The sequence below is a fragment of the Nannobrachium achirus genome (assembly GCF_963921795.1).
Source record: "Nannobrachium achirus genome assembly, chromosome: 4".
Lineage (NCBI taxonomy): Eukaryota > Metazoa > Chordata > Actinopteri > Myctophiformes > Myctophidae > Nannobrachium > Nannobrachium achirus.
Window position 1 is genome coordinate 70,554,142 of NC_137813.1, and position 142,855 is coordinate 70,696,996.

Below are 142,855 nucleotides of genomic sequence, written 5' to 3' on the forward strand. Positions count from 1 at the left end.
CACCCACTTTGAAAATCCCTGCTCTACGGACCATAACAAAAGCATGGATGGCAAGACGGAAAGTTCAGGGAGCCTCAAAAATCTGATAAAAACACAGAAAAACCCTGGCAGAGATAAAATGATTGAATTAACTCGCTGGTGGAAATGGTTTTTGTCACATCTTCTCCCGTGCAACCTTTTTTACACAGCCTAAAAGCCACACAAATGAATTCTTAATCTCACACTGGATGTAAAAAGAACTACAAACATGTGGAGTTCTAGAACTACAGTTCCCTCCTCACCTGATCTGGCTGCTGGCCAGGGGCAGGATGTTGTAGGGCTCCTGGGAGGTGACGCTGCTGCTGCTCCGCGACGCAAACTGCTTCTCTGTGCCCGTCAACAGCCCCAGCAACACCTGGCAACACACACCATGACAACAGTACACTCAATACACCTACTGTAGCAACACAAAGATTGACAACAATTGGTTGAAGGCGGAGAGGTGTGATTCTACCATAGACATAAGCAGCTAGACAGTGGGGTAGTGATGGGCAATCCCATTCATTTCAGTGAACGAATCATTTCGTTCGCGGTATCGATCCGTTCGAAAGATTCGTTCACGTTCACCGTTTATAGCGCGATCGTCCCGTGAAAAAGACAATCGTGGGAGAATTTTTATTACGTCAGAAGTACAGCCCATCCTCCCGTCCTGTGTGCCAGGGGCTATTAGGGGGAGAGGGCGGGGGTGTGAACGAAAGTGTGAACGACCCATTTCAGGGATTAGAACGAATCATTCACAAGTCTCGCTAATGATTCGATTCTTATGAACGACACGTCACTACAGTGGGGCCACACACATGTGCAGAAGGTTGCCATAACTCCACTGCAAGACATACGACTGAGTTTAATACAATTACCTGAGACTATAACCTTTTGTAAACCATGATGATGATATTGTTGGTATGAATGAACACCCTCCGCCCTTTTTATTTTTATTTTTTACCACATATGCTACATGTCTAGTCTGACATTCCTGACAAACCAACCCATGTGAAAATCGTTTGACAATTCAGTGATTGATTCAATGATGATTTTAATTGTGGAGAGACCTCCTACTTCAATAGACATACTGTAATGTACTTTTTCCTATGCAAACCTCTAATAAAAGCTTCAATCAATCAATCAATCAATCAATCAATCAATCAATCGGGGCACACATGCATTGTGTTATTATATTGGTTGATGTTATAGAGATAGTACAGGTGTTATTCTATTCTATTATTCTATTGGTGGATGGCACATGGGGATGTTATTTTATTGGTGGAGGGTACAGAGGTGTGATTCCATTGGCTGACGGTACCGAAGTTCTCTGTGACAGGCGGTTGAGGTTGGCGTTTAGATGTGGAGTGAAGACGTCCAGATCGAAGGGGTCGATGTAGCTTTCAAACCAATCACAAACCTCCTGGACCCTGCAACGCACGTGCACACAGACAGACACACACACACACACACACACACACACACACACACACACACACACACACACACACACACACACACACACACACACACACACACACACACACACACACACACACACACACACACACAGAGTTAATACTAGATTCAATGGTTTGGGTTAGGGGTTGGGGGGTTTTCACCTTTGTATTTCGAGGACCCCTCCACCTTGGTATGCATTAGGCCAGTGGTCCTCAACCTTTTCAGGCCGCGACCCCCAAAATAATCATATTTTAACCAGGGACCCCCCCACCGTGATGAACACTAAGAGTTGAGGCATTACATATTTTATACCACCGTTTCTATTGTGAAAATAGCAGATCTACATGCTCACAACGCCTCGTGTTGCGAGGCGTTGTGAGCATGTAGATCTGCTATTTTCACAATTTATGCCTCTAATTTTAGACAATTTTAATTTGTGGACTATAGCACCTTACATCTATGTCATATTACAGTACATAAATATGTAAAGCTTCCACTTCCAAAATATGTTTTAGATTTTTTTGGCATGAATCAGGGCTGTTGAACACATCTGAGTGTTGGTTAACATAATATCGAACCAATGGAAAGTAGTAAAAAGTGCTTTGGAGTTTGTAGTAAAAAGTGCTAAAACCTCCTAACTCCACACTTTCTGCCAAACCAGATAACTCCACCCGATTGGCCCTCTCTCTTTTTTCATAAATATGTGCTATTGAACACCCTTTACGTCTGTGTGTTGGTTCAAATAATATTGAACCAATGAAAAGTAGTAAAAAGTCCTTAGGTCAAAACCTCCTAACTCCACTTGGGCTCATTTTCCCAAAAAATGAACATTTTGGAGTTTCGGCCCGACAGCAGAGATATGGTACCTGGGGTCTTGCTGGGAGCGGGAGGTCTTGCCATCCTCAGGTCTTGTCCCCAGCGTGGCACTGAGGTAGCGCAGGTCAAACAGCAGCTGCAAGGCTCTGTTCTGGGTCATAGGGAACTGGCCCTCCTGTCAGTGTTGGAACAGAACCACAATGGAAGAGTGTGAGGCAGGGATGGGAAGATATGAAAATTTCATATCACGATTATTGTGACAAAATAAATCGTGATTTACGATATTATTGCGATAATCAAAATCCATTATCCTGGGGCGGAACATTTGCCCAAAAATAGATCTACAAGCTCACAACGTGCCACGTTGCGACGCGTTGTGAGCTTGTAGATCGGCAATTTTTTTGGCAAAGAGATTTGGTAGAGAGTGAAAAAAATACTGTATTAAGAACGTATATTACAAGTACCTTTTACCAATTATAGAGTTTTAAATGGTACCGGATATGCAGCTCTGCAAATAAAAGGTGAATTGATCCCAGTGCATGACGGAGGACGATATAACGATAAGTTAGATCTCCACGATACGATTTTGTTTTTTATTGCGATAAACGATAATATCGCTTAAGGTCCATTCCCACTGGGCTAGATAACAGATAAAAACAATCTCTTTCTCCAGATATTTCTCCATTCAAGTGGATGGTAGTAAAAAAAATATCTGTCACAGATGTTAGTTTTATCTGTGACAGATATTTTGACCCCAATCTACACTGTAAAAGCCCCATGTTCATTTAACTCTCCAAATGGAACCAAACCCGTAGAGCCCAATTCATACAACACCAGAAAACCAACATTTGATGAGCCGGGTCCAGACTACAATATCATGTCATCCATTGGTTTGGATGGGCAGGATCAGAGCAACATTTGGGTGTTTTTGGTGCCTCCTACGTGTTCCGAGTCACTACCCGGACTAATTTGGAGATTGGTCAGACGCTCCGCATCGTTTCCTCATTCATTTAGGCCAGCTTCCAACTTAATTCTGTCAGCAGTGAAGCCAGGGAAAAGCAGCGGCAGTGTGGAAGAGACATGAGCCAAATTCCAGGAGGAACAAAAAACCTCTGAACCTATCGCTAAAACGGGGAAACCTCCATTTACCTCCGCTCCGTCACAAATTCCCCACAGCGTGTTACAGTCTGGCTTCAGGAACAAAGAAGAATGAAATTAAATCTGTTTCTTTTTTGTAACGTACCTTAGCCAAAGCGAACTGACGTCGGTTGTTCTACAGTAGTATGTGTCAACCTTTAGAATACTGTTGTTCCCATACCAATACCGCGGAAATGCTGCTAATACTGCCCAAAATGCTGGTATCGGCGAGTATGGCAGTCTTTTGCGATATCACGTAATCTATCTAATTAATCAATAATTTATCAATAGAATCAAATGGACCCGGATCCCATTTGCACACTCTCAGAGTTACAGACCTGTAAGTGTCCATTTGGAACCCCCTCAAGAAACCTAGATGGTCCCTGCCTGGACCTCACTTTGAGAACCACTGTACCTAGGTCAGTTTCAATTACACGCTGGTATCGTATCGTCCGATATGCAAGTTATGGGTATCGAAATCGTTATCGGTTTCATCTCAACTTCAGACTTAGTGGCGGAGTTACGTGGTGGCTTTTGGTGCTAAAGCACCACTAGTTTCCGGACTAGCACCGGTAGTTTTCGGGGCTAGCAAAATCGGGAGAGAGACGGTCAGACGGAGAAAAGTGTGATACCCAAGTGCAGTACTACTCCTAAACAACGGCAGTTCTCTCTCTCTCTGTTTCTCAATGTCTCTCTCTCTCTCTCTCTCTCTCTCTCTCACCCTCATCATTCTCTCTCCCATGCACGTTTGGTTGCACAAAAACACACGGGTTAAGCTACACTTTTTCCTGTTAATAATAACCTGCGTGAAATAAGCTGCATTGGGAGGTAAGCGGGAGACACTTTATTGTGAAAGTAAGACAGGAAACGATAGTTGTTGCTGGGTTGGCCCTAGTTGTCGGTTTGTTATGTTGTTAAGCTGCATTGGTTTGGAATACGAGCGCGCAGTTTAAGTTGTACATGATGAATGGACAGCCAAAACAAGTTGTATTTTCAGAACAGTTTAGCCTATACATTAATTTGCGAACGGGGGGCGCTGGGGGGAGAGAGAAGACAGCAGTCCATTTCAGCGTCATCTTGCAATGCACACTGTTAACCCATGGCCCATGGGAATTATGGAAGGCACGCAGGACAACTAACAACCCATATAAAACAAACATTATACACTCGATTGAAGTTCTTTATGAGGAGATGTTATGGAAACTGTACAAGATCACCACCAAAGCCTTTACAACTTTCCCAAAGTTGCATAACAGAGATGCATGGACGCACTATCGTGACCACTCGACCATACAGTGAGTAGTCTATAATTGATTAATTTCTGGACAGATGAATATCAACCTATGAAACATTTGCGCAGACCCCACTTTCAGACTATTTCTCATTATTCTGTACATGTGTTGTTGGCCTCGATGCAACAGAAACAACTTGTTATGAAACCATACAGTATGCGTGCAAACACACAGCCTGAGCCTGCGCGATTATTAGTCCAATATAATTAATTCCCTATGCAAGATGAAGCTGTAGGCTATTTTTATTTGTACAGCCTACTACTCCTTTACATTCAATTCGTTCAGTCCCAACTATACAACAGGACTTAAACTGTTGTTTTTGGCTATGTTTTTGCACCTGCTTGTCATCCATGCATTACAATTATTATGTCCGGTATTTTTATCAGATGTCTGATAAACTCTTTTCTTGCCTAACTCTTTTCTTGATGTCAAAAGTTGTCCGCTGAGACAAATGTTACTTAAATCATCAGTTGTTTTGCTTAACCTAAGGGGTGGGTGGGGACTGGGAGACTGCTGGTGAATAGGGCAAAATGACTGCAAAACTTAAAAAATAAATTAATAAAACTGCGGTCGCGCGTGCACGTGGAGCGGCCCCCCTGCTGCTCAGGGCTAGAACCGCACCTGTTCAGACTATTTGGTTCCATTTGTACACTCAGAGTTACTAGACCTGTAAGAGTCCATTTGGTTCCGACTAAAAACCGTTACAAAGAGAAGCAGCAGCGAGTCAGTCAGGTACCTTGTGGTGGTCTGGCTGTGTGAGGACATGGTAGTGCTGGAGAGCCCGGTCCAGGCAGGACCGCAGCAACTGGTTCAGGGTGGGCCGGGGCAGAGCGTGGCCCCCCACCCGGTTCACCTCCACACACAGCTGGAACAGCAAGGACTGCACAAACCATGACGGCTGCACGCAAACACACAGTACACACACACACACACACACACACACACACACACACACACACACTTAGAATTTAGGCATTTACACTATTATCGAGAGACTTACAAGTAGGCCTGTCACAATTATTACATACTCGTCTAATGGCAATTATTTTGTCATAATCGTTTCCATGTTGAAAGATTTTCATATATTTTCACACAATTTCAAAACTATCAATGTTCTTTTTTCAGTTTAAAGTTGTCAAATTTGTCAGTTTGATTGATTGATTGATTGATTGATTGATTGATTGAAGACTTTATTAGAAGTTTGCATAGGAAAGGGAACAGTTTCATGACGGTACAGTTCACTGGTACAAGGTCAACTAAAAGGAGATCCTAGAAAGCATTTGGCTTATGTGCAGAGGAAACCAATAAAGTATCTCATAACATTGAATGACAGACAGTAGTAACGTCAAAGCCTAGGGAAATGCAATTGTCAACGACAAAAACACAATTAAATTGTTAATCGCAATTATTTGAGTGACAATGAATCGCCACGTAAAAAGTCATGATCGTGACAGCCCTGCTCACAAGTGTGAAATCAGAATAAGTAACCATGAACAACAAACAAGGTAAATGATCACATAAGTGGAGTCTAGACTAGAGAGAACAATGCAGTGCTTCAAAGAAACTATAGGATACCAGGTAAATAATAAACATAGCATCTGTCTAGGGATGGGACAATATGAAAATTTCATATCACGATTATTGTGACAAAATAAATTGTGATTTACGATATTATCGCGATAAACAAAATCCATTATCCTGGGGCGGAACATTTGCCAAAAATATTGCAGATCTACAAGCTTACAACTTTGTAAGTAGATCGGCCATTTTTTGGCAAAGATATTTGATAGAGAGTGAAAAAAGACTGTATCAAGTATGCATATTAACTCATTGAGTGCCAATCCCGAACTAGTTCGGCTTTATTATCGTATCGCAGAGTGCCGATCCCGAACAAGTTCGGCTTTAAAAAAAAAAAAAAAAAAAATTGAAAAATTTTTTTTTGAATTTTTTTTTTTTTTTTTTTGACCCCATCAAATCTGGTGAACATGATTTCAATCGCGATTTTGCATGTTCCACCCCCATACAACCCCATCTAACATACAGGGCAGCCATGTTTGTTTACATAACATGTAAAACATAATGGCGATTATCTCAAGAATGCCTGAACGGATTTCCAATCGGATTTCTTTGTTTGAAAGCTGTGAACAAACTGCACAAATCCACTCCAATGCAATCCAGGATTGCATTGGATTTTTTAGAGCTCATTCTTCTCTGTTTTTTTCCCATGCATGAGGTGTGCAAGGTTTAATCATGGCTAAGTTGACGAAAATAAGGCTTCTAAAATGCTTGGTAGCCAATAGCTAACTTCAAGCTAACTTCATCCTCTTCCTGTACATGCACAAAGGAAAGTGTTCAGGCAAGTCATGGCTGCAGGGCTTCTGCATATACCAGCATATCTCTATGGGATTTTCTATGGCCACTGGGCGCCCTCTAGTGGTGAAAGGGGTGGCACTAAATGAGTTAAAGGTACCTTTTACCAATACCGGATATGCAGCCCAGCAAATAAAAGTTGATTTGATCCCAGTGCATGACGGAGGACGATATCACGATAAATTATATCTCCACAATACGATTATCGTGAGTGTTTTTTATCACGATAAACGATAATATTGTGTATTATCCCATCCCTACATCTGCATAAACAACATTCTGTACATTTGAGACTGGGACTCCTTTTTTCGGTTTTCTGATAAGGTCTAAGACAGGATATAACTTTGTCATCAGGCGGCTGAAACTATGGCTGAAGAGTGCCGTTCTCCTCCAAAATTCTTCTTGGTCAGGGGAATTATAACTGGGTTAGTCTGGTATAATTGTTTATTTTTGTTTGGTATAACAAATCGTTTGGTATAACGATTATATATCCATCTTCAATTCTAATTCCTATCGCAACTAGTGAGACTAAACTAAAGGGGCAGCATTGGCTCAGGGGTAGAGCAACCGCCAATAGAACACAGAGGGTTCCCAGTTCGATCCTGGGCTCCACCAGAGTAAGTGTCAAAGAGTCCTTGAGCAAGACTCTGAACACCTAGTTGCTCCCAGTGAGCAGGTTGGTGCCTTGCATGGTTTCCTCTGCCATCGGTGTATGAATGTGTGTGTGGCCGCCAGCATCAAGAAGCATGTAAGCTTTTTTTCACGGCAACACTGGGCCGTGAAGGTCGGCCGCGGTTAGGGTTTTTCATTTCCGTGTGAAAGTAAACATACTGATCGCCATTACAACATTGTGAATTTCCACAACATGGACATGATCGTGGCTTCCGGCGCTCTTCAAAATAAAGCGCAGTGAATGGCGGCACTCTATAGCCAAATAATTACAACAATAATGGCATCCCAAGTGTTAAAAATCTTTGATGGAACTGACCTGGGCAGGAAGTCTGATCTTGGACGTGACGCTGCTTCCTGACTCCGCCTCCTCCTGGATCTCCATCTCCTCCCAGTTGGTGGCCGTGGACAGGATGGAGCCTGTAGACTGGCTGTGGAGGACCGGGGACAGCGGATCTACAAGTACCTGCACCACAAAACACACACACACACAACATGATGTACTGGAGACAGCAGATCTACAAAACACGCACACAACATGATAAAATCTCAGGACTGAAACAAGATCTCAATGTATCAGACATGTAGCCTGGTGGGCCATCCCTCATACTGTGTTCACTCATTCCTCCTTCCCCAGTAAGAGGTCTGGCCTCCCGCGTATAGGCAGCGAGTATGGGACATTGGCCCCAATCATTTTCTGATCAGGGCCAATCAGTGACTGCGTTTCAACTGCTGTCCGCAAAACAAGTGAAAAGCTTCCCCTGATTGGTCCATGTGTAGACGGTGACGTAGATGCTTGCTGCAGCATTTTCAAAACAACATGGCTGCCCTCGATGCAACAAGTGTAACAGTTAACGCTGAAACAATAAAACAAGCAATAAGTGAAGTTATTTCAGAGTTGGAATCAATTACAACGATTAAAAAGGAAAGGAAAAGGAGGATGCGCTAGCGGAGTTCATCGGCCGAAAAGTTTGTTTGCCGTTCTTCCGACTGGCTGAGAGATGTTTTGCTACGCTGTTTGGTTAGAGGAGTCAAGGCAAGTACTCCCACCCACTTTTCAAGCTGCCTATAGGCCAAAGTCCAGACTTCTACTGTGGGAAGGAACGAGTGAGTGAATGGGTCATAACGCGACGCGTTGTGAGCTTGTAGACCTGCTATTTTTTGGCAAATGTTCTGCCCCAGGTTAATGGATGTTGGGGATATTTGGATTATCACGATCATATCGTAAATCGCTATTTCTTTTGGTCACAATAATCGTGATATGACATTTTCATATCGTCCCTAGGGATGTCACGATTATGAATTTTTACATGGCGATTAATTGTCACTCAAATAATTGCGATTAGACGAGTATGTAATAATTGTGCCGTTGGGGACCCTGACCTTGGACAGAGCGTGGGTCCAGATGCCGTAGGCCTCCATGCTGCAGGCTAACAGCTCCTGGTTGAGGCTGCTCCACTTGGCCTGGGCTGGGGTCACCTCTGCAACCGCTCCCCTGGCTTTACCCAGCTTCCTGCTCTGACCCGGCGTGCCTTTACCTGTGGCCTCCGTCCCTGCCAACCCAACAGGACATGGATTTTGTCATACAAATCATTGCAGTTAATGATTTTTTTTTTTTTTAAACAATATGTTTATTGTTTTTTTTGACTAATAAACGTATAGGACATGACAAGGAGTATTACATAAAAGCAATAAACAAAACAAATGCAAAAGCAAAAACAGCAAAAACACACACACACACTCAAAAATAAAATAGAATAAAAAAAATATATAGATCAGGGCAAACAACAGCGTCCACAGAGTGCATAGAGCCACAACAGATTATGTGGTATTTACATCCATTCGAAGCATTTCCGACACATCAACGTCCCTTAAGAGACGAGTAAAAGGTCCCCAAACCTCATCGTACATTTCTTCAGAATATAGGTTATCTTTTCCATAGCACAGCAACTGCTCATTTCCCTGAGCCATTGGCTCACCCGTGGTCTTTGAATGTTCTTCCATGAAAGAGCAATTGTGCGTTTTGCTTGGAGTAATGACATGTCCAAAAGAATTTGTTTTTTCCTTGGTATGACAAGAGTTTCAGGGTATAACCCCAAAATGAAGAGTTTTGGATCCAACGGTATTGCAGTTAATGATTTAATTGTGATTTGGCATTGAATGTTGGAACACATGACTGAAAATATAAATCCTTTTTGCCGTATAATTGCTTTGTAAACAATAGCGACCGGAAACGGATATGCTTTTTGGGAAGGGCGGGACAACACTTCCTGGAGTGGACCGCGGCATGCAGATCGTGCACGATCCGTGGGCCGTCGTGCACGATGGACACGCACACGTTAAAAGTTAAGAAAATTGCGGCAGACAACCCCGATAAATGGAGTTTTTAATGGCAGTAAATGAAACATGTCTAGGGAGGGGACGATAAGCGATATTATTGTTTATCGTGATAAAAAACACTCACATTAATCTTAAGCCCTTTGCACACAGGCGCGTTTAACCGCACGGATAAAACGGACAATATCATTTTTTGAAAAGAAAACAATGATTCTCTATGACTTCATGCACACCGGCTCCGAATTAGCAGTGCGACGAGTGGCTACCGCCGTGCGTTTTTTTCTCGATCGAAACCAGTTCGATTCGTGCGTCTTGTCGCATGCGGTAAAAAACCCATCACTCCTTTTATGACTCCTTTTTGGATCCGCAGCGCCGATTCCGCACAGCCTTGCACACCAAATCCAATGCGTTTTATTCATGCCGCAAACGAAAAAAACGCAACTGTCCTGTGTACAAAGGGCTTTATTGTGGAGATTTAATATATTGTGATATCGTCCTATGTCATGCACTGGGATCAATTCACCTTTTATTTGCCGAGCTGCTTATCCGGTACCACTTAAACACTCTATAATTGGTAAAAGGTACTTATATTGTACTTAACACTTAAGTTGCAATCAATTAAATCTCTTTGAAGGTCTCCATAGACTTCCATGTAATTCATAGTGCACGGATTGTGCACGCCCATGCCTAGATCATGCACCACGTGTGTGCACGCTGTTCACAGCTTTCAAACAAAAAAATCTGCTTGGAAATCCGTTCAGGCATTCATGATATAGCAGCCATTATGTTTGAATGGGTTGGTATGGGGGTTAGAAATGCAATTTCACGATCACGATCATGGCTATTACATTTCTGGATGTCCAAAAAACATTTTTGAAAAATACATTTTTTTTTCCAAAAACGGCCCAAACTCTGGAAACTCGGGGTTGGCACAGGAATGTCTTAATAGCTGATCTACAAGCTCACAACGCGTCCAACACGATGTGTTGTGAGCTTGTAGATCGGCTATGTTCCGCACCAGGATAATGGATTTTGATTATCGCGAATAGTGATATGACAATTTCATATCGTCCCATCCCTAGCCATGTCATCATATCATAATCCAGGCATTGACACTAAGGCTTGCCCACCTGCCCCCGGCAGGTAAATAAAAACTTCGGGCAGGTGAGGTTTGATTTCAAGTTGCCCCGACCGGGCAAGTGTTCATTTGCGAGTGGACGCAACAGTCTATAAACACAACACCAGATGTAACCTGAATGAGGCCAGCACGCTCTGCCTTCTGGTCTGTGGAATGTAACAAGCGTGAAACCATAGACATATTCAATCATAGCTATGTAGGCTACTGTAGGTATTTGGATTTGGAGGTATTGAGGTATGACATTTTTTTTAGCACAGCCTGAGAAAGTAAATACATGGGTGGTAATTAAAATCTCACCTACAGTATGATTTGATAGTGGACGATTTACTTTTCGGGCAAGTGGGCAAGACCTTCGGACAAGTAGAACAGAACCTGTACTTGCCCGACGGGCAAGTGCATCTGAGACCTTAGTGTCAACCCCTGTAATCCTTCTGCCTGGGCCTTACCACTGCTGCTGTGTCTACCCAGGATGCAGCGTCTCAGGTTGGGACAGAGCTCTCCCAGCGACTGGCATAGCCTGGCCAGGAACAGCACGGTGCTGAGGTGGTCCCCCAGTGGGGGGCCCCCGGCGGGCCCCGCTGCCAGCTCAGAGCGCACCGCCGACAGCACGTGACGCATGCACGCCAGGCAGTTCTCCCGCAGGGTGTCCTCCACGGCCGCCGCGTCCGTGAAGCGGTCGAAGGGAGACGCGGCGGCGGAGGAGGAGACGGGGTTCGGGGCCGCGGACGTGGTGCTGGAGGCTGGGGAGGAAAGTACATGATTATTTAAGTGCATTTATATACCAGTAAGACTCCCTAATCTGGAGATAAGCGACCGTCAGGTCGCATACACAAACTATAGAAGGCAGTAGTAGCCAATCAGGAGGGAATATGGGAAACGGGACAGATCCATGTGAATGACATGACTTTAGAGATACTGGTTTGCGTGATTTTAGGGCAAAATCTGTCGGAGCAGTGTCCAAAAATGTCTTTTGCACAAGTCGGCCTGATGGTGGCGCTAGAAGAGGGCCATGTGAGAAATCAGGGGCGGGGGTTGTGATTTGCCATGCATAGGAGTGTGTGTGCAAAGTTTGGCATGGATAGGGCCAACGGTGCCAGAGATAAGAGTGGGGCAAAAGTGTGACGTGACGGACGGACGGACAGCCAGCCGGTGGAGCTTTTCATAGTAACTCGCGATATGACGGTCACAATAATATATATCGTCGCTGTCGGGTGGAAACATGCAGGTTCAAAAATCGTTTCTTTTTCAGGAAATTGGAAAAAAATAACGAGTGTCCCATCCCAATGGATCCAACATAGTTATTATTTAGTCACAAGACCTTGTTAATGCCTCTCACGGGTTCAACGTTTATAAAACCCACCCACTTTCAGAAAAGCTCAAAAATAGCAGATCTACGTTGAGCCAAGTTGAGGGCTTGTACTGTACATATGCTATTTTCACTAATTCTGTTTGACACTGGACAGTAATTTATGAAACAAAAACACACCTTTTGAAGTCAATGGGGCTCTGAATGGGTCAGGGTAGCCAATTATACCTCCAGTTATGCCAATTCCCGAATCACTACCAGAATAATACATAGTTCCAGGTAGGCCAATTAAAAACGTCGTCTAATCGCAATCATTTTGTCATAATGGTCATAATCGCTTGCATCGCTGTTCATATATTTTCAAACATTTTCAAAAATAGTGGAAATAGCAGCTCTACAAAAGGCTATTTCCACTATCAATGTTCTTATGTGTCATATCTACCATGTGCAACTTCAAAGCCTACAAGCCAGACAGAAATGTAATTGCCAACGACAAAAACTAGGGGTGTAACGATACATTTTAATAGCGATTCGATACATATCACGATACATGGTTGACGATACGATACATGAACGATATTGGTTCATTCATGGCGATACGATACGATTCGATTCAATGATTTAAAATCGATATAGTAACTATTTAGCAAAGAAATTAAATCTGTGTGAAAGGTGTGGATAGTGCAGGTTTTTAAGGGAAACATGTATTATTATGGATATAAATACGTGATTACCTGATAACAGTGATTATCTGCCAGATACATGGTTATTGTAAGTTGACAAACATGCACCTTGACATGAACCCAGAGATTACACACATTTATCGATAGACCAGTGTAGCTATATGGAAAGGAAAAGTAATTTGACCCCTCCTTTTATTTTTTTCTTCTTAAAAATTCTAAATACAATGCACAAGTAGGTAGTATCGATACAATCGATTCTTTGCACTGCCGATTCGATACGATACAAAATAAAACGATACGATTCGATTTTAGCTGTTCTCATTTCGATCTACTTCGATTTTTTAAGTTAAAAACGATATTTCGATACAGTTACTATATCGTTACACCCCTAACAAAAACACAATTCAATTGTTAATCGCAATCATTTGAGTGACAATTAATAGTCATGTAAAATGTCATAATCGTGACAGTCACTCAAAGTTTGTTGTACGCCCAGGGCAGTGTCGTTTTTGACAGCACATTTTGATTTAGTTTTAGTCATAGTCTTTTGAATAAAAATGTCATTTAGTTTTAGTCATAATTTAGTCACCTGAAAAGTTTTAGTTTTAGTCTAATTTTAGTCGAATAAATATCATAAGATTTTAGGCGACTAAATCTACAGTTGATTTAGTCGACTAAAATGTATTTTGGCAGGCCTTGATGGCATCGTAATGACTGATTTTACACTTGGTTGTGTGCTGAAAATAGCAGATCTACTTGTGAGCTTGTAGATCTGCTATTTTCAGCACGCAACACCTGAGAACAACCAAACATAAAATGACTCTCTTCTCCACTCGTCCCTCCCTAACGTTTTAGTTTAGTTTTTATTTTGTTGACGAAATTGTCAATCTATTTAGTCTTAGTTTGTCATCACAGCTTAGTTTTTATTTAGTTTTCGTCAGTGAAAAAAACGCAGTCGACAAACATTTTTCGTCACAGCTTTAGTCGACAAAATCAACACTGGCCCAGGGTCACATTGGCCAGATATCCAGTATGAAGCACACTGCTGTAGGTGTGACCCAAGTTATGCCAATTCCCGAATCGCCACCATAGTTTAACATCCGTTGCAATGAAAAAATCTCTTTGAAGGTTGTATATGCCATGTCTGCCATGTAATTCAAAGTGCACGGATCATGCACGTCCATGCCTAGATCATGCGCCACGTGTGTGCACGCTGTTCACAGCTTTCAAACAAAAACATCCGCTTGGAAATCCGTGATGATATAGCAGCCATTATATTTAATTCAAATGTAAACAAACATGGCTGCCATGTTTGAAAGAATGGGTTGGTATGGGGGTTAAACATGCAATTTCTCGATCGTGATCATGCCTTTTACATTTCTGGAGGTCCAAAAAACTTTTTTTTTTCTTTTTCAAAAACGGCCCAAACTCGGGAAACTCGGGGTTGGCACAGGTATGGTACCGATACAAACTCGGGAAACTCAGGGTTGTCAACAGATGTGTTAAGATAGGGCTGTCAAAGAATATAGATTGACACATCGCGAACAGTTTGCGAACAGTTAAAGCAGGGGTTCCCAAACCTTTTTGTCTCAGGGCACCCCATATATATATTTTTTAATCCGAGGCACCCCATAGCATATCGTCGTTGTCGGGTGGAAACCTTGTATGTCCAAAACTGTTCGTTTTGTACTAAACTAGTGAAAACAGCCGATCTACAAGCACATTTTTGTAGATTGCCTGTTTTCACTAGTTTTGTGTGCCTGTTTTCACTAGTTTTGTGTGACAGTCTTGTATGATGCAGCAGGGCAAAATACGTACACATTTGAAACTTACGTTTCTGCCCGACAGTGACGATATTTTAGTGATTATGTTGCGAGGAAAATGTTGAGATAATGTCCATTTTGGTTAGAACTAACTGAAAATAACTTTGCACTTCAAGTTTAAAATTATACTAAATAATATTTTTTCCAAGTGTCCAAATAAATTCCAAATATTATCCATTATCTCGCGGCACCCCTGGACTGCCGTTACGGCACCCCAGGGTGCCCCGTCACTCACTTTGAAAACCCCTGCCTTAGAGAACAGTTTCGGCAATGCGTTGAGCACCTTATATATTGCATTTGTGCATGTTTGGAGCAGTGAGAGGACCAAACGGCCTCACAGATGGTCCTCCAGCTCTCCCCTTTATAACTCTTGTAAAGAGAAAACGTCTTCAAAATAAGGGTTATAATGTATGGCTAGCTCCAGGCCTACACTTTGCCCCCACCTTTGTCCTGGGAGGGCAGGTAGCACTGCAGGTCGTCCAGGCGGCTGCGCAGCTTGCTGTCCAACGAGGAGCAGAAGCTCTGCACGCAGGGTGTCAGGGCCTGGGTCTTCATGGCCAGACCCCCACACTGCTGCTGCTGCTGCTGCTGCTGCTGGCCCCTCTGGCTCACACTCACCTAGGGGTGAATATTAGGGATGGGACGATATGAAAATGTCATATCACGATTATTGCGACAAAAGAAATCACGGTTTACGATATTATCGCGATAATCAAAATCCATTATCCTGGGGCGGAACATTTGCCAAAAAATAGCAGATCTACAAGCTCACAACGTGTCGCGTTGCGGCGCGTTGTGAGCTTGTAGATCTGCTATAGATATTTGATAGAGTGTGGAGAAAAAAAAGAGTATGGATATTATAAGTACCTTTTACCAATTATTGGGGGTTTAAGTGGTACCGGATATGCAGCTCAGCAAATAAAAGGTGAACTGAACCCAGTGCATGACGGAGGACGATATCACAATGAATTAAATCTCCACAAAACAATTATCGTGAGTGTTTTATATCATGATAAACGATAATATCGCTTATCGTCCGATCCCTATTCATTATGTCCAAAATTGAAAGAAACATTTTTGGAAACTACACACAAATCAGAAAATCCATGATTACATTTACAAAATCCCTAGGGGACAACTGCTGAAGGTTTGGGTCCCTTTCACTTACTATGAGCTATACCATAAAGCAGGGGTCTTCAACAGGGGGTCCGGGACCCCTCGGGGGTCCTCAGAGTTACTACAGGGGGTCCTCCAAATCTTTGAGTGATAGCAACTTTTCTTTCTCCTTTTTTATATTAACTACTTGAACCCTAGCATGCATATTCTTAGAACTTTAGCCAAAAATAGCAGATCTACAAGCTCACAACGCCTCGCAGTGCGAGGAGTTGTGAGCTTGTAGATCGGCTATTTTTGGCACACCAATATTTGGGGTGTTTACCAGAGGTTCTGAAGTTCCTTTGTGTGCCAATTCATGCTTAAGTTGTACTGTATTCTATTGCTAGTCTGGCCAATTCAAATACTCATATCTTGAAATTATTGCTGTGCCTACAGTAGGTATTGACTTTACGGCCTCATGGTGCATAGTAGCAGTGTGTTAGTTAAAAACACAGAGGAAGACACTTATACACTTGTAGCCTTCAGTAGTCATTTGAACCGTTATGCACTTTGAATGCAGGGGAGAGGAAAGGTTGCAAGTGAGAAGAAAAGAAAGCCCATAATATTATGTTATTTATTTTTTGGCAGAAATAGCCGTGGATGGAATCCTCAAGAATGAAATAGGGATGGGACGATACGCGATATTATCGTTTATCGTGATAAAAAACACACACAATAATCGTATCGTGGAGATTTAATTTATCGCTATATCGTGCTCTGTCATGCACTGAGATCAATTTACCTTTACCTTTTATTTGCATATCCAGTACCACTTAAACCCTCTATTGGTAAAACTTATAATATTTTTTTTTTCACTCTCTACCAATTCTCTTTGCCAAAAAATAGCCGACGTGTTGTGAGCTTGTAGATCTGCTATTGTTTGGCAAATGTTCCGCCCCAGGATAATGAATGTTGGGGATATTTTTGATGATATCGCGATACTATCGTAAATCGCAATTTCTTTGGTCACAATAAGTGTGATATGAAATTGTCATATCGTCCCATCCCTAAAAGAAAGCCCATAATATTATGTTATTATTATTTTTTTTGGCGGATCTGCACTGATGTCATAAATAGCCCTGGATGGAATCCTCAAGACTGAAAATCTGTCCCCAGGACTGAGAACTTTAACCCCTGCGTTAGGGGTGGAAAAAATAATCGATTCACCAATTTCTAAAATTGACTGCAGCGCCATACCGGACCGCTTACGGTGTAACACACTGGTCTGGCACACGGCTACGCACATGCACTCAATGAATCAAAACAAACACATGAGACGACAGAAAAGATGACGGCAAGACGAATTCGACCGGCTCCATCGGCATATAAAACCTCCTCCTCTCCTCTCCTCTCCCTGCTCTCTCTCTCTCTCACTCTACTCAGCTGTAGTAGTGCTGCTCTGATGAGCGTGTGTCGTTGAACGGGTGAAATAAATCATGTATCGGAATCGTGATGAATCGTAATAATCGATAATCGCAATTTAATCGAATCGTAGCCCTTTGAATCGCAATCGAATCGTCAGGTACCTGAATCGTTACACCCCTATGCGTTAGTGAGAAGTCGCCGGCACTCTGGACCAGAGCTGCACCCACCCCTACCACTCACCCAGGCGGCGTCGCTCGGCAGGTCTCCCGCTCCCTCCGACCACAGGAACGACGCCACGTCCGCCTCGTACTGGGCCGCCGTGCGGTTGCACGAGCCGCCGCCGCCCATAGGGGGCGCTGTTGGCGGTGGGGACTGGGCCGACTGGCTCTCCAGGTCCCTCAGAGCGGAGCTGAGAAGCTGGGTGCAGCTGGACGAGATGGCCTGGGTCTCTTCACGGGTGATGGCCTGGAGGAAAGAAGGTAAATGGTAAATAGGTCTGTCACGATTAGGACATTTTACACGACAATTAATTGTCACTGAAATAATTGCGATTAACGATTTAATTGTGTTTTTGTCATTGACAATTATTATATATTCTTTTTACTATAATTTTCATCCCACGATTTTGCAACCCATTTTCACCCAGTGCCAATTGCCTATGTAATCCTGGGCTCTGCTCTCCCTCTGCCGCGCCTGGGGAGACAACGGACTGACCTCATGCTTCCTTCTATGCATGAGGAGTCCAAGTTGCTTCTTTTCACCTGACAGTGGGGATTTCCCTGGTTTAGACGAAGCGTGTGGAAGGAACACGTTATTCCAACCAGTTCCTTTCCCCTCCATCAGGCGCCCCAGCAGGCCAGGGGGAGGCAGTATAGAGACCAGGATTACAGCATGTTTTTGTGAGGGTATCAACCCTAGGAGACACGGGGAGAACATGCAAACTCCACACAGAAAGGCTGATGACGCGGAGGAGGGAACACGCCCCCCAGTGGCTATAGCGATAGCGTCCCCCTGTGGGAATCGAACCCAGGACCTTCTAGCTGTGAGGCGAAGCGCTAACCACTGCGCAGACAATTACATTTCTGTTTGGCTTTTAGGCTTTGAAGTTGTACATGGCAGATAATGATACATACAAAGTGTGTCAACTATACAAAGAAATGACTGACATATTTTATTTGACAACATTGATAGTGGAAATAGCCGATCCACAAGCTCACAACGCATCGCAATGTGTCGTGAGCTTGTAGATCTGCTATTTCCACTATTTCCACATTTTTCAACATGGAAACGATTATGACAAAGTAATTCTGATTATGTCAAATAATTGCAATTAGACGATTATGTAATAATTGTGACAGGCCTAATGGTAAATGGTGCATTTATATCACTGGGTTCCCAAACACAGGTTGTGGACACATTGTTATGGATCCCTTCATTTTTGGTTTCCTACATTCTGTTTTTAATTGTTATTTCAAAACATTTTCAAAAGTCTTTCCCAAAAAAGGCAACATTTTCAAGACATTTTCAAACAAATCTATTATTTAATTTCAAGTAATTTCATGAATGAATACAAGAAAAATCTAAGAAATTCCATAAATTAAAAATAAATTGTAGATTGGCTATTTTAACTAGTCCCGAGCAAATGTCTAATTACCAGCAGAGCACGCAAGTACTGCATTCGGCTGCGTAGGTAGGTAGGCATGTGTTTAAGCCCATAGCCATGAATGGCCTACTTGTGCACAAGATTCAAGTTGGCACCTCGACAGAAATTTTAGTTTCTCTTTTGGATCACAAGCTAAAAAGTTTGGGAACCACTGATTTATATAGTGCCTTTATCCAAGGCACTTTACAATGATTGTGCATTACTTTCACCCATTAAAACACACACAATCATACACCAATTAGTCCCCCCAGGAATCCGCGATTCCGCGATCACGGAATTTATCGCAGAATTCGCGACCACCCGCAGATTTCTCGGCCATTCGCAGACTTTTCTGACGTCCGCGGAATAACGGTCGCGAGTGGCAGCAGAGCGGCGGGAGTAGTTATTACTACTATTATAAAACGATGTGTACATGGTCTGGCCAGTGGCCATCTCATACAGAGCCTGGGGGAATAGCTTAGCTTCCCTCCTGCTAGTTGCACTGACGCTGTATTGGTCCGGTCCCACATTCGTTCCTGACAGAAACTGTGTCCTGAACTATAGTTCCTCTATGTCTATGGTCCTGGCAATAACAATGCTAATGCAGAAGAGAATAAATTACACCCATACTAGGTAGTAGGTAGGCTATCCTCTAAAATGTGGTTACTATGGGCAGGCAATATAGTCTTTGCATCAGAAAGTAATTATTAAAAACAATAACAACTTAAAAAATAATAGATTTAATATTAGATTTTTATTCTCGAAAATGATTATTTGATTATTCTAACCACTAATTACAATTAATTGTAGCTATTTCATGAAGCGTTTTACTTGATTATTAGAACTATATCATTTTTAGCTTGATAACTGGTCATTTTAGGTTGTTTTTTAATGTCCGCGGAATCAAGAATTGTTCACCACAGAATTCCGCAGAATCAGGATTGTTCTCCGCGGAATCAAGACTTTTTCTCCGCGGATTCCTGGGGGGACTAACCAATGGCAGAGGAAACCATGCAAGGCACCAACTTGCTTACCGCGGGAGCAACTACGGGGTTCAGAGTCTTGCTCAAGGACTCTTCCACACTAACTCTCGGGGAGCCCGGGATCGAACTGGGAACCTTCTGGTTCCAAAGCGGTCGCTCTACCTCATGTCTGAGTCACTGCCGCCCCAAGGTGGAGTCAATATGTTGCTTTTTCTTCTTTTTTGTGTGCTTTTTACGCCTTTTCCCTAACTAATTCAGTCCCCACAGGCATGTGTCTGTTGTCACTGCTGTGCTAAAACTATATTTGTACTTCACTGTTTTAATCAATGTTACAAAGCGCTTGAACAATTAAACAGTATCCTGTTGTATCCTACTGAATCACCTGCCAGTGAGGAGCACCCACCGAGAGGACACCCCAAAATATCCCGGGAACTGCCCATAAGTCCGAAGATTCATTAGTCCGAATTTAGTTAGGGTTACTGAGGTTAGGGTTAGGGTTAGAGTTAGGCATAGTATTCTTAACAAATTCAGACTAATGAACCTTCGGACTAATGAACCTTCGGACCAATGCCATGGCACCAACTATCCCTAGGGTTCCACCAAAACGACTGCATCGTGCCAGCGTCGGACAGCATCAAAAAATGAACCGGGGCGAATTTGAGCGTCCAACGTAGACGTTGGCAGTGGAGCACCCTTCATTCATTAAAACGGGAGCGTTCCCAGTGTTGACGTTTACGCGACGCTCAGCGCGCCCCGTGCCGCCTCCATTGAATGCCCTATTGAATGTCACAGTCTACTGATGTGCTAAAGAAAGAAAGAAAGAAAGAAAGAAAGAAAGAAAGAAAGAAGATTCCCCAAAACAATCGTTTCATAAAAATGTACCTTTAAACAAATATATGGGGAGAGAGTGTTTTCTGCTGGTGTTTCAGTCCGAGTGTATCAAAGGGTGCGTTCGGAAATGCGCACCGGGTGTGTGCTCAGTGAGTGTAGTGAGTGCCTAAACCCAACCCTAATCCTAACCCTAACCTCAGTAAAACTATGCCTAAACTCAACCCTAACCCTAACCTTAACCTCAGTAAAACTATGCCTAAACCTAAACCCTAACCCCTAACCCTAACCACACCCGGTGCGCATTTCCGAACGCACCCTTTGATACACTCGGACTGAAACACCAGCAGGAAACACTCTCCCAATATAAGGGATCACGTTCGCTAGTTTGAGCACCAGTTGCAGCCCTAAACGGGAACGATCCAAAACGTACCTGCAGGCGCTGAAGGAACAGCTGTTGCAGGAAGTCCTCCCACATGGCCAGGGGGCGCTCTAGCATCTGCTGGCAGACGGAGCCCCAGTGCTGGCTGATGGACTCAGAGGAGAGGAGGTCCCAGACAGCGTCCCTGATGGCTGCCAGGCCCTTCAGGCTCTTCACGTAGACCAGCAGACTGCTGATGCCACTGCACATGTCCTCCTTACAGCTGGTGACCACAATGTGAACAGTGTATCATTTAGTTAGACCAGAGCCTTGGATAGAGAGTTCTGCCAAAGCGGGGTCAGAAACAGTGGTTCATGGTACTCGAAATGTCACTTTAACCTCATAGACTATTCCACAATCTTCGAATGCTATATAGCAGAGGTCTTCAACAGGGGGTCCTCAGAGTTACTACACTCCAAATCTTTATGTGATAGAAACTTTTTTTCTCTTTTTTATATTATCCACTTGAACCCTAGCATCTATATTCGGACTTAAATGGCCTCTAAACCTTTTTCATATCATGGTCCCCTAAATTTGGACACAGACCTCCCAACTGGAAATCATTTGTGCCAGGCAGGGACCCCCCAGAAGAGAAGATTAGTGGTAAACATTAAATAAAATAAATCCTAATTATTCAACATTTTTAAAGCACTTTCAAGATGTTTCACAAATGTTCAAAAGTAGCAGGCTTGTACATCTGCTCTGGTGTTGTTTATAAGTATAGCCTTAATGTCTGACTGTACCACATGCTGTTTACAACGTATTTAATGAATCCATCGATCACTCTAATCTTCATTTACTGGACACTAGTTTATTAATGGATGTTTGTAAAAATCCAGCTAGACTCATTTTCTGTTTCATCCATAACCGCTTAATCTCAAGAGAAAATTAGATTCTCCACTGCATACATTAGTTATCCGGGTAGCTCAGTCGGTAGAGCTCTCGCCTTTGCACCGCAAGGTCATGGGTTCAATTCCGGGCACCGCCAACTCAGCGTATGAGTAGCATGGCTTGGCAAGTCGTGCGGCAAATACTGGGAGCTGATGGTAGGTGTGGCGCTCCACCTCAGCAGTCCATCTCCCAGGGGTCTAGCCCATTGTAACGGGGACAGACTCCCGCGTGTTACCGGCTGATACCGACAATAAGCCACTCCCGACCTACTTACTTACTTTTTACTGCATACATTTTATTTACTCAATTATGTTTCTTGTTTCCAGGGTCCTTTTTTCTTCTTTGTTTTGCTTTTAGATAATTTCCTCACATGGAAGCAAGCAAACAAACAAACGGAAACGATCAAACGCCAGGAATCCGCCGCTAATGGTGTGTAGTGTAAAGCCCCTTTTCCACAACGCGGTGCCGGTGGAACCAGAACTTTCCGGAACCTAAACCTATTTCTTCTGGGAACCTGGGCAGCGCTGCTGCTCTTTTTAGGGACCTTCACGGTTAGGTCCGGTTATATGGAAACGTAAGCAGAACTTGGTTCCGCAACTTTCTTGATATCTCTTGGTTCTGGAAAAAGTTCTGGTTCAGCCCTGCAGTGGAGAAGGGGCTTAAATCTTACGTGTCTATCCACTGCTGCAGCGTGTCCCGGAGCTGCTCTCTCTGGATTGGCTGGGCCAGGGTTCGCAGGGCGGGCTGGAACTCGGCGATGGATGCAGGCAGGTATCTGAACCAGTTCCCTGAGCTCATGTCCTGGAAAACCCTCCGGCCCTTCCCTGCATATGGCGACACAAAAGACAGCTTATCAACATTTTCAACATTGTTATTGTATTTATCCCATTTAGGCCTAGAATTATTGAATGCTTTAAAGGAGCTATAGTCAACTTTTTCTTGAAAAACGGATGCTAAAATAAAAATATTGTTTCGAAAATATTTTATAAAAAAATAAGTTTCACAAATGATTATTTTATCATTATTTTACACTTTTTGTGGTCATTTTTTAATTGAAACACATATATAAAGCTTATTTTTTATAAAATATTTTCGAAAGATTATTTTTATTTTGACTGAAACTAGATATTTTGAGATCGGGGTCCGTGGCCAAATAAATATCAGTTTGGGGGTCCTTGACATGAAAACATTTGAGAACCACTGACATAGTAGTCTCAAGAAGAGACTAACTGAGCTCCAGTTGAAGTGAAAAGGACCTTTTCTTTGACGATGGCTAAGCCAGATTGCTGACATCGAAACACAGTTTTTTTAAAAAAACCTTAGGATTCAAAAGACACTTTTGAATCAAAGGGTCAAAATTCAAATGTTCACAATTTTTCAAAAATAGCAGATCTACAAGCTCGCAGCACGGCACTCGGTGCCACGCTGTGAGCTTGTATATCTCCTGTTTTTCAATAGCATAAAATAATAATACACTGTAATGCGTACCCGTTCTAAATGTAAATTAGGGGTGCAGATCTCCACCACTGTGGCGATTCGATACACTGCCAGCGATACGATATAATTACGATACATTGAAATTCTTCTGATACGATGCATTACGATTTATCCCTGACCCGGATACGATGTGATACGATTCACCCCCGTTCCCGATTTTATTGTGATTTATTGCTATACAATAATACCAGTGATTCTCTAACTTTTACATTTTAAGGACCATCATAACTCAGAGAGTAGTACAGTACATATGGAATCAAATGAACCTGTAACAAGAGTAGAACTAAATGTAAAGAATTACTAGCAGTCACAGCTGCAGTAGACTTTTCAAGACCCCTCGGAAACATAGGATAGAATGAAATACTACATGAAAAGCCGATTCAGACATGCAACAAGCGAACGATACATCACGATACGAAACATCACGATTTCAGCCGTTAATTGTACCGATACACACTGAATGAGCCGATTCACTCGTATCGCGCACATTTGTATCGCGATTACGATCCATATCGACCCATTCAGGCCGGGTACACATTTTAGTGTATGGGAGGGGCTTACAGTACATGTACAGTATGTTGCAACATATTTGTTTTTGTAGGCTAAATTCTGTAGGCTAAATGGGTTCATCTCAGCATCCCAAATTTATATGGTTGTTGTTGTTGTAAGTTGTTGAGCACACATTGTGCTATGTGGTCCTGCACTTTAAAACAGAGCTTTTAATGTCTTTGTTCTTCGGAATAGTGACAATGCATTTTGGTTCTGGTAATATAATTATGCTCTATAACTGATCTAGAGTGTGTTAATACAATAATACAAACTTATACAAATTGGTTGGTTGTATTTTATGAAAAGGAAAAGTCAACACCAAGTGAAATGATGCTCTGTCAAATATGCATTTGAGTTTAAGTACTGGAGTCCTTAGAAACATAGCCTATCTAAGTGGTTAATTCCAGTGTTGATTTTGTCGACTAAAACTATGACGAAAAATGTGTGTCGAATGCATTTTTTTTCACTGACGAAAACGAAATAAAAACTAAGCTGTGATGACTAAAACTAAGTCTAATATATTGACAATTTTGTCAACAAAATAAAAACTAGACTAAAATGTTAGGAGGGGACTAGTGGAGAAGAGAGTCATTTTATGTGTGGTTGCTCTTAGGTATTGCATGCTGAAAATAGCAGATCTACAAGCTCACCTATGCACATTACAACTCACTTTATGCACATTACACATTACAACAGCGTTGTGAACTTGTAGATCTGCTATTTTCGGCACACATATTTTCAGCACACAACCAAGTGTAAAATCAGTCATTACGATACATCATCAAGGCCTGCCAAAACACATTTCAGTTGACTAAATCAACTGTAGATTTAGTCGCCTAAAATCTTATGATATTTAGTCAACTAATATTAGACTAAAACTAATACTTTTCAGGTGAATAGATTATGACTAAAACTAAATAACATTTTATTCAAAAGACTGACTAAAACTAAATCAAAATTTGCTGTCAAAAACAACACTGGTTAATTCACAATGTACTTGTGTACACGTGGAGTCAAAAGGACAGCATTTTGAAAGTAACCAAAATTACAAATACTCAAGTAAAGTACAGATACTAACAACAGTACTGCTCAAGTTAATACTTTGTTACCATCCACCCCTGGTTGTAGTCTCCTGCTCTCACATACAGTATGACACATTCAGAGCCTGTGGTCTGGGGGGACACCTACTGGTTGACATTGGTACTGCATGACGGGGGTAAACATTCTTGTTTCGCCTCTAAAAGCAGGTAGGCTCTCTCTGCTCTTTTAGATCAGTGGTTAGAATTTCAGCCCTTGTGGAGGAGATCCGGGTTAGAATCCAGGGTAGAACAGGCACCTTGCAGAAGGGTAGCTTTAGAGCTAAACTTGATGATGAGTTTGTGTGTTTTTTCGTGAATTAATGAACCAATTAAATGTATTAAGATCTTGTAACTAAATATCTACATTGGATCCATTTGGAACACAGGTTATTTTTTGGGGCATTTCCTGGGTCCCATCTTTTGTCCCCAAATTATTTTGGGGGGACCCCAGATGATTAACTTGACGTGCAACATTGTTTTCTCACTCAACAGTAAACAAACCGACATACCTTTTAAGTGTATAGAGCAGGGGTTCCCAAACATTTTGGGCTCAAGGCAACCCTAGAAATGTATCTTTCACTCGAGGCACCCCTATATTCAAAATTTTCACTCCCAGCACTTTATATTTAAAGCATATTTTAGTGATTATGTTGCAAGGAAAACGTTAATAATAGACATTTTGTTTGGAACTGATTGAAAATAACGTATTTCAAGTTTAAAACGATACTAAATATATTTTTTACGTGTCCAAATAAATTCCAACCATTATCAAATTATCTTGCGGCACCCCAGGGACCAGGGTGCCCCGTCACCTGGTATAGAGGGTATCTGCACATTTCTAAAGTGACAATTTAAGGACATTTTAATAACTCTAAAATTACAAATTAAACATTGGCCAAATTGTAGCAGAGTGTTAGGGCTAGTAGTGTTACTGTAAATAGTAATAAAGAAATCGCCGGCTTATTGTGTCTAAAAATACGTATTTAGCCACCTGTACGCATGCTCCCACCCAATGAAATCAAAATATGAACCCTTGTTGTAAAAAAAAATGTCTCCAATGCCTTAAGTCTTACAACTCCACCTCTTCAGGGTGAGGGGTCCCCAGTTCAAATATGATTATTTTGGCGAGGGTCACTGCCTGAAAAGGTTGAGAAGCACTTGTGCAAGGACATGTCTGTACCTGTAGGCGTGGTGACATTCTCCAGGGTGGAGAAGAGCAGGCCACAGCCCAGCACTCCTTCCCCGGGTCGGGGGCTTCCCTCTGGGGGGAGGTAGAACACAGCGTAGGCCTGGAACAGCGTGGTCACCAGCAGCTCCACCAGGCTGCACACCTGGGCCTTGATTCCAGCCACTGGGGACCAGAGGACAGCAGACAGGTCATTCACAGACTGCTCAGGTGGTGCATTTTTTAAACTGAAAGAACAGACTAATTGTTTAATGTCGACAGAACACATAATTGGGCAGTAGTAGGACACTCCCACAATGTTCAAATGCTTCCACAGATTAGTCTGGAAATCCCCCCCACTTTCATTTCCCCAGTGCAGACACGTAAATATCTCCTCTCCTACTGGAAACATAGTCCAAGTTGAGCTAGCTAAATGCTTAACAGGCATGGAAATTCCAAAACATATTTAAAATAGGTTTTTAATTAAAAACAACTGAACACTGTTTTGTGATTGGTTATACAGGCTCTGTGCACAAGTGTAGTCACAAGTAACTGGTGGTCTTGGAATGTCCAAAATTGGGATCGACATCAGACCCACAGCGGACCCTTTAGCCCGTATCAGAGTCGGGTCCGCGGTGTAGTGCCGTGTAGTCTTTTTGAGTCATAAAACTACAACGTTAACGCTCAAAAAGACTACACGGCACTACACCGCGGTGGATAGCCTTCCACCGCGGACCCGACTCTGATACGGGCTTTAGTCAAGTCCCGCCTGTGGTTGTGCTCCTCTTCGCACCCATTGGTTGCCGTTTCTTGGTTGGACAAAAACCCTGTGTCTCCCTCCACTACCATTGAAATAATGTGTTGTTCAGTTGCTTCATATTGATGTTCAGTTGCTTCGTATTGATGTTCTGTGTTTTCAATTCTTAATTTAAACGTGATGTCAGTAAAAAGTAACATCTCAGGTGTAGTATAGTGACTGCTTAAGGCGGAACCAGAGTGGAACCAGGGCAGGACAAGGCAGAAAGGGCCTGCTGGTTGGTCAGTCAGGGACCAAGCAGAAGGCTGACAAAGGGCCCATAGAGACACACAGGCGCCTGCAAATTCACGCCCACAATTGAAACAGCGGCCCCGCTTCGGATAAGGGAGAACGGTGAACTGCAAGTCAGCCCATAGAAAGTCATTGCAATTCAACTGTGGTTAGCCTAATATTAAAATAATCCTACACGAACTGAAGACTTTATTGATTTAAATAAAAATGTGTTTTCAAATGTATGGCCTGACCCTGACAACATATCTTCTTGTTTTCTAAATACATGATGTGTGTCACATTTAATTGCCACTTGAATGGGTTACCCATAATGTTAACAGAGAAGAGGGGAAACGGCAGACACAGAACCTGTCGCTTTTCAGTGACATCACTGTCTTTACTGCTGTGCGTTTATGAGCGCTGACTTTGAAGATCCGGACTTTTTCAACTACAGAGTGGATTCTCCAGGTTAGTATTTATCCAAAAATAACCTGCAAGACAAGCGTATCTGGGTATTGAAAACCTCAAGGGATGTGTCCATGACGTGTGTACCATGCGACCACCTAAACTTAAGATTTCCAATGCTAGCACTTTTGACTCACAGATGAAGTATATTAAAGTATATTGTAGGTAGTGTATCAAGATGACAGATATGCCACTTTAAAAAGGCAAAATGAAACTCATGGGACACTTTATTAGAACACAAAAAAAATCGCTATGGCCTCAGTAGTCAACCACTGAAATTATGATATTTCACGATGCCTCTCATTGGGATTGCATTGGCAGCTGCAGTTCTCTCCGTTCTCCCTTACCCAAAGAAGTGGGGCCGCTATCACAATAGGGGGTGTGAATTTGTAGGCGCCCGTGTGTCTCTAATGTGTCTGCGTCCAGGAAGAGCTCGCGGACATCCGGTCTTACCGTGCTGTGGTTGGCCGAGGAGCTGGTGAATGGAGGCCTTCCTGGCCAGTAGGAAGTCGTGCAGGGCCTGCCTGGCGGAGCTGTCCTCCAGCAGCATGGTGGACACCAGAGCCTCGGCGATGGCCTGGTCTGACACGGCCCGACCGCGCAGCACCAGCTTACTCTCCATGAGGATGGTGGACCTGGGCATATAACACACACACACACACACACACACACACACACACACACACACACACACACACACACACACACACACACACACACACACACACACACACACACACACACACACACACACACACACACACACACACACACACACACACACACACACACACACAATTTATTGGCATGAGAAAACATACGTTTACATTGCCAAAGCAGAAGTGTACACATAGTCTAGTAGTAGGATTTCTGAAAAATTTGATTGTTAGAGGCATTTGGGGGTAAAAGTTGGGAACCAGTCTATTTTACACAATCCAAGGGTGCTGAATCTGGAAAAAAATGGTTCCCAAGCAAGATTTTGAGTTTTTGATCTTCTAATTTGCGTAACAAAATAGCTGCCAAATTGTCAATTTCGAACTATTTCTTCAAGGGCTATTTCACTTTCAAAAAACTTTTAGTAATGTTATCGTCTAATCAAGCTTTTGGGAACACCCAGGACAGTTTTTGAGTTGTTTGATTTTTGAGTTTAGATTTAGATATTTGATATTCATTTTGATCAGACACGACCCCTTCCTATACAAACCCATTGTAACTTCAAACTCCATTTTAACCATGATAGATTTAATGAAAACACCAGTCTTTTTTTCTGGTGACTCCTGATGCCCTCCTAATACACGTTTACCCCAAAATGCCTCTAACCTCCTTATAGAAGGCCTTTTTTTCAGAATTTCCCCCTGATTAACAGTACAATACAATCAATCAATATAATACAATCAAAATAAGATATGTACAATTTGAAGGGGTGGAACAGTTTTCATGTATGGAGATTACTGGATGCAGACAGTGCAAGGATGTGTACACCATGATCGGTAATCTTTAAGATGGTAGAGTTCCATTTGATATCCTTCTCCTATCACAGCAGCTCACAAATCTTGCTGCTGTGTTTGCATAGCCTGATACTTCAGTCCGCACATCACCACCCCCTGTTGGTTGGTGGTTTGTAGTGTGGACTGAAGCTGCACATATTTTATTTTATTTCGAGCGCGCCTGAAGAGCGGGCGCATTGAATGGGCCAATCAGGGTTGTATGCTTGGGGCACGTGGTTTGGCTGCTCCGGTCCCAGCCCCCTCCAAACAGAGCTCTTGAGCTCACGTGAGACTCGCTCGTGGACTCTGATTGGTGTCCTCTGCCCACGTGAGAGTCTAGTGGACTCTGATTGGTCCGTGAAAACTGTCATGGCGGAGTCAGACTCGACTCGTATTATTTTAATAAACTATGAAATAGTGCCGTTTCTTCACGTTTTAATACCATTTTGCACTAACGTAAACATGCAGACATATAATATGTTATGAGAAATAACGTATTTTTGCAATGTCACGCCACGTCGCCGCGCGCGCGTGTGTGTGTGTGTGTGTGTGTGTGTGTGTGTGTGTGTGTGTGTGTGTGTGTGTGTGTGTGTGTGTGTGTGTGTGTATGTGTGTGTGTGTGTGTGTGTGTGTGTGTGTGACGTCAATAGGCTTTAGCCCGCCCACGCCTAAGTAGAATCTCCGTCCGTAATCTCAGACTCTCTCCCGAAGTGAAACGTAGTGTGAGATGTCTGGCGCTCGCAGTCAGGCAAGTGTTTGCACATTGTCTTACTTCACCCAGCAGATATGGGAGTTTTTCCATCATTGGTCATGTTTTCAAACTCTCTTTGTTTCAAGCTCACACGTTTTCACAATGTTCACCTGGTTGTAGATCTGATATTTTTGCTTTTCATGTCAAGTACCCCCTAGAATGATTATGTATTTGACCACAGACCTCCCATCTGAAAATATTTTGTTCCGGGGACCAAGAGAAAGAACGATTTGCGTTACAATTGTCTGCTTTAAAAACATATAGTACCGGTACATATTAAAAGGCTTGCAAACATTTTCATGATTTTTCAAAAAATAGCAGATCTACAAGCTCGCAGTGTGGCACTCGTTGCCATGCTGTGAGCTTGTATATCTGCTATTTTTTAATAGTAAACAATAATGGTTCAAGTGGTGACACGGATATGCGTTCACAATGTTCACCTGGTTGTAGATCTGATATTTTTGCGGAGCATATGAACTAGAGCTTTGCACGCTGCCTATAGCTGCGTTTCCTGCCGTTCCATTGAACTTTGACACTTAAGCGGCTAATGGGTGTATCGACAAAGTGACGTTTTTTAGGTCTGTCCCATTGGTTAGTATGGCTGTCACGATTATGACAACTTACATGATGATTAATTGTCACTCAAATAATGCGATTAACAATTTAATTGTGTTTTTGTTTGGCTTGTAGGCTTTGAAGTTGCACATGGCAGATATGACACATAACCTAAATATTCAAAGACATTACTGACATATTTGACAACGCTATACTTAAAAAAAGAACATTGAAAGTGGAAATAGCCGATCTACAAGCTCACAAGTTGAGAGCTTGTCAGTTTGGCTTGTTACAGCAGCCGCACACAAACTAAACTCTTCAGAGATATTTCCACCATTATGAAAGTCAGATAAAATTAAAAATAAATGTTGAGAGATTAAATCCCACTGCTTGCGGTCGGAGCTGCCAAGGACTGATTCAAACCGGGGCGGTGGAGAGAGGCAGCAGTATCTGAAGTAGAGCCTGACGATGCCAAACTTTTGACCGATGCCGATGTTTGGCGATGGAGATGTTTGCAGATGTTTAACCAATGTTTTGTAATTATAAAATAATAATAGCCTACATTTCAAAAACTCCTTACCTTCAATACCTTTTTTTTTTTTTACCAATGGTCCGCCAGTGGTCCTTGAGGGATTTCCAGGTGTATCCTTATGGGCAACAACAACATATTCTAAGTTTTGGGTGGCTAAATGTCATCAAATGGTGGTCTAAAATTACTTGACCGATATCGGTCGGGCTCTAACTAGGGATGTGAAGAAAAAAAAAATCGACTCATGCTCACCGCGACTCAAAAAGTATGAGTCGAAAAATCTTTTTATTTTATTTTTATTTTTCTAAAGTTTTTCCCCCAAAATATTTTAATCCCCCAAAATGTTCAAAAACATTATAAGCGTTAATGTTTTCCAAATGTCAGAGGACCGGTGTGTGTGTGTCTGTGTCGGAGACGAGTGCATGTCTGTGTTGTGCATGCATGCATCGCAGATTCACATGCATGCGGCGCTAGTCAGGTCCGCGGACTACTGTTTGAGAAACACTGCTGGACTGGTCTGATGCACGCGTCATAGCAGTGCGCGCTGAGTCGCTGACTGGATGTGTTTTGTTTACCTCCTGCCTGTGCATGCATGCTTGACACGAAAGCTCGCTTGTTAATGGCACCGTCGCCGTCGTGTGCGGTGATTTTGACAAGATTGACAATAAAACACAACACAAAATACACTACTCGTCGTTAATGCGACACACCCGTGGACGCGGTCGGGGAGGGAGAGCGAGGCAGACCAAAGCTCCACATTTGATACACTAGCCTGGGGTGCCAGCCAGAGTGCTCCCACTACGTTCCATGGACGTTGTCACTCCGCTTCTAGTCTCTAGAGAACAGACTCCATGCTAACGCAAGGAAGAGCAATTATTTATTATAATTATTATTAGGCTTTGATGCAAGTTCTGATGGGTGCAGCTGCATAAGTTGTGTTGCTTAAAGTAATGCACCGTTGTGCTCTCCTCTCAGCTGCTGCTTAGCGGGGGAAAAAAGTGAAAAAAGTCGATAGACGCGTCGATTTTCGGCCTCGACGCGTCGATTCGCAAATAATGCGTCGATTAACATCCCTAGCTCTAACCTGAAGTGTCCAGCGGTGGCGACCTGTCGGATGAGTATGGGGAAGCGTGCGAGGACGGGGCTGTAGTGAGTGCCCGTGGAGCTGGTGTCCAGCTGCAGCTCCCGGTGGAGGTGGCAGCACAGCAGGTACAGCTGGGTGGCCTGCAGGTACTGGCTGGCCTCCATGGAGCTCCAGATGCGCTCGGGGATCTCCAGCAGCAGCTTGATCTGCGACGCCATGGTGTAGAACTTCTCCTGCCACCTAGAAATATTGAAAGGAGACTTAACGCTTCCAGTAGGACATGTTATTGCTACTGCACCAAGGGAGCGGTTGCGTCACATCTGCTTTATCTCGCACTCATCGTTTCTATTTCCGTTTGCCAGCATTTGCCCAAATCGCGGAGGCAACCTTCTGGCCTCGCAAGACTAGTAGGGGTGTAACATACATTTTAAAGGACAACTTTGTGCATATTTTAGATTGTAATTAGAGAAAAGAAAAGATGAGTGTTAAAATGTTTTCATTTACTTTCTATCATTTTAGTGATTTTAACAGTATTACTGCCAGATGTTTTATTTATTTATTGGGTCTGGTGCCAGCAAGATGTATTCTTTTTTTTATTGTTATTATTTTCTTTTCTCATTACTTGGCTATATTAGCAGTAGAGGGCAGCCTCTTTCATGGGCAGATGTGACTTCTGGTGTAAATAGTAACAAATTAATTGCCACTTTTTGTGTCTAAAAACACATTTAGCCACTTGTACGCATGCCCCCACCCATTGAAATCAAAAGACTAAAATAGCTAAAACAATAGAAAGCAGTAAATGAAAACATTTTAGAAGTCATCTTTCCTTTTGTCTCTAATAAAATATGAACCCTTGTTGTAAAAAAAAATAAAGTTGTCCTTCAACAGTGATACGATACGCATCACATGGTTAACCATACGATACATGGACGATATTGGTTCATTCATGGCGATACGATAAGTTTCGATCCAATGATTTAAAATCGATATAGTAACTATTTAGCAAAGAAATGAAATCTGTGTAAAACGTGTAAAAAAACATATATTATTATGGAAGTACCGGTAAACGCTGTGATTATCAACAGTGGGGGGACAACAGTGAATTAGAAAAGTCCTATCTAACTGTAATTAACAATGAACTCACAATGAACTCACAAACAGTTTATCTCTACGGAAAGCTTAGGTTATGCTCTTAGTCTCTAAATGCTTTGGTTTCACAATAACCCTCAGTTGTCATGAGTAACTTTCTGTCACTAAACTATAATGGGCACATGCAGGTATCCACTAAGGTGGTGATACTATAAGTGGGGATACTATACTGCAGTTTGTTGGCTGCATTATATTATGGGGGGGGGGTTAAACCCCCCCTATAATATAGAATCCTTGTACCCAGGGCCCAGAATTTGGTGCGACACCCCTGAGTACTTAGATTGTGTTTCAGGGTGGCTATAGGGAGTTGGGAAAGTGACAGTGGTGTGGTGTTTGAGCTGGTGACAGTGACAGCATTGTTTCGGGGCGATGGCTCTCCCAACAACAATAACGATAGGGACAGTGGGTGACAGACAGTACACATCGTGTTTCAGGGTGGCTATTCAGCAATAGGGACAGTGACAGTGGGGTGGTGTGGTGTTTGAGGTGGTGACAGTAGTGGCGTTTCCATAAACTTATTCGAATTAGGGAAGCGTATTATGAGAAATACGCATTAAGACAAAGCGAATTTAGCATGTTTCCATTTGCGGGAGTCATTCGAATTAGCGACGTCGCAAGAGTTGATCGGGCTGATTTATAGCAGACCGAACCTGAGCACTGCACCGTCTGCACGTCTGACTGCTGTGACTCGGTCGCTGTCTAGTAGTGGGAAGAAGGTGTTATCATCATCATGGCCCCAAATAACTTTTAAATACAATTGGCGACGAGTCTCTTACGAAATTGGCAAGAGTTCCTCTCAATAGGCTACATAAAGCTACCGGTTCACCGGGAAAACCGCGGTCGCGTCGCTGCAGTTGCACAGTGCAAGTTTTAGCGTCGTCTGGAAGGTCAGGTGGCCGATCTGCAAGCTCTCAACGCGGCGCGGAGACGTGGATGCGGCTGCTGTGCCTGTGAGCTTGTAGATTGGGCACGTCAGGCACGCAACACCGTGGGATGAGGAAGGGTTCGCTCACCACCGATGGCTTGAGGCGAAAACGGGAGGAATTTACACATGGTCCGTGTCACTCCGTGTGTAACAAACAACAGGTTTGTTTTGTGGGCTATACGCTATACCATGGACAAAGCGGCAGGGGATGAGGAAATGGACCTAGAACGTCATCATCTATTCGCATGTATTGTCTGACCCGTTTCCATTCACTTAAGCGCATTACTGAAGTAAAGATAGCAAGAGATTCACAGATTCGCGCTTCCAGGCTCAATAGCTCAGGAACGAAACATTACAAAACCACAAAAACTGTCTCATTCTTATCCTGGTTAGCTAGAGAAACAACTACAACTCGATTTTCATCCCAAAAAAACAACCTCCGAGTTTAACAGACCAACCTCCGTGTTTAACAGAGTACATGCGTCTCTATGCGCAGCTGAATGTTAGGCGAGCGTTAGGGACCGTCTACAAAGTGCAACATTGAAAGCGAAAATATTCAATAGCTTTATGAATATGCAATGTATTACAACCAAATTCACTTCACACATCAATGGTGTACTTGTGAGTGTACTACAGCAGTTATTTGGGATATTTATATAATAATTATTTTTCCCCTATTGACTTCAATGGGAAAATGTGTTTCGAACGAAACACCTGTTTGTAAAGCTCTGGAAAATTTTCCTCAGAATTTGTAAAGCCTACATGTCCAGAGGCCTATGCATATCAAAAACGAATTACACCAGTTTACCTCATGGTGGCGCTATAAAAGCCCACTTTACATTATGGCCTATAATTCTTGAACCGTAGGTTTGTGATTTCAATCGGAATTTGTACAGCCTACATGTCCAGAGGCCTATGCATATCAAAAACTAATTACACCAGTTTGCCTCATGGTGGCGCTATAAAAGCCCACTTTACATTTTGGCCTATAATTCTTGAACCGTAGGTCGTAAAATAAAAATCTCTTTTCCCATGGCTTCCTTGCATAATGACGCAGTAGTTAACATATTATGAAGTGTAGCACCATAAAAATACCCATAATAATACAGCATTTGGTTTGGTACAACATCACTTTCTTTAATTTTGGTGAATTCTTCTCTGCTTTAAAAATCAATAGGGAACAAATTATGAAGTGTAGTACACTGACTATCATTGTCACCACTAGGGGGCTCCCCCTGGTCATACTACAGCAATTATTTTGGTAGAAATCAACTTTATTGAATTTTGGTGACTTCTTCTCTGCTTTAAAAATCAATAGGGAACAAATTATGAAGTGTAGTACACTGATTTTCATTCTCACCACTAGGGGGGCTCCCCCTGGTCATACTACAGCAATTCGTTTAGTAGAAATTAACTTTATTGAATTTTGGTGAATTCTTTCCTGCTTTAAAAATCAATAGGGAACAAATTATGAAGTGTAGTACACTGAAAATCATTCTCACCACTAGGGGGGCTCCCCCTGGTCATACTACAGCAATTCGTTTTGTAGAAATTAACTTTATCGAATTTTGGTGAATTCCTCCCTGCTTTAAAAATCAATAGGGAACAAATTATGAAGTGTAGTACACTGAAAATCATTCTCACCACTAGGGGGCTCCCCCTGGTCATACTACAGCAATTAGTTTCGTAGAAATTAACTTTATTGAATTTTGGTGAATTCTTCTCTGCTTTAAAAATCAATAGGGAACAAATTATGAAGTGTAGTACACTGATTTTCATTTTCACCACTAGGGGGGCTCCCCCTGGTCATACTACAGCAATTCGTTTCGTAGAAATTAACTTTATTGAATTTTGGTGAATTCTTCTGCTTTAAAAATCAATAGGGAACAAATTATTTAGTGTAGTACACTGATTTTCATTCTCACCACTAGGGGGGCTCCCCCTGGTCATACTACAGCAATTTGTTTCATAGAAATTAACTTTATTGAATTTTGGTGAATTCTTTCCTGCTTTAAAAATCAATAGGGAACAAATTATGAAGTGTAGTACACTGAAAATCATTCTCACCACTAGGGGGGCTCCCCCTGGTCATACTACAGCAATTCGTTTTGTAGAAATTAACTTTATTGAATTTTGGTGAATTCTTCCCTGCTTTAAAAATCAATAGGGAACAAATTATGAAGTGTAGTACACTGATTTTCATTCTCAGCACTAGGGGGGCTCCCCCTGGTCATACTACAGCAATTCGTTTCGTAGAAATTAACTTTATTGAATTTTGGTGAATTCTTCCCTGCTTTAAAAATCAATAGGGAACAAATTATGAAGTGTAGTACACTGATTTTCATTCTCACCACTAGGGGGGCTCCCCCTGGTCATACTACAGCAATTCGTTTCATAGAAATTAACTTTATTGAATTTTGGTGAATTCTTTCCTGCTTTAAAAATCAATAGGGAACAAATTATGAAGTGTAGTACACTGAAAATCATTCTCACCACTAGGGGGGCTCCCCCTGGTCATACTACAGCAATTCGTTTTGTAGAAATTAACTTTATTGAATTTTGGTGAATTCTTCCCTGCTTTAAAAATCAATAGGGAACAAATTATGAAGTGTAGTACACTGATTTTCATTCTCAGCACTAGGGGGGCTCCCCCTGGTCATACTACAGCAATTCGTTTCGTAGAAATTAACTTTATTGAATTTTGGTGAATTCTTCCCTGCTTTAAAAATCAATAGGGAACAAATTATGAAGTGTAGTACACTGAAAATCATTCTCACCACTAGGGGGCTCCCCCTGGTCATACTACAGCAATTAGTTTCGTAGAAATTAACTTTATTGAATTTTGGTGAATTCTTCTGCTTTAAAAATCAATAGGGAACAAATTATGAAGTGTAGTACACTGATTTTCATTCTCAGCACTAGGGGGGCTCCCCCTGGTCATACTACAGCAATTCGTTTTCGTAGAAATAAACTTTATTGAATTTTGGTGAATTCTTCCCTGCTTTAAAAATCAATAGGGAACAAATTATGAAGTGTAGTACACTGAAAATCATTCTCACCACTAGGGGGCTCCCCCTGGTCATACTACAGCAATTAGTTTCGTAGAAATTAACTTTATTGAATTTTGGTGAATTCTTCTGCTTTAAAAATCAATAGGGAACAAATTATGAAGTGTAGTACACTGATTTTCATTCTCACCACTAGGGGGGCTCCCCCTGGTCATACTACAGCAATTCGTTTCGTAGAAATTAACTTTATTGAATTTTGGTGAATTCTTCTCTGCTTTAAAAATCAATAGGGAACAAATTATAAAGTGTAGTACACTGATTATCATTCTCACCACCAAGGGGCTCCCCCTGGTCATACTACAGCAATTCGTTTCGTAGAAATTAACTTTATTGAATTTTGGTGACTTCTTCTCTGCTTTAAAAATCAATAGGGAACAAATTATGAAGTGTAGTACACTGATTTTCATTCTCACCACTAGGGGGGCTCCCCCTGGTCATACTACAGCAATTCGTTTCGTAGAAATTAACTTTATTGAATTTTGGTGAATTCTTCTCTGCTTTAAAAATCAATAGGGAACAAATTATAAAGTGTAGTACACTGATTATCATTCTGACCACCAAGGGGCTCCCCCCTGGTCATACTACAGCAATTCGTTTCGTAGAAATCAACTTTATTGAATTTTGGTGAATTCTTCTCTGCTTTAAAAATCAATAGGGAACAAATTATGAAGTGTAGTACACTGATTTTCATTCTCACCACTAGGGGGGCTCCCCCTGGTCATACTACAGCAATTCATTTCGTAGAAATTAACTTTATTGAATTTTGGTGAATTCTTCTCTGCTTTAAAAATCAATAGGGAACAAATTATGAAGTGTAGTACACTGATTTTCATTTTCACCACTAGGGGGGCTCTCCCTGGTCATACTACAGCAATTCGTTTCGTAGAAATTAACTTTATTGAATTTTGGTGAATTCTTCTGCTTTAAAAATCAATAGGGAACAAATTATGAAGTGTAGTACACTGATTTTCATTCTCACCACTAGGGGGGCTCCCCCTGGTCATACTACAGCAATTTGTTTCATAGAAATTAACTTTATTGAATTTTGGTGAATTCTTTCCTGCTTTAAAAATCAATAGGGAACAAATTATGAAGTGTAGTACACTGAAAATCATTCTCACCACTAGGGGGGCTCCCCCTGGTCATACTACAGCAATTCGTTTTGTAGAAATTAACTTTATTGAATTTTGGTGAATTCTTCCCTGCTTTAAAAATCAATAGGGAACAAATTATGAAGTGTAGTACACTGATTTTCATTCTCAGCACTAGGGGGGCTCCCCCTGGTCATACTACAGCAATTCGTTTCGTAGAAATTAACTTTATTGAATTTTGGTGAATTCTTCTGCTTTAAAAATCAATAGGGAACAAATTATGAAGTGTAGTACACTGATTTTCATTCTCACCACTAGGGGGGCTCCCCCTGGTCATACTACAGCAATTCGTTTCATAGAAATTAACTTTATTGAATTTTGGTGAATTCTTTCCTGCTTTAAAAATCAATAGGGATCAAATTATGAAGTGTAGTACACTGAAAATCGTTCTCACCACTAGGGGGGCTCCCCCTGGTCATACTACAGCAATTTGTTTTGTAGAAATTAACTTTATTGAATTTTGGTGAATTCTTCCCTGCTTTAAAAATCAATAGGGAACAAATTATGAAGTGTAGTACACTGATTTTCATTCTCAGCACTAGGGGGGCTCCCCCTGGTCATACTACAGCAATTCGTTTCGTAGAAATTAACTTTATTGAATTTTGGTGAATTCTTCTGCTTTAAAAATCAATAGGGAACAAATTATGAAGTGTAGTACACTGATTTTCATTCTCACCACTAGGGGGGCTCCCCCTGGTCATACTACAGCAATTCGTTTCATAGAAATTAACTTTATTGAATTTTGGTGAATTCTTTCCTGCTTTAAAAATCAATAGGGATCAAATTATGAAGTGTAGTACACTGAAAATCGTTCTCACCACTAGGGGGGCTCCCCCTGGTCATACTACAGCAATTTGTTTTGTAGAAATTAACTTTATTGAATTTTGGTGAATTCTTCCCTGCTTTAAAAATCAGTAGGGAACAAATTATGAAGTGTTGATTTTTAAAGCAGAGAAGAATTCACCAAAATTCAATAAAGTTGATTTCTACGAAACGAATTGCTGTAGTATGACCAGGGGGAGCCCCTTGGTGGTGAGAATGATAATCAGTGTACTACACTTCATAATTTGTTCCCTATTGATTTTTAAAGCAGAAGAATTCACCAAAATTCAAGAAAGTTCATTTCTACCAAAATAATTAATGTAGTATGACCAGGGGGAGCCCCCTAGTGGTGACAATGATAGCCAGTGTACTACACTTCATAATTTGTTCCCTATTGATTTTTAAAGCAGGGAAGAATTCACCAAAATTCAATAAAGTTAATTTCTACGAAACGAATCGCTGTAGTATGACCAGGGGGAGCCTCCCTAGTGGTGAGAATGATTTTCAGTGTACTACACTTCATAATTTGTTCCCTATTGATTTTTAAAGCAGAAGAATTCACCAAAATTCAATAAAGTTAATTTCTACGAAACTAATTGCTGTAGTATGACCAGGGGGAGCCCCCTAGTGGTGAGAATGATTTTCAGTGTACTACACTTCATAATTTGTTCCCTATTGATTTTTAAAGCAGGGAAGAATTCACCAAAATTCAATAAAGTTAATTTCTACGAAACGAATCGCTGTAGTATGACCAGGGGGAGCCTCCCTAGTGGTGAGAATGATTTTCAGTGTACTAAACTTCATAATTTGTTCCCTATTGATTTTTAAAGCAGAAGAATTCACCAAAATTCAATAAAGTTAATTTCTACGAAACTAATTGCTGTAGTATGACCAGGGGGAGCCCCCTAGTGGTGAGAATGATTTTCAGTGTACTACACTTCATAATTTGTTCCCTATTGATTTTTAAAGCAGGGAAGAATTCACCAAAATTCAATAAAGTTAATTTCTACGAAACGAATTGCTGTAGTATGACCAGGGGGAGCCCCCCTAGTGGTGAGAATGAAAATCAGTGTACTACACTTCATAATTTGTTCCCTATTGATTTTTAAAGCAGAGAAGAATTCACCAAAATTCAATAAAGTTAATTTCTACGAAACGAATTGCTGTAGTATGACCAGGGGGAGCCCCCTAGTGGTGACAATGATTTTCAGTGTACTACACTTTATAATTTGTTCCCTATTGATTTTTAAAGCAGAGAAGAATTCACCAAAATTCAATAAAGTTAATTTCTACGAAACTAATTGCTGTAGTATGACCAGGGGGAGCCCCCTAGTGGTGAGAATGATTTTCAGTGTACTACACTTCATAATTTGTTCCCTATTGATTTTTAAAGCAGGGAAGAATTCACCAAAATTCAATAAAGTTAATTTCTACAAAACGAATTGCTGTAGTATGACCAGGGGGAGCCCCCCTAGTGGTGAGAATGATTTTCAGTGTACTACACTTCATAATTTGTTCCCTATTGATTTTTAAAGCAGGAAAGAATTCACCAAAATTCAATAAAGTTAATTTCTATGAAACGAATTGCTGTAGTATGACCAGGGGGAGCCCCCCTAGTGGTGAGAATGAAAATCAGTGTACTACACTTCATAATTTGTTCCCTATTGATTTTTAAAGCAGAGAAGAATTCACCAAAATTCAATAAAGTTAATTTCTACGAAACGAATTGCTGTAGTATGACCAGGGGGAGCCCCCTAGTGGTGACAATGATTTTCAGTGTACTACACTTTATAATTTGTTCCCTATTGATTTTTAAAGCAGAGAAGAATTCACCAAAATTCAATAAAGTTAATTTCTACAAAACTAATTGCTGTAGTATGACCAGGGGGAGCCCCCTAGTGGTGAGAATGATTTTCAGTGTACTACACTTCATAATTTGTTCCCTATTGATTTTTAAAGCAGAAGAATTCACCAAAATTCAATAAAGTTAATTTCTACGAAACTAATTGCTGTAGTATGACCAGGGGGAGCCCCCTAGTGGTGAGAATGATTTTCAGTGTACTACACTTCATAATTTGTTCCCTATTGATTTTTAAAGCAGGGAAGAATTCACCAAAATTCAATAAAGTTAATTTCTACAAAACGAATTGCTGTAGTATGACCAGGGGGAGCCCCCCTAGTGGTGAGAATGATTTTCAGTGTACTACACTTCATAATTTGTTCCCTATTGATTTTTAAAGCAGGAAAGAATTCACCAAAATTCAATAAAGTTAATTTCTATGAAACGAATTGCTGTAGTATGACCAGGGGGAGCCCCCTAGTGGTGAGAATGATTTTCAGTGTACTACACTTCATAATTTGTTCCCTATTGATTTTTAAAGCAGGAAAGAATTCACCAAAATTCAATAAAGTTGATTTCTACCAAAATAATTGCTGTAGTATGACCAGGGGGAGCCCCCTAGTGGTGACAATGATAGTCAGTGTACTACACTTCATAATTTGTTCCCTATTGATTTTTAAAGCAGAGAAGAATTCACCAAAATTAAAGAAAGTGATGTTGTACCAAACCAAATGCTGTATTATTATGGGTATTTTTATGGTGCTACACTTCATAATATGTTAACTACTGCGTCATTATGCAAGGAAGCCATGGGAAAAGAGATTTTTATTCTACGACCTACGGTTCAAGAGTTATAGGCCAAAATGTAAAGTGGGCTTTTATAGCGCCACCATGAGGCAAACTGGTGTAATTAGTTTTTGATATGCATAGGCCTCTGGACATGTAGGCTTTACAAATTCCGATTGAAATCACAAACCTACGGTTCAAGAATTATAGGCCATAATGTAAAGTGGGCTTTTATAGCGCCACCATGAGGTAAACTGGTGTAATTCGTTTTTGATATGCATAGGCCTCTGGACATGTAGGCTTTACAAATTCTGAGGAAAATTTTCCAGAGCTTTACAAACAGGTGTTTGTAAAGACACCTTTTCCCATTCAAGTCAATAGGGGAAAAATCTAATTATATAAATATCCCAAATAACTGCTGTAGTACACTCACAAGTACACCATTGATGTCTGAAGTGAATTTGGTTGTAATACATTGCATATTCATAAAGCTTAGGGATGAGGCTGAATATTCGGCACCGAAAATTTTTGGCCGAAAATGGAGAAAAATGCATTTTCGGTTTTCGGCTGGATAGCTTTTAAAACCGAATAGTTGAGCACCGAATAGTGTGAAGAACAGGGGTCCAGTATAATCTCTCATAAAGCATCCGCAGCACAGCACACTCTCTCTCCCCCCTCCCTCACTCACTCACTCCGTCTCGCGAGTCGCTCGCATTCACTTCACTTCACTTGTCTGCGCAACTGCTGGCTAACGAGTGTAGCCTATGTATGTCATTGCGACCTGTCGCTCGTTGTGTAAGCTAAGCTTAGCTCCGTGCCAGGCAGCGTGCCTCCGCCAAGCTCGTTAAAGTGTTCATTGAGCAGGAGCAGAGCCTCCGCGATTTTGATTGACAAAGATAGCAGTTAGTAGAGTGCTGTTTGTCAATTCTTTGTTGCTACAGAGCATAGCACCAATCAGTGCTAAGGGCTAACAACAACAATGCATAAGGATGTACGTCTCACTCTCTGTCACTGGTGTTAGTTGTCGTGTGAGTGTTTGTCAGCGAGCGTCTCGGTTTGGCCGCAGAGCTCATGTTCAACCTCTTCCAGAGAGAGATGGAGACACACACTGTGTGTGTGGGTGGGTGACGTGACGTAACGTTTTCGCTGTCCTCGGTGTCAAACATGTATAAATAAAACATATATTTGTCAAAAACCTTCTGAATATTGTGCAGGACATTAAGCTTTAAGTGAACTTACTCAAGATTAAAACATTTCATTCCTCATTTCTTCAGAATCTTCAACCAAACATGGCAAAACTCATATGGTGTGACTGTCCTGACCTTGTTTCTCAAAGTGGGAACTTGAATAAAACTAAGAAAAAGAATTGCTAAAAATAATTTGAAAATGAATTTAGGCTAAAAAAAAATGTCTATTTTGAGCCTATATCTTTTCAAAGTCAAAGCATAATGTTTTCAGTCATTTCTGATCAAAAACATTTTGTCCCCCAACCCAAAATCATTTGGTGTGACACTAAAAAAAAAAAATTAAACAGGCAATTATTTGGACAGCTATTGCTAGAGAGGTCCTTCTTCTGTAAGGCTATTCAGCACTCCCAGCACAACTGCAAGACAGGTGTCTGAGGTGAGTTATGATTTTAACATTTTCATGAAATGCCATCTTGTTGAAACTTTGACAAACTCACCATTCTGGATGTCTGTTGGTGTGACACCTTTTCTTTAAAAAAAGCTTAAGTTATTTGAAGTTTTGGTCATATTTCCATGTAGATCTAGGTTGCTTTGTTATAGCTAGCATGCTGTTAGCATGCTAATGTGTACATAGTAGCCTCAAGGTAAACCTAAATGGAGAAAACAGTAATATGGTGTGACACGCCATCATATGGTGTGACATATCTGCTTGTCACACCATATGACTTGACTGTCACACCATATGATATATACTGTATTTTCCTACGGATATAACAATAAATAACAAAGTCCCATCTTTCTTTTGTCCATTTAAACATTTGTTTTAAACATTTTTACATAAAATGTAATTTAGCTTCATTCAGTGATATGTGACATACACAAATGTCACATTTTGTTTAATTATATGTGATTTGGTTGTACTTTTATGGAGCCTTATTGTGTAGCTGAATGAACAGAGAACATATGTGACCCAGCATAGCAGAGGGGCAGTCATTTCGGAAAGCACAGCTTAGACCAGCCCTGAAATTAATTTTTTTTTTTTCCTAAAATGTGATAAAGCCATAAAAGCATTTCATAAATATCAGGCTACATTTCACTTAAACGCCAGAGCTTAACTCTGCATACGACTTTTTTAAATTAATGTGAATAGAAAACCTCACATTTTGCAGGTTACATTTCATCTAAAAGGCTGAATTTCTCAGATCTAGTATTTCTGCATGGCATAACTCTATAAGCCATATCTACAAAACTGTTGGGTCAATCTTCACAACCATTTTGTAGCTATGATCCCCAGCTTTCAAATAAATAAATAAATAAAAAATCAATGACAAGCCCTCAGCTGTGTTCAGACACATATTTTAGGAACAGACCTATAGCACTTTCTGCCACAAGGTGGCAGAAGCCATTGGTGAGACAGATAGAAGTAGAAGTAGGTGGTCACGTGACATTTTCCTTCATGCACAAGGAAGGAGAAAGGAACTACACCTGATACTGACTGTCTCCCTTTGTCCTATTTATTCAGGTAAATTACGTTTTTGAACATGAAAACTGTTCTCTATCAGCACTGTACAGTGTAAAAGCACTGCTTGTTTTGTGATTTTATTAGATTTGACCAGAAATGTTGTGGTTTTGTTTAGTTCTAGTGTGTTTAGTGAATCTGTCTGTAAACAGCAGAGTCATGCAGGCAGCCATGTTCTGCTGCTCAGAACATGGTTCTTTTTGGTTTGTTTCTCTGACAGTATGTTGTGCTCCCTGCAGTGTGTAAAAGCTCCAGTTCTATTGTTGAAAGCTCCTGTACCCTTTGTACTTATTTTCGTTTTTTAACTAAGTTAGTTCTCTCCATATTAATGCCTTGATGCCTTTTGCACTATATGCCTTGTAGTCATACCAATATAGTATTTACCTTTTGGTTCCATATTTCATTATTAATGCCATTTGATGGTCATGTATAAATATAAGTTCATGTTGGTATATGATTAAAAAGTTAAAAAGAGTACACTCTAAAAATATTACTGGTAAAAAGCCACAAATTAAAGACAGTTCATGGACACTGACAAAACAAACAACATATGGGAATATGATGAATGAAGATTGTTTAATGTGATTTTGATGACTGAAAGAAATGAGAAGAAATGGGTTTACTGTAATTTTGTGAACATGTGAGAATTGTGAAAACAGTGATTGACTGATACTCTTTGACAACAAAGAAGAGCAGAAACCCCTTCACAGAAACCTTAACATATTGTTTCAATCTAAACAGTATTTGCTCTTTGTCTTAAACTATATATTCCATTTTCTTTTGTCAGCTGGAAAATGACAAGTGCTGAGAGAACGAGAAAGTACAGGGAGAAACTAAACGATGACCCAGCAAAGAGAGAGGAGTTGCTGAGGCGAAGAAAGGAAAGGTAAACAAACTATCTGTTTCCACTCTGTGCTACTAAGAGGAACATGGTTATGAAATGAAGAGATTAGACTATGGGTGGGGAATAATGATACAATTTATAATAAATAAACATGAATTGAAATGAAATGTATTTTCATGTTCAGGCCAGCAATGACCACTTGCTGGCATGATTGGCTCAACACTGTTAAAGTATTCACATTATTCTCTTTGCCTTTGAACAGATACCAAGAAAAGAAACATGATGGAGAAATCCCACAATTCAAAATAAATAATCTTCCGCCATCACGGAGGGAAAAGCTGAGGGAGTCATGGAGAAATGCCCAACTAAAATACAGAACAAAAAGGAGGGATTTAGAAGAATTATTGAACTTCACTCAACCATCCCCAGACCACTCAATACATGATGGAGAGATGGACCCAAATCCAGCCCCAGATGAAGGTCCAGCCCCAGATGAAGGTCCAGCCCCAGATGAAGTGTCAGCCCCAGATGAAGGTCCAGCCCCAGGTGAAGTGTCAGCCCCAGATGAAGGTCCAGCCCCAGATGAAAGTCCAGCCACAAATCAAAGTCCAGCCCCAGATCCTATTCCAGCCCCAGGTACAAGTCCAGTCTCAGGTCCAGGTCCAGTCTCAGGTCCAAATCCTGTCCAGGTACAAGTCCAGTCCGAGTCCAGTCTCAGGTCCTACATTAACACTGTCCAGTCCAGGTCCAAGTCCAGTCTCGGGTTCGAGGTCAGTCCAGGTTCAAGTCCAGTCACAGGTCCTACATTAACACCACCAGATGAGATGCTAAAGCTGAGGAAAGCTTTAAAGAAACTGCAGGACCAGAACCGAAGCCTCCAGAGAAAGGTCAATGAAGAAAAGAAGAAGGCTGAAAAATATAAAAAACAATCTGTGAGGATAAACAGAACAAAACCAACTGCCAGTGAAAAATACCACTTGCCACCCAAGAAAAAAAGGATACCTGAGAAAAAAGCTCAAGTGGAATCCTTCCTGCTGTTGGATGAAAACAGCATCCTGCTTCCTGGAAAGAAGGACACTGTTGGCAGGAAAGATAAAAGACAAAGACGAATGCTGACTTCCTCACTAAAAGACCTTCATAAGGCCTACATGAAAAAATGTGCCAAAAAACACCAACTCTCCTACAGACAATTCACAAGGTATAGACCTTTTTACATCACAGAGGCTAGGTCCAGCGACCGCAACACATGTGCATGCTGGGAACATGCAAACATCTCTCTCCTAATTGATGCTCTTTCAAGCAGAGGCTTGATCAAATCAAAAAGCTTGTCAGCACTGCTGTCAGCTATCACATGTGACACTGAAAATGCAAAATGCATGCAACGTGCATGCACAAAGTGCTGTTATGATGAGCCCAACCTGCAGGAACACAACCCAGCTGACACTGCAACATGGGAGCAGTGGGAAAAGCAGGATGTTGTAGTGGGAGAGAAAACATACAAGAACTGGGTGAAGAAAAAGAAGGCTGGGACAGTTGGAGAACTTACTGATGTGTTCAAACTGAGGCTCAGTGCGATTGCAAGTCATCAGCTCAACTGGCTTCATCAGGTGAAGCAGTTCAGGCACATCAAGGACCGCATCCAACCCAATGAAATGGTCTTGCATATAGACTTTTCTGAGAACTATGCATGCAAACTAAACACAGAGATTCAGGCGTTTCATTTTGGTGGCAATAGGCAGCAGGCAACAGTGCATACTGGAGTTGCCTACTCAGTCAGTGGCTCCCAGTGCTATGCCACCATTTCACAGTCCTTGCGTCATGATGAGCGTGCTGTGTGGGCACACATCAAGCCAGTTATTGATGATTTCCGAGGAAGACAAGACAATGCAATTGACACCCTGCATGTCCTCAGTGATGGGCCAGCAACCCAGTACCGGAATCGCACAAACTGCTTCCTCATGAGCAGCATTCCTTATACATGGGGATTCAAGAGGGTCACCTGGAACTTTTCAGAGCGTGCCCATGGAAAGGGCGCACCTGATGGTGTGGGAGGGGTGCTGAAGCGTAAGGCAGACATGTATGTCCTCGGAGGCAGTGACCTACAAACACCGAGGGATATGTATGAGTATTTACAGAAGTCCTCCGAAACTGTCACCGTCATGTGGATCGAAGAAGAGAAGATATCCAACATGGATGAAATGGTCCCTCCATCAGTGCGTCCAGTGACTGGGATCAGCACTACGCACCAGGTTCTTTCTTTCACCCCGGGAAAGATAGTTTACAGAGACCTGAGTTGTTTCTGCCAGTTTCCTCAGATCTGCGCCTGTCACAAACCACGGACATTACAGTTCGACCAAGTCTCCAGGGCTGAGGTGCCAGGTGACAAGACAAGTGATGAGTAAGTAAGCCAATTGCCTGATACCTGTAATTGTACCTGTTCAATGACAATAAAGTAACTTATGTCATCCATTCATTCCCTTTCTTCCTTAACTAAGTGGTGGCCCATCTGCGGAACTGCCCCCTTCCCAACTCAGCTGCAGGCCCAAAACAGCTTCCGGAGCTCAGTGAGTATAACATGCTTGGCAAACTTGAGGACCTGCTGGTATTACATTTTACTACTAAAAACAATCTACCTGACAAATAAATGACATTTAAATGTCTCCTCCTGAAGGTCTTCTACTCAGGTGCAGGACACAAGTGCATCTATTGGAGAGGCCCAAGCTGAGGATTCAGACACCTCTTCAGATGAATACACACCAGGACAGTTTGTCATAATCAAATATGAGGGAAAGCCATATGTGGGGCAGATTGTTACCATTAATAAGGAGGGGCTAGAGATAAACTGCATGAATCAAATTGGAAAAATGAAAAATGGTTTTGTCTGGCCAAAGGGGCGAGACTGCATTTTCTATGAAGAGAAGGAAGTTGTCTGCGGCATAGAAGAACCGCAACAAGGCAGCCGGTTTGCTACCCTCACCAAATACGACTGGCTGGTGTACAATACAGTCTAAGTACAAAAGTATTAGATTAGATTTGATTTGATTTGAGTTGCGCAACCCAGCACTCTTTAGCTAGTGGAGATGTGGTGTAACTTCATGATTCTTAAATACATTTGTTCAACACAATGCTGTGTTGAAGTTCAGGAGACTTTGGAAAAAAGCAATTAATCTGAATGCCGAGTTCTGTTTCCACTAATTGGTGTTAATAAAATGTTGCCTTGGGACCCAGTGTGGCTCTTTAGCTAGTGGAGAAGTGGTGTAACTTCATGATTCTTAAATACATTTGTTCAACACAATGCTGTGTTCAAGTTCAGGAGACTTTGGAAAAAAGCAATTAATCTGAATGCTGAGTTCTGTTTCCACTAATTGGTGTTAAAAAAATGTTGCCTTGGGACCCAATGTGGCTCTTTAGCTAGTGGAGATGTGGTGTAACTTCATGATTCTTAAATACATTTGTTCAACACAATGCTGTGTTCAAGTTCAGGAGACTTTGGAAAAAAGCAATTAATCTGAATGCTGAGTTCTGTTTCCACTAATTGGTGTTAAAAAAATGTTGCCTTGGGACCTAATGTGGCTCTTTAGCTAGTGGAGATGTGGTGTAACTTCATGATTCTTAAATACATTTGTTCAACACAATGCTGTGTTCAAGTTCAGGAGACTTTGGAAAAAAAGCAATTCATCTGAATGCTGAGTTCTGTTTCCAATAATTGGTGTTAATAAAATGTTGCCTTGGCTCCCAGTGTGGCTATGAACCTTATTGTTTCTTTAAGATCCTTCTGCCGCGGGCCGGCAGAAGACTTAGGTGTGTGTAGCATTCCTGTGCACATCCTCATCATCCATCTACTACTACGATTCTTTGTTATCCCATGTTAAAGCCCTACAATAATATCCTGTTCAGAAATATTATGTTATTTAATGTTAAAGCAATTTTACTGTTGCTGTCTTTTCTGGGCAATTGTTTAATCAATCAGTAAAGTTCAGTGCTCACTAATAGGTAGGTTAAAACACAGTTTGCTTTGACACATGAAGATATGATCATATGGTGTGACACTAAATCATTTGGTGTGACATTCCAAATAGTGAAAAATCATACCTTTATTAATGATGAAACCAAAAAAATGTTTATGGATTACATAGTGAAATGTATCAGGAGGAGTCACAAATATTTTTGTAATTTTAGAGAAAGTTTTGTCAGAATGAATTTAAAATATGTTGTAAGATCATGAACATGGGCCTCACACAGAGTGTCGATTATGAAAAAAATATACAGATATAATTAATTTTCAAAAAACTATAGTGGATCACTGGTTAGTTATGATAAAGGACTTTGATAAAGTGAGTAACTTAAGAAAGATGTACTCCATTTTCATTTTATGAACAATTATTTTCATGTCACACCATATGACGATTTTAGGCACAAGTACAACAAACTGCTGAATAAAGTCTGATTCCAATAAAATATCTAAAAACAAAATGCATTTCCATAAGGTTGAGAGTGAGTAGAACAAAAGTAAATAACTTTTATGCCTGCATTTTAACGTTTTTTTAAAAACACATTTTTTGGGGCGTCACGTCACTGACCCGTGTGTGTGTGTGTGTGTGTGTGTGTGTGTGGGGGGGGGGGGGGGGGGGCTATAGGCACATGGCTAGTAAAAAAGATGTGAGATGTAGGGTCCTGTCTGGACTCTGGAGTTAGATGGATAGATGAGGGACAGACGGTAGGAAGAGTGGGCACTAAGGAGGAGTGGGCACCTTGATATCAAGTTCTAATATTTCTATAACTGCTAAACAACATACAATCCTTTGGGCATAAAGAATAAGTTCAATGATAAATGTAGGGCTGATAATGACATACGTGATATGGCATGTTCAAATCATGTAATCAAAAAGTTAATTTTGAGCCCTGATAATGGTGATTATTATTATAGTTTTGTATGGTTTTGACATAATCACGTTTGCCATAATAAGGTAGCTTTACAACAAATGGTACAAAAATTAGTAATAGCCTACAAAATAAATTATATACATGTATTATTCGGCTATTCGGTATTCGGCGGAATGTTTCCACTATTCGGTATTCGGTTTCGGCCAAGAATTTTGCTTTCGGCACATCCCTAATAAAGCTATTGAATATTTTCGCTTTCAGTGTTGCACTTTGTAGACGGTCCCTAACCGCTCGCCTACCGTTCAGCTTTACATAGAGACGCATGTAATCTGTCAAACTCAGAGGTTGTTTTTTTGGGATGGAAATCGAGTTGTAGTTGTTTCTCTAGCTAACCAGGATAAGAATGAGACGGTTTTTGTGGTTTTGTAATGTTTCGTTCCTGAGCTATTGAGCCCGGAAAAGCGAATCTGTGAATCTCTTGCTATCTTTACTGCAGTAAGCGCATTTAGTTTATTCGATAAAGGCTCAAAATCCTCCTCCTCCAAGCGGATAACTTTTTTTGCGGATAATGAAAGTTTATTCGCATTTTGAAGTGTTTCCATAAAAACATTTTGCGATTAAGCCGTTAATGCGCAAAAAGTGGCTTTATGGAAACGCCACTGACACTGACAGGGCGATGGCTCTCCCAACAACAATAGCGATAGGGACAGTGGGTGACACGGACAGTACTTACATTGTGTTTCAGGGTGTTGCTGACCTTCGCAGCAGAGACCGTGGGCTGCTGCTTGAGCTGGTGACAGTAGCGGCTCATGTCGCGCACGGAGCGGACCACGCTCTCGCTGCACTGGCGCATCTCGGTGATGGTGTCCGCGGCGTCGATCAGGTCTCGGTAGCGCTCGCCCACCATCTGCCGCAGCTCCTCTTTCTTCTGCTCGATCTCGCCGCCTCCGCCGTGCCGTAGCGCTCGAACAGCGCCGCCGGGGATCTCCGCGACCCGCAGGGACTGCGCTGAGATCACGACCACCGAACTCCTCCAGAGCAGAGATGCTGCTGCTGCTACACACACTGACTCTTCCTCATTCCACGTAAACAGGATGTGTGCGTGTGTGACGTTCAGGGGAAAAGTAGTCTCCCGTGGCCATACTGTTGACGCGATTTGCATTGGAATTAATCTGCAGCACAGATATAAAAAGCTAGATGCCTTGTTCTCCTCTGCAGTTCATTGGAGTGACGTGCAACAATTGTAGTCCGGACTTCCTGGAAAAACCCTATGGTGCTGTTAAGTATGACATCATTTTGTAGGCAGAGGAGAATTTCTGCACCCAGTTTCCGTGAATCTTTTTACTATTTTTACTATTTACACATTTTTCTTCTCTTTGTTGTTGAAAGGAAAGTGTTAGAATTATACTTTAGTCGATATTTTTGTCTCGGATCTGTTGAAATAGCGAGGGACAGAAAATGCTCTGGGGGCAGAGTTCTCCTCTGCCTACAAAATGATGTCACGGCTTAAAAGCCCCTGGATTAAAAGGAAAAACCAAGCCAAGGAAACGCTGCCAGTCAAGTGACTACTGGCCAATCACAGCGCCTCTTTTCCGGGACTTATCCAAGGACCACAATTCAATTCAACAGAGCCATTTCCGATGTTGCGGCTAAGCTGTTCTTACCATACAGTATACCAGTAAGACTCCCTAATCGGGAGATAAGTGACCGACAGTAGGTCACAGTATACACAAAGAGGCCTGTAAGTGGCATTGGTTCCACCCACAAGTTTGTACGACAAACGGTTGATGAGTAAAGCCAAATAAAGTTCCGGCCAATCAGAGGAGGGGGTGGGGTAAAGTTAAACCAATTAAGCTGAAGGACTCTTAATCAAGTCAATTGACAGCAGCCACAAGTTAGTAGGACAAACAGTTGATGAGTAAAGCCAAATAAATATTCGGCCAATCAGAGGAGGGGGCGGGGCAAAGTTAAATCAATTAAGGTTAAGGACTCTTAATCAAGTCAATTGACACCACCCACAGGTTTGTAGGACAAACGGTTGATGAGTAAAGCCAAATAAAGTTTTGGCCAATGAGGGGAGGGGGCGGGGCAAAGTTAAACCAATGAAGGTGAAGGACTGTTGGAGCAGCAGGAGTCGGTGGTCCCCGGGAATTCCCCGTGAGCTGCCCAGTTGGGGTGTTGATTTGGTCATTTTTGCACTATTTGGCGGCGGTGGCACCGTGGCAGGGGGTCCCTGGGGGTCCGTGGAAGTGCGGGGGTCCTGAAGGTTTGTGGTTTGGCAGGCAAGGAGTGTGTGTAGAAAATTTCGGATAGGGGCAACGATGGCGGAGATATGAGTAGGGCAAAAGTGTGACGTGACAGACAGACTGACAGACTGACGGACTGAGGGACGGATGGACGGACGGATGGACGGACTGACAGACAGCCGGTGGAGGTTTTGATAGGAAATGCGACCTGACGGTCGCAATAATAGAGAGTGGATAGCCCCGCCCCCAGCCATTCACTTCAATGCAAGTGCTCAGTGGCGTTTTGAACCATGCGGAAGTAGCTGAATCCAGGTGCATTCTGGGGGAAATTGGCACCAAACTTGGTGCCAATGTTTGACGTCGAGACGTAATGACGTCACGAATGACGTCAATGTCCATTGAACCCTATTGTAGACCCCAGCGGCGCGCTCTTATGCACGTGCATGTATGTTTCACCCCGCCTGAAATTCCAGCTTTGGCCAGGAGGGCGGCCGCTTCAACGTTTACAAGCCATTCTGGGGGCTTGGACAGGCTGCGTACGTAAAGACCCGCCCCCAACTGCCTCTGATTGGCCTAGCAACTTCCGTATGTGTGACGCATCACAGTGGTGCAGTGGTGATTCAGTAGGCTATTTAAGCTTAGTACGGCGAGCGATTATTCCTACCGTAGGAGACGGTGTCACATAAATTAGAAGGCACGGCTTGTGATTGGCTGGAGCCAGGGACGTGCTGGGCCCCTGATTCGGCCCGGGAAAAAGAGTTGTAAAGGCCCGCAACGTCACGCAACACCTACTATACAGGTCTATTGATATGCATATAGGCTTGTTTCTTTGTTAAAACAGTTGTCGAGGTGTGAACTTGGGGGCGTGCGAGACCCCGGCTCAAAAAAGATATGGGTCGTCGGGGGCGCGCGACCCAAGACCACGGCAAAACTGCGCACGTGGAAGCAATTCCCTTGCACATGAGTTCTGGGCAAACTCCGCCCATGGAAGCTTTTGATTGGCTGAACTGGAGCAAGGGAGCGCTCCTTTTTGTTCGCTTGGACCGTGCGGAGGTGCGACCAGCTAAACATAAACTCTAACCTTAACCTCAGTAAAACTATGCCTAAACCTAACCCTAACCTCAGTAAAACTATGCCTAACTCTAACTCTAACCCTAAACCTAACCTCACTGAAACTAACGCTGGTGAGTAACTATAGTCGGGGGCCCCAGGGATATTTTGGTTCAGATTCTCGCAAATTCGCCAAATTTGGCACAGATGTTGTCCATAACATACTTAATCATTTTAAGATGGGTGCCAAGATGGGCACCCCATGGTACTGCCATATTGCGCAATGCAATTGGTGTCCCATTAACTTTACATTACAGGGAAGAAAAGCAAAAAAAGAATCTGCTTTAAGTAGCATATAACTGGTCAAACTAGGGTTTTTTCATGATTCTGAATCCATTGCAAGCATTTGTTTTGCACAAAAAACATTCCGTGGGCTAGAAATGGCCTCAGAAAACAATACATGTATGGGTGAGTATTCATGTTAGTCGGAGGCCTTAGGTTTTTTTTTTCTCGTGCTAATCAGTCTAAAAGTTCAAAATTTTGCACAGATGTAGCTCAGGGCATGCTCTAATGATTTAGCTAGGGCGCCCGAGTCTGCGACATTCGGGGTCGCCACAGCGGCCAAATCAAGTTGGGCTCCCATCGACTTTAGTGATGAAAAGTGATGAGTCATCACTTTTCAGAGTTTTGTGGGTGCTGTGGTGACCCCGAAGGTCGCCGACTCGGGCTCCCTAGCTAAATCATTAGAGCATGCCCTGAGCTACATCTGTGCAAAATTTTGAACTTTTAGACTGATTAGCACGAGAAAAAAAAAACCCCCTAAGGCCTCCGACTAACATGAATACTCACCCATACGTGTATTGTTTTCTGAGGCCATTTCTAGCCCACAGAATGTTTTTTGTGCAAAACGAATGCTTGCAATGGATTCAGAATCATGAAAAACCCCTAGTTTGACCAGTTATATGCTACTTAAAGCAGATTATTTTTTTGCTTTTTTCCCCCTGTAATGTAAAGTTAATGGGACACCAATTGGATTGTGCAATATGGCAGTACCATGGGGTGCCCATCTTGGCACCCATCTTAAAATGATTAAGTATGTTATGGACAACATCTGTGCCAAATTTGGCGAATCTGCGAGAATCTGAACCAAACGGTCCTTGTATTGCCATGGGGCCACCGACTACTAACCTACCAACGGGCGTGAAAACAAACAGCTCCGCCCAGAACTCATGTGCGATTCCAAATCAGGCTCCCTGGATGCAAAGGCATAGAAAGGTAGACGCCTCCTTTGACTCGGGGGTGGGAATCCATGTGCATCGCTTCCACGTTATTTTATTTTCTACTTTCATTTAATTCCGAACAACTCCAACTCCAAACAGCCCAAAACAAACTAATTAGGGTTGTGCTTGGTCTCCCTCCTCAGACCCACCTTACCGAGCATCACCACGAAAGCGTGGGGTGGCTCAAAGTAGCTGACAGAGTACAGCATCTTGCAATGGGCCTGGTGTACAAGATACACTACACCTCCAAATATACCCATGTACCTGACAAACTACTTCTTAAAGGTTTTGATTGATTGATTGATTGAAGACTTTATTAGAAGTTTGCATAGGAAAAGGTACAGTTTCATGACGGTACAGTTCACTGGTACAAGGTCTACTAAAAGGAGATCCATGAAAAGACTAAGCTTATTTCCACTGGAAACCATTTAAGTATCTCATATAACATTGAATGACAGACAAATAGAACACAGTACTATGCAGTAGATATGTAAAGAAAAACAAAAAAGAAGACAGTAAGTCTAAAACAAACAGTACAAAGAAGGGGCAGGGGAGGGTAGGGTTGGGCTAGGTTCATTTTTTACCATTTGCGAACGGCTGCTGCCTGTAAGTGGTTTTTCAGGGCAATTTTAAAGGATGCTAGTGATCCACACTCCTTTATGGCCTTCGGTAAGGCTTTCCACATTTTGGTGGTATAGCAGAAAAAAGAGTTTGACCCTTTGTTGGTTTTGACTCTGGGTTGAAAGTGATCTGTGGCGCTGCCTCTGGTGTTGTAATTATGGACATCCTTAATGTTTATAAAGTATTTTGATAGGTACTTGGGTATCATAGTGGTGTAGTGTATCTTGTACACCAGGCCCATTGCAAGTTGCTGTACTCTGTCATCTACTCTGAGCCACCCCACTCTTAACTGGTGAGTAGCGGTGAGGTGAGTCTGGTAGGGAAGGTTAAGCAGGACCCTAATTAGTTTATTTTGGGCTGTTTGGAGTTTAGTTTTCAGGGCTTGTGGGGCGTCACGATACCATACGTGGACTCCGTAGTCAAAGAGGGGCTGGATTATTGCACCAGCTATGGTCAAGGATGTTCATGATCACAACACCAGAGGCAGCTCCACTAATCATCATCAACGTAGATTTAACACTAAACAAGGCGCTAACTCGTTCTCCTGCTACACCATCAACATGTGGAACGCCCTTCCACAAGCCCTTAAGGAGAGAAAATCCCTAGCCTCCTTCAAAATTGGTATGAAAAGTCACCTTCAGACAGCTGCTACCCGTGACTTGTAAATAGACTAAGCCCCCATGCTCCCCCCCCCCCCTTTTTCTTTTTTCTGCCTTTGTATTTGATGTGGGTGCATCTCTCCACTCCGACATGTCTCCTTTCCGACATGTCTCCATTCCGACACTAACCCTATCTCTAACCCTAACCCTAAACCTTAGGCCCATGGGAGTGTCGCCACTCCGACAATAAGAAGTCACTGTAGGTGTGGCGGCATGTCGGAATGGAGAGAGCCTCCCGGTTGATGTTATGCTTTTGAAACTGATATTATCCTAGATAAAGTACTATGTTCTATCCGTTTGTCTTTCAATGTTATATGAGATAGCCTACTTAAAGTGTGGTTCCTGTGGAAATAGGCCTCGGCTTTCTAGGATCTCCTTTTAGTTGACCTTGTACCAGTGATTTGTACTGTCATGAAACTGTACTTTTTTCTATTGCAAACTTCTAATAAATTCTTCAATCAATCAATCAAAACTAAGCCCCCATGCCCCCCCCCCCCCTTTTTTTCTTTTTTTCTGCCTTTGTATTTGATGTTATGCTTTTGAAACTGATATTATCCTAGATAAAGTACTATGTTCTATCCGTCTGTCTTTCAATGTTATATGAGATACTTAAAGTGTGGTTCCTGTGGAAATAAGACTCGGCTTTCTAGGATCTCCCTTTAGTTGACCTTGTACCAGTGATTTGTACTGTCATGAAACTGTACTTTTTCTATTGCAAACTTCTAATAAATTCTTCAATCAATCAATCTGTACGATGTACGATCAATAATTCCAAAAATTCCCAAATGTAGGCCTACGATCAGTTCGGCATATTACCAAAAAGAGCATGAATTCACTATTTTCCCTGGCAGCTGATCTGGGATCTGGTTTGGCTTCTCAAAATAAGCCAGGACATCAGTCAATCTGACCCTAGATCTGTACTTGGAGGCATTAAAAACACCGGTTGCATCTTTCCAGACCAGTTTCAGACTTTTATTTGTGTAAGCTCCAGGAAGTTGCCTGCCTCCACGCAGCATATCTGATCTCAAACAAGGTAGTTTTTTACACTAAAGACGCATTTTTGTGAAATTACGTTTTTACGTGGGTGATTTCTCTTTTTGGCTGTGTACGATAGTTTCATGTCAAATACGATAATTCTGAGCCTCCGGTACGATAATTCAACATTTCCCATCTGGCAACACTGATGCTCTCTCACTCACACAGAGGCATTCTAACTGCCTGTGGAACTGTTGGGCTCGGATGGCGGCGCGATGGCGGACGGTGTCGGACGACTCGGAAATGGAGTCGGACTCAGAGACGGAGCGCGAAGTTCAAAGAGATACAGAAGAAGGAGGTGGAAGGAGAGCGGTGGAGGAGAAGGAGAACACAAGTGGTTCTGTAACCATGTCGGGTCCGGTTTTGGACCAAAGCTCAGATGAGGCGGACAAGGAAGAGCATATCCGAGCAGAGAAAAGAAAGAGAAAAGATTCAAGAGGATCAGATGCTAAAGAGAAGTACACGGTGGGGATGATCGCGGATGTGCAGAAAGACGGTGTTTTCAGTGACTCACGGCAAGTGGGGAAGTTTGTGGAAGGAGCAATTGGGAAGGTAGAGCTAGTCAGGATTACTAGGACTGGGATGGTTGTCATCCAGTGTAAGGACGAGGAACAGGAGGAAAAAGCAACGCAGATTAGATCTTTTGGAGAGTGCCCAGTGAGGTGCTTTCGACTTGGGGGAAGAGAAAAGAAAAGGGGAGTAATAAGTGGAGTGCCTCTGACAGTGAGGGAAGAACTGTTTCTCGAAGTTTGTGGTGTAACTGAAGCGAGAAGGCTAACCCGCTTTAAAAACGGGGAGCGGGAGAAAACAAAATCAGTGCGACTGACATTTGAAGGGAAGCTACTGCCAGAGAGGATTTATTATGATTATGTGTGTTATAGGGTCAGGCCCTTTGTAAGAGCACCGCTGAGGTGTTTTAGGTGCCAGGAATATGGTCATGTCGCATCTGTGTGTGGGGGAAACAGAAGATGTGGGAGGTGTGGGAAGGACAGCTGCCGTGAGGAGAAGTGCAAAGAAGAACAAGCAAGATGTGTGCATTGTAGGGGTGATCATTATGCAGGGGCAGCAGAGTGCCCAAGGAGAGTTCATGAGACAAAGGTGAACAGAGTAAGAGAAGAAGCGAGGGGACAAGTGTCATACGCTGAAGCGGTGAGTAGAGTGGAAGAAAGCGCTAGGGTAATAACAGTACAACCAGGAATGGAGAGAACAGAAGGAAAGGCAGACAAAACCAACCTTAACGTCACCATGGAGAAGAGGAAATTTTTAGCATTCATTGCTATGGTCATCAACTGCGCAGCCGACATTAAGACAAAATCAGAGAGAATTAAAATGGTGCTGGACGCGGCCAAGAGGTTCCTTGACGTGGTGGATGTGACAGGGGAGGACTTAGACAACACGCTGAGGGAAGGCTTCTCGCCTACTCAGACGGGTGGGTCAGAATGATGGACAATGAGAGATAATGTGGGGAATGGGAAGGGAACACGGTGGGGTGTACTGGACATTATTTTAATGGGAAATGGGACGCGGATAAACTGTGATATACCCCCGAACTGTGGAGGGCAGTAATACGCAATAGCGTCAACACTGCCGGAAACCCTATCAGAAGAAGAAGAAGAAGAACTGCCTGTGGAGCATCATGAGGGAGCGTCGGTCATCTCAACGCATTGAGAGCATTGTTTCACGATCTGGGTGAAAGGGCGGGCAAACAGACCCAGCGAAAAGGCGAAAATCGGGGCGAAAGTCAAGCAGCACTGGGTGAACGGACTTGGTGAAACATCCGACTTTCGGGGCGAACAGCCAAGCTGGCGAAACGATTCGTATTCGAACGAGGCTAAGGTAATAACAGCCGTACAAACCAAAGTACAAGTACGAACTACGAAGAAGGACCTTAAACATCCAACTTAGTGTTTGTTGTCGATATGGATTTATATCAGCATGTTCCTGGTTTCGTGGTGTCCTGGTGATACGGACTCATCTGTGACAGGTAACTCACAACACGTTACATGGAACTTTTAAAAGTTGTAAACGTCATTACAGCTAACAGACAGTTAGCTTAGCTACTAGCTAGCCCCATATTGAACCTCACCCTCCGCAACAGTTTTACAGCGGAGGAGTTCTACTAGCCCTGAAACATGTCATCATGATGTCATGGATGCATTTCAACTTGGTGTTTGCACTTTATCCATTTGTTGCCCGTAAAACGTTCACATTTAAAATATAATGTGGTTACCTCATGGCCATGGATGTTACAGTTCACTTCGGGTTGGCATTAATATCTGTATCATTCCGTGTAGTTCAATAACAATCATTTTAATCCGATCGATGGCCACTTCCTCTTAGTTATAATGTATCAGAGTGCAGTACACCTCCCAGCCGATAGGGTCGGGTTACTCAGGTAGTTAAAAGCCTATGGAGAAAATGGGCGCTGGTCGGATTAAAAATGCTTTTTATTGAACAATAGGTAAGATACGGGTAGTTCTACCCTCCCGAAGTGAATTGTAACATCCATGGCCATGGGGAAAGCATTTTATATTTGAAATGTGAACGTTTGTGTAGATGTAAGGACTGTAAATGGAGAATCTGCTAACGCACAGATGAAAGTTCATCCATGACGCTCGTTAGCTGGTAGCTACGTACGTATAATCTTCTGTAACTGCCAAACGGAAGGGAAGAACAACAGTTACGTAGGCTAGGCATTGTAGCTCTGTAGTCTCGTGAAGCCTACTCTCTCGATTACAAACTTCTGCAAAGGGAAAAGAGCGACAGAAATTTTCCATGACGATGGCTAGCCAGATTGCGTGAAGCCAGACAACTATTCCACAATCTCTGAATGCTATATGGAGTATGGAACTACAGCTCCCGAACGGCGAGTAATGGAAGTTGGCATTTCTGTTCACGAAAATATATTTTAAAATGACATTTATGATAAGCTGTAGGCCTACAGAAAATGTACAGTTTCATGACGGTACAGTTCACTGGTACAAGGTCTACTAAAAGGAGATCCTAGAAAAGACTAAGCTTATTTCCATAAGAAACCATTGAAGTATCTCTTATAACATTGAATGACAGACGGCTAGAACACAGTACTATGCAGTATTATGTAAAAATGTTTTTTTTACCAGTTGCGAACGGCTGCTGCCTGTAAGTGGTTTTTCAGGGCGATTTTAAAGGATGCTAGGGATCCACACTCCTTTATGGCCTTCGGTAAGGCTTTCCACATTTTGGTGGTATAGTCTCTGCCAGACAACTATTCCACAATCTCTGAATGCTATATAGAGTCTGGAACTAGGCTACAGCTCCTGAACGGTGAGTAATGGAAGCTGCCATTACCGTTCAAGAAAATATATTTTAAAATGTAATTTCTGCTAAGCAGCAAGCTAAACATGCTTATATGATTTTTATTTATATAACGATAAATGTGCGCGATGTGAGACTCATCGTTCTTTTAACATTATTCCAGACTGTATGTCAGGTGCACAGGGATGAAGCAGTGTGCTTCAGGCATCACGCTGCCAAAGGGCACCAAAAAATGAGAGAGAAAAGAAAAAAGAAGAGCCAAGCCGATCCATTTGATCTGGGGGCTGGGCCGCAGCACAGTCTGCGACTCACTCTGAGTCGCACAAACGGGGGGAAACAAAACAAAGTAACGCCACTTATTCTGCTTGTGGTTTTCCGCCTAGAATGGATCAACAGCCCGTTGTAAACAAACACCCGGCTCTAGCCTTAAAAATAAAAGTGTGGAAAATTATGTTTTTTTAAAGACCCACATGTATTAAAAAAAGAAAAGAAAAAAATACATGTATGATGTATGTCTCTATACAAGTGTACGTCCAAGTGTCTCAACACATTATAGGTTCTTTCAGATTGAAATTTGTGGTTTGCCAGCTATCAAAGGCCACTTAACATGTTAATTCCATTTTTTCTACTGTTCCATAGAAGAGCTATCAATTTGACTTTATCTGTATTTAGATGGGACAGATGTTATGTATGGTAGCTACTATAGGCTATATTAATGTAATTAATGAAAATACACCTTGTGTGTTTCTACACCAGGGGTAATTCAACAGGGGGTCCCGGACCCCTAGGGGGTCCTCAGAATTAATACAGGGGGAGGCACCAAATCTGTGTGTGATAGGGCCATTCTTTTAAAATAAATGAACAACTTGAACCCCCTCATCCCTATTTTGACAAGAACTCTAGCCAAAAATAGCAGATCTACAAGTTTGTAGATCGGCTATTTTTGGCAAATAGGTTTGGTGTAGAGGTTAAAAAAGGGGGCGCTAGACAGGAGACAACTTTTTGTGTCGGCACTTTTGACCCACGCACAGGTTCGCAGAGACCTCCTCTGCCACACCACACTCTCTGCTAAAGTGCCATGCATAGTAATACATAAGGACCGCAGGTCTACACTAGAAACGGAGGGTTAGAGAGATTTATTCCGTTTGATGTCCGTTTCTTCTCCCTGTCCGTAATTGTCTGTATGATTAAGGTGCCTACACAGACCCTACCGTACAGCTCTCAACTGAACGTACAAGATTCGTCCGTAGCTTGAAGTACCCACGGCCACCGTTGTAAACCGTAGGGGCAGTAGTGAGGAAAATTAATGATTTCGTTCTTTCTTATACTTCTATGACAGCGGTTCTCTAACTATGGGTCCCAATAAGAAATATATTTTATCAAGAAACAGGTAAAAGGGAACGTCGTTGCAACCACGTGAAGAGGACACCTTGACTCCTCTCACACACACACACACACACACACACACACACACACACACACACACACACACACACACTATAAATGTTTATTCATGTCCACATAAGCAGAAGTACAAGAATGCCTCGTACAAAGGACATAAACAATATCAGTGCTGTCAGATAATTAGGAAAACAGCCAGTTACAAAGTGCATGTAGGACAGAACATTGTTACATACAATACTGTTGGCATACATGTCAAACACAGCAGACAACAATCATGGGTAAAGATAACAATGCCTCCTCCAAATGGAGCGACTTCCTATAATAGCTGATACAGAGCAGCACCTTGCTAATTGTTTGGCCCTCTTTTTGGAGAGGCCGGCCATTTGAAGGCCCCTCACAACCAACTTGTCAAAAAAAAAAGTTTACATCTGTAGCCATTAGCCAAGCTGTGCGATGGTCTGCTCTAGCTGATGATATTTTAACACTTTGGTTAAGAAAGCTTCCTCTAAGCTGTAATCAAAGGTACAGCCGACCTTGAGAATAAACACCTCCCTATGGGTTTCATTAACAACAATGACATCAGGGGTTTTAGCTGAAATGTTGAAGAACACAGAATCATCATTACACCAGCTAAACATGCTCTGCTTCACAGTAGAATGCTTATATAGGGTCCCCTGTATACATGGCACCCATTTAGGATGTGGGACATGGTTTCAGCTGTTTGTTCGTGACCATGATGTATACAGTAGGGAGCATGATTGCCTGGAAACCAGATGGAGAGGTTAAATTTAGATGGTAACATCTGCAACCTCGCTTTCAGAGTAAAGACCACAATGCATTTGTCTAAGGCAACATTTTTTAACACAGTGAGATACAGAATGGTCCGTAGCAGGGAAACATGCAGTCTTCCCTTGCAGTCTCAGCTCAGTCCAATGCTGCCACTGCCTTTGCTGTTGTGCCCATAGGAGGCGGCCTCTGGCATTAGTTAACACGCACGCACGCACGCATGCACGCACACACACACACACACACACACACACACAGAGGTCGGTCCGCCTCTCGAGACAGACAGCTATTAGGCTGAGGCACACAAGAAGAGCTGACTTAGCTCAGCAGCTCATTTATTACTTGGGAATTATGTTCAATATCTGAGCAGGTGTGTACGCGAGTTTTGTTATAATTACTACGGGTCCAGATCCATGTTGTTAAATCTGTACCCTCGCGGAGTTACATTTAGACCGCGATGTAACGTTGCCGACAGACAGCAGAACCAGAAATCACGTCGGGTCAAGAAATTCTGTGGTTCAATTCTTTTGGCTAAATGCTTTGGTACACGTGTGTGCAGAACCACCTCCATAGCACTTTTGTTAACTATTCTGTTCTGTGCTGTGAGGCGCAAATGTGGCGCTGCCCCAACGGGAGCAGAATTGGCCCGTAGAGCGAGTCGGCACGTACATACTGTAGAGCCGCGCTACTCAACCCGGCCCTTTCCGCATGTCTGTGCGGCCCGTCATGATCATACCAATTAGAGCCCTGCACGGGCCTGAAAAGTGGGGCCCGGCTCGGCCCGGGCCCGTGGAATTAAGGCCCGGCCCGGCCCCAAGCCCGTTGGTGAGTTTCAGAAACGAGCCCGGCCCGGCCTGTAAGCCCGTCACCGTATTATTTAATTAATTATTTCCGTGCGTGGCTTTCACTGCTGCACGCAGCTCTCAGGGGGAGTCAAGGGGAGTCTATACTGTCACAGACCACCGAAATTTGCGTCGGAAAGGTCCGGTTCAACTACAAAATGACATCTCTTGCAACTTCTGAAAAGGATTACTCCTAATTTGAGTTCGGAAAGCTGCACGCACGTCAGAAAGTCGAAACTTTCCGACGAAAACTATGGTCGGAGAGGACGGAGACTGGGAGACTTATGTACAGCCCTCTATAGCTGTGCTCGTCTTGCGCTCTGATTAAAAGAAATAAGTCAGTCTACATCACAACACAAGTAAGAAATCTTCCTCCACCCACCGTTTGTTATGTATATCCTCACAGCAGAAAATTAGACATTGATTGATATTATTGTCGGCTTGCCATCTCGTAAAATACGGAGTATCGTCCAGTTAGCCTACTAAGAGTAAAGACGCATTCCGTAATGAACGGATACGGGAGGTCGGGGAATCATTACAGGGCGATTTATTTGAGAAATGACTGTAAAATGGGTGAATCTACAGTATAGTGCTCCTAATGTTCTAGTCTTGCTGTGTGAATCGCAGACACAGAGTTTGTGTGAGTGTGTGACAGAAGAAAAGCCGTAAAGCCCTCGGCTGAGTCGGCGTGTCGCGCCCATTGGCTAATGTACTCATGTCACGACCAATCCGAGCCGTGTTGCTATAGATACAGATAGAACCCATAGCCTAGAAGACTATAGGCTATGCGAGGCAGCTGCTGTCTCAATCACACTCTCCATTCTAGCTATGCGCACAGCCGCACACAGAGACGTCATGTGTGAAATTCACAGCGCGAAATGGCCCGTCCGGCCCGTTTTTGGCGGGCCGGGCCGGGCCGTGGTCGGGTCCCGGCGGGCTTGCAGGGCTCTAATACCAATACAAATATGACTTTTTCTAAGCCTGTCAAAGTTAACGCGCAACGCAAAATGCGGTGATGTTTGAGCCTCGGTGCACTCCGTAGGTAGGGATATGAGTCAGGAAGCGAATGCAGTCAATGCACAGACAGAACCAGTAGTGTGGAGATGCGGGCTGCTGCACTAGAGCTATTAATACAACGAGACTGCCAGAGACAAATCTGCGGAGATTTTGCAGCAGACAACCACAGTCGGGCTCACTGGAGTGGAGACGCATGACGGTCGTGCGATATGAACGCTCGTGACCGTCATGTTTTAGGCTAGTGAAGATGTAGTCCTTGTCTGTGCTTGTCTGTCTCCGCGACTCAACCAGTCAGCACCGACAGACAGTGCATGCATTCCAACAGATCGTAGCAGCCAGGGAACTATGCCTATTGTACCACAAATCTCCTTCAACTAGCAGTTGTGTTTTACAAAGTTCAAAGCATCAAACTGTTTTACAAGTACAGTGCATCTGAGGCTGAGTTGCATCTGAGGCTGAGTTTCCATACAAAAACTCTTAACCAAAAATAGCCGATCTACAAGCTCACAATGCATCTTGTGGTGAGCTTGTAGATTGGCTAATTTTGGTGAATGTCCCCCAAGAATAGGGATGCTGGGGTTTGAGTGATTGAATAATAAGTATAAACGTCTATTTATTTTAAATCCGTCCTATTAATGAAAAGGAGCGTTATTGGCATGAGAAAACATACCTTTGCATTGCCAAAGTTCACTAGCCTTGCATACCCAGACACAGTGGCGGTTACAAAACTATTGAACCAGATCTGTTAATTTTCACTTCACATTTTGTGAATAAAGCCTAATTTGATCAAATTTGATCATTTCATCATTCCATCCATGACAATCTTTTAGTTCAATGAGGTTTGGCCTGGCTTATATAGATGGAAATGTGGCTGTTGTTTCCTTAATGTGGCTGAGTGGCCCCTAAGCCATCTTAAGTTGAGTAGCCCTGCCGTAGAGGAACTATGCATGTCGACGCATTTACTGTACGTACTCTCTCACCCAAAACGTACACAAAATCAAGCATACGGAACTATAAACGGCCCTTAAGCAGGAGAGGCGGAATTGCAAGTGCTGCCAGCCGTCCAGTGCAGCCAGGCACACAAAAAAGCCACAAAAGGCGCCATTTTCTGACTCTAGTGGGCACTGGAGAGCAGGCGGCTCTTTGTGTCGCCACTTTTGACCCACACGCGCGTTCGGGGACACCTCCTCTACCGCACCACACTCTCCGCTAAGTGGGAGAGGCGGCATTGCAAGTGCCGCTGGCCGTCTAGTGCAGGCAGCCGCACTGAAAGCGCCCCCAAAAGCGTTCTTTTTCCCCTTGTCAACATAGCAGATCTACAGTGAGCTAGTAGATTGGCTGTTTTTTGTTCATATTCTCTCCCCCCCCCCCCCCCCCCCCCCCCGAATTATAAGTCATCAAATCATTATAATATGTTATTTCAACCGTTAGGGAATAGGGAGCAGTTTACTATGAAAACCTCCACCGGCCGTCCGTCCGTCCGTCACGTTTTGTGACCATCAACAAACGTCACACCTTTGTTGATGTTTAAATCGAAGAGTCTTGGTCAAATACTTCTGTTGGTTTCTGCACTGATCATTTATACAATTCAGCTGTGTTTGCTCGTGTCATCATGATGAGGTCATAAATCAGCCATGCCCAAATATAGATTTTACGGGTTTACATGCTTACTCAGTTATTCGTTATGTGAAAGTCCTATGACGTCTATGATATCTGACATCATCATACATACATTCCCTTTTATGCCCATAAATGGAGATCCCCTCTGTAGAACCAGCCACTGACATCACTGTAATGTCAGGGGAACCAAATCCCTTTTATGCCCATATATGGAGATCCCTGTGATGCCAGGGGAACCAAATCCCTTTTATGCCCATATATGGAGATATGGAGATCCCCGTGTTGCCAGGGTAACCAAATCCATTTTATGCCCATATATGGAGATCCCTGTGATGCCAGGGGAACCAAATCCCTTTTACGCCCATATATGGAGATCCCTTATGTCATCAATATTAAGCCCATATCTGTGAATATCTTTGGGTACCAGATGTCTCCATATATGGTTAAATGGTCCGATATACATCACTGGCCAGAAGACCAAGAAATGGTGCAACCTCGCCCTTTGCTTTTCTCCCTTAGGCATCTTACTGGTAGGTAGTTTAATGAGGAATGCAGTATGGTGGTAGGTAGGTAGTTATGGCCTTTGATGTAAGATTTTCACTTTCTAGGATAACTATATTTGCTATTCCCAGATGATGCCCTTTTAGGGTACCCCTCATGCCCATATATGGAGATCCCCAGGCTTTACTAATTAACATAAGTTTTATGCCCATATATGGAGATCATTGTCCCAATGTCATCAGATATATGGGCATAAATGGACACAGGCAAACTAGATGGGCTGTATGGATATCCAGATGTGTGATGTAAGTGTTTTATTCCAAATGTGGCACCCCACAGACATATTTCCAGAAACAAAATCCCTTTCATGCCCATATATGGAGATTTCTGATGTCATCAATCCCAGGCCCTGTAAAAAACATGGTTGCTATGGTAAACAGTTGGTTGCTAGGGTAAACAGTTGGTTGCTAGGGTAAGAAAACATGGTTGCTATGGTAAACAATTGGTTGCTAGGGTAAACAGTTGGTTGCTAGGGTAAAAAAAACATGGTTGCTGTGGTAAAAAGTTGGTTGCTAGGGTAAACAGTTGGTTGCTAAGGTAAAAAACATGGTTGCTATGGTAAACAGTTGGTTAGTAGGGTAAACCTAAAATGATTTTGACATCTTGTTACTAATCTGTCGGTAGATAATGCCGGTCTTATTTAAGGGTAATTTGTGTACGGTGTGATGTCATACTGATGTCAGCAGTGTGACAGGAGATAAGCGACCAACGGGTTGGTCGCTTATCTCCCGATTAGGGAGTCTTACTGGTGATTATTCTTTTGAAGGAGTATTTAGAGTTATAACTAATTATTATACAGTTCTATATGCAATGCATTACCGACAGGTCACCCCTCTCACCTTGCATTTATTGCGACCGTCAGGGAGCAGTTTACTATGAAAACCTCCACCGGCCGTCCGTCCGTCCGTCCGTCACACCTTTGTGACCATCAACAGACGTCACACCTTTGTTGATGTTTAAATCGAAGAGTCTTGGTCAAATACTTCTGTTGGTTTCTGCACTGATCATTTATACAATTCAGCTGTGTTTGCTCGTGTCATCATGATGAGGTCATAAATCAGCCATGCCCAAATATAGATTTTACGGGTTTACATGCTTACTCAGTTATTCGTTATGTGAAAGTCCTATGACGTCTATGATATCTGACATCATCATACATACATTCCCTTTTATGCCCATAAATGGAGATCCCCTCTGTAGAACCAGCCACTGACATCACTGTAATGTCAGGGGAACCAAATCCCTTTTATGCCCATATATGGATATCCCTGTGATGCCAGGGGAACCAAATCCCTTTTATGCCCATATATGGAGATATGGAGATCCCCGTGTTGCCAGGGTAACCAAATCCATTTTATGCCCATATATGGAGATCCCTGTGATGCCAGGGGAACCAAATCCCTTTTACGCCCATATATGGAGATCCCTTATGTCATCAATAGACCCCTTTCTGGGCCCGCCCCTTTCCCCCCTCCCCCTGAGCGGCAGCCATGATGGAGTTACTGCTGCAGCAGTGTGTGTCTATGTCTATGTCTATGGAGATGGGACTTTTAATGAAATTAGTCATTACCAGTCCCATCTCCATGATATTTAGATCTAATTCCTTCGCCAGTTCCATCAGCATGATTTGTAGATCTAATTCTATGAGTCCCATCCACATGATTTGTAGGTCTAATACCATCGCCAGTCCCATCCTTATGATTCGTAGATCTAATTCTATCTGTTCCATCTCAATTATGTTTAGGTGTAATTCCATCGCCAGTTCCATCCAAATGATTTGTAAATCTAATTCTATGAGTCCCATCTCCATGATTTGTAGGTCTAATTCCATCGCCAGTCCCATCCTTATGATTTGTAGATCTAATTCTGTCTGTTCCATCTCAATTATGTTTAGGTCTAATTCCATCGCCAGTTCTATCCGCATGATTTGTTGATCTAATTTTATCAGATCCATCCCAATGATTTTTAGATCTAATTTCACCACCAGTTCTATCCTTATGATTTGTAGATCTAATTCCATCAGTCCCATCTCAATTATGTGTAGGTCTAATTCCATCGCCAGTTCCATCCACATGATTGGTTGATCTAATTCTATATAGTTCCATCCTCATGATTTGTAGATCTAATTCCATCGCCAGTCCCATCCTTATGATTTGTAGATCTAATTCTATCAGTCCCATCTCAATTATGTGAAGGTCAAATTCTATAGCCAGTTCCATCCCCATGATTTGTAAGTCTAATTCGATACAGTCCCATCTCCATATTAATTCCCATGATTTGTAGATCTAATTCCATCACCAGTTCCATCCCCATAATGTGTAGGTACAATTCCATCGCCAGTTTCGTCAGTTTCATCCGCATGATTTGTAGATCTAATTCTATGAGTCCCATCCACATGATTTGTAGGTCTAATACCATCGCCAGTCCCATCCTTATGATTCGTAGATCTAATTCTATCTGTTCCATCTCAATTATGTTTAGGTGTAATTCCATCGCCAGTTCCATCCAAATGATTTGTAAATCTAATTCTATGAGTCCCATCTCCATGATTTGTAGGTCTAATTCCATCGCCAGTCCCATCCTTATGATTTGTAGATCTAATTCTATCTGTTCCATCTCAATTATGTTTAGGTCTAATTCCATCGCCAGTTCTATCCGCATGATTTGTAGATCTAATTCTATATAGTTCCATCGTCATGATTTGTAGATCTAATTCCATCACCAGTCCCATCCCCATGATGTGTAGGTCCAATTCTATCGCCAGTTTCATCCGCATGATTTGTAGATCTAATTCTATCAGTCACATCTCAATTATGTTTAGATCTAATTCCATCGCCAGTTCCATCCCCATGATTTGTAGGTCTAATTCGATACAGTCCCATCCACATAATTCATCTGCTTACAATAAATGTGACAAATCTCTGTGAGTATGTATGTATGTATGTATGTAATCCACTTATCTCGAGAAACGTTCGTCCCACCGGCTTCAGATTCGGCACATGAATTAGATCTACAAATCATGTGGATGGAACTAGCAATAGAATTAGACATACAAATGATAGGGATGGGACTGGTGATGGAATTAGATCTACAAATCATAAGGATGGGACTGGCGATGGAATTAGACCAACAAATCATGGGGATGGGATTCATAGAATTAGATCTACAAATCATGCAGATGGAACTGGTGATGGAATTAGACCTACACATGATGGGGATGGGACAGATAGAATTAGATCTACAAATCATGAGGATGGAACTATATAGAATTAGATCAACAAATCATGTGGATGGAACTGGCGATGGAATTAGACCTACACATAATTGAGAAGGGACTGATGGAATTAGATCTACAAATCATAAGGATAGAACTGGTGGTGAAATTAGATCTAAAAGTCATTGGGATGGATCTGATAAAATTAGATCAACAAATCATGCAGATAGAACTGGCGATGGAATTAGACCTAAACATAATTGAGATGGAACAGACAGAATTAGATCTACAAATCATAAGGATGGGACTGGTGATGGAATTAGACCTACAAATCATGGAGATGGGACTCATAGAATTAGATTTAAAAATCATTTGGATGGAACTGGCGATGGAATTACACCTAAACATAATTGAGATGGAACAGATAGAATTAGATCTACGAATCATAAGGATGGGACTGGCGATGGTATTAGACCTACAAATCATGTGGATGGGACTCATAGAATTAGATCTACAAATCATGCGGATGGAACTGGCGAAGGAATTAGATCTAAATATCATGGAGATGGGACTGGTAATGACTAATTTCATTAAAAGTCCCATCTCCATAGACATAGACATAGACACACACTGCTGCAGCAGTAACTCCATCATGGCTGCCGCTCAGGGGGAGGGGGGAAAGGGGCGGGCCCAGAAAGGGGTCTATATTAAGCCCATATCTGTGAATATCTTTGGGTACCAGATGTCTCCATATATGGTTAAATGGTCCGATATACATCACTGGCCAGAAGACCAAGAAATGGTGCAACCTCGCCCTTTGCTTTTCTCCCTATAGGCATCTTACTGGTAGGTAGTTTAATGAGGAATGCAGTATGGTGGTAGGTAGGTAGTTATGGCCTTTGATGTAAGATTTTCACTTTCTAGGATAACTATATTTGCTATTCCCAGATGATGCCCTTTTAGGGTACCCCTCATGCCCATATATGGAGATCCCCAGGCTTTACTAATTAACATAAGTTTTATGCCCATATATGGAGATCAGTGTCCCAATGTCATCAGATATATGGGCATAAATGGACACAGGCAAACTAGATGGGCTGTATGGATATCCAGATGTGTGATGTAAGTGTTTTATTCCAAATGTGGCACCCCACAGACATATTTCCAGAAACAAAATCCCTTTCATGCCCATATATGGAGATTTCTGATGTCATCAATCCCAGGCCCTGTAAAAAACATGGTTGCTATGGTATGAGCAACTTATGTCTCCATATATGGAGATTCAACTTCAATGAGTAACCATGGCAAACTGTCAACTGCCCGTATGTCTTGATAATTGGTAAAACAAACTTTTGGCCTATTTGTGGAGATAAGCGACCAACGGTCGCTTATCTCCCGATTAGGGAGTCTTACTGGTGTCATATCTTAGCCCCCAAGTTACAGTATGTCACAAGTAAAACTTGATAGAACATCTGTTTCCATTAGGATGTATTTAAAATCAGATTATATTTGATGTTTAACCATAGTATCCCAATTTGTGGTGAATATTAATCAATAATTGCCAATCTACTAGCTCACTATTCTGCTTTTTGGCAAGGGGAAAAAGAACGCTTTTGGGGGTGCTTTTTGAGCGCCTGGCTGCACTGGATGGCCAGGAGCACTTGCAATGCCGCCTCTCCCGCTTAGCGGAGAGTGTGGTGGTGAAGAGGTGTCCCCGAATTGTTTTTACCCAGAAACATAATTAGCATTGTGTATGTTCGTTTAAATGCTTAATCTATATTTTGAATGTTCATATCATGGGAAAATGTATAGTTTTTCAACATTTTTCAATTGCCTCAGGGGGTAATTTTTTAAATAGATTATTTTTTTATTTTTTTACATGCAACACAGTACACACACATTCACTCACTTTCACACACACACATACAAACAAACACTGGAAGTCTTTTTGTTGCTAGGTTAGTGCTGTTCACTTCACATAGGTGGCATTTGTTATGCAAATCAATTGGATATTGTATTGATCACTGACATGTTTCCACATTAGTGGTTTGAGGTGTATTGGTTCTGCATAATCTTAACTGCTCCTAAGTTGATTTCATGCAGGCAGAAGGCACACTCCAACTGATGTTTCTCATAGGTTTTATTTTTATTTAGCCCCAAGGTAGACACTGTGAAAACTGAATACACATGACAAAAACATTTCTCAACACCAGTATCTATAAAACACTTCAAAACAGTCCTGGGTGGCAGCCACCTTTGCTGCCATCCCCTTTAAGTCCGTGAACAGTCCATTGCAACAATAATAAAACAATGTAATGAAAACAAGTAGTACAAGTGGTACAAACAAAACAAACCAATAAAACATAACAGTGATACAAACAAACCAATGAAACGTGACATACTGTGTGGCTCTCAGTCTGCACACAGATTTTAGGAGCAGTTAGTTATCTTCATATTCTATTGTGAGCCCTTTATCATGAAAGGAGCTCCTTCCTCCTCGACATCTCTGTTTGCTCTAGCGTTCCCAACCCTGCAGGTGCCTCTCAAAACTACCATGATTACTGAGCCCAGATAATCCAATGACATTATAGACCGTGGAGAGCAAAGGTCTGTTTCTACAGCCCCACAACACTATGGTTTAGTGATGAGTCATCACTTTTCACAACATTGTGGGGGCTTTTTTAGCCCAATGAATGTTTTTTCATGCAAAACGAATGCTTGCAATGGATTCAGAATAATAAAAAATTCCCTCACAAAAATCCCCTCACACACCTAGGGGCGGACCCCCACCACTGCAGCCCGCTAAAAATGCTGTAACTCCAATGGCACTTACAGGCCTCTTTGTGTATATATGCGACCTAACGGTCGCTTAGCTCCCGATTAGGGAGTCTTATTGGTACTATCAAAACCTCCACCTGCTGTCAGTCCCTCCCTCTGTCTGTCAGTCACGTCACACGTCTCCCCTACTCATATCTCCGCCACCGTTGCCCCGATCGATGCCAAACTTTGCACACACCTTAGCCACTCCTTTGCTGCCAAACCACAACCCCCACCCCTCATTTCTCACATGACCTTGTTATAGCGCCACCATGAGGCCGATTCTTGCAAGACACATTTTTGCACACTGCCCCTACAGATTTTGCCCTAAAATCACGCAAACCGGTACACCGTATCTCTACACAGTCATGTCATCAAAATCCATCTTTCCCATCTAGCGCCACCATCTGGATGATTTTTGATAAACACATTTTTGGACACTGCTCCTACAGATTTTGCCCTAAAATCACGCAAACCGGTACACAGTATCTCTACAGTCATGTCATCAAAATGCATCTGTCCCATCTAGCGCCACCATCTGGACGATTTTTGAAAAACATATTTTTGGACAGAATTTGCCCTAAAATCATGCAAAGCCGTACAGTCATACCACAAACTCCCCCACCCATCATTTCTCACATGGCCCTCTTCTAGCGCCACCATGAGGCTGATTCTTGCAAGACACATTTTTGGACTCTGCTCCTAAAGGTTTTGCCCTAAAATCACGCAAACCGGTACACAGTATATCTACAGCCATGTCATCAAAATTCATCTGTCCCATCTAGCGCCACCATCAGGCAGATTTTTGAAAAACACAATTTTGGACACTGCTCCTACAGATTTTCCCCTAAAACCACACAAAAAGGTACACAGCATGTCTAGAGTCATGTCATCAACAAGGATCTGTACCATTTAGCGCCACCATCAGGCCGATTTTTACATGAGACCTGACGGTCGCTTATCTCCCGATTAGGGAGTCTTACTGGTTATCGAGCAGTTCTAGTTATTATTGTTATTGTTGTTATTATTTCATTCAAGGGTCAATCCTGAGGCTAATACTTTTCACTGCGGAAACGATATGGACATGACCATGACCAGGTCATATTCATTTTTCATAGACAGTAATTGGTTTGTGAGGTTCCCTCTGGACCCTGCAGGCCTGTCACTTTTATTACATAATCATCTTATTCTATTCACAGTTATTTGAGATTATCACAATTATCTTTTGCATAATCGTTTCCATGCTGAAAATGTCTAAGTAGCTATGACACGCCCCGAAGAATTACATTATAATACAGTAGGTCACCTGTTTTTTGTAGAAATGGTTTGAAAAGGGGCAGAGCCGGCCCGGGACCATATCACATTAGCAACTTCCTCCTGGGGGATCCTGACGGCCGGGCTACATCAAGCCTTTTCATGCGCGTCAGTGCGTACGAGCGTTTTGGAAAGATCCAATATAAATCAATGATATCGGCTACACCAGGCTCGCGGATAGTGCGAGCCCCGGATACTAGAGATGGGTCGATCTTGTTTTTTCAAATCAAATCAAATCAAATCAAACTTTATTTATATAGCACTTTTAAAAACAGGCAAGCTGAACCAAAGTGCTGTACAACATTTAAAAACAGAGTGTCAGGGTCCCTGCCCTGTTATTATTATCATGCAGCGACAGTAGATGATGGAGATGGTTCGGTTGGCTGGAGAGTGATGACGACAGCAGAACGGGAGGCGCCCCCCGCCCGCTGCTGTTCCTATAAAATGGCGACGACTGCTATACCACATCGAGTCCTGGTAGCCGCAGGGCTCCCCGCTGAGCTGCATTGTTTTATTTTGTGTTTAGAGTTTGGTTGAAGCCCTTCGGAAAGGCTGACGGGTTAAGTTGTGTACTTTTCGTTTCCTTTCTGTTAGCTTATTGCGACCGTAGGTCGCATTTACTATCAAACCCTGCACAAAGTGTAAGTCCGTCTGTCTGTCAGTCTGTCTGTCACACCTCACACGTCACACTCTTGCCCTGCTCATATCTCCGCAACCGTTGCCCCGATCCATGCCAAATTTTGCACACACACTCCTTACCTGCCAAATTACAACCTCCAAGGACCCCCGGAGCTCCAGGGACCCCCAGGTCCCTGGGGGACCCCCAGATGTAAAAAATGACCAAATGTGCTAAACTGACCAAATGACCACCCCAACGGGGCTGCTCACGGGGAATTCCCGGGGACCACCGACTCCTGGTGCTCCAGAACGGATGCAAAAGTGGTGGCGCCCCCAGTGGAGGACCCCCTACACTGCAGCTCACATAAAATGCCGTAACTCCGGCTAGGAGCGACCGGGACAGCCGGGGCCGGTACCTATTCGTCCGCCTTGCCGGCGCGGAGACCCCACCCCTCATTTCTCACATGGCCCTCTTCTAGCGCCACCATGAGGCCGATTCTTGCAAAACACATTTTTGGACACTGCTCCTACAATTTTTGCCCTAAAATCACGCAAATCGGTACACAGCATGTCTACACTCATCCCATCAACATGAATCTCTCCCATATAGCGCCACCTCCAGGCCGATTTTTAAAAACACATTTTTGGACACTGCTCCTACAGATTTCGCCCGAAAATCACGAAAATCACTACACAGTATGTCTACACTCATGTCATCAACATGGATCAGGAAGATTTTGGCAAAACACATTTTTGCCCTATTTGTGGAGCCTTACTGGTTATTATTATGTTTCGTTTCTTTGGACCATTGTTTATATTGGGTTAATTGTTTGGTATTATTTGTGTCACGATTTTAGACCGTCGGCCGCTCACCGTCTGAGCTTATACTGAACTCCTCCACTCATTATATCAAAGCCTAGTAGTACCAGTAAGGCTCCCTAATCGGGAGATAAGCGACCGTAGGTCACTTATCTCCACCAATAGGGCAAAAATGTGTTTTGCCAAAATCTTCCTGATCCATGTTGATGACATGAGTGTAGACATACTGTGTAGTGATTTTCGTGATTTTAGGGCAAAATCTGTAGGAGCAGTGTCCAAAAATGTGTTTTTAAAAATCGGCCTGGAGGTGGCGCTATATGGGACAGATTCATGTTGATGGGATGAGTGTAGACATACTGTGTACCGATTCGCGTGATTTTAGGGCGAAAATTGTAGGAGCAGTGTCCAAAAATGTGTTTTGCAAGAATCGGCCTCATGGTGGCGCTAGAAGAGGGCCATGTGAGAAATGAGGGGTGGGGTCTCCGCGCCGGCAAGGCGGACGAATAGGTACCGGCCCCGGCTGTCCCGGTCGCTCCTAGCCGGAGTTACGGCATTTTATGTGAGCTGCAGTGTATGGGGTCCTCCACTGGGGGCGCCACCACTTTTGCATCCGTTCTGGAGCACCAGGAGTCGGTGGTCCCCGGGAATTCCCCGTGAGCAGCCCCGTTGGGGTGGTCATTTGGTCATGTTTGCGCATTTGGTCATTTTTTACATCTGGGGGTCCCCCAGAGACCTGGGGGTCCCTGGAGCTCCGGGGGTCCTTGGGGGTTGTAGTTTGGCAGCCAAGGAACGTGTGTGCAAAATTTGGCATGGATCGGGGCAACGGTTGCGGAGATATAAGCAGGGAAAAAGTGTGACGTGTGAGGTGTGACAGACAGACTGACAGACAGACTGACACTTTGTGCAGGGTTTGATAGTAAATGCGACCTACGGTCGCAATTATAATATATTTATTCTAGCTACAAGTCCTAACAACTGCTATATCTCTATTTTTGCTACTGCTTTTTAATATTTGTATAATGAAAAGAGAAGACCTTTGTAAACCTAAACCACTCGACATATTGTAATAAATCTTTTGTATTGTTGCAAAGTGGTGTCGAGTCAATATGTTTTGATCCACTACGAGCCATGGGTCATAACACACAGGCAATACAAATCATCAAAGCAGTTTAAAAAGATGCAAGAAGACAATTAGAAAACAACAAAACAAAAGATTACTTTAAATGCAATTAGGATCAATTAAAAACAACTAGGTGGGTTGAATTTAAATGCAATTAACTCATTGAGTGCCAGCGCCCTCTAGGGGCCAAAGAATGCCAGCGCATCTCTCATAGGCGAGTGCTTTAGCTTCCAGGACCTAACCTTCCAGGACCTCACGTGCTCACGTTCATGCACGTCATGGAAATGTCCCGGATGATAATGCTAACAGAATGGCTATTCCCATTTTGTCATCTAAAACAGGGGTCTTCAACAGGGGGTCCGCGACCCCTAGGGGGTCCGCGGAGGTACTGCAGGGGGTCCGCGAAATTATTGCTTAAAAAAAAGAAGAAAAAAAGGTTTCAAAAAATGTTTTTTTTTTCTTTCCCACATTTATGTTAAAAAATAAATCATGATTCTATCCATTTTGAATAGCTTGAATACATGATTACTATGCAATTGACAGATTGTTGATATTATTGACATTGGTTCTCAGTTAATAAGTATGTTTAGAAATGGTAGTGGTACGGCCCACCCTGCTCGCTGTAACTTGTACATGTTTAAAATAAAAAATATGTCGTAGCCCCGACCCCCCCACCCTACGAGGTGGTAGGGGGTCCCTGCTCCATCTCCCCATCAGTTTGGGGGTCCCCGGCCTGAAAACGTTGAAGACCCCTGATCTAAAAGATCATTTTTGGGCGATTTCGCCGTAAATAAACCTCGCGCCGCTTCCCTAAAGACACAATCCAGAGATATAAGCCTTCAAAGATGCGGTCTTTCATTGGATTAGGCGGAGATTGGCGATTTCATTCGCAAATAACGTCCGGCCGGGACGTTGCTAGCTTTCGGCTAGTAGCTACAAAAATCAGGCCAGGCTTCAGAAGGCCTCTTATCATTTTTATTCATTTCATTAAATATCCCGGACTAGTTCGGGATAGGCACCCTGGAATACGTCGCGCCGCCTACTATGAACATTGGGTGAACATTGGGGGGGTCTAAACTTTATTTTAAACCATTTTCAATGGAATATATCGTCGGACAGAGTAGAATGGCTTGCTGGCTTGCTGGCTAGCGGCTAGCGAGCCGGGACCACCCACGTTGCTCCAAGCAGCTCGGGGTAAGTAAAATAGCAAATAAAAAATTGTTTTTGATCCCGAATATCCCGAACTAGTTCGGGATAGGCACTGTATGAGTTAAAAGCCTGGGAAAACAAATGGGTTTTTAATAAGGATTTAAAAACACCAATTGACTGGGCAGATCTAATATTAAAAGGTAGACTGTTCCATAGTCGAATTGCAGTAATCCAGCCTAGATGTAATGAACGCATGAATAGCTATTTCAAGTTGATGGAACCAATCACCTTTGATCACCCAATACTGATCAATCACGGATCCGATCAAGTGGGGGAGTATTATTATTTACAAGAAGCTTGGCTCTAGTCAGTGAGCAGCCTACTCGGGAACGATGTAAATAGAGAATGAATGCCCCACCCTTTAAGGCAAACCTCATTATACCTGTTGTCATAGGACCTGTTTTGACCATCTGTTTGCCTCTGTCCATTTATCAGTCTGTCAGTCTGTCTGTGTCCCTTTTATACCCGTATATGGAGATCTTTTGTGATGTCAAAATGAGCAGCCTGATGTCAGACATCAGCTCTGCTTACGGCGATTCCGAACCTTTCGTGCCGGTTCCAAAAAAACGTGCAGTGGGTCGGGTCTAGTCCGGGCAATGCGCGCCGCGGCGGGGAGGAACGGTTCTCGAGATACGCGGATTACATACACACAGACACGCTCACAGAAACGTCTCACATTTATCGTAAGATTTGAAAAAAGGAAAAAAAAAAGAAAAACACGTTTTCCCATACATCAGTGGCAATATTGTCTGCCCTTCATTATTTTCAAGGCAAAAAAACAAACCATGTCACTCTCTTTCAATTATATTCAATAACATTTCAGCTTGCTTGGTTAATAGCTTTTTTTTAATTTAAAAGCAGAATCAATAATAGGCCATTAAGATTGTTTTTCTGTACGATATATTGTACACATTTGGGATCCTTGCTCTTGGCATGAAAATGTTTGTTTTTAAAGAGTGGAACGAGGAGATGATCAAAATCACATCGTATGAGTACATGCTGGGAAGAGTGAATGGTATGGGAAAGATGAAAGAGATATGGGATAGTTTTCTAACATAAATATGACACTTATTTGAAGATGTGAAGAGGTTCCTACTTTTATTTCCTTTGTATTTTATTTTTTGTATTATCTTGGACTGACTGTATATATATTTGTACCTGTTGTTGTGCTGCACTGTACCACCCATTACCACTTCTTGTATTAAGAAGAAAAAATAAAAAACATTTTAATTATAAATATATATATATATATATATATATATATATATATATTACATACCAGTAAGACTCCCTAATCGGGAGATAAGCGACCGTTGGTCGCTTATCTCCACACACTGCTGACATCAGTATGACATCACACCGTACACAAATTACCTTTATATAAGACCGGCATTGTCTGACCTCACAAGCCCCATATTTGGACACGAACAACATATAACTCCATATGTTAAACAGTTGGTTGCTAGGGTAAAAAACATGGTTGCTATGGTAAACAGCTGGTTGCTAGGGTAAACAGTTGGTTGCTAGGGTAAAAAACATGGTTGCTATGGTAAACAGTTGGTTGCTAAGGTAAAAAAAAACATGGTTGCTATGGTAAACAGTTGGTTGCTAGGGTAAAAAAATGGTTGCTATGGTAAACAGTTGGTTGCTAGGGTAAAAAACATGGTTGCTATGGTAAACAGTTGGTTGCTAGGGTAAACAGTTGGTTGCTAGGGTAAAACCATGGTTGCTAAGATGGTTGCTAACGTACACTAACAGACCAGCAACAACAGACTGTTGCCACAGCAACGTACACAAAGGTTTGTGTACACATCACACTGCTGACATCAGATGTCATACTGATGTCAGCAGTGTGATTGCGACCGTAAGGTCACAGTTTTGTGACGTGTGACGTGACGGACGGCCGGTGGAGGTTTTGATTGCGACCGTAAGGTCGCAGTTTAGTATCAAAACCTCCACCGGCCGTCCGTCACGTCCGTCACGTCACACGTCACACCTTTGCCCTGCTCATATCTGGGCTCGTTTGTGTATTGTATGACATCACGCCACATCATTGGCTGAGGACTGTGATGTCATCATATCTCCATATATGGAGACATAAGTTGCTCATGCCCAAATATGGGCTGGTGAGGTCAGACTTAATGTGATGCGTAGGTTATCTCCATATATGGAGATTCAACTTCAATGAGTAACCATGGCAAATCACACCGTACACAAATGACCCTTATATAAGACCGGCATTATCTACCGACAGCTGCTATAAGCCAACCCTGGCGATAAGGTCTGAGTCGAAGAAATGCTTCTTTCCTGGCAAGAATTGCCCCTTTATACTGTAGGGCTCGTTTGTGTATTGTATGACATCACGCCACATCATCGGCTGAGGACTGTGTGATGTCATCATATCTCCATATATGGAGACATAAGTTGCTCATGCCCAAATATGGGCTGGTGAGGTCAGACTTAGTGTGATGCGTAGGTTTTCTCCATATATGGAGATTCAACTTCAATGAGTAACCATGGCAAATCACACCGTACACAAATGACCCTTATATAAGACCGGCATTATCTACCGACAGCTGCTATAAGCCAACCCTGGCGATAAGGTCTGAGTCGAAGAAACGCTTCTTTCCTGGCAAGAATTGCCCCTTTATACTGTAGGGCTCGTTTGTGTATTGTATGACATCACGCCACATCATCGGCTGAGGACTGTGTGATGTCATCATATCTCCATATATGGAGACATAAGTTGCTCATGCCCAAATATGGGCTGGTGAGGTCAGACTTAGTGTGATGCGTAGGTTATCTCCATATATGGAGATTCAACTTCAATGAGTAACCATGGCAAACTGTCAACTGCCCGTATGTCTTGATAATTGGTAACCAACTGTTTACCATAGCAACCATGTCTTTTTTACCTTAGCAACCAACTGTTTACCATAGCAACAATGTTTTTTACCCTAGCAACCAATAGTCCAGGCAAACTAGCTCATTTTGGACCCAAAACAGAAAGTAATTGTAACAGAATTTTTTTCTTCACAGACCTTTTCTATAAGGTCTCCAGAGCAACATACTAAAAGTCCTAATAAATCCTAGTTGCGGAAATATGTTTAATTGGCACCAATCCAAGAAATCCTCCCAGGAGGAAAATACCCAGAAAAAGATTTTTTTTCTGGGTATTTAAGGAGGATCTGAGGGGTCTAACTAGGGGTTTGTCATGATGCCGAATCGATTGCAGGCATTTGTTTTGCACAAAAAACATTCCGTGGGCTAGAAATGGCCTCAGAAAACAATACACGTATGGGTGAGTATTCATGTTAGTCGGAGGCCTTAGGGTTTTTTTTTTCTCGTGCTAATCAGTCTAAAAGTGCAAAGTTTTGCACAGATGTAGCTCAGGGCATGCTCTAATGATTTAGCTAGGGCCCCCGAGTCTGCGACATTCGGGGTCGCCACAGCGGCCAAATCAAGTTGGGCTCCCATCGACTTTAGTGATGAAAAGTGATGAGTCAGAGTTTTGTGAGTGCTGTGGTGACCCCGAAGGTCGCCGACTCGGGCGCCCTAGCTAAATCATTAGAGCATGCCCTGAGCTACATCTGTGCAAAACTTTGCACTTTTAGACTGATTAGCACGAGAAAAAAACCCCTAAGGCCTCCGACTAACATGAATACTCACCCATACGTGTATTGTTTTCTGAGGCCATTTCTAGCCCACGGAATGTTTTTTGTGCAAAACAAATGCCTGCAATGGATTCAGCATCATGACAAACCCCTAGTTAGACCCCTCAGATCCTCCTTAAATACCCAGAAAAAAAATCTTTTTCTGGGTATTTTCCTCCTGGGTGGATTTCTTGGATTGGTGCCAATTAAACATATTTCCGCAACTAGGATTTATTAGGACTTTTAGTATGTTGTTCTGGAGACCTTATAGAAAAGGTCTGTGAAGAAAAAAATTCTGTTACAATTACTTTCTCGTAAAACGCTAGTTTGCCTGGACTACAACTCTTATATTGGTAAAACAAACTTTTGGCCTATTTGTTGGCCAGTTTAGTATCAAAACCTCCACCGGCCGTCCGTCACGTCACACACGTCACACCTTTGCCCTGCTCATATCTCCGCATCAGTATGACATCACACTGCTGACATCAGTATGACATCTGATGTCAGCAGTGTGATGTGTACACAAACCTTTGTGTACGTTGCTGTGGCAACAGTCTGTTGTTGCTGGTCTGTTAGTGTACGTTAGCAACCACCTTAGCAACCATGGTTTTACCCTAGCAACCAACTGTTTACCCTAGCAACCAACTGTTTACCATAGCAACCATGTTTTTTTACCCTAGCAACCAACTGTTTACCATAGCAACCATTTTTTTTACCCTAGCAACCAACTGTTTACCATAGCAACCATGTTTCTTTTACCTTAGCAACCAACTGTTTACCATAGCAACCATGTTTTTTTACCCTAGCAACCAACTGTTTACCCTAGCAACCAGCTGTTTACCATAGCAACCATGTTTTTTACCCTAGCAACCAACTGTTTAACATATGGAGTTATATGTTGTTCGTGTCCAAATATGGGGCTTGTGAGGTCAGACAATGCCGGTCTTATATAAGGGTCATTTGTGTACGGTGTGATGTCATACTGATGTCAGCAGTGTGACAGGAGATAAGCGACCAACGGTCGCTTATCTCCCGATTAGGGAGTCTTACTGGTACTAAACTGCGACCTTATGGTCGCAACAACAACATTTGACTGATGTTTTTATAGACCCGTTTGCTTGTTTCTCTAGCAAAACCTGGCCAATCTGGCAACCCATTAGCTCATGTGCGGCTATGCTAGCTCCGGTGGAATTGATAATTTTATACTCTTGGAAGTATGGTGTTTGGAACGAGGTTTAACAACAACGTGACTGTCATGAGTTCTCTCTCTCTCACACACACACACACACACACACACACACACACACACACACACACACACACACACACACACACACACACACACACACACACACACACACACACACAGAGAGAGAGAGAGAAGTGGAGCGACTGTGACACACACACACACACACACACACACACACACACACAGACACAAAGAAGTGGAGAGAGGAGGAACAGCGCGACCATAAAAAAACCCTTTAGCGCATGTATAATCTGTGAATTTACCTCTTGATCGGAAACACAGATCTCATAAATTACACCCTTATCGAGCCAATCCGATCCATTACCGATTATCGGCGGCATCTCTACCGGATACGCAGGCTGTAAAAATAGGATTGGTTCTATTTTATGCGTGCGCGCGTATGTGTTTTGTACACAAACTCCCTGGTCTTCCGCACATATACTCCCTCCTTGGTGTAGCCAGGGGCTTTTTGCACACGCACAGACGCACGTTTTCTGGTGTAGCCCGGCCGAGAGGCGTTTATGAAGCCTGAAAGGCCAGACAAAAATGTATTTTAATTGTGACGGAAAACCTGTGAGCTTTGGGCTACAGTAGATACAGTCTCCAACCATTTTAACACTATTGTTGTTTTCTTGACTGTTGTATCATGACTCTGTGTTTCAGAGAGTTACGAGAGGTGTGTGTGCTGCTGCTGCTGCTGCTTGCTGCGTGTAGACAACATCACAGGCGTAAGTCTTGGAAGATTTAACTAATTTATTTGACAAATGTATATTTTATAAATAAATCAGCATTTAGAAAGCCTGGGGGGGTGGAGATAGGCAGAGGCAGAGCCAAAGAGGAGAGGGGCGGAAGTGACGAAAATGCCAGAGGGCCAATGGACTCCTGCATCAGAACTCCTGCATTTATGTCATGGGTGTAAAAAATTATAATAGTAATAATACAATGATATGTTAAAGCACTATGTTCTGATAATGTTCTGATAATAGTAATTGATTTAATTCATCTGAGGGATCAAATCAGTCAACAAAAATGTGGGAACACAACCTGACAGAAATCAAAAAGAGTCATAGTGTGTGTGCGTGTGCATACATATATATACATACATTACGACACGCAGCATGCAGCAAAGATCATCGAGAGCTGTATTCCATCCTGTGGTGCGCTGCCTATTAGTTAAGGTGCCCGGACCTCTAGGCCAGGCTTGTTTCTAGGTGTAGTCGTTTATTTGGTCTTGTTTATGAAGTGTAGTTGTTTATTTTGATGGGGGTACCGTCATTAATTTGGATGTTCGGCGCTGCCGAGATTTTGTGACTCCCCGAACCGAACTGAACTGAAAATAAATTATTCTGTAAATAACCCTCTGTAAAAGTCGAGTATAAATCGGTCATTAGCTTCCTTCTTTTTGCTCGTTATGGCATTCACAAATATTTTTGTAATACTTTATCTATCTATCTTATCCATCTGATCTATCTATTTATCTGGGGAAATAATCCCAGATACATGAATCTCATAACATTGAGCCAGGCGGAGCGATGATTAGGGTTAGATTTTCAAAATGAGTAAGAGCGATGATACACACAGTATATCACAATGTTATGTTTCCTGTCTACCATTACAGAGGAAAAGATGGAGTACTCCACTTCCAGGACATCCACCATACCACGGAAATGGAAGCGTACCAGTCTAAGATGGAGGGACAAGTTGGAGAAGCTTGCAAACATTGCTGACTGTGAAGTTCTCAAAGTTGGGAGTTTTGTGATTGGGAAAAACGATGAATTCCTCATCGGAGTAGGAAATAACGGAACTGAGGTCCTCTTGGGGTTAACAGATGATGGCGCTGAAGTCGCAGTGAAGAAAATGACAAAAAGAAACTTGCCAGCGCTGAATAATGAGCGAACATTGTTAAGTCTTCCAAAGCTTGTTGATCCCACAATTGTGAAATATGTTGACTTTGCAGAGGATGATAACTTTTGCTACATTGCTCTTCAGTTATGTGAATACACCCTGGAAGAATACATCAAAGTATGCAACCCTTCTGAAATGGAGAAGAAACAGCTTGCACTTCAAGTTCTCAAAGGCTTAAGTATTCTTCATTCTCAGACAAATCCTCAAATTCTCCACAGGGATATCAAGCCCCAGAATGTATTAATTGGTAAGCAGCAAAACATTTAAAATAAATACAAATTTAGAATTTAAATAAAACAAGCAAATAGCGGAAATAAGTTATTTTGCTCAATCGATAACCCTTACAGTATATTTAGTAAGGGAAAGTTAGCCTATTGCTACATCAATCTGGGAACTAAATCTAAATCACTAGCTTTCTTCACAAATGTGTTAATAAAGGTGAACTTTGTCAAACCCAACTCCCTTGACATACTTTGTGGGAGCCAATCAAAGTTATTGGGTATCCCGAGGGCCTGGGATTAAAGAGGGAAAAATTAAAAAATGGCCAATATGAATGTATGAGGTGTGTAATTTGGGTATTTTGGGGCTGCTGAATCCATTCCAACCATTAGTTTTCAGTTAAAATGACTCCTTGGCCATAAAATAGGCCACCGCTACTTTTGTCTGTCCATGAGACATATAATATTGGCAATAAAAAAAAAGTTTGAGTAGGGTTTGAATTCATGAAAACTATTCAAGATCGGGTGGGTAAGCACACATCATGACACACAGGATAACATGATACAATCTGACAAGGAACACTCAAACACAGGGTTTAAAACGGGGACTAACAGGACACAGGTGAACTCGAATGACATTGGCTAAGCCTTAGCCAATTAGGCCTTTGTTATGGCGAAGGAGTCATTTTTACTGATAACTAATGGTTGGAATGGATTCAGCAGCACAACAATACCCTAATTACACACCTCATACGTTCATATTGGCCATTTCTCCCCCCCCCCCCCCCCCTTTAATCCCAGGCCCTGGGTATCCCGATACACCCAATTTTGATTGGCTCCCACAAAGTATGTCAAGGGAGATGGGTTTGACAAAGTTCAGAGGTGATAGTAGACACCTTTATGAACACATTTTGTGAAGAAAGCTAGTGATTTAGATTTAGTTCCCAGATTGATGTAGCAAAAGGCTAACTTTCTCTTACTAATTATTCTTCATAATGTTCTTCCTCAGATATTCATGGCAAGGCAAGATTGGCAGATTTTGGAATAAGCAGAAAATTAGGTGAAGGAAAATCAACTATACGCACGAGCCCTGCAGGAACACCATGCTGGATGGCAAAGGAGACGTTGGTTAATGATCAGTGTTCTGTCCCTTACAAAAGAAGCACTGACATCCAGGTTGTTATTTATTTTAATGAAGGACAACACAAACATGTTCTGGCATACTTAATGCTCATTCTTAACCCATTAACTCATTGGCCGCCTCCCCCGATAGTCACGAGAAAATTCCAATGTCGCTCCCCGCCAGGCCCGATAGTCCCGAGAATTTGCTTTTATATAATGTAATGTTTAATTACATTATTCTGCAGCCCGTGAAAAAGTTTGAGCTTTCAGTCATATAACGAACCAAAGATATCACTCATCACAGTAAGTGTGTTTGAAAACAAGAGTGTAATAACGTATAAATCTCAATAGAAATGAATAAAACTCCCAATAAACCACAGTGAATGCATTTAGCGTGGCAGAGCGCAGCCCGCAGAGTGCAATCAGCGGCACACTGGCCACACGCATGTAAAGGGATGTGGGGCAGGGATGTGCAGAGAATATTTAGAGAGGCAGGGGCTGACATTTCTAAAGGGGCCTTTTGGTGGACAATTCTATTGAATGCAGCCCTCAGGGGCAGGGGCTCAAGCCCCCTTTGATGTCTATGTGTGTACATGCCTGGTGAAGGGGCTGGCAGAAGCGACAACGGAGCAGCTGGATCTGAGACCATTTTGCACAAATCAAACAAAATCCAGTAAAATGTTCACTTGGAAAGCCATGACCTGCCTCATTGGCCAACAACACACAGCTTCATCATAACCCCCAAAGTCTCGACAACAAAATATTATGTCCCAGGCAGCCAGACAACAACGAAGATCAGAAGATCAGATCAGCAGGAGCGTCACAAGGGAAAAGTGGGACGAGTCTGAGTTACTAGGGCCCAAGGTGGAAGGGGCTTCATTATTTTATACTTTTGCTATTGAAAAATAGCAGATCTACAAGCTTGCAGCGCGACACTCGGTGCCATGCTGTGAGCTTGTATATATCTATTTTTTAAATCCCCCTATGTAGAAAATTCATGGGGGGCCCGCAGTGAATCCTTGTACCCAGGGCCCAGCACCGACACCCAGTTGGAACAGATCCTCAGCCCACTACAAACACACGTATAGAAAGCCTGGTGAGGCGAGGTTACAAACAACACAATCACCTACTGGACAAGATGCAGCGCCGTCGGCCGGTCCAGTCGACCACCAACCGATCTTCAAGCCCTGCTACGGGAGTGGAGAGGAGAAAATATCCCCCCCCCCCCCCCCCCCCCCCGGCGGAGTCCTCAATCAGGCGACCATTGTCTGAAGAAAAGCAACGTGTCGCGTCCATATAACTTCCATCGGTATGTAACAAAACTGGTGAAAATAGCAGATCTGCAAGCACACAACGCCTCGCATCCATGGAGCCTGATGGGAGGAGGAGTTCTAGGTGTATTATATTCCAGTTCTCAGGAAAGGGTCGCGTCCAAACTCCCAGCGGTGTAACAAAAAAAAGGAGTGAAAATAGCAGATCTACAACGCGTCGCGACGAGTGGAATCCAACGAGGAAGAAATGCAAACACGGCGATCGTCATTGTCAGTAAGTTTACTGTTGTTGTTTACATCCAAGCCTAAACTACTTTTCTTCCTCCTCACTTGGCTGATGCTGCAGCGTGCGTGCACGCGCAATCGCGCATTTGCGCGTGTTTGAGGCGCGCCGCGCAACGGCGCAAGTGCTTGCAGCCCGAAGGAAGGAAACGCGCCTGGAGAAATATCACCACTGGCCGTGTGTGATCGCTGCAGTCTGTTCCGTTCTAAAGCCCGCCTACTGTATCCGGTTATGTAACACTCACATGCATGCAAGAAACGTTTCCGCATCCGGTATAGACCCAGGCCGGATCAGCAACAAGCAGAGTAACTTGATTCCTATCAGTTCTCTACGAGGCCACTGAGCAGGGGCGTCAATTGGGTATGGCAGGGGTATGCAGCTGCCATACCTTGGCTACAGGGGGAAATAATAAAAATGTACTTTTCATCGTGCCTGTTGTTAAGGTATGGCAACATGACTGGTGTCTAGTCATGTTGCCATACCTTACCTTTTTCTGAACTGACGCCACTGCCACTGAGGCCAGCCAGCAGTTTGCGCACATCAACAGAGCATGAGAGCGATTCAATTCAAAGGAACGTTATTGGCATGAGAAAACATAGGCTACGTTTACATCGCCAAAGCAAGTGCCACAAATAAATAAAACAGTTGAATATGGGGAACATATTTACAGTTATACACATAGGCTTTGCCTTATATAAAGTTATAAGTTATAAGTGTGTGTGTGTGTGTGTGTGTGTGTGTGTGTGTGTGTGTGTGTGTGTGTGTGTGTGTGTGTGTGTGTGTGTGTGTGTGTGTGTGTGTGTGTCAAAATGTGATCTGTGCAAAATAAATGTGAATTTATGAATGTGAATAAAAGGTAAAAAGCTTATTTCTATTTGTGTGAAGTCAGTATGACGCCCTAAGGGCAAGAGGTGACCTATTACAGCCCTATTACACTATTCCAGTTATTGCCCTATTACACAATTACACTTATTACACTAGTAAACTTATCTGATAAGTGCCTGACGCCATAAATACAAATATCAACTGAATTATCCACTTGAAAAGCAATCGATCACAAAAAGGTCAATATCTCCAGTTTTATCAATTAGAGCTGGATTTTGGTCAAAAATGGCTATTTTGAGATGGCTGCAACTATAGAAAAAAAAGCTTTTTATTTTATTTTTTTATTTTTTGGTGAGACTAGAGGTTGTCTTCTTTCTTTTCAGGTACTGTAAGACATTGTCGAAAAAACACAGAATTTAGGAAAAATGTCAATATAAAAAAAATATATAAATTTTTTTATTAAACAAAATGGCAGGAGAGCCATACAGTCAATGTTAAAATGGCGGCCAATGTGTTAAACACCATCTGTCATTTTAGAATAAACAACATAGGTTTATAATAATATATAATTCCGAGTTGACACAAATTCCTTTTAAGGGCTTTTGATGCACGATTAGCTCGCTGTGATGTGTGAACCGTGGTCCACTCCGGAACAGATTTATTTTATTTTATTTACTGGATTAAAACATTTTTTTTTTTTTTTTTTTTTTTTTTTTTTACTTGTTACTTTCATACTTGTTCCAACTTCCAATAATAATAAACATGCATCATTTATTTTGCATAAAGGAATTATATATAAAAGAAAAAGAATAATATATATATATATATATATATATATATATATATATATATATATATATATATGCGATTAATCATGCTTAACTATGGACAATCATGTGATTAATCAAATTAAATATTTTAATCAATTGTCAGCCCTTTTTTCCCCCTGAAAACTCTACAAGCTTGTATCTTCTGTTTTTGAATATTTGTGGCACAAATACCTTTCAGTTGGGGTGAGGGTCCGCAGCCAATTATATATTTCAATTTGGGGGGCCGTGGCACAAAAAAAGTTTGAGAACTACTAATTTAGAAGGCATTTGTAGAATCTGCTTCAGGTCTTAATGGGTTAAAACTGAGACTTAAATGATGGAGGAACATGGTTGTATCATTTACTGTATAAAAGAAGCTTTGATATCCATGTTGTTTATTTTAATTAATGACAACATAACAATATTGTTAATTGTTTTTATACTCATTCCTAAGGTGGCTGGGATGTTGATATATTACATCCTTTCTGGAGGATGCCATCCTTTTGGTAATGGCTTTATGTCCCAGCCCAACATTGCCATGGGAATCTACAACCTGGATGATGTTCAGGATGTTGTTGCTAAACAACTCATCGAGTTGATGATCGGTGCAGACCCAAAGAGAAGACCTACAGTGGAGGAATGCTTGGCTCATCGCTTCTTCTGGTCAAATGAGAGGTACGATAGAAACAGTGAAACATTTTGCCTAACACATATTAAAGGGATATTTCATTTTCATAAAAGACTTCTTGTCATGTTATTGTCGACTCAGGCTTTTTGGACAGATTTTTAAGATGCTTGATTCAGTATTTAGATATTTGATATTAATTTGATCAGACACTCCCCCTTCTATACAAACCCATTGTAACTTCAGTTCAAACTCCATTTTAACCATGCTATATTCATCCAAAACACCTGTCCTTGGCTCTGCCAAGGAAAAATCCAGGAAGGGACACCAATGTCATTTTCACTATCTCGCAATTCCAAACCTCAGATTGGTCGCACCATGGGAGCCAAACTGCAGCCGGAAGTTAAGTAGAATGCACTGGAGTCAGTAGAAGCCTGTGGAGCAGCCTGGGAGCAGCTCATGAATAAACACTATCTCTGAAAAATTCAGACCTTTATAACATACTCAGCTCAGAAAAAAAAGGCATGTCACACGTTTTTTTTTCTTCTTTTTTTTCCTGCAGTGGTGATTTTCGATGTGCGCACTGTCAATTTATAACTGATCTAAAGACCACAAAGTGTGCCAAGTATTGCGAGACTGTCCCCTGGTTTCCTGTCTGGCAACCAAATATTGTGATACTTCTGAGGCAGAAACTATTACTGTTATTATTATTATTATTTAATGATGTACTAATTATGTAATTATTTGCACATCGAAAAGCAAGTGATTGTAAAAATACCTGTGATATGTCTCCTTTTATATTCCTGAACAGATTATATGACAAAGGTCTCAGTCATTCATAAATAGTGTTTGTTCGTGAGCTGGTCTAGCTCAGCTCCATTCACTGCCATGTATTTCATCGCACTTCCGGTGCGAGTGTTGACTCCCATGGTGAGCGTCATGGCCGGTCATGGTGCATCCCGGTCACGTGTTTCCTTTCCTTCTATAAATACCTTGGGTTCTGCTGACTCATACTGCCCTCCTAATATATCGGGCCATTATTATTATTATTATTATTACCCCTATTATTATTATTAATGTATTTATTTTTTACTTATTTATTTGTGTTATTTTTAGTAAGTAATTTTAAAGTAAGTATTTTTTTAAGTAAGAAGCTTGTGAATGAAGTGGTACAAATCACAGTGTGATGTTCAGTGGTGAAGCTGCACTATACATACTGACCAGAGCATGTGAGCGGAGCGGTGAGCGTGAGCGAGCGACTTTTCAAATGGGTCTGAGCGGCTTTGGAGCGAGGATTTTCCTCCGCTCCCTGGAGCGCTGACCGTCCTCCGCTCCTAGCCGACCCTGTTGGGGCCGCGCACCGCATGTTTCCAACAAAACCGAGCCGATCTATGCAGTAGTGGCAGTGCAGCCATATGTCCGCACCGCGGAGAGGAGAACAGACAGAGAATTCCCTTTATCACGATATCACTCAAGTCAAATGTATCTATATCATCCACACACGTAGGCTATGTTTATAATAAATATCCTACCTTGTGTGAGTTAAGTTATATATCACCAGCCAGTCAAAGAAGGATACGATTTGAAATGCAAGTGAGACTGATTTGGCTGAATGAAAAACACACGCCACAAGTAGCCTCCCTCTCTCGGTTGTGGTGATTAATCAATAACCAACTGGATTTAATATTGCCCGTCTTATTAAAAAATACAATGCCTTAGATGGTGTATTTTGTAACATTGAAGGCTCATTGAAGCTCTCCATCAAGCCAAGGCTCACGTTACCGCAGGCATTTGTGTTGGGAACACTTGTTGTGGCAAAGCAATGGAGAAAGTGTTTCAGATATGGTAGCAACCTACTTTTTTTATTTTGGCTGCTGACTCTGATTGACGACCCTGAGCGGAGCGAGCGCGGAGCGAGAAATGCGGAAATCAAGGTGAGCGACGTAGCCGCGGGGAGTTCTCTGGTCGGCCACGAGCGGGACAAGAGCCCTCTGGAGCGCGGATCAGCTTTCGTTGCCGCTCCACTCCACTCACATGCTTTGATACTGACTGCTTGTGTTCATGTTCTAACTATGACATGATATAAGCATGGATTAATGTAATGAATGTTTAGTACTGTTTACTACGATTGCGACTTTTAGATCACCGATCAACTGGAATCAGTATCTGCCGATACCGATATTCCCGCGTCAAATCCATGAATGCTTCTATGTATTGTTAGTGTAGCAGCATTTATACATTTAATGATTATTACAAAACATTGACATTGTATATTAAGTATAAACATTAGGAGATTGCAGGCTGAGGTCCTTCATTTCAACTTGTATGAGTTGAAGCTGAGGTTACATTCAGTCCCACATATAAATATTGTGAAAATAGCTGATCATGCTTGTCGATTGGCAAAGCCCATACCGATCAAAGCCGATAGAGGCATTATCGGCCAATCAGGATCACTGACCGATCAATCAGCACATCTCTAATGTTTATAGTGTCTTTTGTTATTGTAACTAGCTTGTATTTCTTGTTGCTGCAATGTGTCCAGGAGCAGCGGGGTGTCTATGAAGAGTGACCGCTCTAAAGGAGAACCTCTTAACTTCAGTGATGAACCTGGACCTTCACACACACAGTATGTGAATGTCATTTGAATCTTACTATACAATATCAGGGCTCAAAATGTGCTTTTTTACTTGGTAGCACCGGTGCTACCAGTTAAAACAAAAGCACCAGAAAAAGTTTAGGAGCACCCAACACAATTTAAGGAGCGCCAATATGTAATCATGTGTTTAATTAATAAAAACAACAATATAATAGTGTGGTTTAATTTACAAGTAATGTTTTTTTTTTTTTTGCAACCCATTTTCATAGTAAACCACATACACCGGACAACAGGATTGAATCCAGACAGAGCCTGTATACTGTATCGTCCTATTTACCATCCGGAAAACGCATTAACATTAACGTGACATGTTACTATCTGAAGTAATGGTAGGCTGCCCTGTCCCTGTGGTTTTCATATGCAAACCGCTCAATCAAAAGAATGAGAGATTTATCTGGGTGACTTACAATGTGTGCACCGTGGTGCGTGCATTGTTTCTTTCTGACAACCACCTAAATATTACCATGATATCAGATGGCAATTTATCTCAACACAAATTGATTAGACGTTTGCCCGGGACCCAAACTAGTGAAAACAGCAGATCTTCAAGCTCACAACACGTCGCTTCAAGCTGCTGTGAGCTTGTAGATTGGCTATTTTCACTACTTCATAATTTCACTACTTCATATTTATGGAATTTCTCAGATGTGTTTCCAACTAAAACAATATTTAACAGATATGACTAACTTACACATTTTACGTATGCATTGGAATGTTATATTATAGCAATTGATGCAACAATGATGTATGGAACACTAATGGAGAGGGAACATGGCACGCATTACGCATTGTGCGTAATGCAAGCCCGACATAAAGGTATACAGTGTTTATAGGCTGGCTTAATTGCAGGGAATCCCGCATTGCGCTGCAAGGAATCAATTTAATTGGTCGGGATGTAGAGAACCCAGGATCGTGCTACCGCTATTGGCCGTTTTGTCAGACGCGCGAGAGATTTGACTGGTCCGTTTTCCAGCAAAGTCCAGGGAAACGGGGATCGCGATTTGCAGGCCTACCTCAACAGAAGTCACAGCAGGCGCCACCGTACCTGGCACAGTGGGATCTTTATTTTTTATTTTTTACAAGTAATGTAAAATCACATAGTAGGCCACCACTGGGACTTGCAATATCCTGGGCCATAATTATGAGTGGGCACCTCAATTGGCTATTTTGTCCAACATGTTAAATAAAATAAAATAATTGGAAGATTATCTCAAGTAACACATGTTGTGAACATGCAGGTATGTCATTATCAGACCTACATTTTTCCTTGAACTTCTTCTTTATGATTGGATAATGGTTTTGTAGCAATTATAGAAATATTAAACCTTAAATAGAAAATCTTGTTCCTTCGAAACAATTGTGGGCTTGCTGTAAGCCAAAAAACAATGGTATAATATTGAATGGGGAACTCCGAAAAAGAAAATTTGGCGCCACATTACTCTGGCATACTTTTGCCAAGCAACTTGATTTAAACTTTAAAACGCTCACACGACTTTGGACCTTTTCCGGCCAATAGGGACGAGCTGTAATTGATTAATCCCCACCCCCTCTGTATTCCTATTGGCTGGGCTTTAAACATCCATAACTCCAGTTCACAGCATGGTCTTGAAACTTGGTGTCTGGACTTAAACAGCCAATAGGGACTTATTACTTAAGCCCCGCTCCTCGTAAGCCCTGCCCTGTCTTCCTATTGTCTGAGCTTTAAACAGCTATTACTCCAGTTTGCAGCATGGCACTGTCTTGAAACTTAGCGTGTGTATTTAGATGGCCAATAGGGACGAGCTGTAATTGCTAAGCCCCCCACCCCCCTCTGGCTTCCTATTGGCTGGGCTTATAACTCCAGTTCCCAACATGTTACTGTCCTCAAAGTCGGTGGGTGGTCCGACAGACCTAACTGCTAATGCTGACCGCTACTTCGGCTAATGCTAAAAATGCTGATGCTAAAATGCTAATGCTAATGTGAAAAATCTTAATGCTGATGCTACAAATGCTAATATTAAAAATGCTAATGCATACACTTAGCGAGTTGCAGGCACACTTCAATTTCGTAGGAATTTTCTCTTCTAGTATTGAAACTATTAACGTTATAGAGAACGCATTCTAAAGCGATTAACCAGAGCTCTCAGCCAGCCACGATGTCAAAATGGGGACCAGCGACCAGTGACCACCGTGGCTTTATAATTTCAATATATGGGTCAGTGACGTGACGCCCCAAAAAATGTGTTTTTAAAAAAACTTTAAATAGCAGGCATAAAAATGATTTACTTTTGTTCTACTCACTCTCAACTTTATGGAAACACATTTTGTTTTTAGATATTTTATTGGAATCAGACTTTATTCAGCAGTTTGTTGTACTTGTGCCTAAAATCGTCATATGGAGAAAAATACAGATTTTCTAGCCCCGGCCCGAAATGGATCCGAGAGTGATTGGATCCGACCCTAAAATGGAACCGGGGAGACCGGACCCGATCTGGCCAGGTCTTTGGCCCGAACTGTGTCCGATGCTATATACTGCTTATTTTTCTTTTGAGACTAATACCATAGACACTATAGAGCGCAGCAGCGCACTGTAGCCGCCGCTCCGAGGACCGAGAGGTGAGAGCGATTGTGGAGGGTTGCGTTTGCTGTGCGTCATGCAGAACAGTTATATCCACAACAAACACCAACCTGTCCAGGCAGTGAGTATGTTACTGTCCAGTTAGTGTCCACAATACCACAGCTCGCATCACAAAACTTTCCTCCCGTCAGAATAATCACAGACGGGGACGTGCAGAGAATGTTAGAGATGCAGGGGCAGACATTTCTAAAAGGGCCTTTTAGAAATGTAACTGAAGGCTGCATTCTCTTGAATGCAGCCTTCAGTTATGATATGGAAAGGGCCCGGGGACATTTGAATTTATTTTACCAATGTAAAGAAATGCATTCATGGTCTGAAGAGGGCACTTTTTACAGACGGATAAAAGGGCAGGGGCTCAAGCCCCCTTTGATGTCTGTGTGCACGTGGCTGATCACAGAGATGAGACGAGACTCAGCTGGCTTGCGTGTCGGTGCATTTGTGTTGCAGATAGACAGATTTTTGCCGACCTTATGTCTCCCATCCCCGCAGATGATGTCCAGAAACATATAGGCTAAATGACTTTCCAACCTGCATCTTCCAGCCAGGTGGCCTTTGTTTGGTTTCACCTCGCAAAAAAAAGCCCTCCATGATTTTCACTTCTGCAGCAGCGCAACGCTTAACGGGACTCACTCAATAAGCCAGAACAGACGATAATATGGATTTGGGAGTGTAATTACAATGCATGTCTCATTAAAAACAATATATATTTTAAAGTTGAAGGATATACATGTTTAAATCTCGGGTCCTCTCGGATCCTTGTGGGTAAATGCATTTTGGACAGCCCCGAACGGACCCGAGGCAATTAGACCCTACCCTACCCTAACCCGAGGGACAAGTGAATATTTTAGACCCGAAACGTCTCGGGTTATCGGGTCCTGGAAGACCCGTGCTATGCTCTACTTGGCGTCTCTGCCCGATGAAGTAAAGCCTAATATGCTGTATCTCCCCTAGCCTATAGAGAATTCACTTTGGTCTAGGGGTTAAGATGTTGGCTTTCCACGTGGTAGGCCGGGGTTTAAATACACTTTTAGCACAGACCGGGGAGTCGTTTTGCCGAACGGGAAGGGACAAGGTCGGGGCACCAGGAGAGTCCACCAGCGGCCCCAGCTAATAGAAAAAGCTAAACCAATAACTAAAATAGAAAGGAAGCTGATGGGCCAACCGGGCCACTAATCTTTGACCATGTTTGTTTGTTCTGTGACTCTTTGTAAGAATACAGAGTATGGCTGCGATGGAGATGGAGACGCACTCTGAGAGCCTGCCAACCGAAGATGACAACAGCAGTGAGTATTTCAGTCCAGAGGAACATACCATATGTCACCAGTTATTGAAAATGTATTCTCTTTATTCCATTGCATTATATTTTAATGATTTCAATAGCTACATTTTGGTGACATTATGCTCTTAAACATTATGTTTCAATGCCTCCTGGTCTATCAGGGCCACCTGGTCTGTAGCAACTCATAATGTAATAACAGCTCATAATGTAACAATGGCTCATGGCCATGGCCATCATTGCCCCTCATGTGGGCCTTGTGCCCCTCCAAAAATGACATGCACTGAGACCACAGTGGCCTTAATGCCCCCAGACTGTACCACTTTCTCCATCCAGCGACTCGACCCTGATGGTGCAGGAATGAGCATGGATCAGATTGTAAATACCATCATTTATTTATTTGATTGCAGATAGTCTACATCAAATTTAAAATCATCCTTAACCTCCCTTAAACCTCAAATGCAATGAATTATTTCAATCTTTATTTTTTATTTTTTTTCATGGCCCTCAAGAAATAGACAACAACAAAGGCCAAGTGGCCTTGCCCCTAAAATGGAATTCCAGGCCTGCTCACAATGTACTAAAGTCTCATATTGAGTGTTACATCATAATAATCAGTATCAGGTCCATATCATTGTTGTAGTCAGAGCGTTTCAGGCAAAAATCGTGCACTTTGTGAAAGAAGCATGTAATTTGGCACACAGTTAGAACATATATATGTATTTATTTCTTGCACAGTGTTTTGTGTTGTTGTTTGCATGTTATATGTGAAAAAAGTGGACTGATTGAATGCACACTTGTTGTTGCTAAAACAAATTCCTATGTGTATTACACAATGGTAAATAAAGGAATCTGAATCTGAATCTGCCATATGGAACATTTTTGGCTATAGGGGCATTGCAGATTTGCCTTGGGAAACTTGTGGGAGCCAATCTAAGTTGGGCTCTAATAAACTTTACTATAGAGTAAAATAATACAAAAAATAAATATGCTTTAAGTGCTACTTAAAGCATATTTATTTTGTGAGGGGGGTCAAACTAGTTGTTTTTCGGGATTCTGAATCCAATGCAAGCATTTGTTTTGCACGGAAAACATTCCTTTCTGAGAAACGGCCGCCACAAAACTGTGCAAAGTGATGACTCATCACTAAACCATAGTTTTATGGGGTCTGTTTTTAGCCCAAGGAATGTTTTTCCTGCAAAACAAATGCTTGCATTGGATTCAGAATCCCGAAAAACACCTAGTTTGACCCCTCACATGCTACTTAAAGCAGATTTATTTTTTGTGTTATTTTACTCTATAGCAAAGCCCAACTTTGATTGGCTCCCACAAGTTTCCCAAGACAAATCTGCGATTCATGCTTCTTTCATAAAGTGTACGATTACATCAAAATACTGCCTGAAACGCTTGGACTATTGCTACATTGTCTAACAGTTGTGTTGATTGGTGACATATAGCAGTTGTGTGGAGGTTACCGCTTAAAAACCTCCTACTCGGCCATCATGAAGCTGCAGTATCTAAATCCCCACAGTTTTCAGACAGACTGTATGATGTATGTGGTCGACATGTATCTGTTATCAACATGCTTCGATTACAAAACAGTGAAAGACTGGGAGAGGGGTCATTGCAGGGTCAGATTGGTGTAGGGACCCATGCATTTGTCTTACTCTTACCAACTGGCCAGCATGTTACTTTCATACACGACAGAGGTTAGAAAAACAATTTGGTAAAGAGTCTTGACTTCACAGTGACAGTTGTGACTCATGGGAAATATGAGAAAATTGACAATAATAAGAATATGAATGAGAATAATAAGAATAACTTGAATTTATATACTGCTTTTCAAAAACCCAAGGCGCTTGACATTGGCAGAGCCATCAGTGATTTTAACAAAGGAATATATTATGTATGTACAAAAGGAATGACAAAATAATCAGGTAAAATATCTTTAAGAGATTTTTTTAAAATATCTTTTTATGGTATGATATGTGACACTAAACCACATAGTTACATAAATGTTATATGTTATATGTTATATGTTGAAAACAGAACAGAAACGGCACATGATGGACGTCAAGACTTTTAACACTAGTATACAAGCTAACAATACTTCACACGGTGAAGTATTGTATTGTAATTTAAAGGCTATTTTAGCAGAAGAGAAGGGTAGAGGGAAATAAAGTGTAGACCAAGTACAGCAACCCCAGTAAATTTACACATTTTAAAGGATTTCAGTTAAACTATATTTCACAGATTTTCAGGAAAACATTAGCTATCACAAAATGACTTAACATGAAGCAGCATTGTGATGCTTACAGTAAATGTCAGTGGTGGAAAAAGTACTCAAATGATTTACTTAAAGTTATACCATGTAACTTTTTTTATAAAACAAATCTTAAAATTGTCCTAACTGTTAAATCGCTAAAGTTTTAGAACACCCACTCCGTTATTTTCAGCTTCTAAAGCCTTCACTTTATATGTTTTCTATGATCCTGACCGGGCCCCGGTTTTCGCGGAAAAATTACGCCATCATACACTACCGGCCAATCACAGCGAGGGTTATACACTGCCGGCAAATCACAGCGCATCTTGAAGTGGGGTCGCTATCACAATAGGGCGGCCATATTTGTAGGCGCCCGTGTGTCTGGTGTGTCTCTATACTCGAGTGAAGCATGGGTGAAGGAGTACCGTTTCTCCGGAATGCCTGAACGCACAGGAACCAGGGACCCCTCTAAAGATAGATCTCGGCGAGGTGGAGGCAGACGCGGGGGTGTGAGACCCGGTCCGCGGCGAAAAACGGCCGAAAGACGCGGACGCGACCGCGGTTTGCTATAGAGCTACTGACCACTAGTTGAGCAACTTACACAGTATAGCTTTAAGTAAAAGTATAAATACTGCAATGAAGAAATACTCTGTTACAAGTAGAAGTATGGAATTCAAAATGTACTTGAGTAAAAGTACAAGCTCACAACGCGGCGCGTTGCGAGGCATTGTGTGCTTGTAGATCGGCTATTTTCAAAAATCCTACGTATAAACTAGGGCTACTGTGCTTAACGCGCTCCTGTAAAGCTATTATTAATTATTGGAGAGATATAATAGAGAAAGGTGTGTGCGTGGGAGCGGGTGCTTGCGGGGACTGAACTGGACCCTGTCCTGTCTATACAGTAGGCTACTTTCCTGTGCGTCTTTGACCTACCAACCACAGCAGCTTACCATACTATTGAGCTGGCCGGTAACAGTAACGCCTTGTCCTTTTTCTTGGAGTAGGCCTATTTGCATTATTCAATCATACATGTATTTCGCATACTGTCTTTCATGAGGGCATAATGAGCCTACTGTCGGCTAATATCCTTGTCGCTTAAAAAAGTAGGCCTAGTATACTGTATAGGCGTAGGCTATTTCTATTCTATTTAATTCTATTCTATAATAATAACTCCAAACACAGCAAATACAAATCGAAAACAATTGTCTTCGTATTTGTATTTGCTGCGTTGGGAGTTATTATTATCATCATCACAAATCAGGGTCTGCCGAACTGGCGGCTTTCCTTCTTTTTATTTTTTCTTTCTTTCTTTTTATTCTTTATTTTTATAATTTTACAGGCTCAAGATAGAGGAGTTAGGGCAGGGGTAGGCAAATATATTAGGGAATTTTTCTTTTCTAAGGCATTAGATGGCAGCTCATTTAATTGATGCACAGTTAATGTTACGGGAACTCCAGGACTGACTGCCTTACAAGACATAAGCATTTGTGATACAGAGAATTAAAAAAAAAAAAAAAAAATCTAAAATAAGAGTTTGTAAAGTGAACTGTAAACAAGCTGTGACACCTTTAAAGTTAGTTTCCACCTAAGACAGGCACAAAAGTTACAGCCAGAGACTCACTGAAGCACTTTGACCACAGGTCTGCGATCACAACAGAGCAGCAGCAGCAGTCAGTCAGCACCAGCACCACTCGGGGAGTGTGTGACTCATAGTATATAGACTGTAAAGGTGTGACTGCACTTCCTGACTGTCTGTATACCACCAAGCAGAATAAAAGTTGAATAAGCATATTTCTGGTGGAAATACATTATCTATTTGAACATTATAGCTCATATATGTGGGACTGTCAGTCCAATATCGGGGGGGGGGGGGGGGGGGATATGTGTAAAAAAAAAAAAATCAGGGGGCCAGTTTTGGTCTGCGGGCCGCCTATTGCCGACCCCTGATTTAGGGGTTCCTAAATCCTCAATTAATGGGTTGCTGGTCTTCTCTTCTATTCCTGCGGTCTTCTCTGCAGGAACACCCTTTCCTAAATACTATAACCCCAAAATTGAGGATTTAGGATCTTAAATCCTCATTGCAAAAATAGGGCCCTCAGTGTTAATTAACTCTACTTGTAAAAACTAGTTATTACCACTTATGTTTGAATTCAGCTACATTAAGGTACTTACTGCATTATGTGTGTATCCATAGGTTCCATTGAAGATAGCATTGAGAACAAGGATAAGGTAAGATCATTTGTATTTGGTTATTAAAAAAAAAAATATATATATATATATATATATATTAAACCTGGGCCGTTATCGGCGTTATCGTGCTGCGTTAACGCAAGACTCTTGTCGGCGGTAAAAAAAAAATATCGTCGTTAATCGCGGATCAAAGTTGGGTCTGGGAGCTGCATGCGCAATGACATCACACACAGGACATGCTGCATTGTTTTGTTAGATGCAGCCTACATGTTGTCTAGGCAGAGGCGTTCTAAATTATGGCTGTATATTTCACAACAATGTGCATGTTAACCCTTAAGTGCTGTTCGGGTCATTTTGACCCGTTTTACATTTTCATTTGAAAAAAAAAGGTAGAAGTTAAAAATGTTTCCACCTGAAACTCACTGGCCTTAAAGATTCTTCTGAGATGAACATGTAAAAAAAATATTTTTGCACTACACCCATGCTACACCCCCCTCATATTTTTTGAACCTTAAGTGCTGTTCGGGTCATTTTGACCCGGAAGCACAGAAATACACAGTATTATGCCAAAACACAGACACACAGTCACCCCCACTTCTAACACCCCCCTTCCGAAGCCCCATTCCGAACCCTCCCCCCCTTCCTATAAGCATGAGCAATATTGCTCAGTATTAAATGAAGTCGTTTTTTTACATGGATTTCAGCTAAATCAGTAAAAACGCCTAGCTCTTTCAGTGTTTAATGTGATATAGCAAAGCAGAAATGCAAACATTTACCAAATATATCATATGAATTGTTTGGTATTGAGTCAAAGTCAATGTATCATGATGATTTGTTAAGTTAAAATTTATATTAGTGTTGTTTTTTTTAAACCAAATATCCACCGGGTCAAAATGACCCGAACAGAACGAAGGTGTAGTGAATCTGAACAGAACTTAAGGGTTAATGTCACACTGTCATTGGCTGCACCTAGTGTGCTGTGCTAGTTTTGATAATGAGACGTCAGCTTTACCTATATTCAGTTGTTATTACTCAAACTCACTGCATGGACAGACATGTCTCCCCGTTCTGTCTCCTAGCTAGAGTGCCCTAAAAAGGGTTTTCAAGCCGCCTCCTACCACGTTTTGACTGTCGTGATCATTGCCGTCACAAAACAAGCTGCATGTTTAAAGTGCTCCATGTTGTTAAATGCTCCCCTTAGTCGACTATATCACTTGTGCAACCACTTGTGCAAGAAAGAAACGTGTGTAAATCCGTTGGAGTGCAGCAGCAGCAAGGAAGCACAAGTAGCCTACACTGTAAAAAACGTTGTGCCTTCTCGTTCTGACCACCGCAAAAACGAGACAGAGTACACTGTCAAAAATATTTTGTACACCAACATTCTTTTTTTTTTTTTTTTTTAAATAAATAAATAGGCTACAAATAAAATAAACATGCAGCTGTTAATATTATGGGCTCATTGGGCTGTTTGCAAGACAAATACATTTACTGCACCCAGCATTTAGCTTGTCAGAGTGGTCTTGTTGGAGCGCCTTAGTGCAGTTGCAGAGTTCATGTGCTATCTTCAATATGTTTTAACATGTCAGATTTTCTTTTAATGTCTACATTTAAATAAAGTGATATTAAACATCTAATTTACTTTTACCTTTGTACTTTTGGATACCTGTTTTTCATATGTGATTGTATTAACCAACTTTCATATGCCCTTTTGCACGTTCAGATCAGCCCAGAGGAGCGACGTCAAAAAGAAGTGGATGAACTGCTCTCCAGACTTAACCTCAAAGACAAAAAGTTGACAACTGCTGACATTCTGAAAATTGGCCCTTCAATAGCGGGCAACCAAATGATAACTGAGAGTGACATAGCTTATACATTCCTTCAGAAGCTGTTAATGCTAGACCATAGAGCCAGGTACATCCCAGTAACAGTAAACAGTACAGAAAAAGATACTCAAGATTCCTACAAGGTTTACAAAGAAGAAAGTCTATTTGACTTTTTTAGTGAAGCCAATGTAAACACTGATCATAGCATGAAGCAGAACGGTGTCCATCCAATGGACGTTCAGATGGCTGTGTTTCACTGCTCAGATAGCTTTCTCAGGCAGAACATGATTACCAAACTATCACAGTGTCAGTATGCCTTACCTTTACTTGTGCCTGATCCAGTCACTATGGATATTGAGTGTCCTTTGTGGACATTTAGGCAAATAAAAAAATCCTGGAAGGTAACTGATAGTTCAGGTGCCATCACAAGTAAGAATATGCCTATTTGCCAAGCTGAGACACCTATGGTGTCATTTTTTCGCCTTGGTTCAGTGGCATCATCATCTAAATCTCAGCTGATGAATACCTTACTCAATGACCGTCACAACACATTCTTTCATAGGAATTGTCCAGGTGCCACCAAATCTCACTGCCTGATAGATGGCATGGCAGAGATTGCCTGGTACTTACCAGCTGGCAAACCAAATGATGCTTTCTCGGACTGTGTTGCCTTCTGTAATCTTCATGGAGATGCTCTATCACATGAAAAACAGTGTGAAATACTGATTGACAAGGCTTCAATCAACGTCGTCCTTTTGCCTACTCTGGGAAGAGGTGACAAAAGTATGACAATGGTGTCAGACCTTGTTAAGGGTCCAAAACCTCTCATTTGTCTCCTTGCTAATAATGACTCTGTTGCAAAACAGATAAAACCAGGAAAGTATACAATGGGTGTGAAGGATAGAAGTCAATGCGATGTGGTCGAAGAATTGAAAGGAATCATTAGAAACATTTTGTCAACATCCGAAAAAACCTTCCAACTTGAAAGCATGGGAAATGTTTCTGGATTCAAAACAGATGAAGAAGACCCTGAATGCCAAGAAGGTAAAACTGCTGCTCGGAAAATTATGGATTTGCTCAAAGGAAAAGAGCTTTCAGAGATCAAAGACACATTTCTTCCTTGCCAAGGCAAAACCTTGTGGCATGAGTGGTGTAGAGTAAATAAAGATCTGTACCACCTCAGAGGAAACACTGAGAAGGACAGATGTGAAAAACAAAAGAAGAAGGAGCTAATACGACAGAAACAACGTAAGAAACCCACCAGTGAGCTGGTAGAGGAATTTATTGGAAACCTGAAGAATCTGAAAGAAAAGGAAAAACTCTACTTCTTAAAATGGATTGTATTCTTTCTGGATACCGCCTTCACAGATAAACTTCCTGAAATCAACCAGGCATATGATGTAAAGTGGTCTGAGATCATCGCTTTGAAAAAGAAGAAGACACACGGCAAGGAGAAGAAAAAGCAGAACAAACCAGATTGGCTGGAGATTATGCAAAAAGAGTTGGAGGACATTTCAGATGAACTACAGTCTGCTGTTGGAGTTGAGCACATCTTCAGAGAACTAGGACAAATCTATGAAGCCCATGCATGCATTAGTGATAGAGGGAAATGGTCTCAATACCCTAAGCTGGCTGCGGAGCTTATGATAGCAGGACAGCCAATGGAGCTGATGGATGGAGATGCAGCCCATGTGCCTTTAACATGGATCACTAGTGTTCTTGATGAGGTCATCAAGACACTCGGAGACAAGAGAGTTTTCGTTTTGTCAGTTTTAGGCATCCAGAGCAGTGGGAAATCTACCATGCTGAATGCAATGTTTGGATTGCAGTTTGCAGTGAGTGCTGGCAGGTGCACTAAAGGGGCCTTCATGCAGCTAGTGAAAGTGTCAGAGGAGATCCAAAAAGACCTAAAGTTTGACTATGTCCTGGTTGTGGACACTGAAGGACTGCGCCCTCCTGAGCTGGCAGGACAGGACACTCCTCACCATGACAATGAATTGGCAACATTTGTCATTGGCCTGGCCAACATGACATTGATCAACATCTTTGGAGAGAATCCATCTGAGATGCAAGATGTTCTTCACATTGCTGTTCAGGCCTTCATGAGGATGAAGAAGGTGAAACTTTCTCCAAGTTGTGTGTTCGTTCATCAAAATGTTGCAGATATTGAAGCTGGTGAAAAGAACAAGGTGGGAAAGAGACGCCTACAAAAAGATCTTGATGAGATGACCAAGTTAGCTGCCAAAGAAGAAGCGTCTGATGCAGAGTTCTTCAGTGATGTTATTGCATTTGATGTAGAAAATGATGTGAAATACTTTACCCAATTTTGGGAAGGCAGTCCACCCATGGCCCCTCCAAACCCAGGTTATAGTGAGAACATCCAAGAACTGAAGGCATGTATCATCTCAAAAGCATCAATGTCTAATGGAATGACACTTTCACAATTCAAAAGCAGCATTAAAGACCTTTGGAATGCCATGCTGAATGAAAACTTTGTTTTCAGTTTCAAAAACACACAGGACATTTTACTGTACAGAAAGCTTGAAGAAGAGTATGCAAAATGGACCTGGTCTTTGAGGGAAAAAATGTTGACAACAGAACACCACCTTCACAACAGAATTGAAAATGGGAAACTGGAAAGAATTGTGCACAATGATCTTGTCAAAGAAATGAACAAGAGCCGTGAAGAAGTGGAACAAAACATGAAAAAGTACTTTGATGATGACAGAGTTAAAGATATTCTGGTTCAGTGGAGGGGACGATTTGAAAACAAAATGAAAGAGTTTTACGATGAACTGATGGGAGGATCCAAACGAAAGCTTGAGGAAATTATTGAGCAAAGGAATGCTCGAAAAAGACTGGATGATAAGAAGACAGAATACGAGAATAATCTTCTGCAGAAGAGCAAAGAGCTAGCACGCAAGTTAAAAGACAAGGCAAAGGATGAGAAGGAACTTAAGAGGGAGTTCAATGATGTTTGGAAAGGTTGGGTTAATAACTTAACTGACTATATCCATGCCATACAGGATATCAACATGCAAGAGGATGTGAATTCTATCCTTGGAGAGGAATCACACATTCCATGGGATCTTATAGAAAGACGCAAAACCATCTGTGATTACAAAACAATATCAAATATTGGGAATTATTCTGAATATGTAACTATAAGAAAGCACCAAGGCGACTTTCAGCAATCTCAAGACAGTGAGAAGGAGACAAAAGGAAAGCCGGATAACAGACTGTGGAATACAGTCTTTGGCTTTTTTGGGCAAAGTCAACAAAAACCTGAAGATGATTCTCATGGTCTTCCTTGTGAAGATGTTAAACTGATACAAACCTTCATTGATGGCGTTAAGAAACAATCCATTGCCTTAATTAATAAATACCCTGTCAGCACAATAGGCTACAATATCAGTTACTTGCATGAAGTAGCATACAAGGTCAAGAACAACCTGAGAGAATTTGGATTGCAGAACTCATTTGCCCTTAACATGGAGTTCCAAGTTGACCTTTTACTTCACGTGTTTGATATTGCAGTGGCAATCCTTTCAAAGTCTCACAAGGAATTCAAGAAGAAAAATGATGCACATATTTATTTAGAAAACAAAAAGGAACAATACTATAATGTATTCAAAGGCTGTTGTGAAGGTAACTCCTCTGCTGCTGTGCTTAGTGAACTGCTTTGCAGTGAAATGAAGAATTCTGCAATTCAGGCTGTTCATGTTAAGACTGCCATCGATTTAACTGGAGAGATGAGAAGTAGTCACCCTCCTTTCAGTGGGAATAGGCGTAACTTGGAGAAACATGTTTTACAATCACTGGCAAAAGAAGAGGACTTTAAAAGTTACATGAACTACATCATACATCCAAGGGAACAAGTGGAACAATTTATTAAAAAAGCTGTTGAAGAATACATCTCCACCAATAAGGCCAAGGTACTACGTATCATGAAGAAGAATGTGGATGACATAGCCAGACTTCTGAGTCAAGCAGTGCACGATGCAACAGAAAAAGTGAAAACAAAGAGAGGAGACACCAACATGTGGTTGAAGGAGTTTTCCAGTCCATTAAAAGATGACCTACACGTTGCCACCAACTGCTATGATCATTTCAATGACATAAACAACTTTGACTTTCTTAAAGAGGAGATTGAGAAACACCTGAAGTCCATGAAGGAGGATTTGAACAAGCTCTCGTTCAATGTGGTGGATGTCCAAGTGACACCAGATCAAATTCTCATTGACCAACTGTGCAAATGTTGCTGGGTACAGTGTCCATTCTGTAAAGCCATTTGTACCAACACCCTTGAGGATCACAGTCCAGATACGCATTGTGTCCTTTTCCATCGCCCGTCTGGAATTATTGGATGGCACAGAGGTACAGTGGAACTTGTCATTGATTTCTGCACAACTTTGGTTGCCAGTGATCAAACGTTCCGCTCTAAACCAGGTTCAGAGGGGACCATCCCATACAAAGAGTATCGGAAAGGTGGTCCAGAGTATGCCAACTGGAGAATTACCCCTGATGAATCAAAACTGACCTACTGGAAATGGTTTGTCTGTCGATTTCAAAAGGAACTGGAGGAGCATTATGGCAAGAAATTTGAAGGCAGAGGAGAAATTCCTGAAGAATGGAAAAAGCATACAAAACGGGAAGCTATACAAAGCTTGGAGAACATGTAATCTTTGAATGGACTACAAACAAAACCACTTTAGCTTTTATTTGATTAACAGCAAAATGTGCACAACATGAAGTGCCTGGCTATTGCTGGATTATTAAATTCATGATTTTTTACGCAACTCAAAATTAATAAAACAGACTCATCATCATTGTATTATTATTATTCATTGAGAAATATGTAACCAACATTACAAAATAAACCTGATCATGCCATGACGACATGTCTGAAGTCTCCTCCTACTCTGATGTAACTGATTATGTAATGATGTCACAGTGGAACTGAACTTATATGACTGGGGCCTAGCTCTCAACAGTCAATCAGTCTGATTTTCTCTCTACACCAATTAACGTTGTCGAAAATAGCCAATATATAAGTTCACAATGCTTCAATTCCAACAGCACCAAAGGCCATAATTGCCGTTTTGGGAGTGAGAGTGTGTTATCACTTCAAGGTGTTTTGAGCTTGTACATCAGCTATTTTTGCTGTGGTTCAAATTCAGCTTCCCAACAATGTAGTAGAAAGACAACAGGTTGATCACCATTGAATGATTGACATGATGTCATGATTTATTGACAGTCTTCCATATCTACACTCATACACTAGCGCCACCATGAGGCTCATTCGAAAATTTCAAGTGGCATTTCTTCCTCGGCGGGAATGTGCGTGCAACATTTCATGGAAATCGCACACATGATTTGAGGCATTTTGTTAATCAAGATGGAATATGACACATTTGAAAGACCTTTTTCGTTTAATTACTTTAAACATGCTGTGTACCAATTTGAGTGATGTTTGGACAAAATCTGTAGGAGTACTGTCTAAAAATGAGTTTTGCACTAATCGGCCTCTTGGTGGCGCTATAACAGGCCTGTGTGAAATATTTGGGGCAGAGGTTCTGCTCTGGCACCCAGAGAATTTCGCTGCCATCGCGCCAACGGTGCCAGCTGTTCACAAGAAGGACGTATACATATACGGACGGATAGACAGACAGCTATTAAGGACGTACGTATACGGACGGACGGACAGGGTGCAAAACATAGTCTCGACCATGACTTTTGGCCTGGCGGAGGCAATGATAACTTAATTTGTACTGTACAGCACCTTTCAATAGCAATCCTAAGTGCTTCACATTAAAATAAATATAAATACTAGGATGCCAGTAAAAACTAAACTGACAAACAGAAACATAACTCGAAAATGTGCAATTTGTGAAATTGCGAGTGTGGTTGCCCGCCCCGACAGCAGCAGCGGGGCCCGCCGTCGGGACCCCAAGGATAACGCCGGGACCCGAACGAGACATGGTGATGGATATTGTTGGAGGCCGCGGGACATGCGATTCTAATCATCGGATCCTGCGTTCCTGATATTTGGTTAAGATGTATTGTTTTTAATACTAGACCTTACCCGTTCGACGATATGTGCAGAGTGTGGGTTGTGGGGAAAGTTACTGTAACTGGTGCGTGAGAATGTGGGAGCATCATAATGTAAGGAGCAGCTCATGGAGGAGTGTATATTTATGATGGATACAAATAATTTTACATTTTTTTTCATACCCGTTGGAAGATGAGACACACATCAAACGCACCTGGAGAGAGAGAGAGAGAGAGAGAATGCACATTCCTAACTGTGAGAGAGGGAGCTGTGTGTGGGGGGCTACAGATCCCATGGCCTGGAGGAACGGACCGTAACCCTGGCAACAGACAGTAGAAAGCGCTAATAAACAGCTTTAATTTGGGAGAAATGAAATTCGGGCTCCGTCACCGTTGGTATAATGCTAATGGTCAATACCATGTGAACTTTGGGATCAGTTGCTGAAGCGAGTGAATAGATAAACGTAGATAAGCGTGAGCGTTAGAGCGTGAGTTTGCTCCTTTATTAGTAGGACTAGACCTTACCCGTTCGACGATATGTGCTCCAAAATATGTGCAGAGTGTGGGTTGTGGGGAAAGTTACTGTAACTGGTGCGTGCGTGAGAATATGTGGGAGCATCATAATGTAAGGAGCAGCTCATGGAGGAGTGTATATTTATGATGGATACAAATAATTTTGCATTTTTTTTCATACCCGTTGGAAGATGAGACACACATCAAACGCACCTGGTGTGTGAGAGAGAGAGAGCACATTCCTAACTGTGAGAGAGGGAGCTGTGTGTGTGTGGGGCTACAGATCCCATGGCCTGGAGGAACGGACCGTAACCCTGGCAACAGGCAAAGAAAACGCTAATAAACAGCTTTAATTTGGGAGAAATGAAATTCGGGCTCCGTCAGTGTTGGTATAATGCTAATGGCCAATACCATGTGAACTTTGGGATCAGTTGCTGAAGCGAGTGAATAGATAAACGTAGATAAGCGTGAGCGTTAGAGCGTTAGAGCGTGAGTGATTTGGAAAATTATATGTTTGATATAGGCTCCTCTCACAAATCTCGCAAGCCGATTGCATTGTCACATCACTCCTGAGATCGCTTGTGTTTCGTTTTGGGAGGGTTGTTCCCCCGAAAAACGTGTTTTGGCATGAAACGGTTACGTTTTGCGCGTTTTTGGGGGTTTCGTTGAGTATACCACCCGTGACGTGGTTAAAATTCACCTAAACCTAACCTATGTATAACAAGACTAGAAAATAGATCGCAGGCAGTGCTCTCTTTGACGTTACTACAATGCAGACAAGCATGGTTATTACATGAACTTAACGGTATGGACAATTAAATCAAAATAAAGATATAGCTGCAAGCAGCAATAAAGTGGAGCCAGGAAAAGGTTCTTGGGCCTTTCACGGCAATCGGACGCTGCATGCGTGATTTGAGGCATTTTGTTCCAAAAATGTGTTATGCAAAAGTTGACCGGCTGGTGGTGGGCTAATGTGAGAAGGGTGGAATCTGTTCCTTGACCTAGTGGGAATGTGCGTGCAAAATTTCATGCACATCGCAGGCTGTGTTCATGATTTGAGGCGTTTTTGGCCACTTTATCGCTGCTTGCAGCTATGTCTATTATTAGTATTATTTATTTTGTGTGTGCACTTTATAGGCATGTTAGAGAAAGGTCCTTAGATTGCATGTAGAATGTTTCATAAATATCAGTGATATTTGGACTTTGGAAAATGTGACTTTGAATTTATGTTTTAGAGAGAGAAGAATAATTTGCATAAAACCGCAATATTCATTGAATTATTAAAAAAGAATGTTTCAATTAAAAAAAAAAGATCTGATCAGACAGATCTTTAGATATTGGTCGAAAGTTCATGTAAAAAGGGCGGAGCATACTTGACAAAGACACAGATGTGTTCCTCTTGAGTCAATGCACGCGTGTAAGCAAGTTGCATGTCTTCAAGCCAAACGAGGCATGACTTATGCACATTTAAAGTTTGAATTTTCAAATGCTTCATATAGTGACCCCCTTTGGCAAATTGGAATAAGATCTCTTTCTCACCCCATAGTCTGAGTAGATATTGGTCCAAAGTTCATGTGAAAAAAGGTTCTGTGCACGTGACGCGAAAATCTCATGGGAGGAGATAGATTTGTACAGTTTTTTCATATAATTCAAAATGGTGGGAGATCTTTCAGCGTGCCCACAATTACAGAATGTTCAATTGTGTTCTAATCATGTTACATTACCATTTTCCAAATATTTAACTTTTTAACAAAAGATGAAATGCCACTCGACAATGTTCTAATCGGCAGTGCTATAACAGGCCATGGGCCCAATTTAAGATGCAACAGAATGTTATTTTTCTCAATAACATTCCTGGGACTGCCTCATCAAAGATAAATATCCAACATAAATCCCTCCAAGACAATAACACCTAATCAATCTATTGACAAAAAGAGTGTTGCATCTTAAACATTGGGCACATACATTTGATCAAGAACAATATAACTATTTAGTACAACAAATTTGCTTTTTTCCACCCTTTGGCATATGGCACTCAAAGAAAAGATCAGGACCACACACCTGTGCAAGTTTATCATCATTCTGAATAGCTGGGCCCCTGCCCTAACAAACAACATCTCTCTTTGTATTATTTGTTAATATGAGTAAATTAAACTTCATCGTTTAGCTTAGAAAATTTGAATCATTTGGGTGTAACATATATACACCTTACACACGCTTGTTCACAATCACATACACACACACATACCCACACACATCTTGTAACAAAACTAACAGCTGTATTTGCACCATTGTCTTGTCTCCAGGAAGGAGCCAGTACACCTCATTGTTGTTCTGCTGGGAAAAACAGGAGCTGGCAAAAGTGTCTCAGGGAACACCATATTGGGTGAAAAGGCATTTGTATCCAAGCTGTCTTTCAAATCAGTGACTACTGAAATCAAAAGTGCAACTAGAAATATCTTTGGAAAACAAATCTCTCTCTTTGACACACCATGAATCTTAGACCATGAGCAAAAAGACATTAAGACATTGTGTGAAAATGTGCTTCAGTCCTCCATACCGTGTCTGTTCTTGGTGGTAGTCAGAATCGACAGGTTCACAGAAGAAGATCAACAAGCTGTTAAGAAGGTCATGGAGCTATCGGGGCCTGCAGGCTTATAAAAGAGTTACATGCTCTTCACGAGGGGGATGCCTTAAGGGAAATGTCAGTGGAAGAGTTAATCATTGAAGGTGGGGCGGGCAGCCTTGCAGGTGTGGTCTCTGACGGCTTTGGGAGAAGATGTCACGTGTTCAACAATGAAGACGGGGGACAGGACCAGGTAGTCCAACCACCTCACAACCAGTAAGAAATGCTTTCCAACACCATTTAATTCATGTTATGTCATGTTTATAGTACACTTTATAGGCATGTACAAATATATTATACTTTTATATACCCTTTTTTCCAGCAAAAAATGTTTAGGACAAAGCAGGGAAAAAAATAAACAAAACGCATAAATCAAAATACATAGATTAAACATTTATGACAATGACAGCTTGACAATGCTATGTGCCTAGCTCTGACAGTCTAACTGGCTGCACATCCGTTAACCCCTGATGACCTCTGTGTTGTGTTCTGGTTTTGAATAAGGAGAGACTCTGACCACAGGTAGCTGCTGGTTGTACTTACACTGGTTGTGGTATGGTATTTTATGACTGTACAGAGTCATAAAACTAGTAAGACACCTCAGGGTGACATGCAACCTCGAGGTCGCGCCAATTCTTGGCCATCTGGCCAATGATGTATATGGGACCAGTTACTCATACTGTATATGGAGACCCCTGCATGATAGTCAACAATGGTATGTCAAATGATGTCCATATATGGGCATTACCAAATATGTCCTTGATATTGATAACATAATATCCTTAATATGGATAATATAGGAATCTCAGGAATCTCAAAATACACTGTACAGTATGTAGGGATGGGTATCGAGAACCCTGTGGATCTATTCCTTGGAATCGTTAGCCAAAGTCCTTAACGATTCCGCTATCGATGCCTGCATATGCGCCAAAATGTTGTCTAAGCAGAGGCGTTCTACGTCTGGCTGTATATTTCACGTGCATGTTAATGTCACAGTCATTGCCTGAGTGCTGTGCAAGTTTTAATAACCAGTAAGACTCCCTAATCGGGAGATAAGCGACCGTTGGTCGCTTATCTCCACAAATAGGCCAAAAGTTTGTTTTACCAATTATTACACTCTATGTGAACATTTACATCAACAAATCCCAAGTACTATGCAGAACGACCCATTTCAAGTTTTTAATGTACAACAATATTTAGAAAATAGATCTACAAGCTCACAATGCTACGCATTGTCCTCGTCCCTTATATTCCCATAGGTTATATGGAGATCTCAGTGTTTGTCAGTCCTTGTTCATGTATGCCCATATATGGACATCTCTATATCTACTGTAACAGTCCTTGTCCCTTTATGCCCATAGATGGAGATCTCTTAACTGTAAGTCCTTGTCCCTTTTATGCCCATATATGGATATTCCTGATGTCATCAGTATATGAACATATATGGGCTTTCTGATATGCCCATATATGGAGATCTCTTAACTGTAAGCCCTTGTCCCTTTTATGCCCATATATGGATATCCCTGATGTCATCCGTATATGCCCATATATGGGCTTTCTAATATGCCCATATATGGAGATCTCTGTATCTCTATATTTGGGTATAAAAGGATACTTCAGGTCTGACATCAGGTTTGTTTATATTGGGTTGCTAGGTTTGACATCACAAACTCCATGGGCCATCTGACCTAGAAATCTATATTTGGGCATAGATGACTCATCGTGACCTCATCATGATTTCAATCGCTATAAAAGGACTCTCAGTGACATACACTCTCCACAGATAAAGCAGTCAACCAGCCTACCAGTCAACCCATTCTTTGATTACTTTGTACAACTAGATTAACTTTTCAATGGCATCCCCACTGGAATTGACCGAAATGTACGACAGACAATGCCGGTCTTATATAGGGGTCATTTGTGTACGGTGTGATGTCATACTGATGTCAGCAGTGTGATGTCATACTGATGCGGAGATATGAGCAGGGCAAAGGTGTGACGTGTGACTCAGGGACGGACGGCCGGTGGAGGTTTTGATACTAAACTGCGACCTTACGGTCGCAATGAGGTGTCAGCTTTCCTAGTTCAGTTGTTACTCAAGCTCACTGCATGAAGGGAAAGTCTCCCCGTTCTGTGTCCGAGCTAGGTGCCCTAAAAAGTTTGTTTTTGGGCCTGGGTTTGATGCCTTGGACTCTCCATATTTGGGCATAATTGTGTACCCTAACAGGGCATCATCTGGGAATGCCCATACTGTATATGGACATCATTATCATTATTTTACTACTAATTGAAGCCGAGGCCGTATTGGGCCGAATCGCTCGAAAGAGCCCGGACAGCACATGGTTGGTTCTACAGACTCCAAATTTCGCACGCAGATAGCTCAGACCTTTGCCTACGTTCTTAGCTAGGCCTCGACCCGACCCGATACACAGTTTTCGGATCCGGCACGAAAGGTTTGGAATCTCCGTATGCGGAGATGACTGACATAGGGCTGTTCCGGAGCAAGCGCTGACTCATTGTGACATCACTTCATAAAAGGCTCTGACAATGTCAACCAGGCATGGGCGGCATACGTGTCAGATTGATGTCATCAATATGACATCAGACAACCTTATATAAACGAGCAGACTCCGGTGACTCCCAGAAGAAGCACCAAAGCACTAAGCTAAGTCCAGCACTCTCGACAGACCTCTGCTTATAGTCTATAAGCAGCTCTCAAAAAAATTAGTACTCCAGAAAAGCTACCAAAGCTGAACTCCGGTGAAGGAGAAATAATTTGTAACAACTTAGAACTTCTAAATTATCAGTGCAAGTTCATGAAAAGCCGGGAGGAATTGCAGGAGCAGGCCTTCAAGACATCGACTGAAGTCCTTCTTTATATACAAAAACTGGGCAGGAAAAAAGAAAAATGAACCAAAGAATTAACAAACTCGAGTGGGATGCGAAATGGAAAGCCAATAAGGCTGTTGCTGGGGTGCAGATGGGACAGTCAACATCTGGTGGGCAGACAGAAGGAGAAGACGGAGGAGGAAACAGTGTTTTGGCTTGACTTTCCTACCTTTAAAATTATGTTTTTGGAAGCCTCCGGGCTGGTCCAGGCGTTGTTTGACCCAAAGCAGCAATTTATTTCATTTTCGATTTTCTCCCCTACCCCACCACGGCTCCAAACGGCACTACTAGGATCGATTATTAATCCGGTAATTATTCTCGCTCGAAAGTCACTTTTTTCGCTCGCTCTCTGTCCCTCATACTGTCGTTAGCATATCCAAGCACAGCATCTCCAGGGAGCATCCATGTTTGTTGATAAATCCGTGACCCTTCAACTCAGCCTAGTAATCCTGTCTCGCCACTAGGGGCGCGCAGCCTACTAGACCAGCTCCCTTCTGCTGGTACTTTGTGAAGAAAATAATTTGTAGGTAACAGAATAAACTGAATATGTTGTCTTAGCCTCAGCAAAGGGTATACAGAAACTATAACTCACACCTACAGTATGTAGATATCTGCCTATTGTATCCTTGTCAAAAGGAGAGGACATAGCTCAAAATAGGGTTGTTGTCACCCCAAAACAGATACAGAAATAGAGATACACTAATGCAAGTTAAAATACTAAAGCTATAGTCAGATTAGGTTCACAATAGGAGGATAATGTAATACTAATTGTAGACTCCTTGTTACCTATTGCCCATTTATTAAAAAATGCACATTTAAAACAATACCATGATTTTTTTGGAAAAAGATAAAGTACATTTTCAGTGTTGGATATCTATTGAGATGTATAGAAACATAGCATTACAGAGCCAGGCCATCATGATACAAATAATTCAAATTTTATATATATATTTTTTTATATTATATATATATTTGTATATATATATATATATATATATATATATATATATATATAGGGCTATATACTATAGGGCTAAATTACATTTACATACTGTGTAAAGGACTACATTTTCAAGGGGGTTGTATTTTCACAGCTCTCTAGGAATGTTGACTGTCTATAGACTGAGTCATCAGCCATCAGCCAATAGACTGATCAATGAGCCATCAGTGTCGTTTTATCCTGATATCCAAATTATTCAAAGAGATAGAAAAGACCCAGCGATATTGAAACAAAGCACCAGAGAAGTGGGGTAGCAGCAGCATAGAATTACATTATATCTGTGGTCTAGTAGGCTGCGCGCCCCTTGTGGCGAGACAGGATTACTAGGCTGAGTTGAAGGGTCAACAAACATGGATGCTCCCTGGAGATACTGTGCTTGGATATGCTAACAACAGTATGAGGGACTGAGAACGAGCGAAAAAAGTGACTTTCGAGCGAGTGCCGTTTGGAGCCGTGGTGGGGTAGGGGAGAAAATCGAAAATGGAATAAATTGCTGCTTTGGGTCAAACAACGCCTGGACCAGCCCGGAGGCTTCCAAAAACATAATTTTAAAGGTAGGAAAGTCGTTTTTGACCGAAATTCCCCTTTAACTGTGCAGCTTTTACTGAAGAAAACAAGGATCAGTCAAGATCTGAGTTGGATGAGGTGCAGACGGGGGAGACAAACATAAGACAAGCTAAATCAACAGCACAAGACCAACAAAAAACAAGTTCTCCAAAAAAAACTCAAGCTGAACTCTCCCGCTCCAAAAAATAAATTAAAATAAAAGAGACAAAGACAAACATAAGCCAAGCAACAAAGCGTGGGACTGGGAGGATGACTTGAATGATGCAGATTTAAGCAGGCTGCATATTCTGCTTAACCCTTAAGTGCTGTTCGGGTCATTTTGACCCGTTTTACATTTTCATTTGGAAAAAAAAGGTAGAAGTTTAAATTGTTTCCACCTGAAACTCACTGGCCTTAAAGATTCTTCTGAGATGAACATGTAAAAAAAATATTTTTGCACTACACCCATGCTACACCCCCCTCATATTTTTTGAACCTTAAGTGCTGTTCGGGTCATTTTGACCCGGAAGCACAGATGCACAGAAATACACAGTATTATGCCAAAACAGAGACACACAGTCACCCCCACTTGTCACCCCCACTTCTAACACCCCCCTTCCGAAGCCCCATTCCGAACCCCCCCCCCCCCTTTCCGCACCGCCCCCCCTCCCCACACCCCTGATGCACAGAAATGCAAGGAATCATGTACAAACACAGATACACAATCACCCCCTAACCCCTTCCACCCCTCCAACCCCCCTCACCTCGCCCTTACCCCCTCCCCTCCAAACCCTCCCCTCCAAACCCCCCAACCCAACCCCTCCAAACCCCCCCCCCACCTCCCTCCCACCCCCCCCCCCCCCACCACCCCAGATGCACAGAAATAAAAGAAAGCATGTATACTAACACAGACACACAGTCACCTCCTTCCCCCCTCCCCCCTCCTATCGCCCTCACCCCCCCCACACCCTTCACCCCCTCTCCTCCTCACCCCTCCCCTCCTCACCCCCTCTCCTCCTCACCCCTCCCCTCCTCACCCCTCACCCCTCACTTATCTGAAGTTTTCCTTGTGACTGTACTGTATCTTAGGGGAAATTTTACATTATTTTACATAAACATAAGGTGCTGTAAAGTAACACTGTATTTCAGGGGTGCTGTGGATGAAAATGTTGTTTACAGGGGTGCCCTGAGACCAAAGTGTTTGAAAACCTCTGTCCTAGTGTATACGTTCAAGTGTATATTCATATGTGACGTTCATGTGTGTTCACATGTGTGTTCAGCTCTATGTGAGAATGATGTCCTGTTGAACCACAAGTATTCAATTAATGGGCATGTTGTTCATAAAAATATTGTCTGATTTTCATTTTGTCCTATAAGCATGAGCAATATTGCCCAGTATTAAATAAAGTAGTTGTTTTACATGAATTTCAGCTAAATCATTAAAAACGCCTAGCTCTTTCAGTGTTTAATGTGATATAGCAAAGCAAGAATGCAAACATTTACCATATATGTCATATGAATTGTTTGGTATTGAGTCAAAGTCAATGTATCATGATGATTTGTTAAGTTAAAATTTATATTAGTGTTGTTTTTTTTAAACCAAATACCCCCCGGGTCAAAATGACCCGAACAGAACGAAGGTGTAGTGAATCTGAACAGAACTTAAGGGTTAAGCAAGAGAATACAGTCAGTGTGTCCCATCCTATAGCGATCATAAAAGGACACAGGCAAACAGATGGTCAAAATGGTGTGGCCATTCATTCCCTATTTACATCGTTCCTGAGTAGGCCGGGCCCTGACTAGCACTCGCATGACTGAACCTGATTTTGAGATTTTGGGGTGGTTTAGGTTTGCTCAAGAAACTCTGAGAAATGTTCCCTTTCATGATTTTTCCTTATCATACAAGCAAAGTCTTGTTTTTTTTCTACCATTTGAGACATTTTGTAAATATGAAATAAAAAGTTTTGAGTGCTTATTGAGCATTCTAATTCCATTTCTAAAAACAGGTCAAAATGACCTGTTAGTCATGCGAGTGCTAGACGCTCAGCCGCCCGACAGACAGATACAGACATAAACACATATCTCCATATATGGGGCATAAATGGACCCAGGCGAACAGAAGGTCAAAACGGATCCTATGACAACAGGTATAATGGGGTTTGAATTGAAGGGCGGGGCATTCATTCCCTATTTACATCGTTCCCGAGTTGGCCAGGTCGCCGACTAGACGCGCTTCTAGTTTTATTTATTTTTATCCTTTATTAATATATATCCGTATACTAGAGATGCGCGGATAGGCTTTTGAGGCCATCCGAATCCATCCGCGCAAATTAATTATCCGCCCATTATCCAACCGCATTAATTATATTATCCAATTTATATATGCGCATCCATCCTCATCCGCAACTTCCATAATGTCAAATTATTATTGTTTTCTGGTATTCTCAGAAATGCATTCATTGATTTAGCCTACAGAATGTCTGTTCGTCTTTTTTGTGCTGCGCTACGCGCTGATGCAGTCAGACAGACAGGCAGGCACGTACACAAATAGACATCAAAGGGGGCTTGAGCCCCTGCCAGATCAGTCTGTAAAAAGTGCCCATGAATGCATTTTACTATGGTAAAAAATGTCCAACAAAAGGCCCTTTTAGAAATATCAGACCCTGCCTCTCTAACATTGTCTGCACGTCCCTGCAGACAGGCACACACTTACACACCGAGAGAGAGCGAGCGAGACAAGAGCGACACAGAGAGAGGAACAAACAAACACACACACACAGCTTTTTAGTGTGAAGTTTAACTTACCTACAGTAGCCTATACTTTGCAATTTGTGTGAGGCGGTGAAGGATCTATGAAAGAGATTCAACTTTTTTTAGCGCAGCACGACCAGAGGTAAGTTTAGCGCAACGAGGCAGGCTGTGATGCTGATGCCTTTAAGTGGTCGCAGCTGTATCGTTGGAGGCTTGGAGCACTGGTGCCTCGTTATGAAAAATTAACAAATTACACAAAATAACACACACTCACACAGACACAAGCATTAAGAGATTTAGCTTTTTTACTGATAGATCAATTATGTCATAATTTATTTCCTGCATTATTTCATCCGCGGTTATCCAAAATTAATTAATAATTATATTTGATTGATCCAAATCCGACTTCAATTCGGTGCACCGCGGCTAAAACCGCGATCCGCACTTCTCTACCATATACATACAGTATATGGACTTAATATAATATAATAATTAATATTAACGGTTTCGGGTGTAAATCAGAGTAAAGCAGGGTTTTGGGCCAGTTAGGGACTGGGATTGATGACATCAGAAAGTGGAACAGGAAGTGATGTTGTAGTGCACATATGAATACTGAATATGGATACAGTATTAATATATATCGTAATATTAAAAATAATATTTCATAAAATAATTATGAAACATAATTTTTCTATCACGCTATTGTTTACAAGCGTGAGTTCTTGGCAGAGTTGCAATAAATGTTCATTACTGTGCATACATACTGTAAAATATGAATATTTACTAAAAATGACAAATTACCTTTTAATAGAATGCCTAAGCATTTAAGATTCCAGTACCAATCACATTGATTCAAAACACACAGAAAGAACGTCACTGTCCACACTGTTTCGCTTAAGGTTAAAATATGAAAAAGTGATTTATTATAAAAATCATAAAATGTACATTCAGACTAGCATAACTATGTCTGATTCTTCAAGCAAAAGATAGATAATAGGTTCCTAGGGAAGTAGTAGGCATAGTATTTTAAAACTGTCAAAATGTTGTACAAAATAGATGGCAGACTATACTGTACATTGATCAGTTTTGCAAAGCTTTCCCCAAAAACATTTTTATCAAACAATCACCAAAAGAAAAGAAATAAAAAGAAATGAAATCATACAAAATCATTAAACATTCGATATCTAACCCTACTCTATCTTAGTTGCCATTGACACATGTAAAAACTTTGCCTTGCCTGCTGAAGGTCCGTTTGCATCACGTGTTTGAGGAGAGGAGGAGAAAAGGAGAGGGTTGGTTGCTAGCGTAGCAGCTTAGCATGTGCTGGAAGGTCGGCCATGTTGGCTGGGCGTCGTCGCCATGAGGTCTGCACATGGTGCTTGAATGGAGGCAGCCATCTTGGAGAACCACAGGAAGTAGCGTGTGCAGAGCAGGATGGAGAGGCACCCCCCGCTGGCTGGAGGAGGCGCTTGCTCAGGAGCAGGAGATCCTGCTGCTGTTGAGTGGTGGTCCCCCACGTCTGTTGTCTTCACCGCTGGAGGGGGAGAGAGCGCGCATGCTCCAAATCTCACTGTCTGGGTGTCTGGCCTTCCGATGGAGGGAGAGACGAAGTACAGAGGACAGGCTTGTCCACTCTGTCGTTGATAATGTTGTTGTCGGAGTGGGAGAGATAGCGTGCCTCAATCCCACGGACTGGCAGTCCTGATGATGAGTCCGGCAGGACTCTATGTTGAGAGAGACCAAGGGACAGCGTCCCCTGGCAGCTGAGTGGTCTTGTCCTGTGCTGTTGTTTGTTCAGAGTCGTTTTTGCAAGAGAGCTTTGGTTAGCCGGGGGACAGCCGTCCCCGGCCAGCTGAAATAGTCTCAGGGCCTGCTGTTCTGTAATGGTCAGTGATTTTTTTCAAGAGAGGGAGAGAGAACCAGGAAATGGCCTTTTAAAGTCCGGAGGTGTGGCCTCTCTGTTAGGCCCGCATGAGGAGGAGTCGAAACATAGTCTTTTTGTCACCTCCTTCCTAAAATGAAGTGAAATTTACTTTTCCCTGTTAACCTCTAAAGAACGTGATTTTCATACATTTGACCAGATATTTGTAATCATCATTATTTTAGACATGTGGAGGTATCAAACATCACTGTTCTGCACCATGGAGAGAGTACTTGAGTTAAAAAGTTAAATAATGAGAGAAATACCCAATTGCATCACGCCAAATTGGTATATGGTTGGCGTACATCATGTTAGAATACAACCATGTAGTTTAATGTTATAAATGTCATTTTGTTCAGCAGTTATGGTCACATTCCATGTTTTCCATTGTTCCTCATGTTTGTCTGTGTAGCTCATAATGTGGGCACACAAGGAGCCTGCAAGTAGGATGCAGGGTGCTGTTATCAAGATGAGCTCATACCAGAGAGCAATAAAACACAATCCTGACAGTTGGGAGAGGGGTGTTGTGTTACACCATGGAGCCCACTCCACTTTGGAGGAAACGGTTAAGTCACTGATGTCCGTGGGGAGAGAGGTACATTCAACCCAAAATCCAACACCAGGGTTGATTTGGTTTGAATATGATTCATAAGTTGTCGTGTCCATATCTAGGCGTTCAGGCTACAGATCCCCCCTTTTGTCATCGAAGTCCGACAAAACGGAAGGTTGAAGTCACGACCTTTGAATGACAAAACAAAGATGAGAGCAGTATATAGGACACAGATGGCAGTAATATTTACACATGTCAGATGGCAACTTTTATTGATCTTCACTAACTGATCTAGCATCACTGGGTACAACTGGAAAAAGATAGTTCTACATCATGGATTAACAATTCATGAAGTGAAAACCATAAATCATAGAACATAAAGTAAAACCCCTGAACATGGATAACAGTAATAACACCTAGTTCACATAAGGAGGCTTTTGTATCACCCAGTGAAATGGGCCTAATAGTATGGGGCCCTTAGAAATAGGATCAAGACAGGAAAGACAGGAAAACAAAAACAAGAAAAATAATCAAACCAAAATCATAAACAAAACTATACTCGAAATGCCTGTGGAAAAGGTGTGTACATTCAACAGGTTTCTCCGGAGAGAGAGATAGGTATCAGGCATTACATAGTGTATGATTTTCCTATTGGGAGCTAAAGGTTCCTATCTATGTTTCAAAAAGCATATAAAAAAAAATGGAAATATTAGACAACAAACAAACAAAAACAAAACTAAAAGTTGCAATCATACAGTACATAGGTGGAGGTCATTCCCACTTCCTGGGAAGGCAATCATGCTTATCGATATTGTTCTTTAAATGTGTTTGTCATTATAATTCTCTTCGTCCTAAATGCCTTAGCAAATATTAGTAGTTTAACTGCTGGCCATCTCCGTTGCGGCCTGTTAAGGATATTGTCATATATTAAGATTTAAAGTTTTGATTGGATTTGACCGTCTGAGTATACATTCTGTACTTGGTTATTTGTGATCCGAGCCTGCTTTCTAAGTACAAATATCAGTGGAGCTCACTCCCTTGACCTTGAGTTTGTCAAGGGCGTCAGAAAGGAACAGGTATAGGATTGTCCCATGATGGATTCAGGGAAAAACACAAGCACACAAGCATATCAATGAGAGGTGGTTTTGTAAATAGTGGTCTAGGAAGTCTGTGATCAGCAAACCGACTAGATTCTAACTACAATCCCGTGGGATTTGCTTCTATGAACATTTTGGCTCGGGTCTGGATGGATCAGATCTAGACACCGCTTACTAATTATCATGGGAGCAAACGGATTTATGGTATTCTTCCTAATGTAAGAAAAAAACCATAAAGAGAACAGGGCACACTTAGTATTGTCCAGGTGGGGCAAACCTAATGCAACTTAATGCACAGTGAATGCGCAACAATACTACATGTGCTTTATTGGGTTGAGCTATCATTTTGAAATTACCACTGTGGTTTGAATGACCAACCAAACCCCCCTTTTTGCAAGGCGTCGATGTCCTACAGTGAGTCGTGGACCCCCCCCTGTGCGGCTACTGCGTAGCAAACGCAGAGCAGAATAGGCAGCAGCAGCACACTCAAATAGATGAGCGTTGACACAAGGCGCCTTACCAAAAGGGGTGGGGTCTGCAGAGAACTAACGTCAGGGTTTGTGAACAGACAGACATATTGGGTGGGTTTCAAAACAACATATTCCGTGGCGAGATCGGTCGCCCTAGCCCTGGCAGGGGCATCGGTGTCACCCTGACACGCACAAGCCTGTAGTCGTTGGAGGGAGACCTCCCTGTCCAACGTAGGTACTGTCTTTACCATGTGTCGACGTCCTCCCTTTAGAGAAACACACTTAACAAAGTCAGTCAAATCCACAGGATTTGGCCTGAGTAAGCTAGCGGATAGGGCGAAACCCCCCTCTGAAAGGTTGAGTACAGGACGCCGTCCCAGTAAAAAGTCGCGTCCTAAGAGCAATGGGACGTGTTCCAGTTCAGACACATATATCAGGTGCTTCACAGCCATGTGCCCTACCTGAATGAGACACAATAAGGCCTGATGCATTTGAGTACCAGTCATAGCGTACGGTTGAATGGGGTGAGACAACATGTGCATTTCACGGTTGGCACTTTGTGCCCGGTGTTGCAGGTCAAGGAACAAACTCTGTGACATCACACTAATGTCCGCTGTCGTGTCCAACAGCGCTTCGTGGGTTACTTCAAGTTGTAACTTCGCCGGCAGGGATAGTTTCCTATACACGCTCTTTCGCGGGACTTTGGCTAACGTTTGGGTCTGCCTAGTGTCCGCAGAGGGCACGTGGGGCTTGCGAGCTCTACGCGGGAGCTGTTTCGTCTCACAGACGACCGGGTCACGTTGTGTTGCGAGTGTAACACTTTGAGCCATCGACGAGGCTAAGACAACGCAGACGGAAAGGGTGGGATCAGAAAGAAGGACTTCAGGGACGAAGTCCCATGCTGAGTTGCTGACCGCCCCTGCTCTAATAAAGGCACTTGTCCCGTCATTGAAGACTTTGGCAGGTCCCAGAAGGTTCGAGTGTTCTCTGACCTTTTTCCAGTATACCTGCATATCTTGCGTGTTCACATTGTGATCGCGGGCAAGAACCAACTCCTTATGCTTGACGGGTTTTAACTCGGCTGTTTGAAAACCGTTGTTGCGCCCGTTGGGCAAGTGACAAGTATAGTCGAGACGGGCGTAGTTTGAGTCGGTGCAAAACATTACTCCCTTATTGCCGTGCGTGGAAGCGCACCAAAGAGCGATCAGTATGCTGGAAATCACTGCAACAAGTTTGAAACACAAAGGTCTCGCCGGCGTGTTATCTATCCATACCAATTCTACCTTCGCTTGGCGAGGAGGTTTGTTGTATGAACAGATGTCACCACACACCGTAGGCGAGTCTGTGCACGTGTTGTCTTTCAAAATCCGGTCCTCTTGGGTGACATTGTTTGCCCCAGCGTCTGCTGGGGTTTCAGTCACGCTGTTACGCGCAGTGTCTGCGAGGAGGCCCTGGAGAAAGGGGCACACAAGAGTTTGTTGTCGTTGGAGGACATCCCCCCCGTTCAACGGTGGCATTGGCTTGACTACGGGTGGATGTTCCCACGTCAGAGCGACACACTCCACAAAGTCAGTTAGATTTAACGAATCCTGCGTGGGTTTTTCAGTAGAGAGGGTGAATTCCTTCTTTGAGAAGGCAAGTACAGATAGTAGTTGCAGTAGTAACAGGACATAGCCCAAGAGAAGTGGGAGGTATTCCATTTCAGATGCATACATTCGACGGATTGCAGCCCTGTGTCTCATCTGAAAAGGACACGAGAAGGTATGAACCATCTGAGTACTAGCCTTAGTATAAGGCCGAACACTGGGGGATTGATACAACCCGTTGCCCTCTAGGTGGGCACGCTGTGCCCGGTATTGCAGGTCAAGAAACAAACTTTGAGACATCACACTACTGTCAGCTGCTCTGTCCAACAGCGACTCGTGGGCCCATTCGCATTGCGTTGCGAGTGACAAACCAGAATGTGTTCTGTGCATGATGGTGTGTCCTGTACTGGTGGCACATTTTCGCGGTTCTCAGCTCCTGGGCTGTGAGCGGCCATCTGGGCTTGATTGCTGAGCGTTTCAAACGCAGTGTCGTCTCCGGAGAGACACAGAACCTCTTTCAAGGGACACTTATCTGTTACCTGCTGAGATTTAGGGTCATTAACTTTGGCAGCAAGCTCTGACAACAAAGCTGTTGCAGAAAGCATGGACAGTTGTCCAATATCAAGGGATTGAATTAGGCTTTTATCACTAGGCAAAGGGCTTTCCCGTGTCGTAGGACGGGTTGACAAGCTTCCCGACCGAAGTAAATTGGCCTCGTTCGTACTTCCGTCACTGAGACTCAGTTCGTGGAACGGGCTTAGACTACAGTCACGAGAGACCTCGCCGTCAGGCAAGGAAAAGCAGTTGTGATTGTGAGAGGAGGGCCTGCGGCATCTTCTCCTCTCTCGATCAGGATCGCTCTGTCTCTCTTGAAAAGTTATATCACCTTTCGCTATGAGTTGTAAAGCAAACAATTCAAGCTTGTTGCTGGGCCTCGGACGCTCCGTCTTAAAACCCTGGCAAGCCAGTTTTTTTAGAACCTGGTGAACCGTCCTGGAGTAAGGCCCCAAAATGGGTGGACCGTTAAAGTTAGCAGTCGTCGCTAAGGACTTGATCATCGAGACAAAAACCTCCATGAGTACAAGATGGTGTTAGTTTGACTGACTACAGCTGGAATATCAGGGAGAAATAAATCGAACCCTGATATTTAAAATAAATATGTTTTGCTCCAAGCGTTGTTTTGGGTTTATATTCCTTTTCCACACTAATAACACAACAGTTCCCCTAGGTTCATCCAGCACGTGAACTCAAATTTAACAGCCGTTTCCCACGATGGAAACTTGTGAAATAAGTTCTGTAAATTATGGGTTTAGATAAAAATCCCTCAGTTAGTCTCATAAATTAAATTAATAATTGATATGACTAGCAGGGCTTTAAGTAAAAATTCTTTATTTTTTTCCTCAAAAAGAAAAATCTAAAGAATTCAATGGAAATTTAGATCTTAATTAAAATAATTGTTCTCAATACTGGATGACGCAAAGGAAAGGAGCTTACTAATGACCCAATAGCAAGATAGGTGTCTCCAAAGTTCGTGAACGGAACTATTAATTAATAGAATAGATTAAACTGGGTTAAAATAGGCTAATCCAATTTTAATCCTCCTTTGACTGGGACGGTTGTTCGACTGAACAGACTAGACTGGACTCAATGGAAGAGTCCCATCCAGTTAATCAATCACTCAAGCGTGTCAGATAGAATTTATAGAAACCTAAGTTCGGAAACACACAAAATGCAAGGTACAGTTTTGGGGAAAAGAACTACAAACTCAGAACTAATGATCGCTTACTAGTGTTCGGCAGAACACTGGTTGGTCAGACGCTTAAAGAAAATGAAATACTGCTTCTAGCTAACTGATGGAACAAACTCACTACAGTGTGTTTGCTATGTAGATTACTCACTGTTAAAACAAATCTAGTGCAAATGGCTGGACAATGCTCAGCATGCAAGCAGACCATATAGCCCTCACTGTCATAAACTTACAGGCCTGCTGCAAAGGACGCAGGACTGGAGAGACAGTTTTATTGTCTCTCTTCTGTAGTGTTGTTTATGACTGGAGTCAGGGAGGTGCCTTGGCCTGACGGGGAAAAGTTTTAAAACAGGTAATCAAATAGCAAAGATGTACTGTAGGTCCAGTGTTTGTCAAAACTCATGCACAGCCAAGCGTGCGTGTTTTGATGGAAGTTGGACAAATGAGCGAGAGAGATGAGTTCCTTCTGAGTTATGGCTAAAGAGTTGTTCGTCAGATGGTCCAGACGAAATGAAAACGACTGGCTGATCTGACAGTATGCGGACACAAAGTGTCCTTAATAGATAAATGAAGGATAAAAGAAATAAAAACAATTGATTGGCGTAATTGTAGGATTTGACAAAGATATTTTCAAACCACGGTGACCGAGATAATGAAGTAATTAATACACTAAACCGGATTACAATAGGTTAATCCAATTTGTCTTTATTGGCTGGAACGATTGTTTGTTTGATTGACTAAACTGGAGCATGAAAGAGCCCAAATCAGTGATCAATCAATCAACCGTGTCAGCTATATAATTTCTATAGGTCTCCGAGGTTAGAGAATATGCCAAAAATGTCTGACTTGTAGTCAGACCAAATATCCTAGTTTGGGAACTTGATATTAAATGAACCTAGTAGGTTTTAAGTGTTTGCTCTAGGCTTTCATCATTCTTCTTCAAGTAATAAAGAACACCCTTGTATTTCATCCAGAAAGTGACATTTAAATTTCAATCTTTTCAATTTTCAATGATTCAATGAAATAATTGTCCTTGATAACTGATGAAACACAAAGGGCGTAAACCATTAGACCTATTGATAGGTTTGGCAAAAATATTTTTCAAGCGTCGATGACCAAAGTGAATAAGTAATTAAAACAAATTAACTTGGATTAAACTTGATTAATCCAATTAATTCATCCAGTAGTTGGAAGAGTGTTTGCCTGACAAAGCTGAACCGGTTCATGTGAGACCGATTCAGTTATCAATCAAACAGTCGTGCCAATTTATAGAATTCACTAAGTCCTCGAGGCTGGGAGAATACAGCCAAACTGAATAGGGAGAGAGTAGATAAGATAAGAAAACAAACACTTTAAACGTTTTAAAACAAAGCTCACAGTTACAGCTTGATAGCTATATAGGTGCGTGGAGTTGTAAATTATGGTTGGGATATCCTTAATGTTACAACGTGGTACAAAGTCGAAAACGGGTTGAAAACCCAAAGATCTGAGGTGATGTTAAGACTGTCACACAGAGAAACCTTTTAATTGTCCTCTGGTCTGTGTATTGTGTATGGGAGGTGTTTAATTCTCACCAGAGAAGTGATAGCTGCGCGTAACGCTGAGTGTGAGAGAGAGGGAAGTCCCAAAGCATGTGAGACTCCACCCTCTATTCAAGATGGCGTCTTAGCCAAAATGGGACTCAAATGGGTCTATTTTGCCTGGCTCTTGGAGAGCCTAGTGAAAGTAACACCCACTAAGCACGTACACCCACACACGCGCGCACAGACACAGACACACACACACACACACACGCACAGACACACAGCACTTGATCACAGGGCGAACACGCCCACACACACACACACACACACACACACACACACGCACACAGTTGTCCACGGAGTCCCGTGTCCAACGTCCCGCAGCTGTATATAACCTGCTTTGATTTAAGAATTGTGTTGGGATTTACAAGGCACAACGCTCCGGTTACTTTACTGTTTCGTAGAGTTTATCAGATACGCTATTAAATAATTCCCCTTCATACACAACGAACGATTTGGCTGTTATGAAGCGCTGAAAGTAGGACCAATTCTAAAAATCCTACTTTGTCGGAACACACAGTAGTTTTCTTCCAGTCAGTTTAAACGATAGTTTAATTTTGACGGGCGCACACTCACTTTAATTTAACTTAAAGTGGAAAGTGGCCCGGAATACCGACTACTTATGCTTAAATCAGGGTACATGTATGGAATGTAGCTATCATTACAAATGGTTACCACTGACCTTCAGGCGTTTCGACCCACCCCACACACATATACTGTACTCAATATGAGTACTGTACATGTACAGTATGAATTATTCAGAACCGCGGCCGCGACTCTGTCTAATCCATAAAGTAAAGATAAAGTACAGTACGACACTGACAATTAGTGCATTTGCTGTGGCTCGGTGCGATACTACTACAGTACGTCCAGCGTATATGTAATAGCCTCGACAGACACAGAAAATGGAAAATTACTTTCTGCTCATTTTGAACAAAATATGATTAATACTGGAAATCAGCTAAAATCCCGGACGATTTTTAGACCAAAAATCATTTTTTTCAGAAATATGAAATTTATGAATTTTCATAAATTCATATCTACAGTATGTACAGTAATGGAACAAGACTCTGCCCCACGTTGGGCGCCAAATATGTAGTGCACATATGAATACTGAATATGGATACAGTATTAATATATATCGTAATATTAAAAATAATATTTCATAAAATAATTATGAAACATAATGTTTCTATCACGCTATTGTTTACAAGCGTGAGTTCTTGGCAGAGTTGCAATAAATGTTCATTACTGTGCATACATACTGTAAAATATGAATATTTACTAAAAATGACAAATTACCTTTTAATAGAATGCCTAAGCATTTAAGATTCCAGTACCAATCACATTGATTCAAAACACACAGAAAGAACGTCACTGTCCACACTGTTTCGCTTAAGGTTAAAATATGAAAAAGTGATTTATTATAAAAATCATAAAATGTACATTCAGACTAGCATAACTATGTCTGATTCTTCAAGCAAAAGATAGATAATAGGTTCCTAGGGAAGTAGTAGGCATAGTATTTTAAAACTGTCAAAATGTTGTACAAAATAGATGGCAGACTATACTGTACATTGATCAGTTTTGCAAAGCTTTCCCCAAAAACATTTTTATCAAACAATCACCAAAAGAAAAGAAATAAAAAGAAATGAAATCATACAAAATCATTAAACATTCGATATCTAACCCTACTCTATCTTAGTTGCCATTGACACATGTAAAAACTTTGCCTTGCCTGCTGAAGGTCCGTTTGCATCACGTGTTTGAGGAGAGGAGGAGAAAAGGAGAGGGTTGGTTGCTAGCGTAGCAGCTTAGCATGTGCTGGAAGGTCGGCCATGTTGGCTGGGCGTCGTCGCCATGAGGTCTGCACATGGTGCTTGAATGGAGGCAGCCATCTTGGAGAACCACAGGAAGTAGCGTGTGCAGAGCAGGATGGAGAGGCACCCCCCGCTGGCTGGAGGAGGCACTTGCTCAGGAGCAGGAGATCCTGCTGCTGTTGAGTGGTGGTCCCCCACGTCTGTTGTCTTCACCGCTGGAGGGGGAGAGAGCGCGCATGCTCCAAATCTCACTGTCTGGGTGTCTGGCCTTCCGATGGAGGGAGAGACGAAGTACAGAGGACAGGCTTGTCCACTCTGTCGTTGATAATGTTGTTGTCGGAGTGGGAGAGATAGCGTGCCTCAATCCCACGGACTGGCAGTCCTGATGATGAGTCCGGCAGGACTCTATGTTGAGAGAGACCAAGGGACAGCGTCCCCTGGCAGCTGAGTGGTCTTGTCCTGTGCTGTTGTTATCGTTTTTGCAAGAGAGCTTTGGTTAGCCGGGGGACAGCCGTCCCCGGCTAGCTGAAATAGTCTCAGGGCCTGCTGTTCTGTAATGGTCAGTGATTTTTTTCAAGAGAGGGAGAGAGAACCAGGAAATGGCCTTTTAAAGTCCGGAGGTGTGGCCTCTCTGTTAGGCCCGCATGAGGAGGAGTCGAAACATAGTCTTTTTGTCACCTCCTTCCTAAAATGAAGTGAAATTTACTTTCCCCTGTTAACCTCTAAAGAACGTGATTTTCATACATTTGACCAGATATTTGTAATCATCATTATTTTAGACATGTGGAGGTATCAAACATCACTGTTCTGCACCATGGAGAGAGTACTTGAGTTAAAAAGTTAAATAATGAGAGAAATACCCAATTGCATCACGCCAAATTGGTATATGGTTGGCGTACATCATGTTAGAATACAACCATGTAGTTTAATGTTATAAATGTCATTTTGTTCAGCAGTTATGGTCACATTCCATGTTTTCCATTGTTCCTCATGTTTGTCTGTGTAGCTCATAATGTGGGCACACAAGGAGCCTGCAAGTAGGATGCAGGGTGCTGTTATCAAGATGAGCTCATACCAGAGAGCAATAAAACACAATCCTGACAGTTGGGAGAGGGGTGTTGTGTTACACCATGGAGCCCACTCCACTTTGGAGGAAACGGTTAAGTCACTGATGTCCGTGGGGAGAGAGGTACATTCAACCCAAAATCCAACACCAGGGTTGATTTGGTTTGAATATGATTCATAATTTGTCGTGTCCATATCTAGGCGTTCAGGCTACAATGTCACAGTGACAGTATGGATATCCAGGGTTTTATCTTTGATGAGGTGATGTCACGTGAAATCACTGGCTATAAAACTAAGAACTAAGAACGGACAAGCTATGCCATTTCTCATGGTATACTGCGACCTTCGGTCGCAATAAATACACACAATGTGTGAGTATGTAGTCCTCCAAGTACATAGGTTAAGCGACACACTCTATGACATTGGGGAATGCACGTCTTCTATAAACATTGCAGAAGTGTATTTCCGGCCTCTCACCCAGAACAAAGCCAGCCTTCTTCACCAGCTTGTTCAGCCTCTTAGCATCCTTGTCCATCAGGCTGCCTCCCCAGCAGCCTGTGAGTGTCGTGTGACACTTGCCACTGCAGACTGGTAGAACATTTGCAGCATTCTGTTGCACAAATCAAAAGACCTGAGCCTCCTCAGGGAGAACAGCCTACTCTGTGTCTTCTTGTGTTCAGAGCCCAGTCCAGTTTCAGTCCATCTACGTGAACTCCCAGGTACTTGTAGGACTGTACCTGCTTAATGGCTGTCTCTTGGACAAGAACATAATCCTCACATTCCGACCTGGCTTGTCCAGATGACAGTGGACTCTGGGCAGCATGTAGAGGACAGCATCCTCCACACCGATGTGCAAACTGCAAGAGGTCAAGCTTGTCATTGACCTGTGGTCTCAGTTTACCGAGAAGCAGCCTCTCCAGGGTCTTCATGATGTGTGAAGTGAGGGCCACCGGTCTGTAGTCTTTTGGCTCCCCCGGCTACCCTACCTTGGTGATGTTTTCCACAGAACCGGGGCTGAGGTTGTAGATCTTCTGTAAGGGCTCTGCCAGTTGGGCTGCACACACTTTTAGCAGTCTCGGACACACCCCATCTGGGCCAGCAGCCTTTCCAGGGCGCAACCTCCCTAGCTCCACCCTAACCTTGTCCACTGTAATAAACAGTGGAGGTGGTGCAGATGTGGCCAGATTGCAGCTGCAGAGATGGAGTTGCAGTCCTGTGGTGGAGATTGCGGGTTAGAAGGAGGAGGGGCCGCTGCTTGGGTGATGGAGGGGTCAGTGGACAGAGTGGACAGAGCTGGGCCAGATGGTATGGGGCAGGCTTCAGCCACTGTGCCAAACCTAGTAATATTGGTTGGCTGTTCTTAGTGTTATAGCCAGAAATGGTCCTCATTCCCTTCCACACCTCTCGGATGTTGTTATCCTGCAGCTTCCTCTCCAGCCTGGCCTCCTTTATTGTCCCTTTCAGCTCACGTTGCACTCGTTTGAGCTTCTCCCTGTCTCCATCCCTAAAGGCTTCCTTCTTCTGATTCAGAAGTGCCTTGATGTCACTGGTGATCCATGGTTTGTTATGGGGAAGCAGCGTACGGTCCTGGCTGGTACCACATTATCCCTACAGAAATTGATGTATTCAGTTTACAATCCAACATACTCTCCTGTGACTCCAGCAGTACATTCATCTCTGTGTGCTCAACGGAGCCGTCCTGAAAACTGTGATAGCTTAAAGTCCTTATTAGCTCTTGCAGTGAGTTAAAGTACATGTATTTACACAGTTGGAGTAGAACAGTGAAAGTAATTAGGATTTGGTGGAATTTCACCCCTGAAAATAAAATTATAATAGTAACCTTGTTACATTTGTCAGACGAAAAAAAGCAGATCTACAAGCTCAACAAGGTTTTGTCAGCTTGTATATCTGCTATTTTCACTGTAATAAAGTGTTAATAATAATAATACTACTCATAATAATGTATTATGTGTAATAAGAAGAACGGTTTCTACTCAACAAGGAATGATACATTGAATGATTTAACAATTAAATCTCAAACATGTTCAGAAATCTATATCTACAATATATTGCTCACATATATAGCTTATATATATCTTGTGGTGTCAAGACCCAAAACCAATACAAAACACAGATGTAAAGGGCAAGCCAACAGGCGCATTTATTTCAAAAGTGAGTTTACATGGGCAGAGGTTGGCAAAGGAGCAGCAGGTAAGCACATTTCTCTTTAATAATAATCAACTTTCTTCAAAGGAATGAATAACAACACAGTCTTTTCTTCTTCTTTCAGGTTTTCACCGTTTCTTCTTCTTCCAGGACCGGGCCAGGTAAGGTAAGTATAAAGGTAAGTAACTTAGAATAGGGTTAAACTTAGAATAGGGCCTCAAGGTGAGTAATTTAGCGTAGCCAAAGGTAAGTAATTTAGAATAGGCCAAACATGGGAATTCAAGGGGAATTCACAGGGCTGGTTTGTTACCGGGGGCTGGGTCAGCGGATCTCCAGGAGCACACGTGAGTACTGAAGAGAGCCGGAGCGCCAGGGACTCAGGTAGGCTTGGACATCAGCGGAGGACCCGGTACTCAGGGGGGTTTCAGAAACAGCGGAGGACCCGGTACTCAGGTGGGTTTCAGAAAACAGCGGAGGGCCCGGTACTCAGGTGGGTTTCAGAAAACAGCGGAGGACCCGGTACTCAGGTGGGTTTCAGAAACAGCGGAGAACCCGGTGCTCAGGTGGGTTTCAGAATCAGGCCCGGTTAACGAGCAGCTCAGGTAGGCTTTTCATTACTCAGTCACATTGGGCCATTTAAAAGAAGCGCTTCTCCTCTGGCTTCTCTTTCCTCCTCCTCACTCAGCCAGGGGGGGAAACATTAGTTAGCACGCTCCATATCTTGCCTGGGGGGAGAGGACAACGCAGTGTCACTGTCAAGTTCAACACAATAAAACATTGGGAAGGGAATGAGTGGTGATATCGCTTCTAACCGCCAGCATGCACGGGGGCTCTCCCACACAGGTCTTCTCACAGAGTGAATGAGTGGAGAGCAGAGCTCCTTTTAGTTGTGTCTCCAAATTAACCAGCTCACGCAGGTGCTGGACTATCAAGCTGATAACAGGTAGGCAGGTATGTACCGCCCTTCAAACAAACCTCCTAGCTGAAGGTGAGATCCTCTGGGCCTTGCTCTGCCTCTCCCCCATTCACTCTCACCCGTAACATGCTTACCTCGCAGCCTTCCCCGTAACGAGACACCACAATCTATTATTTTGAATAGTTTGGATTATGGAGATGTCTGGCAGCAATGATATACTCGGCACGGAAAGTGTGAATGAACAGATCTACAAGCTCACAACACATCACAATGTGGCACATTGGGAACTTTTTATGTTCAGCATTAATAACATGTCCAACACAGTGACACCAGGTGTAAAGTGTTTCATTAGTTGAGATTTTTTTTCTCACAGATTCCTGTCAACTTTCACTGGATGAATACACAGCGAGCAAAAACCTCATCCTGTCAGAGGAGAACAGGAATGTGACTTATACACGACAAGGCCAACGTCGTCCTGAACATCCAGACAGATTTACCCGCTACGCTCAGGTGTTGAGTAGAGTCTCTTTGAAGTAAAATGGAGTGGACGTGTTGATATAGCAGTCAGTTATAAAGACATCAGCAGAGAGGGGAATTCATCGCTCTTTGGACTCAATAACAAATCCTGGGCGTTAGAGTGTGGTGGTTCATCCTATAGCTTCTGGCACGACAGCATTAGGACTGACCTGTCAGGACGTCCCTCCACTGTGGGGTATCTGCTGTTTTCAGACAGGGGAGATGTGTTGACAGAGTTTTACAAATAATGAAACAATAGATTGTTTTATGATGTCTACTATCTGATGTGTACATTGTGTAACATTCTGCTATTGTTCATTGTTTGTGTTGTGTGTGTACACACATTGTAAATACTTTTATTCTTTTGTTTTAGTTTTATTGTTATTGTTATTTATAATATTATTATAAATCAATTGTTACCCATGGGTTTTGTGATGTTATACATTGTCAGAATGTGCATCTAAAGAGACATTTTATTTCATCATGTAATGTATTTAAATGAGGAGACAATTGATGTTATTTCTATGCATGATGTAAATATGTTGTTTATATTTTATGATCTAAATGTTAGGATCTAGAAAAGAGTAGATGTTTGGGGGTCCTTGGCACAATGACATAGAGCATTTAACCTGGAAAGGAATAAAGTCAACGTTATCTCAACAGACCAACTTCTAGGAGATACCTTCTGGTGTGTGTGGGTGGTTACTCAGTGTCATGTTATGTGTTCGGATTGGCTCTCAAGCACAGTGAGTTATGTTGTGTGTTGGTTCTGCTAGTCGGTTGTCTTACGGATCCCAGAGAGTATGGTGTGATAATCCTATGCTAGAGACCGCGGACCGACAGCCACCAGTGTCCTATACGGTATGCATGAGTTATCGAGAGCCTACCTGTACTGCTACTGTTGTGTCATCGCCTGTTATTATTGCTGTGCTGTCCTGTGAACAATTAAGTGTGTAACCTGCCGTTCTGCCAGTAATGTGCTCCTCCAAAGTGGTTCCGTGCACCTCTTCAGTTCAATCTGTCCTTTTACTCGTGGTGAATATTTTAATTTGAATTTGAATACAAAGTGTTTCATGTGTTTATTTTAAAGTAGTTTACCGGTCGTGAACATTTTAATTTGAATACAGAGTGTTCCATGTGTTTATTTTAAAGTGTTGCCAAAGATGTTTCTACACGTAAGAATAAAAAGTCTAATGATCACATGACTAGAGATACTGTGTACTGATTTGCGTGATTTTTGGAGCAAATCTGAAGAGGTAATAAAAAAAGAGTTTAACATAAGTTGGCCTCCTGGTGGCGCTATAAAAAGCAGATATGAAAAATGAAGGGCAAAGGTTTTTCCTTGGCCTCTAGGGAGTGTGCATAAAAACTTTTACACTGTTTTACGTGGAGTTATTGGTAAAAACGCAAATCTAATTATAGCGCCACCATGAGGCTGATTTGAATGTATTTCTTAACATTTTGGACAAAAGAGACAAGTTTACTTCAAGCTTCCCAGCCGCACACAGCAGCCACAGAAAGGCGCATCCTTCTAAATACCCGGGTGGGTGTGTGCAGTGGTTTCCACTAAGGCTGGGCAATATAGAGAAAATGCCACGTTCCCTCCCGCGCCTTCAGGTCTGGCAATGACAACCTCCTGGAATTCACCCATGAAACAAACAAAAAAATCACACCTGGGGTGGCAGGGCTTTCTCAGTCGCAGCCCCCACCCAGGCCACCCTCTGGAACCCACTCCCACCTCACATAAAAGCCCCCCCCCCCCCCCCCCCCCCCCCCAGCTTTTGCTATGCGAACTGATAATAGAGTGTTCAATCAATCAATCAATCAATTCAGACACACGCACGCATGCAGGCACTCACACACGCACGCACGCACGCACGCACTCACTCACTCACTCACTCGCGCACACGCGCACGCACGCACACACACACACACACACACACACACACACACACACACACACACACACACATACGCTAAAGCCAAAAATTACCGAAAAGTCAAAGGCAAAGCTACAGTTTCTCTAGTTCACACAGAAGCACCACTTTAGTCAGCATCACGAGATAAGATAATTAAGATGAGATAAGATAAGTTAAGATGAGACATTTGGTAGAAAGGTTTATAGTGACAAGACGATACACACTATAGCAATAGGACTTCCTTTGAAAACGGAGGATTTCAAAATAAGAGCATATTGTATTATATTTACTGTATATGTATATCATTAGTTATTATTATTATTTTTTTGTCTAGTTACAGGAAGTAACTAGATATTTGCTTGCCCTGGCCTACATGACACCGGTGAGTGTCTCTCTGGCCAGAACGTTACCGCAGCCTCTGATTGAAGAGTTTATTAGCAGTTTGCAATAGAAAAAAGTACAATTTCATGACAGCAAAAATCACTGGTACAAGGTCAACTAAAAGGAGATCCTTTATGTATCTCATATAACATTGAAAGACAGACAGAACCAGTGCTCTGATCATTTTGTTTGATCTGCCATGCAGCGGCGCAACATTAATATTTAGCATGAAAACTAAAGTAACGTGCCTGTTTTGAAAATGTAATGGATAGAAAGTACAGATACTTGTGTTAAAATGTAACGGATAAAAGTTAAAAGTAGTCAGGAAAATAAATACTCAGTAAAGTACAGATACCTGAAAAAAGAACTTTGTTACAGTAAAAAAAAAAGTAGTTGTACTTTGTTACTTCCCATCTCTGCAAATAACCTCTATTTATAACCTCGCTCATCTGCAAAGAGAACTGAACTATTTGGTTCCCCTGGTGACGTGTCTATGCAGCGCCTGTTGCTAGATGCCTCATCCTCCGCTGCAGCAAGATATGTAACTAGAAAAATATTGTTCCTTCGAAACAATTGTGGGCTCGCTTCAAGCCAGAAAACAATGGCTATAAAAGCACAAAATGTCAAGATCGCAGGCAGTGCTCTCTTTGACGTTACTGACGTCAAAGATTGGTCCATTTTGTTCCAAATATGTGTTATGCAAAAGTTGACCCGCTGGTGGCGCTATAACAGGCCAATGTGAGAAGGTTGGTATCTGTTCCTTGACCTATTGGGAATGTGCTTGCAAGATTTCACGCACATCCCAGGCTGTGTTCATGATTTGAGGTGTTTTTGGCTTTGGACACTTTATCGCTGCTTGCAGCTATATTTATTATTATTATTTTATATTTTTTTTGTGTGCACTTCATAGGCATGTTAGATAAAGGTCCTTAGATTGTATGTAGAATGTTTCATGCAAATTGCAAAAAAAATCCTAGAATAAAAACGGGTTTAAGCGTTTTATAAACTGCTCAAAATTATATAGCGCCCCCCCTTTGGCCATTTGGGGTAAGATTGGTTTCAGTGATATTTGAACTAACCCTCTACACTATTTTGTCATGAAAATGTGACTTTGCATGTATGTTTTAGAGGCAGAAGAATAATTTGCATAAGAATGCAATATTGTTTGAATTATTTAAAAAAGCATGTTTCAATGTTAAAGAAATCCGATCTTACAGATCTTTAGATATCGGTCCAAAGTTCACGTAAAAAAAGTTTTGTGCACGTGACGCGAAAATTCCAGAATAAAAGCGGGTTTACGCGTTTTACAAACTGCTCAAAATGGCGGAAAATCAAAGGGCGGAGCTTACTTAACAACGACACAGATGTCTTCCGCTTGAGTCAAAGCACGCGTGCAACAAGTTGCATGTCTTCAAGCGAAACGAGTCATGACTTATGCCCGTTTGAAGTTTGAATTTTCAGACGCTTCGTATAGCGCCCCCCTTTGGCCGATTGGAATAAAATTGGTTTCAGTGATACTTTGACTAACCCTCCACATCTTTGCCAAATGCCATGAACGTGTAACTTTGCATGTATGATTTAGAGGCCGAAGAATAATTTGCATTAAACCGCAATATTGATTGAATTATTAAAAAATTATATTTCACTTTAAAAGAAATCCGACCAGACAGTTTGACCGTATTGGTCCAAAGTTCATGTGAAAAAAGTTTTGTGCACTTGACGCGAAAATCCCAGGAGGAGATAGATTTTTACTGTTTTTCATATAATTCCGAATTGTGGGAGACCTAAAGGTCAGAGGTCAAAAGTTAGAGGGTAAAAGTTGTTCGGCATGAGGAGACGCAAGTGTATACAGGTTTCATGGCTGTATGTATAACACAGCATGAGCTATACCTGTTCAAAGATCGCACTTTCGAAGGCTTCCTACAGCGCCACCATCTGGCCGATTGCTATAATAAATAATAGCACACTTCGCCACTGTAAGCTGAACACATTGATGTTTTTATTTTCATTTTCTCACTAAGTATGTAGGAGTAGAAAGGAACCGAAGTTCCCGTCTACTGTATGATAGATAAACAAACAAATAAATAATGACAACATCTAGAGTGTGCTCGCCTTATAGGCGAGCCCACAATGAAGAAGGTATTCCGTTCAGCGAAATCCTAGAGTCTAAATCCTAGAGTCTATGGCAGCCAGCTGGACCATGATTGTGAATAAATTATTGCTGAACAATTGTGTCCTTTGTCAGTTAATCAGTTCAGGAATTTATAAAAACTATTGATTTTCCAATCAATACTTGTATAATTTTATTGAGGCATCTAAACAGCAGTGTTGCCAGATTCTGAGAAATAAGCAACCGGGTCTAGGAAAACGAGCCCTAAGAAGCAACCAACTAGGGCCAGGCACTATAGGCTATAATGACTCCTTTAAACCAATATACTATATAGGCCTACTGCATACATTGAAAATAGCCATCTACAAGCTCACAACGCTCCACACTGCGAGGAATTGTGATCTTGTAGATCTGCTATTTTCAAAAGATTTTTAGACATTTGAAAACTTGTCAAATGGGACATTCTGCATAATGAGTACTTTCTACTTTTGCTACTTTAATTACATTTTGATACCGATACCTTTGTAGGTACCGGTATTTCCAAATTGCAGTATTGACAGTGTCAGGTGTAACAGCATTATAACTAACGGTGTTACGTAACAGCGTTAGGTTTGGGGGTAACGGAGTAACATAATTACACCTTGCCCTATACACAAACACACTCTTGTATTTTTTTTATTTATTTTTTTATTGCAAAATAAATGCAGTGGTAGAATCCGATAATTATATTTACTACATTTTGCCGTCTCCTATTTGACTGATTACTTTATTAGACAGAAATGTAAACAGCATGGGGTACAGTACAGTCAGACATTTGGGCTAAAAGCATACTAAGCGTTTAATAATAAGCTTTTAGTCTGTAAACAAACACAAAATATAATATAGCTGCAAGCAGCGATAAAGTGGCCAAGCCAGAAAAAGTAGGAAAGGAAAAAAGCAGCGGGATAAAAAACAGGAAAAGCAAGAAAAGTGGGAAAATAAATCAAAGAAAAACTGGAAGCAGAACAGGTCTCCGGCAGGTAAGGTAGGTTTTATTGGCCTCCTGGTGGCTCTATAATAGGCCAAAGTGAAAAGGGTGCCACGCTTTCTTGGACCTTTCACGGCAATCGGACACTGCATGCCGGATTTTAGGCATTTTGTTCCAAAAATGTGTTTTGCTAAAGTTGACCTGCTGGTGGTGCTATAACAGGCCAATGTGAGAAGGGTGGCATCTGTTCCTTGGCCTAGTGGGAATGTGCGTGGGCCGACAGGGAGATCATTGGCAGGTTTTCGGCAGCGGGTCGGGAACTTTATCGACCAGTATCAACGGAAAACTGGAAGACTGGACATGCTCAGTTTTGTAGAGTCGCCCCTGGCCGTCGGTGAGGGAGTTGTAGAATGGACCATTACAGGTATGTTTGCTACTGCTGCAAAACCAAGCCAAAATAAGCCAGATACATTTTCCCGTCGCACAGTTTTACTAAATAGCATATTCACAATCTCAACTCTCAATTTCCTATACTAATCAACTCAAGCAACGCTAGTAATAGTGCTGTGTGTTGTTTTGGTGAGACACAGGTATTATATCACTCATGTTTGTTTAAAAAAAAAGAAAAACGTTTTATGTAGGCTGAGTGTCTTCGATTAAACAATGATTTCATTGTTTGTTTGTTTTTAGTTTTTTCATATTTTGGAGGCTTGGGGTAAAAGTAATCTGAGTATTTCTGAAATTTACGAGTAATCGTATTTTCTTTCACTCAGAATAGAAAAATTACAACCACGTTCATCGGTGCAATCAATTGCACAACGGCCGATAGAGAAGGGCTCGTTTTAAACATGAACATGATCTGGAGTTAGATTACGAGATAAATACACTTTTGTGAATTTCATAACACCGGCCTCTATAGGGAAACCGGACATCTCTTCAGTCGTGGCAGCCCCATACAGTAAGCAACAGTGATTTTTCCTCGATTATTGCGATTTTTCCGACTATTTAAATTGCTTTTTTATATACTTTGCACTTTACTTTGCACTTTATTCTTTCTCCCTTTAAGGAGACTCAATATAACTAAACATCTGTAAATGAGTACACAACCTTTTTTGTGCAGGTGTAGCAGGATGGGCGTTGGTTCCCACGTTCCATCCTCCGCCCACTCATCAGTGGGCTGATTGCTAACAGTATAAAGGCTGCACAACTCCTACCAGACCCAGCTGTCTGTCTCTGTTCACCTGCTGCCACGCTGGTCGTGTGTAAGCCTACTCTGCAAATACTAACAGTGTCTTCTAAAGTAATGCTGGCCGTTGGGCTACAGCGGTGCCTTCGTTTTACTCAGTGCAGGTATGTGTCTCTGTCTTGCTGCTAAGCAATTGCCAGTATATGCTGCGTAGTGGACTTGACTTTGACCATGATTGTTTGTTGTCTTTCTAGTATTGTAGTAGTGTCTGGAGCTGCTCTGTTGTGCGGTGACCTATTGCCACGCACATGTATGTTGGCAGTCCTCCCTCTCCGCAGTATATGTTCGTTTGGTGTTTTCACCAGGTTAAACATTGGGCTTTGTTTTGCCTTTCTAGTTTACTAACTCTACCTGGGGCCGCTGCACGGACAGGACGTACATTGTGTGTGCCGCCTGAGTTAAAGTGGTAGGTTCATTGTTCATCTCTCTGCTGTTGTCTCTTTGAATATAGGTATTATTAAATAGTATTTTAACACGACCACTTGATATTTCAGGGCCGACGACACAACTGCTGCTTTGCTTTACCTATATCCCTGCAACCACATCTGTTTGGCCCACTGGCTGTGGAGCCGAGCCTATCTGTGCCAACACGATCAGAATACATACCCTACGTTATTGTATTGTTTTATAACTCCATATGTTTATATTCAGCTGGGGAAGGAATTTACTTAGCCCATATAGCCTACTGTTGAACACCAGTCCCCTCCAGTATGCCCTCCAGATAACTGGTGCTTTTAATGTATGAGGCATATATGGGACTATTTTACTGTGTGCTGTACTAGTTGAATGAACATCTGTGTATATTGCATTTTAAGCGTTTACCATTAATGTATTTTAATAGTAGCCTAATAGCCATTGTGCACAAATAAAGATGATGTATTTTGATATCTGAGCCATGTCTCTGCCTTGCTTTTATTTATGTAAAACGAACTTGTGTGCTTTTCATGTAAATCAGAGTGTTTAAATTCAGTAATTCTATTATTTGTGTCTATAATTTGTGATCTATCCCTATGGAATTTATGGAATGCAGGTGCAAATAAAAACAAACGTAATACTTCCTATGGTTAATATGAGCATCAAATCAATATTTCAAATGTGTTTGTGGTTTATTTTGCACATGCATGCCATAAATTAGACCACACATAACATTTATGACATCATCAACTTGCGACAGGCATTTCCCCTATTGACTGAAAGATTAGCTATTTCTAGAAGAAATAAAATATTTGAGACGTTTCTAATTTTACATTGTAGTTATAGAGGACAATTATAATGTATTAAGGCATATTTGTCGTATTAGCCAGGGATCACTTTAAACTCACTTTGCCCTCTCTTTGCCACATGTGGCACTCGAATTACCATTCACTTTATGCATGCGCATACTCTCTATTGTTGCGAGCTTCGTGT

General features: G+C 42.1%; 2 protein-coding genes across 6 annotated transcripts in view; one reads left to right on the top strand and one right to left on the bottom strand.

The window, feature by feature from the left end:
* cog1 (component of oligomeric golgi complex 1) overlaps nucleotides 1-51,721 on the bottom strand; it is a 60,650-nt gene extending 8,929 nt beyond the window's left edge. The window contains exons 1-15 of one of the 3 annotated variants that reach the window (XM_080724319.1): nucleotides 51,432-51,721; nucleotides 32,524-32,763; nucleotides 28,571-28,733; nucleotides 26,641-26,811; nucleotides 23,006-23,159; nucleotides 21,457-21,667; nucleotides 17,811-18,035; nucleotides 15,494-15,668; nucleotides 11,688-11,978; nucleotides 9,147-9,316; nucleotides 8,083-8,229; nucleotides 5,461-5,622; nucleotides 2,346-2,470; nucleotides 1,340-1,448; nucleotides 282-394 (exon numbers count right to left, since the gene is read on the bottom strand). In XM_080724319.1, the coding sequence (XP_080580445.1) occupies nucleotides 282-394; nucleotides 1,340-1,448; nucleotides 2,346-2,470; nucleotides 5,461-5,622; nucleotides 8,083-8,229; nucleotides 9,147-9,316; nucleotides 11,688-11,978; nucleotides 15,494-15,668; nucleotides 17,811-18,035; nucleotides 21,457-21,667; nucleotides 23,006-23,159; nucleotides 26,641-26,811; nucleotides 28,571-28,733; nucleotides 32,524-32,763; nucleotides 51,432-51,605 (2,630 nt within the window). In that variant the 5' untranslated portion in view covers nucleotides 51,606-51,721. Of the gene's footprint in view, nucleotides 1-281; nucleotides 395-1,339; nucleotides 1,449-2,345; nucleotides 2,471-5,460; nucleotides 5,623-8,082; nucleotides 8,230-9,146; nucleotides 9,317-11,684; nucleotides 11,979-15,493; nucleotides 15,669-17,810; nucleotides 18,036-21,456; nucleotides 21,668-23,005; nucleotides 23,160-26,640; nucleotides 26,812-28,570; nucleotides 28,753-32,523; nucleotides 32,764-51,431 lie in introns of all 3 variants that reach the window. The other 2 variants (XM_080724318.1, XM_080724320.1) reach the window with 2 other exon arrangements.
* Nucleotides 51,722-59,230: 7,509 nt separating this feature from the next.
* LOC308283758 (interferon-induced very large GTPase 1-like) lies at nucleotides 59,231-107,911 on the top strand. 3 transcript variants are annotated; one of them, XM_080724238.1, is made up of 9 exons: nucleotides 59,231-59,573; nucleotides 83,793-83,857; nucleotides 84,748-85,281; nucleotides 86,262-86,428; nucleotides 90,017-90,237; nucleotides 92,730-92,813; nucleotides 96,673-96,743; nucleotides 101,194-101,228; nucleotides 102,910-107,911. In XM_080724238.1, the coding sequence occupies exons 3-9, from the start codon at nucleotides 84,756-84,758 to the stop codon at nucleotides 107,692-107,694; spliced, it is 5,889 nt and encodes a 1,962-aa protein (XP_080580364.1). In that variant the 5' UTR covers nucleotides 59,231-59,573; nucleotides 83,793-83,857; nucleotides 84,748-84,755; the 3' UTR covers nucleotides 107,695-107,911. The 3 variants fall into 3 exon arrangements, with proteins under 3 accessions (XP_080580364.1, XP_080580366.1, XP_080580365.1); XM_080724240.1 differs by having other exon boundaries at nucleotides 92,733-92,813; XM_080724239.1 differs by having other exon boundaries at nucleotides 59,231-59,425.
* Nucleotides 107,912-142,855: the final 34,944 nt, after the last annotated feature.

Excerpts from the sequence above, each read along its gene's own strand:
- LOC308283758 (XM_080724238.1), top strand. The coding sequence starts at position 84,756 with ATGGAGTACTCCACTTCCAGGACATCCACCATACCACGGAAATGGAAG. Across the intron at positions 86,429-90,016 it reads AAAGAAGCACTGACATCCAG|GTGGCTGGGATGTTGATATA; the intron begins GTTGTTATTTAT and ends CTCATTCCTAAG. Across the intron at positions 96,744-101,193 it reads AACCGAAGATGACAACAGCA|GTTCCATTGAAGATAGCATT; the intron begins GTGAGTATTTCA and ends GTGTATCCATAG.